The sequence below is a fragment of the Chiloscyllium plagiosum genome, unplaced genomic scaffold, assembly GCF_037043375.1.
Source record: "Chiloscyllium plagiosum isolate Xiang-an unplaced genomic scaffold, Cpla_swu_hap1 HiC_scaffold_16, whole genome shotgun sequence".
Taxonomy (NCBI): Eukaryota; Metazoa; Chordata; class Chondrichthyes; order Orectolobiformes; family Hemiscylliidae; genus Chiloscyllium; species Chiloscyllium plagiosum.
Window position 1 is genome coordinate 37671022 of NW_028270154.1, and position 144179 is coordinate 37815200.

The 144179-nt window shown below is 40.1% G+C and overlaps 1 protein-coding gene across 1 annotated transcript; it reads left to right on the forward strand.

Moving 5' to 3' along the window:
- The first annotated feature begins 1906 nt into the window (after positions 1–1906).
- tgfbi (transforming growth factor, beta-induced) lies at positions 1907–63352 on the forward strand. Its single transcript, XM_043703488.2, has 17 exons — positions 1907–2114; positions 2590–2688; positions 26206–26270; positions 29987–30144; positions 32645–32809; positions 32952–33098; positions 36719–36860; positions 43714–43926; positions 47919–48056; positions 51439–51584; positions 52345–52481; positions 54059–54189; positions 57034–57149; positions 57307–57409; positions 57945–58024; positions 62273–62297; positions 62429–63352. Exons 1-17 carry the CDS (start codon positions 1996–1998, stop codon positions 62461–62463), a joined length of 2019 nt encoding a protein of 672 aa, XP_043559423.1. The 5' UTR covers positions 1907–1995; the 3' UTR covers positions 62464–63352.
- The last annotated feature ends 80827 nt before the right edge of the window (positions 63353–144179 follow it).

A 144179-nucleotide genomic window follows, 5' to 3' on the forward strand; every position in this document is an offset into this window, starting at 1 on the left:
TTCTGTATGTCCAGTAGGTTGGCTATTGTTTCTCTGGCTAGGGTTTTGTCAATCGAAGTGAACAGTGCCGTCACGTCGAATGATATCATGGTTTCTTCTAATGTAGTGTACAAAATACCATGCAAGGACTGCACAAAACACTATATAGGACAAACAGGAAGACAGCTAACAATCCGCATACATGAACATCAACTAGCCACGAAACGACACGACCAGCTATCCTTAGTAGCCACACACGCAGAAGCGCTTCGCAGGAGGCTCCCAAGCACTGATGATGTCGCCTAGCCAGGGGACGAAACGTTTGCAACAAAAACTTCCAGCTTGGCTAAGTACACTTTTGATAAATGCAAATCCTCCCTTGACTGCAGAAAGATGGATAATTACAAAGTTTCGAGTCCAGTGACCCTTCCTTAGTACAGACTTGAAACATTAGCTCTATTTTCTCTCCACAGGTGCTGCCAGACTGGCTGTGTTTCTCCAGCAATTTCTGTTTTGCTTTCAGATCTCCAGCATCCACAGTTGTTTGTTTTATTTTATTTATAAGTTCTGCTTTATTGTTGTTTCCTGCGCTGTTCTTTCACCTGCTGTTACCAACTGTTACCACAGTCTGTGATTGTCAATTAGTTACGTTTAGGAACAGTATTGATACAGACTGCAGCAGGCACAGTGATTACCTTTTAATGAACATTGTTTTTAACTAAATACAGGACCAGGACATGAAGCACTGACTTGGGCCCATTTTCCACTATTCTGGTAATTATCATCCATCATTGATGCTGAGAACCTTAAACCTTTTAACAATAGTGGGACCCATTAACGATGGGGGTTGTAGCCTATTAGGAAGAATGAGATCCAGACCTGGTGGTGAGGGGAGGTGAAGCAGTGCCTGGTTGTGTTGGGGCTAAGCAGGTCAGATACCTTGGAGTAAAGATTGATGGTGAATGCTCCAATCCCCAAAATTCTTCAGGTATGGACCTGGATCCAGAGACTAGGCACTGAACTTCTTAACCTGTCAGTTGTTGACTTCAGGAAGCTGTCAGGTTAGTAATGCTCAACTGGTCAACAACAGTTTAAAGTTCAAAAGTACAATGACAATGAAGCTAGTAACATCTTGATCATAAGTTCCTAACCCATTCCATGGATCTGATAGGTCATCTCCCTATCACAGTTGAAGCTAGATATGGACAATATGGAGAACGTTTGGGTTGGGAAACACATTTCTGACAACTTAACCCCTGACAGAACGATGAGTCATCTCTTTTTCTCAATTAAAATTCAGACCATTTTGTATATAATTAGGGAAATTACAAAGATCCAAAAGCAGGAATTCTGGTTGATTATTCGCTGTGTGACCTCAGGCAACGATGCTAAATCTCATACCTCACCATCTCTCCAGCTCACACCAGCTAATTCAGCACAAACCAAATAATAAATCTGGGTTCACAGCTCTAACTGTTCAAAACATAAACCTGCTGAAACAACAGGGGACCCTGACATAAATCTTGATATTATTCTTAATCTTAGCTACAAGCTTTCTTTGTTCAATGTATTTACTGGCAGATCATGCTCGAAGTGCTGAGTGATCTACTCCTATTCCCGATGGCACTATAATTTTACTGCCCCATTTTTTCTCATAAACTTTTATGTTATACGTTCATTTCCACGTGTAATGCTATCGTCTTTAAAACTTCTGTTTCACATATTTTAATCTCAAAAGTTTAGAACTTAGGAAAACATTCTGCCTGAGCAAAGCAAACAGAAAGAAAGAAAGAGGTTTCTTTAAAGTTTAGATGAAAGAACTGTGAGCTGCTTCCCCCAGCCGGTGGGGTCCTGACCTGCCCACTGGTTACACCACTGAGATTTTGCATGTTTACTGCTCCTCTCCGCCCCTTGAGCTCAGGGCTCTATAAAATGTAGCTCTGTTAAAATCAGCCTATTATCTCAGGAGACTGCTTGGATTGTGGAGGCGAAAGAAGTCTGAAGACTTTGGTCAGCATGAAGTATTCAGTTGTATTTAGTTTATCTTTAGTTTTAGTTTGCATTGCTCTGACAAGTGCTATATTACCTTACAAACAAGTATTACAGCACAGTAGAATCAGAGGCAAACAGCGAGGGTAAGCCAATTCTCAAAGAAAGTTTGATAAACTTTTTTTTGAACTTACTGTATATCTTATCTTTATCTAATTTTAATACAAATGTGACCAACAGCGTTGCACTATATTAGTAAATGCAAATATTCTAAACTGCATGTAAGAGAGCTAATAAACTTGATTCAAAGAGAACTAATGAATCTGACTTGCTCATTCAAACTATATTGTAAAGTCAGGAGTTTAAGCTTGTTCTTTGTTTAAAAATTTAAAACCTCAATGAAATTGCAGAACAGTAGTGGCAATGTTTCCTTGCTTTGTACATAGTTTTTAAAATAAGTAAAAATTGAATTTGATGTGACAGTCTTTAATTTAGTCTTGACTTGAAACAATGGCTCCATTGAATAGCTATACAGCAGATGGATTATGCAGTTACTGCTTCTTGGGCAACCTCTAGTTACTGTTCTTTGCTATAAAAAGAAAAATGTATGTTCTTCCACAGCCCCAATGTATGTGCTATGCAACAAGTAGCAGGATCCAACAAGAAATACTTTACCAACTGCAAGCAGTGGTACCATCGGAAAATCTGTGGCAAACCAACGTAAGTTTTACACAGGTTTAATTCGATCCTAAATACCTGCATAAAGTTAAAAATCTTTTGCACAATTTTATGTTTTTGGTTTATGATCACAAGTTGGTGGTTAAAGTGACCTGGTTAAAATTCAGGAATCATTGCTTTGATATTTTTGTCAAAAGTTTTTTTCTCTGTATGGATTTTTGAGTAATCTAATTTTTCATATCAGCAAAAAAAGATGAAAAGCTATACATTTTAAATACTTGGAAGAAATTGCATGTAAGAAGTATGCACATTGATAACTGAAAATAAAATCAACTATATTATGTTTTGTCTCATTTTCCCAGGTCTTATCTTTAAATTATGAATGGAAGGTCCTAATCAGACCTGTATCAGTATAGGTAAATTATAAAGGAAGTTTGATGATGGGCTTTGTGTTTTGCATAGTGAGGTATGATCTTCTAAGGTCACAATAAAGGTTTCATTCTCATCTGTCTGGACATTATCGTCACAGCTGCAATAAAAATGCAGAGTTGCAGAATGGAATTTTTGTACAGGAAATGAATATCCACTGTATATGCTTTGGATGTAATATCTTAGCACCTAAGAGTGTAGTGATTTTGGGACAAATACAGGAAGCTGTGGTAAATGACTTGCAGTGTGAAATTTTGACTAATTGCCCTTTGTCACTGGAACTCAAAAGTTTTTTGAGTTAAGTCTGGCTCCAGACAGCACAAGGCTCATGGTGCCACTCACATCAGCAGGCCACTGAAGAAGGAAAATGAGATCTGATTTCGTGGAACGTTTAAGGCTAAATTGAATCAATATGATACAGATGATGTAAAGGAAACCTTGTGGGTTTGTTCCACAATATTTGCATGATGAAAGGACAGATGTTTCTGGTCCTTCAGCATGTTTTACAACTTCACACTAATATGCAGACTTTTCAATCAGCTTATTTTGAATTCTGTACAGAAAATCTTTGCAATTTTTTTTATACTCACGTAGTGACATTGTCATTAGAAACAAATGATCTAAAGAGAGAAAAATGTTTCCTGATGATGACACTCCAGCATACTGGTCAATTCACTATTAACTATGTAGGAGCAAATTACTGCAGATGCTGGAATCTGTACTAAAAACAAAAAAAAAGCTGGACATCCCAGTGGGTCAGGCAGCATCCATGGAGAGAAAGCAAGCTAACAATTCGAGTCTAGATGACTCTCTTCTTAAGGAGCTGAAGTGAATTTCAGCTTTGAAGAATTATCTAGACTCAACATTCACTTTCTTCCTTTCTGTGGATGCTGCCTGACCAGCTGTGATCTCCAGCTTTCTTCATTGTCATTACTAACCATAGTAGGAGAAGAGTGTGTGATGAGAAAACACACAAGATTTTATCCATTTGTCAAATAATCAAAATGTAATCTATTTTTGTGATTGTATAAGTAGCTCCTCATGCATTATTTCTAATGTTGATGTGCACATGTACAAATTACATGATCCAGGAACTCTTAAATCTACTTCAGTTTTTAGGTTTTAAAGAATCAAGAAAAGTGAGAGGATTTCATAGAACCCCTACAGTGTGGAAACAGGCCATTTGGCCTATTGAGTCCACACCAACCTCTGAAGAGCAACCCACCCACAACCCTGTAACCCTACATTTCCCATGGCTAACCCACTGAGCCTGCACATTCCTGGGCACTCTGGGCAATTTAACATAGCCAATCCACCTAACATGCGTAGCTTTGGACTGTGGAAGGAAACCGGAGCACCTGGAGGAAACCCAAGCAGACATAGGGAGAACATGCAAATTCCACACAGGCAGTTGCTTAAGACTTAAATCGAACCCAGGTCCCTGGTGCTGTGAAGTAGCAGTGCCAACCACAGAGCCACGGTGCCACCCCTTGGATTCTGGATTTGTTAGATAATAGCTCTGTCCTAGAACCTGTTTATATTTCAGCTGTCATGAACTATACTATGACTGAGATTTGCATTAGTCTTATTGTTTCCTAGAGTGAAACCTTTTATAAAGCAGGGAAAACTTGTAATGTGAAAAATCAGTTGAATGACACAACAACGCCATCACATCATAGAAATACTAGCAAAGTCAGGCAAATTGATTCATTAAGTGGTTTGCTTCATTTATTACATGAAGAATGAGTTCAGAAATATCAAAAATGTCAACCATATAAATTTTAACCACCACAAGGAAACTATAGCCAGTACACCAATCTAACCAGGGCGTGCAATTAAAATGTAGCTCTGAGACATTCACAGTGCATTCTCTATATCACTAATTTACTTAACATTTGTAATTATTTAATTTTTTTAAAGTGATTGACATTGTGAATTTTTTTTCTAAAGAAAATAGCACAGGACACCCTTCCTTCCTTCAGATTTAAACTCAGCACTGACCACACAAAATTCGAAACTATTACTCTGGTTAGCAGTTAGGCACAAACCTTGAAGGACTTTCAACTGGTGACTACTTCTTTTTTACTAGGAAAAGGGATGATTTACAATTGAATATTTAAAAATAATTGCCTGCCAGCGATTTTTGTGGCACAATATTCAGTTAGGCTTTGAAATGGGTGATCGCGGCCTCTGTCCAAAACAAACAAGTGAGAATCATGTTATATTGGCTTGAATGATCCGAATGCCAATTGGGTGTAATGTGAAAGCGCAGTCATGCTACTAGAGCTCTATTTGTAATTGGACATTGATCAGTCATAGAATCCCTACAGTGTGGAAAGAAGCCATTTGGCCCATTGAGTTTGCACCAACCCTCTGAAGAGCATTCCATCCAGGCCCGGCACCACTTTATTCATGTAACCTCAGATTTAATGTGGCTAAAACCCAACTGACTGCACATTCCTGAACACCACAGGGCAATTTCAGCATGGCTAATCCACTGTGGGATGAAACCAGAATAGCCGGTGGAACACCATGCAGACATGGGGAAAACATGTACACTCTACACAGACAGTCACCCAATGTGGAATCAAATCTAGGTTCCTGATGCTGTGAGACAGCAGTGCTAACCACTGTGGCACATGACAGCCAGTCAATCTAGAGTTACTTAATCAAAGCTTCTCAGAAAATAGTTCAGATCACTTTTAGAATTTGTTTTTGCTTTTGGTGGATGGTGGGAGAATGCAGACGAAGGACAGTTATTGCTCCATATGTTCTCTTGCTCTGTTGGACTTTCTTATTTTTTTGTTAAATAATTGAAACCATTTTTAGTACATTGGTAACTGGTTTAAAATTGAACTGTAGCCCATGACTAATATTGCGACTATCGCTGTTTGTAATGGGGATATTTCATGGGTACTTGGAACACCACTTATTTCAGATGGCAGACATTTTACTGTGCAAATTCTGGACTTATGATATTATTGGAACTCTGGTTGTAATTTCAGGGACAAATGCATGCCATACACTGATTATCCAACTGACCAGCCTTTTAGCAGCCTAATTAGTGGCCTTTTCATGAATGCTCTTCCTGGCTCCACAAAGATACTGGAGCTCACTGTTAGATTGGGCTCACTGCTTCCAATGTTCTTTCTCACCAAATTCCCTGCCCAGCACTTTTACCTTTTTCTTACACTTCGTATACCCTCAGGACCTGTCTGCTGGCAAGTACAGTGTTTATAGCATACAACATTATTCTGGATCCCAGAAGACAGTGAATTTCTCCATAAGGTGCAGTCATCCTGCCGCAAGAAAATGAGATCTGAAGTGCAAAAATCCTTGAGTGCATATTGGTGGAATGACAATTAAAATCTTTTGATGCTCTTTCTTAACATTTGATAGTCTTTTCAGCTCTTTCTGCTTTATAAGTATCTTTTGCTGATGTGCTGTTACTTTTCTTAGCTTTCAAAATTCCTCTTTTTTTTTTAACTAATAATTCAGACTGGCTAATTTTCTGAGCAAATGACCGCAAACATCTATGCAGTAAATCAGCAAAGTGCCATTCTTTGTGAGAAATGCTAAATTTAATAGATGATTGAAACATGGAAGTCAATATTGCTAAGACCGATCTAGTCCTCACATGCCCACTAAATAAAACATTTCGCAGATGGACGGATGAATCTCAAATTAGCATGAGTCACTTCCTTTTATGTGAACTGACTCATTTCATGCACTCTGCATAATCTGTCTGGTCCTGAAAATTATGAAAAGCTGTTTGCTACTATCATCTAATGTGAGGGATAGTTTAATAAAAATGGAGTTAACTTTTAAGTATAATGATAGTGTCTGAAATGGTTAACCAAGAACTTCAGATTAGAAACGACGGGGGGACTGTGTGGAAGTGGTCTGAAGCAACCACTTTATTGTAATTGGTGATAAACTTCCAAATAGGCAAATATCACAGTTAAGCATGTCTGACTATTGCCAATTGTTGCTGTGACATTTGGGAAATGAAAATGTTCCAACAATCCAGTGGAATCAGCAATCACAGTTAATAATATTTGTATAATGCAACCTAAAGTATATAAACCAAACTGATGTATTTAGTCTTTCCATTTGAAGGACGGGGAGCTCCCCTAAAGTATTTAACCCTAAACCTAATCATTAAGTCATTGCAACCCTTGGAAATTTACTGTGTGCAAATTGGCAGCTGTGTTTCCTACACTATAATAGGTTTACAACAGTTGTTCATTGACATTCTGAGGTCATGAAAATTAAAATATAAATACAAGTCTTTCTTTCAGTGTTTATTGTTGAAAGCAAAGACTGAAAGGTTTCAATTATTGTATTTATATGTCCTGTAAAACCAGTCATCAGCACTTAGACTGGGATATGGCTGCAGACTTGTTTGCAGATGAGTTCCATGAGTTAATGTAAGTGGTAGTTGTTGGACATTTGTGGCTTCATCATTACAGTTATAAGTTTAATTCACATTTAATTACATGATAAATATTACAAGCATTTTTCCTTTTTAATCTCTGTTATACAAATTAATGTTTGCTAAGGTCATGTTTAGATGATGCTTTTAAAGTATGACTTAACTCCAAAAATAGTTATTTCTGGTCCATGTGTGGTAGAATGCATCCTGAAAAGTGACATGGCAGTGGTGCATGTAGTAATCTCAGCAAAATGGACACACTTTTCTCCTTTTTCACAGCTAACATTTCCACCTATTATACAAATCTGTCACTCCTTCGCCAGCATTATCACTGCCTTTGTGTTTTGCTCTGGGCCAATCACTATTTGTTCCAACTGTCCCTCTATCACTTGTAAAAAAAACCATAGTTTTACATTTCCTTCCTCTTCTGATGAAGAGTCAGACCAGACTCAAAATGTTCACTGTATTTCTCCCTTCACAAGTGCTGCCAGACTTGCTGAGTTTGTCCAGCATTTTCTGTATCTATTTCAGATTTCCGGCATCTGCCCAATTTTGTCACCCTAGTATTCAGTTCTACTGCAGTTAATAATGTTGAATATCAAAACAAATTGGAAGTGTGGTGCTGGAAAACCACAGCAGGTCAGGCAGCATCCGAAGAGCAGGAAAATCGATGTTTCGGACATAAGTCCTTCAGGAATGATTGCCCAGTGGTTGTTCAGCTGGTGAATTGGTTCTTGAGACAACCACTAACTTCTGCCCATGGTGTTTCAGAGTTGGTGATTGAATTTTGATATCCTGCCTGATATAAAGCAGCACAGTTATAGATATGGCAGAAAAGTGTAATTGAAGACCCAAGTTAAAAATCTCTCAACACCAGGTTATAGTCCAACAGGTTTATTTGGAAGTGTAAGCTTTCAGAGCGTCGCTCCTTCATCAGGTAGTTGTGGAGGTTAAGATCATGCTCACAGAATTTATAGCCAAAGGAGTCCAGTGTCATGGAAATGAGATACAGTGAACAATCTTAGATTAAAACTTTCATTTTTTATAATAGGATGTGGTGGTTTCTCTTCTTTGATATGTAAATGCAAGGTTACTCTTCTGTTCTAACCTTGTCAAACCACTACAACAGAATGTATAAAATCTTAGAATGAAATGGTGTAATTATTTGACATCAGCTGTTTATAATTACACTCTATTTCCAAGAGCTTGACAGTTTTTTAGAGATTAATAGCTTGCTATTGTTTAGTCTTCCTAACCTTCCACAACAGTTTTGCTAAGCATCACTTTGCTAATGAAGACTAAGATTTTATGATTGAGCAAAAGGAATTCAAATTAAGTTTAACTGATAATTCAGGTTGGTAAGCCTTAGTAAGTTCTATGGTCGCTATCTAACACCTTTGAAAGTTTCACGTACTTCATGGTATAGTCACATAGTACTTGTAGTTGCACAGACATCTTCACCACAAGCACAGGTAGTTCTTCTGTAACAGTGGTCGTGTTCTTGTGCAACCCCATATTATAGAAAAATAGTGTTTTTGAAACAGCGCCTATAGTGTTGACAATGTAATTGCGTTACAGACAACACACGTTCTAAAAGTGCGCTTTAGAAACAGTGTCCCCAATTTGTCAATTGTGTTATAGTGAATTTCTGTTAATGAAACACACGTTTTGGTAGAATGACTAGTTCTATATTATACAGTATATGGAATAGCACAGCAAACAATTTGGCCCATCATTTCTATACCAGGGTAAAAAATGTTGTCATTACATAGTGTTTAACATCACTAATATTTGAAACAACTCTATAGTCAAGGAAGTTTTGTGTAAATTACCACAAACTACTTTTAATTCAGTCACTTATTAAGAATGATGTAGAGGAGCCAGTGTTGGACAGGGGTGGACAATGTTAAAAATCACACTACACCAGGTTATAGTCCTACAGGTTTATTTGGAAGCACTAGCTTTCAGAGCACTGCTCCTTCAACATGAAGGAGCAGCACTCCAAAAGCTAGTACTTCCAAATAAACCTGTTGGACTAATAACTTGGTGTAGTGTGATTTAAAACTTATTCAGAAATCTCACAGACAATCAAACACTGAAACAATTGATTCATTTTATTGCATGTAGCAACCAGAAAATGACCCCTCAAGTCCGCAAATTAAGCCGCACAACTCAACCGAGCTATTATCCGATTAATAATGGAATTTAGCTACAATTCCAACTAAAAGCATCTGTCTCTGTTCAGGATTTGATCCTTATGCAGGGCGGTCCTTTGAAGTGCTACTACTGATGAATCCTGAAGTTGAATTCTTGTAGGATTTCTGTTATGTGAAGTTTTTGAAGTGACATTATTAATGATCCTTTAGATCCTTCATCCATAATACTGGTTACACTTCTGGCTGCAGTTTGCCGCCTTTATCAGGAGTAGCTCATCTGTTCCTTGTCACATTAAATGTTAACTGTCTGTTCAAAAGACCGACTGTCCTACCATTAACCTCAGAACATTCCATATGCTGGCAAATTTAATTGATAATTGTTATTAGGCAGTAAATTATCTCTTCGTCTCCTAGGAAGCAGCTTGTTTAGGTTGCTTTGACTCCTTCCCAGGGATGGTTAATTAGCATGTTGCTTTTAATTCCTTTTATAACTGTTTCTCCTTGTCCCTTTCAAGTCAGGAAGCGATTTATTCCAGAAAAAGTTATTGCTGATTCTTTCAATCTCTGAAAAGTTATTAATGTTCTGAAATTTGCAGTATCACAATGTCCTTTTGAAATGTTGGGCTAAATCTTGGTTAGGTGTGAGTTGCCTCAAAATGTTTGGAGTGTTTCTCACTGTGAAGCCTCGTGAGATTTCTTGCTATATCTTACCAAACAAATTAACTACCTGGCCCACCCCATGGCATTCATCACATCAGTTCTATTTCCATCTTGCCATACACATTCCCGGAACAAATCACAACTCAGCAGATATCCACCAAAAGATCTGCATTCCTTGTGTCTCACCATCTTTAAAAGACACCCAGACGAGCACTGTCATTCCAAAGCTACCCTGTTTGTGGAAATTTTTGGGGCAGCACGGTGGCTCAGTGGTTAGCACTGCTGCCTCACACCGCCAGGGACCCGGGTTTAATTACTGCCTCGGGCAACTGTCTGTGTGGAGCTTGCACATTCTCCCTGTGTCTGCGTGAGTTTCCTCTGGGTGCTCTGGTTTCCTCCCACAGTCCAAAGATGTGCAGGTTAGGTGAATTGGCCACACTAAATTGCCTGTAATGTTAGGTGGATTAGTCAAGGGTAATGGGTCTGCATGGATTGCTCTTTGGAGGGTCGGTGTTGACTTGTTGGGCCGAAGGGCCTGTTTCCACACTGTAGGTAATCTAATTTTCTGATAAGTGGGAGATAGCACCATAATTCTCCAATAGGCGCCTGGAAGTTCTGGTCAAGGAGGTGTTGCAAAGGACAGGAGGCCTCTTCCCAGAGGACAAACAGAGAAGACCACCAGAACCTGGCAGCCTAGTCTGAGATCACCACCCTGGTCAGTGCTATACCCACAGTGCAAGTTCAAAGACTGCTGCAGTTGTGCAAGGGGTAAGTGTCACACACTCCTCACTGGTTTCTTCCACTCACTGGATCTTTGCTACTGAACATACTTGCTGAGGACTCTCACTATTGCCTGCAACATCTTTGCTCATTCAATCTCTCCAACCAATACCTCCCATACCACTAACCATGCATGACCTCTGCACTGCCAACTCACTCCTTTGGAATACTTCACCAACTTTTGCCCACCTTGTGAGCAGAGACCAGGTACCTGCTTAGCGACAGACGGAGGATTAGCAACACCATAGTGTTTAACTTGGTCCACATGCAGTGAGATGGAGAGGAGTGGCAGACAGGTACGTGGAATGAATGGCCCTCATTGCCCAGAAGTGTGGCAGTGCAGTGTGGAATGTAACCATCTCGCTGCCTCCATGGACAGGTTGGTGGCTGCCATGGACATCCAAGTCTGGCACCCTGAGGGTCTACTGGAAAAGACCACATACCCACACTCTAGTGCTCTATCCATTGGCCCTCTGTACAAAGGCACAGTAACAGAAACATGGGAATGGTAGATGAGCACTACAAGTGCTCATCCCTCACAAGGAGAAAGAGAAATTCCACTCTGCATGCTCCACTGATCCTTCACTCGGCAAGAAGACCCTCTGCATGTCTGTGCCACCCCTGGGGTTGTTTGTCCAAATCTCCAGGATCAACAGGGTCCACTGCTGAGCAGTGACCCTCCGCACCAACTATGGAACCAGAGAAGACATCAAAGTGTAATGGGAAGGATAGGAAAGGGAACTTATTGAAAGCACTTTTGTGGCACAGGTGACAATGCAGTACATGCCAGTTGGCACTTTTCTATAACTGACACTGTGTTGGCTTTATATCTGGTTGTTTGCCCCCTTTTCCCACTCCGCCCCGCCCCACACCAAAGCCATAGCCACAACTGTGCCAGTGTAATGCTTAACTTCATTGCCATTAAGGATGTATAATTGATCAATATTTGTGTTGAGAAACTGCTGCAGCTTATGGAAGCAAGAGAAACAAGACTTAAACAGGGCAATAAATCCTGCTGACAGCATTGCTCCTCATCCTACAGCATCCCTATTCTTCCTCTGGCCTGCGTCCAAAAATGTCAGTCAGAATGAGCCTGTTTGTGATGTCTAGGGCAGGGAGATACATGGAGCTGATACTTAAACATGACCAGGGATCGGCACAGTGATAGGCCTGTGTAAGGATCTGTGAGTATTGTTTTCTTTTAATGTTTTCTCACATAATTGGGTCTTGCAGTCTCCAACCTCAAAGAGTGAGTCACTTATCTTGGTCACTGTAGTTTGGTCATTTTATTTCTCATTGTGCACTTTCCAGCATGATGGACAGTGACAATGAGTGTTCTTTTGCCAGTGGATTCCAGTCTCTGCCTCTAAATGTTGGTGATACCTCAAACATCTGAATCCTTTTCTTGGTAGCTCCTTCCATTGCAGTCCGCAGGTCCACATCCAGCTTCTGCGTTAGCCCACCATTCACCCCCAGCCCACTGTATGAGTTGACCGTGCCAGGTACAAATGTGCACTGTCCCATACTTGAAGTCAGGGTTCTCCCGGCTGTGGATGAGCCACCGTCATCTGTGACTATCTTCCCATTGAGGGTTTATTGTATCACCCCTGGCAAACACTGTTGTTCCTTCACAATAGTTATCCCCCTCATCACCCTGCCATGCTGGCAATTCTGAAGCACAAATTCTTAGAGTCTTCATCCCATGGCAACAGACTCCTCTTGTACATCCCAAATCTTTCTCTGGTTAGTTCCATGGACTGATTGAGTTCCACTCCTTTCAATGATGTAACCAAATAGCCACAGATGAGAAGTACCCAGCCCCCGAAGTGGTGGATACTTATCTCAGACTGCTATCCCACCCCTCCCTACTCTCTTGAACAGCCCACTTATGGAGCCACAGGACAGCCTGTGTCCCACTCCCCAAACTGTAAAAACACAGACCCTTTCAATGATAGCGTGACTATGGTCAATCACTTGGACTGATGTGGGAGGCTGTCCTTGACTTCCAGTGTTTGGACCCTCTGATTGAGAGGTACCTCCATGGACATCACTGTGGACCACTCTGCTAAAAGTTTCAAAATGTTATTGATTGCTGCACATGCATATGCTGCCGTTACATGGATCAAGCGTGAGATTGGTGTAGCACAATGCAACTTGTATGACCCCTGGCTTGAGGACTGCTGAACAGCAAGGCAAGCTGCCTGATTATGTGACTGCACTAAAGGGCACAAGGAAAAGTACATATGCTGTGAGCATGCAGGTAGGCTCTGATGTAAGCAAGTACTAACAGAACAACTGAGTAACACCAAAATACAGCCATTTCCAACCTGAGAGCTCAGTGCCCACCCATGAGTACAAGTATCCTAATAGCAGCCTTCCAATGCTAGTTGCTAGTATACCCTGTAATGTGAGTCTGTATCTATGGTCACCTACAAAGGTATTAGGCAGGTGCCATTCTGTTCCTGTGAGGATGCTTTTCTGGTCATAAGCAATATAGAGATCCTTTGAAGCAAGCTATGAGTTGAAGTCACCAGGTACCTGCTCTCAATTCCATGCTGAGATTTATTGAAGTCTAATTCATTTGGCATATGTGGCAGGGTAGGAAGCTCAATAGTCATGAAGTAACTTGGACTTAACATTTGAGGTTGGGGACTGCAAGACCCAATTATGTGAGAAAACATTAAAAGAAAACAATACTCACTTGAAGTAGCAAGCAGTTTAACAAGCAATAATGTCTTATATTTGGCAACTTGCTAGAGTGCAAAACTTATCTCACCAAAGCATAAAAGATGGCGCAAGATACTGTCAGTATCAAGTTATGGCTTGCAAGGCCTCTTGTCTGATTCTGCCACAAATCTTGTCATAACCATCAGATTTCTAAAATTCTACTTTTAGTCCATTTTATGAAGTTATTGTCTAATATCTAGTAGGGGGAGGCTATGATGTAGTGGCAATATTAATGGTCCGGTCATCCAAAACCCCAACTTAATATTCTGGGGTTATGAGATTGAATCTCAAAATTGACAGAAGGTGAAATTTGAACTCAATAAAAAATGTAACTTTTTAAAAAGCTGGCCTAATGACAATTGTGTAACAACTGTAAATTTTCATCTAGTTTACTAATATCCTTCAGGGAAGGAAGAAATCTGCCATCTGTACCTGGTATGGCCTACATATGACTCCAGACCCACTGCAAAATGGCTGACTCTTAATGGATAACTCTGGGCAGCCAGAGATGGGCAGTAAATACTGACCTGATCAGTGATTCCCACATCCCATGGACTAATAATTTCAAAAATGCAGGAAGGCAAGTCCAACACACAGAATGGTAATGACCAGATTTAATGTTGATTTGAAGGTTAAATATCAAATTGGATATGTGGGAATCTCATTTGTTCTACCTTGAAATCTTTGACATTTAGCTACTTTATTGTCTTTTTCAAAGGTTGATGTATGCATCCAACATCATGACATTTCCAATTGGGATAACTGTCATGTCCGACAGTTTCTAAAACAGATTCATTACTATGTCTTGGTAGCCACCCAATTAATACCTTGAGGTTATGTCATTGACATGTCATATAATTTTAAGGATAACCAACTTCTCAAGATAAATGAGAAAAATCTCTTTTTGGTTTCTCCCCAAAATATATCACAAGCATCATTTAGTAAAATTAATATTAATAGCACATCTGCAGCACACAGACTATTGCACCAAGACAAAGTGCACAACTGAAAACAATGGAGATGTTGACTAGAAATGGAGATTCTGTACATCCCACAGGAATGAACTCCTGTTAGAGAAAACCAAAGTGGCCAAGAGGACAAGATGTCTTAAATCATGCAGAGGAAAACTGCTCTGTATGGAGAAACCAATGATAATAACCACAGCTATATGTACATTGAGTCAGAACATTTCTCATTTAGCAAATATCTTTACTCCCTGGTGGCTGTGGTTGTTTAAGTTCACGATGTTTGGAATACTGAACTCCTGTGAGCTTTGCTGGAGCATAAGTTCTCATATTTCCCCCTGTCGTAGTGTTTGATATAGCAAAGCTGCCAGGTGTGAATGTGACAAGCTTTGTCTCTATAGCTTATAGAAACATTAATTCGTTGTTGGTATAAAAACCTATCTTATGGATTAATGTTTTCTTCAGCAATTTTACATCAAAAATAGTGCATTCCAAAATTAAATACCTGGATACAAGTGTTTGAAATGTGGGTGAAAACAGAGAGAAGGTGGAAAATCAATGTTGCTTCCATACATTTTGCAGTTGGATGACCTAATTTACACATGTGTAAGCTACTATTAAATTGAGCAGATGCGTATTTTAGGTGATGATGGCACAAAGTAGAGCAGGAATCCGTTCAATATTTAAGTGAGCCTTCTGCATTGATGCCCAGACCTACTTGCAAAACCAGTTAAAGGTAGGTGGAGCTTGTATTTCTAACAAATGGGAAAAATGCAAAAAGGGCTGCCTGAAAGGTATCATCTGTTTTGCTTATCAATTGTATCAAATTTCATAACACTATTCGGGAAAGAGCTGAATGAAGAAGAAATTATGTGCAAAGCATCACTGATAGCATTATATGTGGATTTTTTTATTTGGCTCAGGATTCTAAGGTACAGCTGCAGATTATCATAAATTCATGGATTTACCATAGAAGCCTCTGGACCAGGAGGCTGGGTACCACCTGCTCCAGAATGTGTAATAACCTTTCTCTGAATAGGTTGATTAGAAAAATAGAGGACTGCAGATGCTGGAGATCAGTGCCTAGAGTGTGGTGCTGGAAAAGCACAGCAGGTCAGGCAGCATCTGAAGAGCAGGAGAATTGACATTTCAGGCATAAGCCCTTCATCAGGAATCCCGTTGATTCTCCTGCCTATCAGATGCTGCCTGACCTGCTGTGCTTTTCCAGCACCACACTCTCAACACTGATTAGAAAAATAGGTTAAATTAAAATTTAAAAAATAAACTAACATTGAAGCCTGTCTTAAACATAGTTAATTAGAAATGTTAGAGCTGGTACATTGTAAATGATTGATAACTTGGCTATAAGCTGTAGTGTTATTAGGGAGAGAATGTGATCACTATTGACTAGATTCTCCCTTTTTATTTCTTTCACTGGTTTATTTGACATTGAGATTCAGAAGTTCTTCCTGTGTTGAGCCATTTCTATACTACGTGGAAAAAGAGTCCTGCTTACCTTGTGCATCTTTCATTACTCATTTCACCAGTTTTTATTTGGCTATTAAAATCTTGAATGAATGATATTCCATGTCATTTGCGCATTTCTATATCCTTGTCTGGGATGCAGGCATCCCTGGCAAGACCAGCATTTGTTCAATTAATTCCCTTGAATTGAGCAGTTTGCCATTTAATTTCACAAATTAGCATTCATATTTCTGACTTTGCCTCATTTCCACTGTTTCATAGCCTAGAGTGTGTCCCTAGTTGTGTGGATAATCCCTTCCTATCATTTCCATTCATCTGGATTCTATGATTTTCTTTTGCTACTGTCATTATGTTATCTCTAATTAGTGTAGCTACCCCACCCTATCTTCTATCTACTTTATCCTTTCAAATTAGGTATCTGATTATCTTTTATGTTAGTTATGTCCTTGTCTATACGGTTTTGTTTCAATTATTACAGCCTCATCTGTTTCCTTGCTACAGATTATTGTCTCCTGTTTGTCTCTAGTTTTCCTCTTTTATTTAATCTTGTCTGTGCTTTCAAAAGATAAAGTCTAATTGCTGTAAATTGCTATGAACTAGAACATCCTGAGTTCAGCAGAGCCTGGACGATTTCATTCTCACTTTTTTTTCTCTCTCTCTCTGGTAGATTCCATGTCATGTCAGTTGTAATTTTATTTTACCAACTATAATGTTTAACCAATCAGATGAAACCGTGTGACACAGGAATCATTCAAGTTCAGTGGGTATCCTTGACACTGCCTGAAGAAAGTGGCAAGACAGCTGTGCTGCCTCTTCACAAGAAGACCCCACTAAATCTTCTGCCCATCAGACACTTAACAGGATAGCAGATGGCTTTCTGGCCAAGTGAGGTCCCCAGGATACAACTTCCTCCCTGCTGACCACTGCCGTAAATAATGGCCAGTGGCTCCAGCATTCAATAATGCCGCTGACGAGGCTCTGGTGATCGCTGGTGCAACAAACCCTGAGAGCCACAGGATTAAGGAATGACCGGGGGACATTGCTGTTGAAAGGGTCTTGTAAGGTTGGGTTTCAGAGACAGGGGTAAAGGATTGACTTTGTACCTCATGTACATGCCCTTAACCCTGCACAAAGACAACACGTGGGCTCAGTGGTTAACACTGCTCCTCACAGCGCCAGGGACCCGGGTTCAATTCCAGGCTCAGATGACTGTGGAGTTTGCACATTCTTCCCATATCTGTGTGGGTTTCCTCTGGATGCTCTGGTTTCCTCTGACAGTCCAAAGATGTGAAGTTTAGGTGAACTGGCCATGCTAAGTTGCCCACAGTGTTCAGGGATATGCAGGTTAGGTGCATTGGTCAGGGGTAAACATAGGATAATATGGTAGGGGAATGGGTTTGGGTGGGTTATTCTTTGGAGAGATGGAGTGGACTTGTTGGGCGGAAGGGCCTGTTTCCACACTGTAGGGATTCTATGATTCAAATTAGTGCAGATTGAGGGACCTTGTCTCCAGCTTGATGCAGAATGTCTGTCCTCTTAGAAGCTGGGAAATTTTCAGCCAAGGTGGAAACAAGACTTTAAGTAAAGGTGAATTAACCTCGCTATCAGTAAAGGTGGGAGGGTGTTTGATATCAATCTGTGTAGTAATTCACTTAATTTTTAACACTGCTTTCTCCACATTCCCCCCCACCCCCCTCCCCCCCCGCTGTCCATTCCTCACCTTTTACAGCATTGACAAAATCTGTTCATGAATTTGTGACTTTTTTTGAACTGGGACATTTTCACAGGTTTAAGTGTGCTAGATATGCAGATACATGCATATAACAATGTGCGAGGTGTAGAGAATATTGATACATTTACCTAGAGCAATATTTAAGCCAAAAGTACAAATACTGGTTACACTTCTTCTCCCACACAGAATGAGCTTGAGGCATTTTTCTTTTGGTGAAATAGTGGTGTACCCAAAGGATACCTCACTCCCACCTCCAACAGAATTAAATGAGTGGAAAAGCCCTTAGTGGAAAATGTGTCACCACTGTGCTAGGAATGGTCCTTCTCTTTAGCATTATTGATTTTAAGACCAGCCTCTTGCAGGAGCTACATATGGGCGAGGTTGGAGGGGAGTGCTAGTGACTTCTGTCTATGGGGTCTCGATCCTAGGTGAAGGTCCAGTGGTGGCCTTGCTGATATCTGTTTGGTGTGTGATTCAGGAGGCCTTCCCTGGAACAGGCAGCACAGGTCTTGAGCTAGCTCTCCATCTGCTCAAGAGACCCCTGCAGACTCAAACAATTCTGCCCACTGTCTGCAATTCTGGGAACCCCAATATTGAAAGGGTGTTAACTAGTTCCTCAGAATCAATATGTCACCCAGAAGAAAACCTACAGTAAAACTTGCAGATGACGCATATTGATCAGAGTTGTTTTGTATACTCCTGTGCAACTAGTATATTCATTTCCAAGTATTACGGTTTTTAAAACTGTATTTTTCCCTTTGGGCAATGTGGTACTGTACAAAGGAGCTATGATTATGACAGACAGCTAAGAATTTAGGACTACTTTCATTACAGCAGAGATATAATTTAATAAAGCTGTCCAAAATTATGAAGGTCTTTGATAAATGAAATTGGCAAGTAATATTAGAATAGTTAGGATCAGTGCTGAGGAATCAATTGAGAGCGGGTTGGGATGTTAATTTTATAGAGAATAGCTAGAGCTTATAACTAAGGTGGAAAACGTTGCTTTTTTTAAAAGGAGAGGGTAAAAACTTGAAGCAGTGGAAGGCACAGGATGAAGGAAGGGAAGGAATAGGGCTGTAGCATTAATGGAATACAGAGTCAAAGAGACATGATGGCTGACAAGTTTACTTCTACGCTGGAAAGTTCTATAATTCTGTGGTGCAAATAATTTCGAATCCAGAATGACATTTTTGGGAATTGAAATCATAGTCCAATATACGTGAATGAACTTGTCAAATCAAAATACACTGCAGAATCCACGTCAAATCTTGGAGATCAGGAAACTGCTGTTAAATTAATCAAAATAAATAGATAAATCAAAGTTCTGCTTTTGCTGAAACATGTGTAGTCTGTCAGGAATGAAGTATTATTTTAACACCACTTTGTTTATACAGATTCTCTTAATGTGAATGGCTATGATACAGGATAAGAAAGTTTTGAAAGGTATAAATAAATTGACTAATAATGCTCCTGAGTAGAATTAGTCACAAAACGAAGCGAATATATCCCAATAAGCTCAATCTTTATTAGATGAGCTCTAAGAATGAAAATGTCCTTCCTTGGGAAGAATTCGTTGGAACACATTCCCAGCAAAAACGGAAAGGTTACAACAGCTTGTGGAAACATTGGACATTCATCAGACTGAAAGGAATGACTCAGGGTATAAATTTCTACAGATGACAAAACTTTGGTCAAGAAAAAGGCATATAAAAAAGCTATTTTCCTTTTCCTTGCACATTTTTTGATTGAAATTTCCCATTTTCCGCTTAATAATCATTGGACACTCCTTATTTGTGAACTTTACACAATTGGCAACTGGTGCCTAAGATTTTAGGAAATTCCCAGCATATATGCCTCCCTTATCACCATTTCCTTGGGCTGCCAAGTAAAAGTTGTAGCAAGCCCTGAGATGTGACAGTAAAGGCCTTCAGCTGCCTCCAGTGGGTGAACAAGGTTTTTCAGTTGCCTTGATCATCTCAAATCTGTGTCTGGTTTTTAAATTACAAAGGCCTCAGCCTCAGCCAAAACCTACAATTTCAGCCTTGCTATCATCTTTGGTTCATCTCCATTTATAAATCATAATTTGCAAAAAATAATGCATTGGTTTTGTTCTGGGGTTACTGTTGACCAGAAACTGAACCGGACTCACGACAGTGGCTATATGTGCAGATCGGACAGTAGGACTACTGCAGAGAGTAACTCATCTCAGGGTTTTTCCACCCTCTATAAGGCACACGCCTGGAGTGTGAATGAATATTCCCCGTTTCCCTAGGTAAGTGCAGCTCCAACAACCTTCAAGAAGCCTAGCATCATCAGGGCAAAGCAGCTTACTTCATTGGCACTGCATGCACTCCTTCCACCACCAACAGTCATTTGTAGCAGTGTGTACCATCTACAAGATGAACTGCAGAAATTCACCAAGGCTCCTTAAGCAGCACCTTCCAAACCCATGGCCACTTATATCTTGCCATCTGGAAGGACAATGGAGCAGATGCATTAGACCAGCACTATCTGCAACATCCCTTCCAAGTTATTCCCCAGCCTGACTTGAACATAGATTGCTGTTCCTTCAGTGTTGCTGGATTAAAATCACAGAACTCCCTTCTAACAGCATAGTGCATTTACTTCCAGCTTGTGATGAAGCTCACTGCCTCCTTCATGAGGGTAACTAAGGAGAGACAATAAATGCTGACCCAGCCCGCAACACCCAAGTCTTATGAATAAATAAAGTTGAATTTTGAACTAATCTGAATGCAGTTCACGTATTTCCAGCTCTGGGCAAGAATACTAAATCCTCGCCTAAGAAAAATCAAAGCTTTCAAGTATAAATTTTAAGCTACTAACATTGCAAAAACTAATTTATTTGAGAAATTTTACTATGGTATTGTGAAATATTTAATTGCACTTTTTATTCTGTATAAACTCTTAGTTTGAACATTAGAAATTCCAATTACTAGAGAAAACGGAAATGAATAAGAGCATTTTATAAAATATATGGAGTTATTTGTTAGAATACAGAGGCCAAATCATGCAATTTTAAGGTGACATATTTGTACTATAAAATAACTACTACTGGGAGCATAACGTGAAACATTGAAAGGTCATGTTACAAAAGAAATAGGTATTGTAGTTACTTGTAATAAAACTTCAGTGAAATGCATGCACTTTGATCAAACTTGTAATCGTTGTGACTTTGTCACTTTGCTCTGATATCTTAATTCCATCATTTTATTTTGCCAACTGTGCACACCCTCGATGTATAGCTGATAGTTTGAAATGTTAACGAGCATTAACATAATTTTGTGATAAATAATTCTGGCAAACGTTTTTTACTTATGCCTTTCGATCTGTTCTGTTTTCTACTTGTTTGAAAAGTTAATGAAGAATTTATGTAAACTAACTGAACCTGGTTTCATGTCTGACGGAGAATTCAAAATTGCTTTTGTCTTCTAAATGTGCTAGAAGTAGTAAATTGAGTTTTCAACTCTTTTCCCCAAATGTGTAACTTAAACAGTTAAAAATGCTGTAATTTTCATACAAAATAATTGTGCGAGCGTTCAGTATTGTCAGTGAGATGCAAAGAGCTCGTACAATCAGCATCAAGTATTGTTACTGTGAAATTCCAGACAAAAGTATTAACAATACAAGATATTCACAATTTAAAATGCCACTTATGAAAAGTAATATACTGTCAGGGTAATGCACTGCTAATGTAAACTGCTAGTGTAAACTATTGCCAGTATAAATTATTGGCAGTATAAAACATGATAAGACTGCATTGCATGTAGACAATATGTTCATTTTTCACCAGTGCTGTCACATAACTGTAAATGTGTTGCAGCAGTTTGGGGTTTTCAGGGGTTCTTGCAGAGAAGGAGGAATGTTTGAGCTGGGGATCTCTGTAGTGCAGTGCTGTCAGAGCAGCCTGAAATTGGCATTAACCTGCCTTTTACTTCACCGAGCTCCTGTGAAGTGTGAGATTTGGTGCTAAAGTTGAGAATGTCACAGCTGTGGCTTTTAGCACAGAAGGATGTTATTCAACCCATCGTATCTGTTCCAGGTCTTTCTGTAAGAGCAAACAGCACTTTAGTTTCTTCCAGTGCTTATTGTGTTACGTTTTGAAAGCCACAATTGCCTCTACTATGATGTTAGGTGGTGCAGTTCATATCCTAACCATTCCTTGCGTGTTTTCCATTATCACTTTTAGTTCTTTTTTTTTTCACTTTAAATAAGTGTTCTCTATCAATATGAACAGTGTTTCTCAACCTCCCCAGTCCAGTCCCTTCATGAGTTTGAACACATCTGTCAAATCTCCTCTTGATTTTCTCCTTTTTCCAACGAGAAGACTTCCAACTTTTCCAATCTATTTAACTGACATCCCTCAGCCTTGAACTGTCTTGTAAATCTTTTCTGCACCCTCCCTAAAGCCTTCACCTCCTCCAAGTGCAGTGCCCAGCTTGATTCTGCCTCAGCAGAGATATTGTGTCCAATGTTCACCATTACTTCCTTGCTTTTATATCTATGGTGCTAGTTATAAAGTTCAGAATAATGTGTGCCTTTTTAATTACACTCTCAACCTATTATGTTGTAATGCACCAGATCAAATACCCTCAAAATATATCAAGGAGATATAATTACCTTTAAATTAGATAGAAGTTAGGATCTAGGCGAAGATGTTGCATTGCAGACGTGATTCGATTGGTGAAACTACTTGGCTTTATCAAAACCCACTTTATTCTTAAACCACAGTTAAAACACAAACAAAAGAAAAGAATTGGCACAACTTTAATTCTATCAAAATAATACATGATTTACCTACTACTCATGAACTGTTTCAATATAGCAGCATCTTAAAAGCACAACCCAGAAAAAATCATTAAAAATAACACAACACCAGGTTATAGTCCAACAGGTTTAATTGGAAGCACTAGCTTTCGGAGCGACGCTCCTTCATCAGGTGATTCCTATGTGCTTCCAATTAAACCTGTTGGACTATAACCTGGTGTTGTGTGATTTTTATCTTTGTACACCCCAGTCCAACACCGGCATCTCCGAATCAGAAAAAATAGATTATCCTCACTTGCAATCTCCTCTAGTCCAGGACAAAGAAAAAAACCAAAAGGCTGAAACTGGCAACAGAGAGAGAACTCAAACTTTTTGTAGCAGCACAGAGAGAGCTGTGTCTAGCAGCTCCAATTCCCAAAACCCCAACTTCAATAACTGAAAGTAAAACCTTAGGTCTGTGGGAGCTTGACTCCACTAACTCTTCTTTTTTCCTAATTTCTATTTTAAAAAACTCTCTGCTTTCCATGGAGTAGACATCTTAGCACCATGTTTACAATACCTCTCTTCATTTGAAACAGAACAAATCTCTCTTAAAGGCACATTTCAACACAAATAAATGTCATGTTTCTTTGCTCCTACACTCCTGTATTTTGTATTGTTATTTCCACTAAAATGTATCATTTCACAATTCTCGACATTAAATCTCACCTTCTTGCAATTCCATCACTGTTCTCTTGGAGTCTGTCACTCCTCCTCACAAGTCACAATATTTCCCAATTTATAAAATTATCTGCAAATTCTGAAATTGTATCTTGCACACCCAAGTTTAGGTAATTAATATCATCAAGAAATATTAATTCTAGTACCGACCCTTGCATTCCTTCAGTCTGAAAAACAACTGTTCACTACTACAGTCAATTTTCTGTCAACTCAACCAAATTTCCAACTTACCTTTATATTCATGTTACAATGATTTGAGGCAGGGTAGAGGTAGAATGGCTCTCTTCTATTTCCAACTTATGTGACCAGAACAGTCTCTTTTTAAAAAGGAGTATATACTTGCTAATTCATGGATTGTTTAACTGTTTACATCTTGTGATGGTAAAAATCACATACAGGCAGGTTTCCTGAAAAGAAAAATAAAGTTATTTATTGTATTTAACCCAGTTTAAATAAAATAATAAGGACGTTCTGACCTTCCAAGAACATATGCACTCCAAGTGTCACACACAAACAGAAATAAGTTATGGTCTGGAGATACAGTTTAATCAGTATTTTTGAAGTCCCAAAGAATTTATTAGTACAGGGATCTTGTGGATTGAAGGCTTGGATAGTTTCAGGCTGAACTTAATTGCCTCTCTGGATTTGGCACCAAGACAATTCAAATACATCTGCAAATTATTTATATCCATTCTTATAGATTCATGCAGTTTTTAGGTTACTGGAACGGTGGCACAGTGGTTAGCACTGCTGCCTCACAGCGCCAGAGACCTGGGTTCAATTCCCGCCTCAGGCGACTGACTGTGTGGAGTTTGCACGTTCTCCCCGTGTCTGCGTGGGTTTCCTCCGGGTGCTCCGGTTTCCTCCCACAGTCCAAAGATGTGCAGGTCAGGTGAATTGGCCATGCTAAATTGCAACATTTAAGAGGCATTTGGATGGGTATATGAATAGGAAGGGTTTGGAGGGATATGGGCCGGGTGCTGGCAGGTGGGACTAGATTGGGTTGGGATATCTGGTCGGCATGGACAGGTTAGACCGAAGGGTCTGTTTCCATGCTGTAGATCTCTATGACTCTATGACTCTATGACTCTATAAATTGCCCGTAGTGTTAGGTAAGGGGTACATGTAGGGGTATGGGTGGGTTGCGCTTCGGCAGGGCGGTGTGGACTTGTTGGGCCGAAGGGCCTGTTTCCACACTGTAAGTAATCTAATCTAATCTACTTCTTAGCTCTCTCCCTGAATTGAGCAGATTTTCAATCAGCTTGCAGGGTTAGATGGAGAGAGGGTATTTCCGACCTAGGAGCCTTGCTTCCTTGGCATCTCATTTGCTCCTCTTCTGCCTGGAAAAAGGTAGTTTCTTAAATCCAGAGTTTTCCTGCCACATGATCCTCTATTTCTAGTTGACCAGTTATTCAGACAAGGTCATAGCTAATGGATTCCAAGTCCATGATTTATGTAAGACTATGACTGGATGAATTGCTTTCTCAGAATACATTGTTTAATGTGATTAGATTAAATGTTTATTCCACCTGGCGGAATACACAGGTGATTGGGTGTTTTGTGAATCAGTTGGGAGATGGCTCAATCGCCTTCAAGGTGCTTGATTCTGGCATTTTCTAGACAGGCTGACTCTATTTCAATGTCTTTGGAGTCTGTCAGGTTTGGTCATGCAATGTTCAATTATCCTAGGAACTGCTGTTTCTAGTCATTGACATGCCGTTTTATTCTTAAAACTCAAAGCTTTTCAGGCAATAAGTACATAAAGTCATTTTGTGTCATTTAAAAATGTTTTGTTGAAGCTTTTTATTCTTCCCTCATCTGAATATTTCATAAGAAAACTAGTTCAATGGGAAAAATGACCATTCATACCACTGAAGAAAATGCTGATTGGTGGAGCATTGCCAAGGGGAGTGTGCTGAACTCCACAAAATAGGTGATAGCCACTTGCTGATTCAGTTCTCAGGCCAGTGTCATGATCAGGTCAATCTGCTGGTTTAAAATTTAAACACAGCCTAGTAGTTAACTGTCAATCAGTATTAGTTGATACATTCCCCAGAGTTCATTTTCTAACCAAGTAGAACTCTCTTCTCATGCAGTATATGTATTGGTGTTTCTCCTTGATTTAGTTTTCCAATATGTGGAAAATATTCCAATATGTGGAAGATGAAAAGCTTCAACAAAATGTGCCTGCTTTCAGCAATACACAAGGTCTGCATTAGCAAACAACTGAAGCTGTTTTTGATGCAGAGCCTAGCTTTATTTTGAAGCATCTTTGTTGACAAGCATGATGTGTGGAACTTCAATATAAAAGTAAGCGTAGAACATAGAGTGAGCTTCCAGTTTTGCAATTAGTGGTCATTATCGAATTTGAAAGGATCCGATCCCATCTATAAAGAATGATTCTTAGCCTGGAATAACATTATAGATTGAAATGTTATATTAAACACAATTCAGAGTCCCATAGTTATTTGTTGATAACTAAACTGTTCTCCTATAGTTCTTCCTTACAGAATTAGAAGACACTTCTTTTTTTTCCAGTGTAGAAATTCAAACTTGTACGAAACTCTAGTCCAAGAAACCACCTTCAAGCATTACTTTATGCTGCAACATTTTTATTTTACTTACAGGGAGAAAGATACCAACCTTCCATAAATGCAAACTTACGATGAATTGTTTTTACAGGATTTTAAGATATGAATGCTGCCCGGGATACTTGAACGTGCAGGGTGAGAAAGGCTGCCCTGTTGGTAAGATTTATCCAATAATTGATAGCTCACTCTTGTATCGCAGGATGAATTGACTTAATGATTAAAATAACCAGAGTTTGATTAGGAAAATACAGAGAAGATAGTTATATTGGACTCAAAACATTAATTCTGTTTCTCTCTCCACAGATCTTACCCAATTTAATGAGTTTCTCCAACACTTGCTATTTTTATTTCAGAATAAGTTAGAAACACTCTTGAAAAGGCTGAGCCCAAAACCAAGAACACATAAGGAGGAATTTAAGGTTGACTCCAGTGAATATATTCCATCAGTTTGAGGACTATTAGCACATCTGCCATGATTTCATTATAAGACCACTCCCCCACCATTGACTCCTACCCAGCCTCTGGAATTAACATCATATTCTGCCCATGATGTTTGCTTTATATCACCCAGTTGGATATGACCTCGTTTACATTCAATCCCACAATTTTCTGTATGTGGTGGGGAGTCCAGAACAGCAACCGTGATCTTTAAACTAGAATTTGGCCCTTTAGGAAGGAAATCAGGAAATGCATTTTCATACAGAGGCAAGTGGAAATCAGAAATTCTCTCTGACAGAAACCTCTATTCTTGGTCAAGTGAAATTTTCAAAATTAAAATCAATTCATTTTCCTTATGTAAGGAGAAGAGGTGGAGGAATGCAGTTCAGGTACAGATCACTTGTAATGTAAACACGTGAAACAGGCTTTAGGAGTTGCAATAGAAATAAAATACTGTGGCTGCTGGAGCAACTCAGCACCCCTGACAACATATGTGAGTGGAGAAATAAAGTTAATTTTTTGAGTCCACTGATTCTTTTCGGAAACTATAAAAAGCTAAATACTGTTCTGACTACTTACCACTGCTGTACCTATGTGCCTAATACCTGTAATAAGTAAAAGTGCTATTGCAATTGATAATTTCAGTATTAAAACTAAGTAATATAGGATGACTATAAGTTAATTTTACAAAGAAGAGATTAACTATAAATTTTCCTACATTTCCCATAAAGCGATTCAACCCCAGTCTGCCTACACCAATCTGCAGTTAACACTGAAGCAGTTGTTGCCCATGCATCTGAAAGAGTCTGGAAGGGTTAATATTTTGATTGAATACAGTTTGCATTATTGACTGGGATAGCAGCGTTAAGAAGGAGCTGAGAGGACACAGACCTGTGACTAATGTGTTCCTAACATTCTTTGTAGTCATGTTGATTATATTCATGTAATCAGTAAATAATCACATAATGCAAGGATTTCCCAATCCATATGAGATCGCATTGGCTTGAAGGAACCTACACACAACAGCAGTTTCTAAATAATTTTGACTTATTCCTACTTTCAATCCCATTGACATTATTAGTTAATTTTATTCATTAATGCAAACTTTCAGTAGACCTACAATTGCAAACATGTTCTCATCCACAAGTTCAGGCCAATTTGAGACTTGATTAGGTTCCAGCAGGTCTTGACCTCAATGCTGACCCGCAACGCTTCATAAGGAAAGCCCAAGGCAAGACTTGCTGGACCGGATTTTCTTTAAATTAATATCTGCCTTCGAAAGCTGCATCTGAATTGACCTCCCCTCTCAAAGAAAAATACTTGTTTCACTTAATGCTCTGTGGGAGGGTCATTCACTTCCTGAAGATAGAATCAGCAAGGAATCTAATAAGGGAAATTTATCCCCACCTGTTTCAGGCCAAAGTCCTTATTGTTACAACACTACCTGTAGGAACTTGAGAAAAAATTTCCCAAAAGCGCACTTCGCAAGAAAATCCTACAATGTCCTGAACACTCTGGAGGTTGTTGTAGGCCAGAGATTTCTAGAGGTTCTTAGTCCCAAAAGCAGCTTTTTCAGAACACTGATTGGTTGTAGTGTCATTGATGTTCCTGCTATAAATCCTTGAGTAGTACACCTGCATCGAATTTTCAAAATATACTTGGGAAAGTTCCAGCTTTTTATTGGTAGTAAATTTGCTTACAGCAATCAGATCTTTTGCATTCCAGTTTAAAAGACGAAGTCCAGATTTTCATTACTGAGAGTCAGATTCAAGGAAGCTTTGCAGTTGGATTGTCCTGATCAGCAACCTTCTTCTATTCTACATGTAACTCTGTGCTTTCATTGGAAAATGGTCTTCACCTTAAAAAAGGGGGTCCCGCTATATTGCAGCTTCTACAACAGAATCTGTAACTTTTTAACACAGCAGGAAGTATTGTTCATCTATACATCACTGCACAGCTATTATTCAATTTAGACCACTTCTCTGCTACCTCAACTTGTCCTTTCATGGTGAACTGCAGTCCTTTTAAAAATTGCTACCTTTTATTTATATTTCTTGCCTCATCATATGACTGGCCATGGTCTCTTGGTAGCTTTCTCTCCACCTTTTTAGTATTCAAAATTAGGGTAGATGTAAGACCAGTAATAATGGTTTGCAGACATTCCCAACTGACAGCTTTACACAGCCACAGGTTATTCGGGATTTGAAAATCAAAGTTGGAAAGTTTGGTTTCAAATGACAACGGCTGCAGGACTCAAAATGACAGCTACAATGTTTCTGGCCACTTCCATCATGGTACATGTGACACCCCATTGTGGGCAAGTCATTATAGAGGTGTATCAAATATGGGGCGGCACGGTGGCTCAGCAGTTAGCACTGCAACCTCACAGCACCAGGGACCCGGGTTTGATTCCAGCCCCTGGTGACTGTGTGGAATTTGCACATTCTCCCTGTGTCTGCGTGGGTTTCCTCAGGACGCTCCGGTTTCCTCCCACAGTCCAAGGATGTGCAGGTTAGGTGGATTGGCCATGCTAAATTGCCCATAGTGTTAGCTGTATTATTCAAAGGGAATGAGTCTGGGTGGGTTACTCTTCGGAGGGTCGGTGTTGGGCCAAAGGACCTGTTTCCACACTGTAGGGAATCTAATCTAATCTAATCTAATCATGTGTTAGAAGCTTATTAGGCAGATTATAATATGAATCAGCTTTTCAGGATAATTTGATCGGCATCCTGTAAACCTGGACCGTGCAGTTGCAGTGTATGCCCTATGTAAATACCTCCCAGCTGAAAATGCTGTTTAAAGAACTTGCCATTCATCTTGCAGAACAAGATACTTAGTTGCTGCATGTGGAAGGGAGTGTTACCATGTCTTCACCGGGGCTTTGATCTCAGTACAAGCAAAGCTGCAAATGTGTCTGAGCATAAGAACATGATAGAAGCAGGAGCGGGTCATGGGCCCTTGACCCTCCTATGCCATTCAATTTAATTATATTTTATTATCTTCCTCAATTCATTTTCTGGGTGACACCCCACCCCCATGCTCTCATATTGTTTGACACCCTAACAGACCAAAATTTTATTCATCTCCATCCTAAAAATGCTCAGTGATGGAACATCTAATTCCTTCTGAGCACTACAATCCTTCAGAGGAGACAGTACACAAAAGCTATGCATGCACTGATTTTGAATTGCAGTACCTACACCTGACATTGGGAGAAAACCGATTTTAGCTCTACGTCTGTTGACTACGTAAGCAAGTAGCAGATTTTGCATTTTGCCATCAAAAACATCTGTGATTTAAAATAAATAACAAGCAATTTAATTACATTGTATTTTCTAATTCTCTTGCCAACACTACATATTATTATAATGATTAACGTTTTCTGGAATTCTATGTAATGAAATGATACCTTTGCTTTTTCACCAATTTTATAGCTTTACCAATTGATAATATCTACAACACTTTGGGAAATGTTGGATCAAGCTCCACTCAGCTTTATTCAAAGCAAGCCAAACTCAGACCAGAGATTGAAGGACCTGGTACATTCACAATGTTTGCTCCCAGTAACGAAGCCTGGACTGCTCTTCCAGCTGTAAGCACTCAATGCTATCTTAATAATTTACCTTGAAGTAGATGAAATTGTCATGAACACTGTTATACAAATAAGAGGGCATGAACTAGAAGTAATAATCAGCCTTCCGAGCTTGCTCTGCCATTCAATAAGATCGAAGTCCACCTTTTTTCCCCTTGTTTCTTGAGAATCTATTTATCTAAGCCTTAAAAATATTCAAGGATTCTGCTTAAACCAACTTTTCAGGAAGAGAATTCCATGAATAATGACACAGAGAAAGAAAAACTTGCCTAAGCACCTTAAGTGGGTGACCCCTGATTTTTAACCAGTGATCTTCTTGATTTAGACTCTGTCAAAAGATAAAACATGTTCTCCACATTTACCCTGTCACAGTGCCTCAGGATCTTATGTTTCAATCCAATTACCTCTAATGCTTCTAAACTCCAATGGATACAAGTCAAGCCTGTCCAATCTTTTCTCATAAGACAACTCTTTCCTCCCAAGTGTTAGTCAGGTAAACCTGCTCTGAATTGCCTGCAACTCAGCTTACATCCTTCCTTAAATAAGGTGATTAATTCCATGCACAGTGCTCCACTTGTGGTCTCACCAATGCCTGTATAATTAAAGCATAAACTGTCTCCTTTTTTATTCAGTTTCCCTTGTGATAATATAATACTTCATGAGCTTTCCTTATTACTTTCTGGACCTCTCATGCTTCATGCACAAGGACATCCAGATCCTTTTACATCTCTGAGCCCTGCAATCTCTCACCATTTTGATAATATGCTTGTTTTTATTCCCCTCTGCTGAAATTAACAATTTCATATTTTCCCATTTTATACCCCATTTGTTGCATCTTTAACTGCTTGCTTAAATTATATACATCTTTTTTGTAGCTCCTTGAGTCCTCTTCACCACTCAGCTTGCTACCATCTTTCTGTTGTCAACAAATTTACCTGTATGCAACTCGCTACATCATGATTTTTTTTTATTTTCTGCAATAACCTTTGATGTTACACCTTTTCAAAAGCCTTCTAGAAATCAGAATATAATGCACCCTATTTATCCATTACACGTATTACCTCCTCAAAGAGCTTCAGTTAGTTGGTCAATCTTGATATCTTTTTCATAAAATTGTTAGTGCTGTCTGATTACCTTGAACTGATCCAAATGAGCAGTGTTACTTTAATTAAAAGCTTCCGATATATTCCCTATGTCTGATATTATATTATAAAGCAGCGCACCATCACCTTCTTAAGGGCAACTAGGAATGGGCAATAAATGCTGGCCCAGCCAGTGAACCCACATCCCATGAATGAATAAGATAAAAATCAGCAGTCAATTTGTGCACACCACAGACCCACAAACAGTGAGATGAATGAATAGATAATCTCAACATGATTGGACAGATAGGACCTTGATTTAACATCTGTGATAATGCACTTTAATAGTACAGTCTTCCCTTAGCACTGTACTGAAATGGCAATCTCTCAACTGTGATCCAATCTCTGGGGTGTGACTTGAACCCAAGTCAAGAATGTCACCATTGAGACAAGAATGATGAGCTTCTTCCATTATTGGCAAAAACAATGAGTGACAAATACTATAAATGAAAAAGTGTAATACAAGTAATAAAAATTGCATTCATATGGTATTAAGCTGGATGAGTCAAACTTTATTTTCCTTTACTTCATCACTCCCAAAGATATTATATCACATTAAGACATGCCAGTCCAATGTATCACCCAAGAGCTATAATATCAATTGGATGGCAACAGGCTCAAAATGAGGTGAGTTGCCATAATGTCCTGTTGATACTAGTGATGTGGCCAGTTCCATATTCAAAGTGGTTTACTGCAATGGCCTACTTCAGACAATGGACCCTGTTTAATATGGATTTTAAGGGCCTATGGATGTAAATCGGACACTCATTTATATTTTGTATATGAATTGGTCAAAACCATTTTAAAATAAGTATTGAATTACGTTTGTGGACACAGGGGAGTACTCCTGCTCCACTAAGGTCCACAAAATAAATTCTGGTCCTCTTCTGTTTTCCCGAGCGAGCTGTTTGTCACTTGGTCGCTCAAGAGTCTAACAAAACTCTAACAAATCTTATCTGTTACCTGATTGATAATGTTGGACAATTTCAATCTATGAGTCCTCTGAGCTGAGGCCTGATAATTCTTCACAAAATACACACGTGTACCTTGCCAATCAGGCAGCTCCAAGTGGTGGTCATAGTGAAAACCACAAATTATTTTTTCACCATTTAACCTGAAGATTGTGACCTCGAATGAACTACAACATGTTCCACTATAATTGAAATAGGATTAAGCCAACTATTTTTGTGGCTTATTGTCTTTTGTTTATGCAGCTTAAAGACTATATCATAAGGAGTACTTGCCAACATTGATAGATGACATGTAAGAGGAAAAATAAGTCATATGTTAATTGAATATCTAATAGCTGAATAATGTTTGCAATTTGATCTAATTGCCTTTCTTTTCTTTAAATATAGGAAATAATTGAAGCTCTTGTAAGCAATGTCAATATTGAGTTGCTCAATGCCCTGCATTACCATATGGTTGACAGACGGATTCTCACAGATGAACTGAAACATGGCGTAACATTGCCTTCAATGTACCAAGATTTAAATATATTTGTACATCACTACCCCAATGGCGTAAGAAAAACTTATTAGTTTTAATTAAGTTGCAAATATATTGGAAATTCTTGTTGATGTATTCCTCTGTATCCCTTGCTCTTAATTATTTTAGAAAATTTTGAATGGCAGTTCTAATTTGTGTCTCTTATATCCAATACAGATTGTCACAGTTAACTGTGCTCGAATAATGAAGGCTGACCATTTTGCAACCAATGGTGTTGTGCATGTCATTGACAGAGTCATCACAGCTTTAACAAATACCATTCAGGATACTCTTGAAATTGATGATAACTTCCAGCAGCTTAGAGTATGTATAAAATAATTAACACTTGAAATAATATATCAGGATTATTTTGTGAATATGCCTTGTATTTAACTGTTGATATTATAGTTTCTAGGATTCTGTTTTTAATATCCCCTCATCTGACAGTTCAATTTCACAGCCAATGGTTTTTTCATTCTATTTTTTTGCTCCTAAGAGAAAAATATCAGTAATTATGCAACAAAGGCTCCTTGTACTCTTTACCACAGAGAGTTTATTACAGGCAAAGTGTATAAGGAAGAGAGCCAATGACACAAGTCAATGATCTTCAAGTGACTTTATATTGTCCTGGGACTTTCTAGGCTTCAATTAATTGTTTCTTTCTACAATTAGAGCAAATTAAGGGTGGTCAGGTGAATGAAGTGTCAAAGAGTTATAGATGTCTGCAACATAGAAAGAGATCCTCCAGTCTATTGAGTCTGTGCTGGTCAGAAACAACCACTGACCTATTCTAATCACACGTGGCATCACAAGTGCACACCTAAATACTTGTAACTGTTATGAGACTTTCAGCCTCTGTCACACTAACAGACAGTGTGTTTCAGATTCCCACTACACTGAGTGAAAAAGATTTTACTCACATCTCCTCTAAACCACCTGCCCCTTATCTTAAATCTTTCCCACTGGTTAATGATCCCTCCAAGGACAAATGAGTCTTCCTGAATATTCTATCTATGCTTTCCATATTTTATACATCTCAAGGATGTCCTCCCTCAGTCTCCTCTGCTCTAAGGAGAACAACCCCAGCTTATCAAATCTCTCCATCCCAGGCAACATCATGGTACCTCTCCTCTGCACTCTCTCCAATGCAGTTGCATCCCACCTATAATGCAGAAATCAGAACTGCACACAATACTCTTGCTGTAGCCTATTCGAAGATTTGTACAGTTTTTGCATAAACTCCCTACATAAACATTCTATTCCTCAACATAAATATTTGCATAAACATTCTATTCCTCAGCTAATATAGGCAAGCATTCCACTTTATCTAAGCATCCCCCTACCTTAAGGGACCAGTGGATGTGCACATCAAGATCAGCTGATCCTTGGTGCTCTAAGGCACTTCCATTTATCATGTGTTCCCTTGTCTTGTTTGTCTTGCTGAAGTGAATCATTTCACAGTTATCCAGATTGAATTCCATTTGCCACTGATCAGCTCATCTCACAAGTCCATTTATATCCTCCTGTAATCTAAAGCTATCCTTTCCACTATTTAACACTCCACCCATTTTCATATCATCTGTAAACTTACTGGTCAACGCTCCGACATTCAAGTCTAAGTAATTTATATACACCACAAATAAGAAGGACCTCAACATTGATCCTAATAGAATCCCACTAGATGCTAACTTTCAGTCATAAAAATACCCCTTCAGCATTACCTCTGCATCCCAATGCTCAGCCAATTCCGGATCCAATTAACCACATTTCCTTGGATCTCATGGGTTCTAAGCTTTGCTATCCATCTCCCAGACAGGGCCTTATCAAAAGCTTTGCTGAAGTCAGCATAGACTATGTCAAATGCATTGCCTCATCTACACACTTGGTCAACTCTTCAAAAAGAATTCAGTCAAGTTGGTCAGCATGAACTCCCCTTACCAAAACCATGCTGACTGTTCTTGATTAATCCCTACCTCTCCAAGTGCAAACTAATTCCGTCCTTCAGAATTGCTTCCAATAGTTTCCCCACCACTGAAGTTAGATTGACTAGCCTGTAGTTTTCTGGCTCATCCCTTGCTCCATTCTTGAATAACGGTACTATATTGGCTATTCTCCAGATTTCCAGCATATCTCCTGGGGCTACAGACGAATTGAGCGTTATTGTAAATGGAGATTTTCCAGCTCATCTTCCCACTTAGATTTGACTCAGATGCAAGAGTGCCTGGAAGAAGCACTTATTAGCGCTAATGTTTGGTGTCTTTAGTTCAGGCTATGTGTTGGCGACAGGCAGGGAAGGCCTAAAATGAAAGCACCCTTGCATTTATAAGAAATCTGTTGAATTCTGCAGACTGAAGATGAAAGCATGCCTGTAAATTTGAAAAGTTCAGATCAGATCACGCTCACAGGATGTTCCTCATTGATATATGAGAGGCTGAACAGTGCAGGAAAAAACCCAAAATCAATCTGATTGTTGATAGATGAAGTAATTATGTTTGAAACAATTAAAGTGTAGACTAGTTCCCAGCTACAGTTTAACTGAGATTGATGTGTTTTTGTTTTTGCTGCTGTTTACCTTTTATTTACTATCTATGCAACTTAACTCCGTGATCTGCCTGTATTGCTCGCAAGACAAAGCTTTTCACTGTGCCTCGGTACACGTGACAATAAATTAAATTAAATTAAATTCAATTGATGAGATAGACATAGTTTCCATCTCAAACTAGTTGGTTTGAAATAATTCTAAAAAGAATATTTTAGTATTGATTCACAATTGTTTAGTATTCCAATATTTTCCCTGAATGGCTGGTTCACTCAATTGGCTAAATGACTAGTTTGTACCTTATGACATCTCCAAAAGGCAGGCTCAATTCCTCCCCTCCTCCCCATGGGTGAGGTAGACTTTGGCTTCCACAACTTGCCCTTGAATGTGTAAGGCAATGACAGACTGCTAATGACAGAAAGAAAACAGATGGAGCATCAACAGATGTTGAGCTAAAGACCTGAATAGGCCGACCACACTTAAATGAAACCTTTCCTGATCAGAATAAATGCATTGCAATTAGATATATCTGTATGGTCCTTATGTATCAACACCAGACAATTTTAGAAAAATATTGCTCGGATTGACTTTGTGATTTAGATCAGATTTCTTGTTTCATGAGTTTGTCTGAATTTCCAGTCATCAGTGATGTCAGAAATTTTTCCTGACTTTGTGTCTGTTTGCATCAGTCAGTACAATCCTGATCAGCCAGAGATTTCTAATTTCAAAATCCTTCTTGGAATATGAGCTGTAACTAGATTGATATGAGGGGCAGCACTCTGCTTTGATGCCATTTCTCATTTTATCCACCCACTGTGGACAGTTTAGTTGCAAACAGCAACCTCAATTCCCACCTACCATTTTCCAACAAATCCAAACCATTGAAAAGAAAGACACTATTCTAAGATTTTAAGTGTCATCGCAGTGGGTCGATGTCTTTAAATGCACTTTTTTTTCTTATATGCTATTAAATAATTAAATCTATTCCCATACTTAAGTGTTTCTGAGGGCAGTATCAATGGTTGTATTTATTTATTGGGTAAAAACAAGGACTGCAGATGCTGGAAACCAGATTCTGGATTAGTGGTACTGGAAAAGCACAGCAGTTCAGGCAGCATCCGAGGAGCAGGAAAATCGACGTTTTCGGGCAAAAGCCCTTCATCAGGAATACCAGGAATTTATTTATTGACAAATCCTTCTCATGAGACGCACTTGCAAATTTCTAACATGCTTCTAGTGGAGAATAGTATTTCACACCTTCAAAAAATGTTTATATGTGGTAATTCAGATGAAATAGATTACAATGGTAACAGTTACTGAATTTTAAACCTCGCAGATCATTTTGCTGAGGTACTGAAATGTCAGACCTGCATTTGTTATCTGTACTTGTGCACTGTGTTTGTAGGCTGCGGTAGCTGCTGCAGGGCTGGAGGAAATGCTTAGCCAAGAAGGAGAGTACACTCTCTTTGCTCCATCTGATGAAGCATTCCAAAAGATACCACCTGCAACTCTGAACCGAATCTTAGGAGATCCAGAGGCTCTGAAATGTAAGATAGAACTTAAAGCAATTTTGCTGAACAAGGTATCTAATATCCTGCTTACAAAATAGTCTCACACGATATTTATGGGCAAAATGGACCATTTGGCCTGGTGCTCAATACAAATCTCTTTTCAACCTCCTTTATCAGCCCCTGTCAGCATATTCCTTTTAGACTTTCCTCCCATTTTTTACTTGTTCCAGTTGTTATTGACCAGGCCAGACCCCTTAAAACATTTCAAGAAGCTAGCCCTGACCCTAACTTTTCAAGTTGTTTTGAGCAGGTGTAAAGTGAATATTCCAGGAATATTCCTGGAGCAGTAGGTCAAAACCTCTCCACTTTAAACAAAACAGAATCTATTTACAAAGTACCAAATGAAACACAAACAGAAGAGAACGGGGTACAGCATGACTTAATCTATCCAAAAACCCAACAAATTATCCCAAGTTAATGATGCTGTTCCAAATTCCTGCAACAATCCCCATAAACACCCCTTAGCAAAAGGGTAAAATTAAACACAGGGTCTTATAGGAGAGAGAGAGAGAGAGAGAGAGAGAGATGGCAGAAAGATTCACATGGAACAGTTCCATGGAGCTGTTTCTTGGATCAGCAGCCTCAAACATTGACTACTTGCTAAAACCAAACCAGAGAAAAGCTGAGCTGGGAGAACTGACCACACCCTTTGATTGTACAAGTGTTTGTTTAAAACCTTAAAAGCTTCTTCAAGTAGATAAACCCAGACATTTTGGGATCTAAGTGTTTACGACCGCTCTGGAAAAAAAATAAGGACAACATAATCATGTTAAAGGAGCAGCATCATCACACAGTTTGCCATTAAATACATCTATACTTTTCACCTCAGTTACTCCTTGTGACAACAGCCAATCCCTCAACCTAAATGCTGGGAAAAAATCTATTGGATTTATTACTATGTTTTATTTATGGTTCAAATGGATTTTGTGCTAAATTTGCACCGAACTTGGATGGACCTACGTACAGACGTTACTGTACGCAGTTTTGGTTGCCATAATATGAAAAGACTTTTGTTATGGACCAGGTCAGATCCCCTCAAAATATTTTAAGAAGGTAGCCCAGACCCTAACTTTTATTTTTTTAAAAGGCAGATATAAAAGTGGATACTCCAGGAGCGATACAGCTGGTCAAATCACTCAACCTTTAACAAAACAGAATGTGTTTTGGATGAAACACAAACAAAAAAAAACAGAGGTTAGAATAATCAATTTATTTGATAACCAACCAAACTCTATCTCAACTTAAAGCTGTTCCAATCCCTACAACATCCCATAAACACACCCCTTGGCAAAAGGTAAATTCAAACTCTTTACGGGCAGGAATGGTTTCATGCAAGAAACATCTCATAGAGTCATCATCATAGAGATGTACAGCATGGAAACAGACCCTTCGGTCCAACCCGTCCATGCCGACCAGATATCCCAACCCAATCTAGTCTCACCTGCCAGCACCCGGTCCATATCCCTCCAAACCCTTCCTATTCATATACCCATCCAAATGCTTCTTAAATGTTGCAATTGTACAGCCTCCACCACATCCTCTGGCAGCTAATTCCATACACATACCACCCTCTGCGTGAAAAAGTTGCCCCTTAGGTCTCTTTTATATCTTTCCCCACTCACCCTAAACCTATGCCCTCTAATTCTGGACTCCCCGACCTCAGGGAAAAGACTTTGTCTATTTATCCTATCCGTGCCCGTCATAATTTTGTAAACCTCTATAAGGTCACCGACGCTCCAGGGAAAACAGCCCCATCCTGTTCAGCCTCTCCTTGTAGCTCAGATCCTCCAACCCTGCCAACATCCTTATAAATCTTTTCTGAACCCTTTCAAGTTTCACAACATCTTTCCGGTATGAAGGAGACTAGAATTGCACACAATATTCCAACAGTGGCCTAACCAATGTCCTGTACAGCCGCAACATGACCTCCCAACTCCTGTACTCAGTATTCTGACCAATGAAGGAAAGCATACCAAACGCCTTCTTCACTATCCTATCTACTTGCGACTCCACTTTCAAGGAGCTATGAACCTGCACTCCAAGGTCTCTTTGTTCAGCAACACTCCCTAGGACCTTACCATTAAGTGTATAAGTCCTGCTAAGATTTGCTTTCCCAAAATGCAGCACCTCGCATTTATCTGAATTAAACTCCATCTGCCACTTCTCAGCCCATTGGCCCATCTGGTCCAGATCCTGTTGTAATCTGAGGTAACCCTCTTCGCTGTGCACTACACCTCCAATTTTGGTGTCATCTGCAAACTTACTAACTTTACCTCTTATGCTCGCATCCAAATCATTTATGTAAATGACAAAAAGTAGAGAGCCCAGCACCGATCCTTGTGGCACTCCACTGGTCACAGGCCTTCAGTCTGAAAAACAACCCTCCACCACCACCCTGTCTTCTACCTTTGAGCCAGTTCTGTATCCAAATGGCTAGTTCTCCCTGTATTCCATGAGATTTAAGCTTGCTAATCAGTCTCCCATGGGAACCTTGTCAAATGCCTTACATCTGTTGAAGCATAGAACCACTTTTCACTGTAGTTGCTTCTCTAGGTCCAGACAGTTTTTGACTGCTTGCTAAAAACTAAATCAAACTAGAAACAGGAGAACCCTTACAATCCCTTCATTGTGGAAACAGGTCATTTGGCCCAAAAAGGTCCACACTGTCCCTCCAAACAGTATCCCATCCAGACCTATTCTCCTACCCAATTACTCTACATGTCGCCTGACTAATGCACCTAACCTACACATCCATGAACACTATGAGAAATTTAGCATGGCCAATTCACCTAACCTGCTCCTCTTTGGACTGTGGGAGGAAACTGGAGCACCCAGAGGAAACCCACACAGAGAATGTGCAAACACATACAGTTGCCCAAGGCTGGAATCGAACCTGGGTCCTTGGCGCTTTGAGATAGCAGTGCTAACCACTGAACCACTATGCAACCCAACTGGCCACTCCCCTGTTATTCTTTTAAAGTAGTTATTTCCAGACATATGGAACCGCTGCCTTTATGACCGCTCTTGAAAAAAACCAAGGACAACCTAACCTTGTTAAAGGGGCAGCATCGTCACACTTTTGAGGAACTGGTGATGGTACAGAAAAGATTAAAAAGATATAGAAACATTGTGTTGGGGTGCATATCAAGTAAGGAATAACAGGCTGGTCCACTTATCTTGTCCCTATCTCGAGATGAGGTTCAACCATCTTTTGCTCCAAAGGTGTGTCATAACATTTGTTAACCAATTGATTGGGAAATATTCTAGTAGTGAATAGAAATTCCTGAATTAGACTTCAATGTTGAGGTTCAAGCTGAGTATAAATGCTGCCATGTACTATTAAATGGATCTTAGACAGCGCATCAGAAACTAAGATATGAAGTTTTTTTTAATGGCCGTGTTACTCTCGGGCATATAGCCTTGCAAAACTACTGGCCCTAGTTTCTAGGCTATCTCTTTTTAATATCTTTTAGGACTAACAAATTGAGCCTAATTAAAGGAAAGTAATAACCCTTAAAATGGTACCACAGTAAAAAAAGTTTAAATAAAGTTTATATTCAAATTAAGATTTTAGTTTGGTGAGGAAATAATGCAGTCCAGCCCTTACTGTAGCCAATGGTTACATAATGAGCAGACAGTGTGCTCTCTCTCCAGGCAGATTTAGACACAGATATAACCACAGAAGAGAGGCAGGTAATTGGGTCCAGCAACTCCTTTCATGCTTCCCCAATCTGAACCTCTTAAGTGCACTTTTGTCAGACCCACAACTAGGTCTTCCGACTTGCGCATACCACCCTGCACAGACTGGTCAAGTATCAGGAGCTTGGGACTTAAGTAAAATAAAACTTTAGTAACAGCCCACTCAAAAACAGAAACAGATTTTGCTACTTAAGTTTTGTTTTCATTGTTGTAAATCATTTGTATGTGAGGAACTTTCTCAAGGCTGTACAAAATATACATGGCCTGGGAGTCATGAACCACCTTAGTCAACTATTGCACAGAATTGTTGCTGCATACAAAACTAAATGCTCAAAGCAAATTAAATTTAAAATGAAAATATTACTGTGGGCAGAGCCGGTGTACTCCAACCCTGGTGATGTCCACTAGTTGCAGAAGGCCTCATGTAAACCAGTGGACACTGTATGCTTCTTCTCCAATGACCTCTAAGCATGGATGTAATCTTGAAAAAGAGGCAGTCAGTCAGGTCTAATGACTCCCTCAATGCCTTCCTGTCTGGGTTTGTTAATAACCACCTTGATTAGATCCAGTGCAGACCCACAAGGAGTTCCTCTGACTTGACCGGCCACCAGCGAGCAAGAGATCAGGATCATGGGACGGAAGTAACGACAAATCTTTAATGGCTGTCCATTGAAAAAATGAAATGTGACTCCATTTTAGTGTGTTATGGACTAGGCCAGACCCCTCAAAACCTCTTTAAGCAGGTAGCCCAGACCGTAACTATGCTGTTTGTTTAGTTAGGTACATAGTAGATATTCCCAGCGTAAATTAGCTGGATTGACTGCCAAGTTTTAAACAAACAAAATTTACTTACAAAATTATGGAATGAAACACAAAGAATAAAAACAGAACACCACATAACTTATCCTATCTAAACCCAACTTAATGATGCTGTTCCGTAAAACACCTGCAACAGTCCCAGTACACACACCCCTTAGCACAAAAAGTAAAATCAAGCAAAGGCTTGCAGTTTGCAAGGAGAGAGAGAAGTCCAGCAGCTTGTTTCACATCCCCTGCTGCAACGGAACCAAAAATATCTCAGCTGCCAGGACTGGCCATTCCCCTTTCATTATACAAATTATTTCTAAAACATGAAAGCTTTTGTCCTGAGGTATCATTTGTTTAGGGGTAAACAAAAAGGGCCCCAATAAGCCATTTGTCTCTGCACAACTCAATGGAGCCTGGGCTATATAACGACCCCTCTGAAAAAAATCAAGGACACAGTAACTTTGAGAAAAAGGACCAGCTTTGTGACAAGTGCATGCAGAAAATACAGGTGAACTGGTTGTCCATGAGCCATCTTAGATTCCTATTATGTGTGACTATTGGATGCAATCCACTCCATATCAAATCCTTAATAGTAAAGGGGAGGACTCCCACATCAGGAGCCTTTGACTCCTAGATGTTTTCTAATCAACCTGTCAAATGTTATTACACATGTCTGGAGCAAGTGGGACTACATTGCTTACTTTCAAGACATAGTCCTCACATTTATTATCCGTCTGTAGTTTCCCGAAGCAAATAGTTGTAGATATTTGAATCAACCGGTTAAATGAATCTTGTGACATTGCACTGAAGCAGTTGGGATTTGAACATAGCCTTCCTGACTCAGAGGAAGAGACACTACCACTGTGCCACAAACCTCCTGCACAGGTGGTACTATTTACAATCAATCAATACCTGTCATCTGTTTGCCCTTCACCTTACCTATGTGATTAATGTGACGAGTTGGCCTAAATAGCTTATGCAGTTCTGGTTTCACCACATCTTCTCTATCTCAACCCTAACAAAGTGATTCATATTCTCACAGATTTCCATTAAGTTAGCTCTAAGAATTCTCTTTTCCTAGAGAAAATAATGCAAGCATATCTGACAAGTGTATCCCCTCAGTTTTAATGCTATCGTCAAAATTCTTATTTGTCCCTTCATCAGTGCCCCTTGAACTTCTTTTTAAAGTATGCCAGAACAATTCAAAATACTCCAAAAAGATTCATGCATGTTTTGCATAAATTTTCTGTTTTTCATTCTATTTTTGTTAAAATGAAACCACATAATTTATTTCAATGGCATTTTTAGTCTACATCATTACTGTTAGTAAATTGAGCATTTGTCCTCCAAAGTCCTTTGATCTTGTATCTTTTGGGCATTTATTTTTCAAGAATATAATACCCTTCTCACTTCTCATGCTGAAACCTGCCATCTCTCATGTACATATATTGCAGTTTATTTTCCAATTATTTTCTTGAAGTCTACCTCTGTACTAACATCATCCCAATTTGATGACATCGGCAAATTTTGAAAATGTAATATAATCTCTGAATTTAAATCAGTTTTGCGAATGTTGTTAAGTACATGGTGGGACACCATTTCAAATCTTTAGCTTGTTTGAGCAATTACTATTGTACCCTACTCTCTCTCTTTTCTATATTAAACTTGGCTTATCACTATTCTTTTATGCATCCTCTAATCTCACATTCTCTAACTTTGGTCATGACTCTGTTAGGAGAAAGTGAGGTCTGCAGATGCTGGAGATCAGAGCTGAAAATGTGTTGCTGGAAAAGTGCAGCAGGTCAGGCAGCATCCAGGGAACAGAAGAATCGACGTTTCGGGCATAAGCCCTTCTCCTGAAGAAGGGCTTATGCCCGAAATGTCGATTCTCCTGTTCCCTGGATGCTGCCTGACCTGCTGCGCTTTTCCAGCAACACATTTTCAGCTCATGACTCTGTTACCTTGCCAATGGATACATTCTGTATGCACACACTTGGACACTGAATGTTGGCAATCTATTCAATTAAGAAAAAGCATCATATTCAGTCTCATTTTAATTCACATTGTTTTCTGTAGGGACCATTGTAATCAGTCGTATGACAAAACTATATTGAAGCCTAGATTATGTATTCAAGTCCTGGAATGGTGCTTGAATCAACAACGTCTGACTTGGGGACAAGAGTCCTGCGAATAAGTTCCACTGTATATTTATTTTACTGAATTGTGTGTGTATATATATGTCTGTTGGGAATATCTAAGAATAAGGAATTTTAAAAATTTAGCAACAAATGAGTGAAAAGTTGTCACTGCATTATTTCCATAGCTCTACTCAATTACCATATTCTGAAAAAAGTACAATGTGCAGAAGCCATCATCTCAGGTGCACCCATGGAAACCTTAGAAGGTTCAACATTGGAGGTAGGCTGTAGTGGTGACAGTCTGACAATCAATGGCAAGACTATCATTACCAACAAGGACATACTAACAACAAATGGGGTCATTCATATGGTTGATGAGCTACTGATCCCTGATTCTGGTAAGCAGCAGTCCATCGTATTTTGGTTGTCTCTCATTAATGTTCAATACTGAAGGAACTTGTTGTAAGGATAAATGTAAGAGTCAATGTAACATATGTAAACACAATTATTGATAAGGAGGTCAGTTAGTTCAGTTGACTGAATGGTCGGTTTGTTATGCACAATGATGCCAACAGCATGGGTTTAATTCTTGAACAGACTGAAGTTACCATGAATGACCTTCCTTTTCAATCTCTGTCCTCATCTGAGGTTTGGTGACTCTCAGGTTGAACCACCATCAGCCGTGATTTCTTTGAATGGCGAAGAGACTCGATGGACTGAATGGCCTACTTTGCTCCTATGTCTTATGGTATTCCCTGATGAAAATACAATCTCTCGCCGTTTCTGTCACAACCAAAGTTGTTTTCCCCAAAGGTCACAGAATAGAACTACAACAGAGTGTATCATCAGTCTGCGAGAATGATTTTGCTTAAAATGGAACAACTGTGTTTTTGTTATTTTTGGATAATGGACAGGATTTGTAGTGGTCAGGAGGTGAGTTAGTCATAGCATAATTCCAAATCTCTGTCCTATCATATGAGCCATAGTAGTTATGTGGCCACTCCAACTAAGTTTCTGGACAGTTATAATTCTGGAATATCATGGTGGGGCAATCAGCAAAAGGAAATGATCATATTCTGTCATGTAAAATTCATTGGTTGACACACCTGTGGTGTGAATAATAGCTCAAGCCTAAATGTTGTGCAGCAAGAGTTGCATTAATTACTGATCCTCTCAATTATGACAACTGATAGCAGTTTTCTGCCTCAGAGAATGCGTTCAGTATCACAGCTATCTCCAAATCCACCAACATCGAAACGCAACATCATACAGTTCTCAAAAACACTAAATTAGGTTGCTGCAGCTGGACCCAGATTTCCAGAAATCAAATTTAAAGACTTTAATAAAACTTTCTCTGTCCAGCTATGAAAATCTTTTGGATCAGTGAGGAAAAGATGCAGGAAATGTAGGTGGAATTTTTATCACAAGAGTTGCAATAACATATTTAAAGACAATTGATCGTTTTTTTAATCATGTGATTGCAAATTTAAAGAAAGCATTAGTGAGTTTAGATGATAGAACATGGAGCATTAACAGTTAGTCTGGCTGAAAAAATATACATCATACTTACAAGATTTTCCTACATAACTAGGGAAGTAATTACATATGTTACTCAAAACATAAAATGTTTGGAATGGAATTATGATGGTCTGGAATGTGTCTCACAGACTTTAAGTTCTGTCTCTATCTATTGATTGTTGTTGAAGTAACACTGGACAGCATTCCTTCATAATACAACTTTGAATATCCAGGCATATATGATCTTAAGTCAGTTTAAAAAAATATCAGGTAAAATTGAATTATTTCACTTTGAAAACATTGCAATGTAATCAGAATTTTATCTGATAAACCTTAATATAAACAAGTATATATAGAATCAAGAACTGTACTGGGTGGAGACAAACTAATGGAATCATTTGCCAATTTTTCAATACTTAGTTCACATCTTTGGTATTAACACTGCAAAATTGAAGCCCCTAAGAATTATAACATTTCAAGATGACAAATGGCTCCACTTAATTCTTCTTGTGGAGTTACTGAAATAAAAGGTCAACCGCTTTTGCTTTCCCTCAATATTATTTTAAAAATTGTCCATTTAAGCAAACTTCAAAAGGCTATATTTTTCCCCAATTCAAAGCCAATAAGTATAAAATCCACCCTTATTGCTACTATAGCAGCAAAAAGTTGTTTTTACATCGAGGTAAAGAAGTGTATGAAGGGAATTCCAGAGTTTGTGGCCTAGGTAACTGAAGGAACAGCCACCAATGGGGGAGCAATCTTCTTTGGAGATGCACAAGAAGCAAGAATTAGAGGCACACGCATCTCAGAGGATCATGGGATTGGTGGAGATGGCAGGAAGAGGAAGGGGCAATGACATGGAAGGATTTACAAACAAGGATGAGAATTTTAAAATCCAAATTCGACTTAACTGTGTAGATCAGCGTATACAGTGGTAATAGTCAAATAGAAACCTTCTGCATCTAAAACAGGGAGCAGAGTTTTGGAGATTCTCAAAATTACAGAATACAGATTGTTAGAGATAAGCCAGGAGTGCATTGGAATGGTTTATTCAAGAGGAACAAAGACAGGATGAAGCTTTAACAGCAGATAGGCTGAGAAAAAGGCAAAAAGGGGCAATGTTACAGATATGAAAATAGGTTAACTTAAAGACACACAAATCTGAAGTCTGAAGATCATCTCAGTGTCAGATGTGAGAGCAAGATTGTGAAAAGAAAACCAAAAGAATTGTGGATGCACGAAATTAGAAACAAGAACAGAAATTGCTAGAAAAATTCAGCAGGTCTGGCAGCATCTGTGGCAAGAAAGCAGACTTAACATTTTGGCTCCAGTGACCCCTAGTTCTGAAGAAGGTTGTGAACAGATTGGCTTAATCGCAGTCTGTTGCCAGATAATGGTATGGAGTTGGTAGTTAGGAAATGGAATTTTGAGCAAGAACTGAGAGCAGTGACTTCAACCTTCACAATATTTAATGGGACGAATTACTTGCTCAAGTAGCACTAGATGTTGGATAAGCAGTGGGATAATTTTACCAAAGGTGGAGGAGTCAAGAAGGGGGAATGGGTGCATTAGAGCTTGCCATATATTTTTATATTATGACTTTGTATAGAGTTCACAAACTCTTTTATCTTTCGTTACTTTTGAACAACTTCTTCCACTGCTCTGATTTATTTTTTGAATTCTGACCCTAAGATAGCTTTCAGATGCTGATTTGTCCAATCTGTATTAGCTTTTCAGTTGAATTGTCTTTTTTCTGTTATGAGTAAAGCTTGTCTGTAATTATCAACAAAGTCAGTTTGATAGCCAGATAATTTATTTTCTTTCATATATTTTATTTACTTTATATATTGTTCAGTGTGTTTGAAAACTTTAATGTTATGCTATTAATTTCAGTTTTTTCACTGCTTCACAATCAACAGTAAAGCATAATTTTGGATTTAGGCATTTATGCAGTTTTTATTCTGATTAAAGCTGTTACTCAGTAAATGAACAAGCAATAACTATGTGTAACATCTGTATTGTGTTACAATCCATGGGGGTAGCATGCCATCAGTCAAGCCCTGCAATTCCCAGAGTCGAACCAAAAGTTAGTTTTGTTTGAGATGCATAATGCACAAATGTACCTGACTTTCAGACCAAGATTGATAGATGGCGGAGACCTTCAGATTTCTGTCTAAAAAAAATTATTTATTATCAATAATTAGAATATAGCTATCCTAATAAATCCCAGTTTTTAAAACTGGTTCTTTCTCCTTGCAGTCCACAGTTTTTAAACCCACAAAAATACAAGACTCAATTCTTGGAGCTGTGTGTTTTAATTAATTGATACATCTGCAGTATGTTGACAACCGGAGGGAAAATACAAACTGGTAAAAATATTAGATTAGATTCCTTACATTTTGGCTCCAGTGACCCCTAGTTCTGAAGAAAGTTGTGAACAGATTGGCTTAATCTCAGTCTGTTGCCAGATAATGGTATGGAATTGGTAGTTAGGGAATGGAATTTTGAGCAAGAGTTAAGAGCTCTTGGAAACAGGCCATTTGACCTAATAAGTCCACACCAACCCTCCAAAGAGTAACCCATCCAGACCCAATTCCCTCTGGCTAATGCACCTAACAGTATGGGCAAATTAGCATGGCCAATTCAACTAACCTGTGGACTGTGGGAGGAAACTCACACAAACACTGGGCTGGAATCGAACCCAGGTCCCTGGCACTGTGAAGCAGCAGTGCTAACCACTGATCCACCATACCAGCCTGTTTTTAATTTTGAAAAAGATCTTCCTATATTTAAACATGCAACCCTAAAAGAATCTTACTGACTTGCTGCTCCATTTATTCTAACAGACTTAACTAGATTGACTATTTTACAGCCAAGACCCTTCTAGAGTTGACTCATAAGCCTGGTGTTACCAAGATTGGTGACCTCTTCACTCAAGCTGGTCTGATCTCCCATTTAGAAAGCAGAGAGCCTTTAACATTACTTGCTCCTCAGGATGTGGCATTCACAGGTAAACTTAATCTATACATTGTCAATCTATATTCAAAATCTAAATAATGTCATTTTCTTTTACACTCATTCAGCCAAGCATAGTTATCAAAGAAACAAGACAAAATGTTAAATTGTTCAGTGTGTTTCCTTGTTTAAGGATCAGTGCAACCAGGTTTTGTAGTTCACAAGGAAGTATTTTACTGGTCTCGCGAATAAGAACATTCCTTATCAAACTGACGGTTCTAAATAATGAAAACAAGAAGATCGAGCAACAATTAAACATTTTCCATCTCTACCAATCCATATTAGTGACTATAATTTCATCATTACTACCAGTTGATCAGTGAATTTAAATTGCTTAGTTTTTGCAATAACTCAGTTAAAATAGTTACTTGATGTACAGGCCTTGAATATTGCTAAAAAATTGAATGGTGTTTATCTTGCACTCAGCAGGACATTCACAAGAAATAACAAAGGGAAAATAACTGTATGAGTATAGTGTCCTGATTGCTGAGCAAGTGGGCTCTGTTTGTTAGAGGTATTTCTGTTGAGAATGCACCTGTGGTGATGATGACTGATGACAATTCTTGTGAATTGTCCTGATGAGTTCAAGATGAAGACCTTTGACAATAAGTATCTTTTCAGCAATACTCATAGCAGAGTGCCTTGTAATATATTGTTCGGAATAGATGACATGGGAACTATTACTTGACACATTTCAAATATTTTGTCTGGACTTAGAACTTACACTTTTGTTATGTTTGTTTTATTACTTAAATTTACATATGTTACATATTGAAAGTCGATATTCATGGAAATTCCTTGTATTAAATGATAAAGCAGAATTTAAGATCTTAAGATGCAATGGTAGTGTCCCTACTTCTGGCTAGAAAGTCAGGTTCAAGTCCAATCTCAGTATGATAGCATGGAGTGTATCATAATCTGTCTAAACTGGTTCATTAATTTAATTCTACTTTATAACTTTGTATTAGTTAAGCACATATCAGACAGGTGGAGAGTTGTAATTTTAAAGTTAATTTAGCTTGAATGTCATGCTTCAATTCAAATTGAGATTTGGAAATGCATCCTTTTTTGGGAAAGTCACAGGATTAATTGTGCTGACACTGCATGACCAGAACAACTTAGGAGAATTAGCATCATTGACATGACTCAATGTAGTGGTTCACCGAACCACTTTCAACAAGATCAAACCCATGACCTTTACCAGCCAGAAGGTTTGAAAATGCATATTACCATCACTACCTTCCAGCTCTTTGCCATGTTCCTTACCATCCTGACTTGGAACTGAATCACCATTCCTTCAATGTAGCTCGAGCTAAATCCAGGAATTCCATTCATAACAACATTCTAAACGTACCTAGACCACTTGGTCGGCAATGGTTCAAGAAGGCAGCTCACCAATGCCATCTTAAGGGCAGTTAAAAGTTGGCAATAAATGCTGGCCTACCTTAACAATGCCCACATGACAAGAACAAATCAAGAAAATAAATCCCAGGCCACATTTTCAGGATGTGTTAAACTACTTGATGCCCTCATGGTGAAGGGAGATCTGGCTGGTTCCAATGAGATACTGGTCAACCCTGGTGGCTGGTGGTGATGTTGGGAGGCAGGAGGGTTCCTTGGTTGTATGCATACGCAGGATAAGTATTTGGGTGGGGTCAGGACGATCATTCCTGTTTGTTCTGATTTCTCAAATATAAAAATGGTTTTTGGGATGATTTTCAAAATGCCTCTTATGAGCCTGATTAGCACTATTGTTTTGTCACTCAAATAATGGACTGTTGTAAATGACCAGCGCAAGAACAATACAAGTGTATTCAGTTATTCCTCAAAGTTGCAATCAGTGCTCACTCTATCCAATTGGACTCTAATTTATATATTCAAATAGATTTCCCATCTGAAACTGGCAGGCTCTTCAGCTTCACAGACAAGGTACTTAGCAAATTGTAGCAGTTGAAGGCATTGGATACTGGAAAGGCTATTGAACTTAATATTCAAGCAATTGTAATAAAGACTTGTTCTCTACAACTGATTGTGCCCCTATCCAATCCATTCCACATAAATACTGTCACCTACCAAGCAATGTATAAAACTGTCCAGGTTTGGCCTGTACACAAAAAGCAGGACAAACCCAGCATAGCCAATTACTACCCCATCAGTCTACCCTCAATCATCAGTAAAGTGAAGGAAAGGGTCGTTGACAGTGCTTTCAAGCAGCACTTAGTTAGCAGTAACCTACTGACTGATACTGAGTTTCAGTTCTGCCAAGCACTCAGTTCCTGACATTAAAGCCTTGGTTCAGATATGGGCAAAAGAGCTGGATTACAGAGGTCAGGTAGGAGTATTTGCGCTGACCGAGTTTGACATCAAGGACTCCTACCAAAATCCAGGGTAAGTAGAAATTGGAAAACTCTGAACTGGTTGGAGGCACAAAGGTTGGTGGACGCACAAAGGTTGGTGGAGGCTAGTTCCAGGGCATCTCCACAGGAGTTCCTCAGGGTAGTCTCATATGCTTTCCATTATAAGCTCTGAAGTTGCGATCTTCACTGATATTTCCACAATATTCAAGCTTTGGGGAGTCAGGAGGTGAGTTATCGCTGCAGGATTTGTAGCCTCTGATATTTCCACTTCTAGTCAATGGTATCCCTCTGAATGTTGATAATGGGACAATCAGTGATGTTACTGCCACTAAATTGAGGGAAAATTGTTAGTTTCTCTCATTGTAGATGGTCATTGCCTAGCACTTGTGTGACAAAAAGTTATTGCCACTGGTCAGGCTAAGCCTGGATATTCTCCAGATCATGTTGCTTTTGGACATTCAGTATTTAAGGAATCACAATGGTGCTGAATGTTTGAACAATTGCTGAAGTAATCCAATGGCTAGAAGGAGCATCATTTAGGGTCATTCTATATATCAATCAAGGATCAGTTTCCAGTGGAAACATATATTTACCACTTTAATGATTACTAACAATGCGGAATTCATCTAAACAGACCCTGTCTCATATTCTTTATGCTGAAGCTGTTTCATTTCTCAAAAATGAATTCTTGTAACCGCTTTACTATTCAGCCTGATTTCAGCAGATCTCTCCATCTCTTTAACGAGGCGTCTACTGGCACAGCTTATTCCTTAGCCTAATAGATTTTCTGACCCTGTATACTTTAACAATATCACTCCATAATAGTCTGTTTAGTGTTTGAAATTCAATGCTACAGCGTTTATTCTATATGAAAAGAATGTGCAATGTTGCAGGGTGTTGCTGAAATCCTTTATTTATTTATCAATTTGCTGCATAAGAAGAAAGCTTGAACAGGATCAACATTAAAATTTTTAAAGTGAATTACTTTTTCTTAAGAGTGTTGTGCTGTGTTTTCTACAGAGGAATCTCCAGTTATAAACGAAGATGTGAGGAATCTACTGCTGGATCACATTGTGAAAGATCAGCTGTCCTCCAAATATCTATATCATGGGCAGACACTTGATACTCTGAGTGGCAAAAAACTGAGAGTCTTTATGTACCGGAATGTATGTATATTTTCAATGTTTTATTTTTCATCTATTTGACTGTGTTGAAGAATAATAGTTGGAAGCATTCCTGCTAAGGTCTGATATCTAACACATTTTGAACCAGATGGTTACTCCAAGATTTGCCTGTAAATGCCAGAAACTTTCTAAAACCAACACTAAAATGTAAGTTGGTTGATTGGCTTTGAAGCCAGTTTTGGCTGAATAAATAACAGACTCCATTGCAGTATGACACATCTGTGTATATATATATAAATGTCAACCTTAATAAACATCAGGAATGTACATACCGATACAAAGATTTATGTGCACTAAAATAAATCATTATATATTAAATAGATGTATGTGCAAGATGAAAAGTTTAGCTCAGCTTTTGCAAATGGATTTATGTATGAATTATTATATTTCAGTGGTAAATGTTTTGCAGTCACCAGCATAGCCTGGTCCTATTAAACTCCCAGACGAACAGCTTTCCACAGAGTAAAACATTTTGTTTCAATTCACACTGGCATTTGCAGATACCACTCCCAGTGCTTGTAAGAAAAATCATCAAATGGAAAACTTTGTCTTTCAATAGAGATAAATAACTTTTTCTCCCAACACAACTACTGGTAATAATCCAAAGTTAGTTGTAATTGAAGTACAACCCTTCTTTCAAGATAGGACATTGTTAGAATATGATCTGAAGTCAAAATATAGAATATAATTTTGAATTAAGAAAATACCCTTTTGATGCATCAAGTACTCTCATCTCTTTAAGGCTTTATGCGTTGAAAACTCATGTATTGCTGCACATGACAGAAGAGGGAGATATGGTTCAATGATGATAATGGACAAAATACTGACTCCTCCAGCTGGTACAATTATGGACATTCTAAAAGCTGATGATCGCTTCAGGTATAGAGCAATTAAGCCGAAGCTGCTTTTTTCCTACAGCAGTGAATGTGCATCTGCAACTTGAGTGCCTTCTGCAAATAGAAGAATACAGGAAGGCTTTTGAAGAATCCTGAAATAATGCAATGCATGTCGCACACACATACTGATCCCCGAGTGGTAGGATCTGTCTCATGCTATCCATATCTCCACGTAATGTGTTATGGTTATAACATGACATTTAAGCACACATATTGCACTTCGCTTTGAAACAGTGATCTTTTATTCCTCTGGCAATAAATCTTTATGTGCATTCATTGAAAAGCTGAACCCTCAGAAACCAAGTCATTTAAAACACACCAGGAAATCATCATGAGCTGAATTCCTCTTCTATAATCAGCAAGTAGCAGGGTTCATTGCAGAATAGTGGGAGCACAGATGCCTTGCTTCCTGCAGAAGAGATGGTTAGTTTGTGGTTAATTTATTAATTCTCTTCGACAAAGTTTTGACATCCAGACCACAGAGTCTCATCATAACCTTGCTTTCCCGAAATGATCTTCCTCTCACATGCGAATGCTTGTTTCACTTGCTCTCACCCACAGCGATTCTGACTATTCTATTATGGTTTTTGCTCCTATAACACTGCAGCCAACTCTTCAGAGGTTCAAACTTCTCTGTCTACTCTTTCCCTCTCTTCATGGCCTCAGTCTTCACCCCCATGCCAAAGACCCTGCAGTGGAAGAGAATACAAGGGCTGATAGTTCTCCTGCACTGTGCTCTTCCCCACCCTCGCCATCTATTGGCAAAGACCCCAGTACTCTAATGAGCCACGTGAATGACAAAGGAATGCCGTAAAAAACGGAGTGAGCCATTACAATAATCATTCTGGATCTTGGTCAATTACACAATGACAGTGATGGGAGATTTAGCAATAGATAAACTGTTCAATCTCCCAATAACATACAGCATAGAGGAACAGTTGGCATAGAGAAAGTGGTGTCTTGTGCAATGGTAGTGTCCCTACCTCTGGGCAGGAGATATGTGTTCAAGTCTTGAGGTGTGTAATGTCATCTCTGAACATGTTGATTAGAAATTATCTGTATTAAAGAGAAACAGAGGAGATAACACAGAAAGAAAAAAATCTTAACAAAATAAAGTGTGCATTTTATTTTTTAGTTGGGTGGCACGGTGGCACAGTGGTTAGCACTGCTGCCTCACAGCGCTAGAGACCCGGGTTCAATTCCCGCCTCAGGCGACTGACTGTGTGGAGTTTGCACGTTCTCCCCGTGTCTGCGTGGGTTTCCGCCGGGTGCTCCGGTTTCCTCCCACAATCCAAAGATGTGCAGGTCAGGTGAATTGGCCATGCTAAATTGCCCGTAGTGTTAGGTATGGGGTAAATGTAGGGGTATGGGTGGGTTGATCTTCGGCGGGTCGGTGTGGACTTGTTGGGCCGAAGGGCCTGTTTCCATACTGTAATGTAATCATAATCAATCAAATCATTTTATGTTGCTAATTCCATTAGTGAATTGAATAAAGAATTAAGAAAACAAATCTGTCAATTAGAATATTTCACTGAATAAATGTTTTTAAAATTGTTGCAGTATGTTTGTCGGAGCCATCCAGACAGCAGGACTGACTGAAAATCTCAACAGGCCCGGTGCATTTACAATCTTTGCACCCACCAATGAGGCTATCCTGGCTCTACCGAGCAGGGAACAGAACAGAATCATGGGTAAAGCCTACAGCATCTCATCTTACTTTGAAACTGGAATATTGGGTAGACTCCTTAACTCTGTTTAGAAGGTTTTGTGGTGCTGACAGCTAGTTAGCTTACCTGTTCACAATTTGCAAACCAATTAACCATCAGATTTTCTGAAGTAGATGGATTAGCACTTTTCCCCAGTAAATTCATCACCAGATTCACCACCATGAGTATGCGTAGTCTGACGTTTATCATTTTCATTCGAACTAAATTTCTTCCTGAATAATGCACAATTTCTAAACAACAGGTTGAGGAAAATTGCACCCACTTTTTGGAAATGGACAACCCACTGAAGATTAACCAGTAATAGATCGTTTGTTGGGAAGCATGCAGCAGTATGCTACTTCTTAGTTTAAAGGTTTTGAGTATGATAATGTATATTATCACAGCCTGTTAATTTAATCACATGAAGCTATACAGGAGTATGTACTTTAGGTGTGTGATTATATTCTGCTGTGATGACCAAGGTAAGCTTTTTTGACACTGTACCTCATCAGTTACGTTATGCTACATGATTTGGAAAGTTGGATATAAATTTTTAAGTGTATCAATGCTTGTATCATCTTTCTCACCGAATGTATTTTAGCAGTCAACATCCTTTCAGAGCCAGTTTGATAGTGACCAAGAAACTTAGCAGCAAGTTATGTTAATTTGAGGGATGGTTATATTTTCAGGAATTTCAGACTTTTGACTATTTGTCCTGGTTTCTCTAATTCAGTATTATATTGTGTTCCCTTGTAGCTTAATGCATAAAATAAACGTGGGTTGATAAGTGCCAAGCAACATCATATCATACAAGTGGCAGGCAATAGTTTTTCTAATAAGCCTAATCATTTTTCCATTACAATTAATGATATTACAATTAAGTTAACTTCATACCTTTGTGTAATTTGCCGGAAGTGACGTTCAGTATCGCAGAGAGGGAGCTGAGAAGAGAGTGGGTTTGACCCCAGTCTTCACTAAAATAAGATCTGTGGAAGTTCTACTGATAAAGATCATAGCTCGTGGCATAGTTGGAGGACAGTGACATATTTCTGAGGACAGCCATAGAGTCATAGAGTCATACAGCATGGAACCAGACTTTTCAGTCCAACCAGTCCATGCTGACCATAATCCCAAACTAAACTAATTCCACCTGTCTGTGCTTGGTCCATATCATTCCAAACATTTCTTATTGATATACTTATCCAAATGTCTTTTAAATGTTGTCTTTGTACCCCATATATGGAGTTCTCTGGAAGTGCACTCCATGTATGAACTACTCTCTGTGTAAGTGTCTATATTCTCAAGCCTATTCAGAATCTTGTATGTTCAATGAGATCACCTCTGATTATACAGCAATAGAGTCACTGAGCTGTACAGCGCGGAACCTTGTCAAATGCTTTACTGAAGTTCAATTTGAAGAGTATTCACCAGAAGCCTTTGCAAATGACAGAATCAAAGGCTTTCACTTATTACTCAAAATCAACTCTGCTGGGCAGGATGTGCAGACAAATGGTGATACCGATTATCAAAGCAACATACTCCGAACTCAATCGTGACAGGAGGTGCTGAGAAGGATAGAATAAATGCTTTTGGGATGTGCTCAAACCTCCCCACCAACTCATGGATTGTGACAAATGAAATTGGAGCAAGTTTATTTGGTAAATCATTGGATACATTAAGAAACTTTGTTGACATTTTGCAGAGGCAAAGTTGAGACCTTGGAGAGTGTCCACAAACACTTCATTCACACAATTGTTCTTGCACCACCTGTGCAGATTACACAGGACTGAGCAACCATCTCAGAACTCCTTGAACCAAAGTGAATGCAAGTTATCCTCAACCTCAACAGAGTGCCTTTGAAAAGGCAAGTGTTTTCATTGCTGATTGTCACACCACAGAAACCCTTGGTATTATCATTGACCAGACATTCAGTTGAAAAGACCACATAAATGCTGAAGTTATTACATCTGGCCGGGGGCATACGAGTGTGCTTTTAACACCACACACCTTTGCAACATCTTGAGATAAAAGATCAGAAATGAACTGGGATACTCTCTTCTCCCGTGGATCGATGTAGCTCCCAACAACGTTTAACAAGCTTCAAGGCAAAATTGTCCACTTGATTAGCACTTCATTAATTAATCTGTGCATCCACTGCAGTCACAGTGGGGTGGCTACAGTTAGTATATTAGCCAAAGCTTTTCTGACGATATTTATGTACACACAACCTCCACCCCCTCAAGGACATGTATGGGAATACCATCAGTTTAATTCAGTTCAAGAAGAGGGCCAACCTTCCTCTGCAAAATATCCAATGCTTGCAATTAATGTCTACAACATAAGAATGGTTTTAAAAAAGCTGACAGCAAATGGCAGGATTTTACTTTTGAAGGAAGGAATTTCTACTAGAAGTTGCTGGAGTATAGCCAGGCACTGCAGAAGATACCAGAATAGATTATCAAAAGAATGTTTCTGTCCCATCTAACAAAACATAAATTTGCATCAAATGTCACAACAGCGTTCAACCGTGGCAATGAAATACACCAGATTTCCTTCCATTAATTGCACAATGTGTAACTTATAAACATATAATCTATATTCATAACAAGTGGATTTACACTGGATAATTGATTGCCAACTTTATTCAATCAAACATATACATCTTTTTAAAAGCTGTGGAAATGGATGAACTGTTAGTTTTGAATTTGTAGCAACAATTCTTCTCAACTGACATAGCATTAATTAAAATAAGCATTTCTTGGTTGAGCAAACCCAATTGTTAATTCCTTGGATTACTTAGTTGTTTCTTCACTTCTCTTTTTCCATCAGGTGACCCAAGTTTGCTGAAATACCATATTGCTGAACAAATCTTGGTTAGTGGTGGTGCTGCCAGTCAGATGGTGCTGTTGAAAACCCTGCATGGCGCTAAGCTGGAAATCGGAACAGTAAGATTTTTCTATTCACTTGTGGAATGAGGGAACCTCTGGCTGGGTCAGCATTTATTCAGTGTAACACACTCAGTTTCTTATCATTTCCATGCTGTCATTACATCACGTAGGTTGATACTCTGAATAAACAGAATTATCATGTGGTCTCTTTCAGAAAAGAAATGTTCTCAACGTAAACAAAACTCCAGTTATAGATTCTGACCTGATGGCAACTAATGGTGTGATCCATGCTGTTAACAAGGTTCTGCAGCCTATTGGTAAGGAGTGGTTTGCATATGAATAAAAATTCACAACATATCATGCTATGTAATGAAAGAATGGTGTACAGTACAAATTTAGTGATACATTTTGCAGATTAAACTGGACAGACTAGTAATTTGAAAAGAAAAGTACCTTATTAAACTTTATTTTAATACTGTCTGATTTCTAGCTTTTTCCAAGTTAGAGAATTGAAAAATACATGCACTTCCAGACATGTCTCAATAACATATTTCAGCTGAAACAAACCTAAATACAAAGTATATTGGAAGTCTGAATTAAAACCAGAACATGTAGAAAGGTAGCTAGATTATTATTGGCACAACACTTCTGGCATCTTATTAAAGTGAAACTACAGCACAAGTTTCACATCAGTGGATATAGATGTGTGGATTTGTCTGAAACTACTGATATGTGATTATTTTAGACCTAATGAATTGAAAAGCTAGAATTGAACAGCCAGATTTAATTCACACAGTTTACTGCTATATGCGCCATGGTGCTCTTAACAGAATATTTTGTTTCACTTATCAGCTACAAGACAATCAGAAAACCGAAATGGCATGGAGATCAGTAGTGAAGATATCCTTCGCTTTGGAGTCAGCCCAGCTAAGGTCTGATACAGTTAAAATTGTCGACTGACTAAAATATGAAATAATTGTGATTTTAAAAAGTCAATGATTTATGGTTTTGTACCACCTCTGAATCCTATTTAAATCCGTCTTCATTATAATGGGCAGCTCCAACTGCTTACCGAATGGAAATGTTTTTTGACCAACAGGGTTAATTACTTAAATAAATTGCCTTTTATGTGAGGAAATGAGCACTTAAATCACAAATTGTTTTTGTAAGGGATTTTTTGAAGGGATCCCAATGTATTGAATGTCTGCTATATATTAGGAAGGTTTCTTCTCCATAAGAATGACTATAATTTTACTCTTCCAGGTTTCTGTAAAGCGTATGCTACAATACAAACTATACTGAGGCATGCATCTGTGTCTGGTATAAACTATTCCTCTCTCTTCACAGACTCTGGCAAATAATTTCTGATGTCAATGCTACAAAGAGACCTATGAGCCCTTGTTGATAAGCCATTGAAAGCTAAACTAGGTCCAGCAAACTTGGCTAGACTGCAATTGGAGTACTGTGTTCAGTTTGATCTCTTTACCTGAGGAAAGATATTATTGACATAGGAGGAATGCAACAAAGGTTATCAAACTTGCTTTAAGAAGGGTGGGACTGACCTGTGAGAAGAGATTGGGTTAACAGGACTTGTACTCTCTTGAGTTTTAAAGAATGAGATCTTATTGGTATTTAAAAATACTTAAAGGGATAGACAGACAGGGTAGGTGCAAACAAGATGTTTCCCCTAGTTAGGGAGTCTGGGGGATGGCAATTTATAAATAAGGGGAATGCTATGTAGGTCTAAATTGAGAATCTTTTTCCTTAGAAGGCTGTAAACCTTTGGAATTCTCTGGAGCCAATGGAGACTTAGTCTTTTAGATTTCCAAATACCAATGGCATACAGGCTTAATGGAATTGGGTGTGCAGAAGAAATTGAGGTGTCCAAACAGCCACAATTGTATTGTATCATGGAGCAGGCTGAATAGCGTACTTTTGTTTCTATTTTCAGACAATCATAAATATCACTATCTTATTACACCTCATAAATTTCCCAGATTTCCTGATTGTCGCATGATATGCTGAAAGATATGATAATGGAGCATCAAAACTAAAGTCAGAGACTTTTTTATTATTCAAGCAATGAGTATTTTTCTGGCTAGCCAACAGTTATTGTCCATCTCTAATTGCCCTTCTTAGAATGGTGATGAGCCACCATCTTTAATGCTGCAGTTACTGGGGTACAGATATACTCCACACTGCTGGTAGGTAGGGAGTTCCTCAATTGGCCACTAATAGGGCTCAAAGCGGTGGCAAGGAAGAACTACCGTGTCCCTGCCTGCCTTTGAGCTCACCACCTTCAGGAACAGATAATTCCACACAGCATATCATGTCAATGATCTTCCAGCAGAATGTCACCTCACTAGTTCTGGTGAAAAACATGTAAGACCAATCTCAACCACTGCAACAATTTACATTTAAATAGCATGCTTAACACCCACTACATTTTCCCCTTCACTCTCCTTGCCAACTCAACTATTATACATCTTTACCTTACAGACCTTGTGATAGAAAATAAACTGTGTCTATTGATGTTGCTACTGTTGAAAAGAAAAACTCATTGGGATGAAAACATTCAATACATTGGAATCCCTTCAACCAATCCCTTACAAAAATAACTTTTCATTTAAGTGCTCAATTCCTTGTGCAAACAAACAATTTATTTAGGTAATTAACCCTGTATATAACAAACATTTCCATTATGTAAGCAGTTGGAGCTACCCATTTTAATGTTGACATGAAAGACACATTATTGTGAAACTGACCATTTGAAAAATCAGTCATGCAGCATACATCTGATCATGGTTGAGCAAAGTGATGGAAGTTGTCCTCAATAGTGCTAGCAAACAGCACTTGCTCAGCAAGAACCTTCTCACTGCAGTTCAGCTTGGGCTCTTCTAGGGATGCTCAGTTTCTGATTGATCCAAATAAAGGCAAAAGAGCTGAACTCCAGAGGTGAGTGTGAAAATCCTTGAAATGAAGGCAGCATTTGACCAAGTGTGCCATCATGGAGCCCCAGCAAAACCAGAGTGCATGAGAACTGGGGGTAAACTGGCTACTGCCTGTGGAAGCCCTGCCCTACATCCAGGCTGGGTTTGATCACTTGTGCTGCACAAGTACCAAGCAATGATCATCTCCAACAAGAGAGAATTATCTCCCCTTGATACTTAATGCCATTACTGTTGCTGAATTCACACTATTAGTATCCTGAGCATCACCATGGATCAAAAACTGAACTGAGCCAGCCATGTAAATACCGTGGCAACAATTCCAGGTCTGAAGCATGGAATACTGCAGTGAATAACTCACCATGGGACTTCCCGGTACATGTCCACCAAGTCAAAAGTGGGATGACATTTTCTGTACTTGCCTGAATGGAAACTGCTCCAATAACATTCATAAAGTTTAATGTCATCCATGACAAAGCAGCTGTCTTGACTGACAATTCACACACTATCTTTAACATTCACTTGCTTCACCACTGATGTACGATGTCAGATATGAGTGCCATTTACAAGATGCACTGTGGTAACTCACGAAAGCCCATTAGACAACAAATCTATCACCTCTATCCTCTAGAAGGACAAGAGGGTTACATGTACATTACCTCCACCACCTCCAAGTTCTCCTCCAAGATACACACAAACCTGACTTAAAATTATATTGTTACTCCTTCCCTGTCACTGGGTCAATGTCCTGGAAATCAATTCCTGATATCACGGTAAGTTTATAGATACCCCCAAGGAGTACAACAATTCAAGAAGCATCTCACCAGCATCTTCTCCTGGGCAATTAGGGATGGACAATAAATGTGGGCCGAGACAGTAATGCCCACATTCCATGAATAAATAAAAATAATTAGTTTATGTACTCTTTACACACAAGCACGCATACTTTCACCAACATATTGTGGAACTACCTCTCCAGAAGATTGCCTTACCTCCCCAAAATTGTCTTAGGACCAGATCCAAAGGTGAACCTTAATTCTCCAAAAGATTCACTGGGTTATCCAAAAAAAAAAGCTGAGAACAGGCTTGTACTCACCTGGTCCACTGTCTAAACTCCAGGTTCCAGACACCAAGGATTCCAGAATCTTATTTATAAGGAAGTAGCTGAGCATTTTAATGGCTAACTGCTTCTGGCAACCAGGTGTGCATGAATTACACACTGTCCCGACAAAAGTGAGAGGCACCAGGTTCAGAGGTGAAGATTCTCTGTTTTTGAATATAAGGGCCTAATTGTTTAACTGGTCTCTGAGGCATGAAAGGCGGAAGTGAACAAATGGGTAAGCAGTTATATACATATTGTGGCAGACGTAGAAATAAAGGCAAGCTAGATATAGATTGGAAAGTTCACTTGTAAGTGACTTAGGGCAGAGTTTTCTATCAGTGACTACAGAAGTAAAAACTTTGAAGGGAGTAGCAGTTATAAGTCAAGAACAATGCACAGAAGTGAACAGAGGTGATCTTATCTGTGATTGATACTATGAAAAGCATGATGCCCCAAGCTAAAGACGCTGTTTGAGAATATCTGTAGGAAAGTCGAAATTATGAAAGGGATGAAGAGAATAGAAAAGCAGTGAAACTGACATAATGGAGATTGAAATCACTGAGAATGAGAAGTTACTCCGTATATGCAGAGGCTGACAGTGTAGAATATTTTGGAGAGAAACTCTTTGTGGGTCACAGAGAAGCTTCACTGTCTATTAACAAGTCACAGTAGATTATCAAGATTCACCAGAAATCAATATACAGGCTTATTCAAGTTCTTTCATATGATCAAATTCTATGTATAACAAAAGCAATTTCTTCTATTTCTTAATGAGTAGGTGTTGAGCCAGTGGTATAATCATTAAGCTATTAATCCAGGGACTCAGGAAATGTTCTGGTACCGTGTTTGAATCCTGCTACAGCAGATGGTGGAATCTGCATTCAATCGTAACCTGGAGTTAAAAGTCTAATGATGAGTGTGAAACCATGCTGATTGTCAGGAAAAATACATCTGGTTCACCGATGTTCTTTTAAGGACAGCAACTGCCATCATTACCTGGTCTGGTTTACATGCGACTCCAGACCCACAACAATGAGGTCTTAAGAGCCCTTGGTAGCAGTTAAGAATGGGCAATAAATATAGATTAAAAAAACAATATTGAAGACTGATGACTTTTTTTTGTGTTATAGATTCCAAGTCCTAGGCTACGAAAAGGTATGTACTACATCCTGAAATATTTATCTTACATTAACTTTTGAAATAGTAATAAATTTCACAACACAATGAGGTGATTTATTATTGAATGTGTTATCAGTGAAATAATACTGTTTCATTTGAAATTGCAGTTACCAGAGATGCCAATCTGCAAAAAAGCAAGTAATGTGCAAAGCAGCCAGTTGATCATTGCAAGAACTTTTTTCAGGAACTCTGAATTCTGTGACTCATCTTTTTTTTTCCACTTGAATGTTCATATCCCATAGCATGTCATTTATTCACTATGATGTCATATTACTTGCTTGTTTGTACATTTTTCAGATTGGGTTTGAAACTTAAATGCTACGTTTTTAACAGGACACTCGAGATTGCATTTTGCATTATGTTTAATGAAATGCAGGGTGTGGGGTGTCTAGTTTGAAGCAACAACTAGTCTACCAGAGCAGTTTGCAGATTTGAAATGCAGAACATGTGTGGCTATGTATGTGTGTATATTAGTACTTGTATGCATCAGTAAATGTGTGCATGTGCCTGAATGTGTAGATGTGTGTTTGTGCATACCTGAATTGTGTACGTATTTGCATGTGTGCTTGTTTGACATTGTATATTTATAGTTGAGTCACTGCAAGCCTATGCATGTACCACTCAGCAAAATGCTTCTGTGGATTTGTCTTAATTTCTGGTTTGCTTGTTATGAATATAACCCAACATTTAACCAAAAAGGGATGTTAACTGCAATACCACATATTTTTGTTTCCATTTAATTTTTAGTTTTATTTGCTTCAATATACACATGCTAGTTTGTGTTGATGGACCTGAATGTTTCATATTGGTGTTAAAATATTTGCATGTCGCAAGTTGCAATCTGCTTTTGTGCTATTGTGCTTGAACTTTGATAAGGGTAATTTTATATACATTATTTCCAAGCAGGTTAGAAATCCTTTTTTAATAATATATTTATCTTCAAAAATTTTCATAAATATGTTATGTAATATTTTCATAAATCATTTCTCTGAAGCAATTTGCAGCTACAATAAAATGTTCATTTTTTAAAAGACTTTTTTTATTAATTAACGACAGCAACAGCATAACCTTGATACCAACACTGTTAAATTGATTAACTTTTCAAATTAATTTTTAACAAATGTCTGTTATATTGTTCTTTGTTTTAGATGTTAAAATAACCTCTGTAGGTACATGTCCATACATACTTTAAATTCTTCAAATTCATCATTTTAGGATCTAGAGCAAACCCAGCAGAATGAAAATAATTCTGCCTATACACCAATCCCTCCTTCACTTCAGGTGCAATTCTACTTGTGCACTAGTATCACACTATTATCTATTCTGCAAGGTTTCCAATCCACAACCACACGCATGAATTTAAAGGGAAGAAGACCTCATAAAATTTACACTTGAAAATATTGTCATGCATTTTGTGGGCGGCACGGTGGCACAGTGGTTAGCACTGCTGCCTCACAGCGCCAGAGACCCGGGTTCAATTCCCGCCTCAGGCGACTGACTGTGTGGAGTTTGCACGTTCTCCCCGTGTCTGCGTGGGTTTCCTCCGGGTGCTCCGGTTTCCTCCCACAGTCCAAAAGATGTGCAGGGCCAGGTGAATTGGCCATGCTAAATTGCCCGTAGTGTTAGGTAAGGGGTAAATATAGGGGTATGGGTGGGTTTCGCTTCGGCGGGTCGGTGTGGACTTGTTGGGCCGAAGGGCCTGTTTCTACACTGTAATGTAATCTAATCTAATCTAATTTTACCACAAAAGAATTCCAAGTTGCAGAGGAGGTAATATAATCTTGACTAAAGTCCCCATTAAGCCTTTGGAGTTGGTTATTTATCCATTTATTCCTCTGTTTGAATGCTGTTGGTCAGCCATTAGCGTCAAGCCACATGTCCCATTAAAACCCTTTAGTTGTGGGAGGAAGGTAAAATAGAGAACTCCGAGACTGAGCAAGAAGTAGATCAAGCTTGCAGAAAGCCAGGTGAATTCCTAATACTCCACATACTTACTTAAACTTGAAAGTTAAACAAGCTTAAATAGGTAGGTGTGCTTCTCTTCCATTCATAGGTTACCTTGAAAATTGGAATAGAGAGGTGTTGGGCAATTGACTTGCAAGTAGCAATTGTTTGTCTTTTATCATCTTAGTCCAAGGGGGCCATGAGTGAGTCAGTGTAGTCTTCCAAGAAGTCAGGCTGACTGTCATGACATTAGCTCATAAAGTCAATTAGCAGTGAAACAATGGTAAACTTTTCCCTAAGACAAGACCAAAAATGGTTCAGATACCAGAAATCTGCACCTGTGGGAAGAGAAATAAGAGTTAGTGAGCAAAGTTTTACAATCTGCTGCTGGCAGGTTTGAAGACAAAAGGGTAACCTGTAAAATTCTGTAGATGACCTCCATAATCCTCCCACCCGACTACAATTGTATGGAAGGAAAGAGAGGCCCTGTCACCCTCCCCCAACTGAGGCCACTTAAAGACCACTTCCCATCAGACCTCAATTTTGAGACTTGTGGAACAAATTCAACTATAGGGAGGATTTCTATCATGTCACCTCTCTTGGGCCTTGTGTGGAAGAAGGAGCTGAGTGTTCCTCAAGGGTCCCTTTCCAGTTTGATCTCCATTCTCGACCCGCAGAAAATCTCCACGGCTTCTCTATCATGAGATCCACTTTCCCAACTCTCCAAATTGCAGTTCTGTGCCCTGACATCCCCACATCTTGCCTGGTCCTGACTCTGGGACTTAGTGAAAGTGAGGACTGCAGATGCTGAAGATCAGAGTCATAAATTGTGGAGTTGGAAAAGCACAGCCAGTCAGGCAGCATCCGAGGAGCAGGAGTGTGGACATTTCAAGCATGAGCTCTTCATCAAGAAACTCCTGATGAAGAGCTCGCGCTTGAAACATTGACTCTCCTGTTTCTCGCATTCTGCCTTACCGGCTGCACCATTCTGACGTAAACTCTGGTTTCCAGCATTGGCAGTCCTCACTTTTGCCTAGCCTTTCCTGGGTGCTCTGCAAAACCGTAGCATGCTCTTTTTCTTTTGAGTATTGTAGTGGCTTTTCCAAGGTGGCATTTCTACATCATAGAACATCAAACATTACAGCACAGTACAGGCCCTTCGACCCTCGATGTGCTGACCTGTGGAACCAATCTGAAGCCCATCTAACATGCACTATTCCATTATTATCCATATGTTTATCCAATGACCATTTAAATGCCCTTAAAGTTGGTGAGTCTACTACTGTTGCAGGCAGGGCATTCTACCCTTACTACTCTCTGAGTAAGGAACCTACTTCTGACATATATCCTATATCTATCACCCCTCAATTGAAAGCTATATCTCCTCATGCTAGCCATCACCATCTGAGGAAAAAAAGCTCTCACTGTCCACTCTATCTAATCCTCTGATCATCTTGTGTGTCTCTATTAAGTTACCTCTTAACCTTCTCCTCTCTAACAAAAACAGCCTTAAGTCCCTCAGCCTTTCCTCACAAGACCTTCCCTCCATACCAGGTAACATCCAGGTAAATCTTCTCTGCACCCTTTCCAAAGCTTCCACATCCTTCCTATAATGTGGTGACCAGAACTGTATGCAATACGCCAAGTGCAGCTGCACCAGAGTTTTGTACAGCTGCAACATGTCCTCATGGTTCTGAAACTCAATCCCTCTAACAATGAAAGCTAACACACCATATGTCTTCTTAACAACCCTTCCAACCTGGGCAGATATCATGGATACCGAGGTCTCTCTGCTCATCCATACTACCAAGAATCTTACCATTAGCCCACTACTCTGCATTTCTGTTGTTCCTTCCAAAGTGAATCACTTCACTTTTCCACATTAAACTCCATTTGCCACCTGTCAGACCAGCTCTGCAGCTAATCCATGTCTCTCTGCAACCTGTAACATCCTTCTGCACTGTCTACAACTCCACCATTGTCTATGACTCCACTTGTGCTAATTTACTAACCCATCCTTCTACGCCCTCATCCATGTCATTTATAAAAAGACAAACAGCAGTGGCCCCAAACAAATCTTTGCATTATACTACTAGTAACTGAACTCCAGGATGAACATTTCCCATCAACCACCACCCTTTGTCTTCTGACAGCTAGTCAATTTCTGATCCAAACCGCAATATCACCCTCAATCTGATTCCTTCATATTTTCTGCAATAGCGTACCATGAGAAACCTTATCAAACGCTTTATTGAAATCCATATATACCACATCACTTTACCCTTATCTACTGTTTGGTCACCTTCTCAAAGCACTCAATAAGGTTTGTGAGGCACAACCTACCCTTCACAAAACCATGTTGACTATCCATAATCAAATTATTCATTTCTAGATGATTATAAATCCTATTTCTTATAATCCTTTCCAACACTTTACCCACAACGGAATTAAGGCTCACTAGTCTATAATTACCAGTGTTGTCTCTACTCCACTTCTTGAACAAGGGGACATTTGCTATCCTCCAGTCTTCTGACACTATTCCTGTAGACAATGACAACATAAAGATCAAAGCCAAAGGCACCACGATCTCCTCCCTAGCTTCCCAGAGAATCCTCAAATAAATCCATCTGGCCTTGGGGACTTATCTATTTTCAGATTTTCCAGAATTGCTAGCACCTCTTCCTTAAGGACCTCAAACCCATCTAGTCTATTAGCCTGTATCTCAGTATTTTTCTCAACGATATTGTCTTTTTCCTGACTAAAAATATTCACTTAGCGCCTCTCCTATCTCCTTGGACTACACACATAACTTCCCACTACTGTCCTTGACTGGCCCTAATCTTACTCTAGACATTTAATTCCTGACATATCTATATCAGTAGCGGAACACTTCTTATTCATTGAGGATGCACAGAAGAGTTGCTAGCTCTCTCCAAAACTCAATTTTTCATAAATTATTGTGTCATCAATCAAATCCTAGCCTGCTTTCCAAACCTTGACTTACAATCTTCCCCACTTTTGCCTATGGCCCATTTAAAATTTTGACATTTTTACGCAATGTCATAAAGTAACTACATAGAGGTGAACATCACTACTGAATCTGCATAATGTAGATTAGATTCCCCTACAATGTGGAACCAGGCTCTTCAGCCCAATACACCCTCCAAAGAGTAACCCACCTAGACCCATTTCTCTCTGACTAATGCACCTAACACTATGGGCAATTGAGCACGGCCAATCCACCTGACCTGCAGGAGGAAACCGGACCACCCAGAGGAAACCCACACAGACACTGGAGAATGTGCAAACTCCACACAGACAATCACCAAGGCTGGAGTTGAACCTGGGTCCCTGGAGCTGAGAGATAGTAGTGCTAACCACTGAGCCAGCCTGCTGCCTGTGTAGATTTAAGACTTTATTATTACCTTCACATACTTACCTGATTATTTGACTTGCTCATCTTATTGATGTAAAAATTATTGTGAATTGCTGCATATTATTAGCTCGCCATTTCAAGTACAATAATTCAACAAACTGGTCCTAATGGCAATGCTTTTTTATAAATTTGTCCTGTGGGAACAAAAATACTGTACCTAATAAAGAGATGTAGCCAAGATATTTAACAGTATGTTGTTTGTATTAGGTCAGTTTATTTGTCTATAATATCTTTATGAGTAGTCGTAATAATAAAGACAGTATCCAACTACCTTAGCCACAATGAAGTTCCAACCAAGGATGCATTGGATGCCAGAAAAGTAGATATTACGACAGTTTGAAATGCAACCTGAAGAGAAATGGTATTGACATCAATACATAGAAGAAAACTTTGAAAGAGATCTGTTTGTTCTGAGAGTTGACAAGATTAAACAAGTTTGAACTGCCAAGGATAGGGATAAACATAGACAGGGGAAAGAATGTCAGTCTGCTATGACTACATCATCAGTTGGCTATCAGTTTTGTGGTGAATCATGTCTCACTGGGATTACAAAGTTAAAAATCACAACACTACATTATAGTCCACCTGGTTTAATTGGAAACACACTAGCTTTCGGAGCGCTGCTCTTTCATCAGGCTCCGAAATCTAGTGTGCTTTTAATTAAACCTGTTGGACTATAACCTGGTGTTGTGTGATTTTTAACTTTGTACACCCCAGTCCAACACCGGCATCTCCAAATCCTTACTGGGATTGGTTTACAAATGTTTCTAATGCTCATCAAAGACCTGACCAACTTTAAAATGTCTTTTCTGACATTTTTTTGGAGGGGTTTTGTTGAGAATTACAAGGAGCAGCAAAAGTCAAATTCTATCATGTATCCCTGGAAATCTAGTAATTGTGCAGACTGCAATGTCCCCATATGCCCCACTCCAATTATCCTTTAATGTGTATTTTATTCAGAGACTCTGCAAAATGCTGTAATGAACATAGGAATTCAATGATTATCATTGTGATTTTTTTTATTTTGTCCTATACTTGACCTGGGTTGGGATTTATTTGGTCCCAGTAAGAGGGTGAAACATTTATTTGCATGTTTTGAGTGTAAGAGTCATGATTTGTGACATTCCCTTGCTGTTTCTATTGAGCACAGCATAGAACATGGTCTTGGCTCTCCCATTCATTCCATGATTGTAGCATGGGGCTGAGCACACAAAGGAATTTCCTGGGAAATTTAATTTTATGCTGGAAATTCCTCAATGGCTGGAACCCTCTGAACACAAATCAGAGACTTCAGAGTGTTTTGATGGAATTAAGAAGAATAGTTACTCAGAAAATGTTAAACTTTTAATTAACACATGAGTACCTATTCAACCGACCCCATACTTACCTCACAAACCCCAAGCTATTCACCTCCAGGACCAATTATACCCCCAAGACCGTGACACAACCACCTCCCAGGATCTGACCCCTCCCCCCACACACCACTACCACTGGATTATACTGGACTGCAGTCAAGTCTGTCACCCCACCACAAGTGGCACAACATCCTCCCCCCTTCCCCACTCCCCCCCACCAAGTTACTGGACCTGATTTCTCCCACCCATCCTGACTTACCCTAAACACTGCATTAATTACCTTGTACTCTGACACCCTTCCCACTTGGCTTTCTATCCAGATGGCACTATGCACCTGGCAACCTACTTACCTGATATTCTTTCCTCCACTCATCAAGTATCTCTGCTGGGCATGCTACTCCCTTCACAGTCTGTGCCTTACCCAGCTGACAATTTACTTACCTGGACCCCTGGCATCTCACCCACCTGGTACACTATTTACCAATATTCTACTCCCTGGCATCCTACCATTGACATCTAACCCTATCCCAGTTGGCAGTCTACCCTTCTGGCAACTAACCCTGTCCCAATTTGCACCCTATCCTGCTGGCATTCTAATGAACTGGCACCCTAACCTGGTATCCTACCCTCTGCTTCTCTGGCATCTTACTTCTGGTACCCTGACCCCTTCCCTGATCTTTTTGGCACCCTGACATCATATTTAGCTTATATACTTAACTTTTGATAGCAGCTGTCAAAGTGGCTACCATGACTTTGAAATATCAGAAGACAGCAGCTGACAACTGTGAAAAGGGAGCCAGGTTTACCATTCTCTGGCAATTTTTTTACCATGAGACAGCTGTCAGCATGGAAGTACAGTTCTGCATTTCTGAGGGAACCCTGGTCAGAATCCCCTGTCAGAAATGTGAAGCTCTGAAGCAGAGTATTGATCGCTACTTGTTTCTGTGTTGCTGGGATTACAGGAACTCTGCCAATCAGATTGGCGGGCAGCTGTTAAAGATAAGAATGTGAGTAGGAGTATTGAAATAGAGGAGCAGACACATTTTAGGGACATATATTGTGTGTGTATATGTGGCTCCCGTGCAATGCTGATGGGGTGATGCACTGTTTGAAATGTTATTTGGAGGAATGTACCGAAACATTGAGCGATGTGCATGGTGGTGTGAAATTTTGAAAAATACAGAGAGAATAAAAGCTCAGATGCTCAACTTTGAGAAGAAAAATTAACTTAAGATTTTAAAAGCTCACTAGTGAAGCATCTCACTAGGAACTGATAAACATCTTATTTCATGTATTTGCATTTCATTATTACCTAATATCACCTTATTTCTATGCAGTGTACGAATCTCCAAGACACCAGTGAAAAACTAAATGCCATTAATTTCCCAGGTTGAAAGTTTGAATTGTTACCTGGTAAATGAAGCTCACGAGAGGCATCTTCATGCTTGGTGTTCACCTGCATTCACCAATATCTCATGGCAGGCTCCAAAGGCAGTGACCACTTCCAATCTTCTTCCACTGGAAATCAATATTGGCAAAACCCATTGAAGCTCACTAATACTTTACACTGTAATGCTGCTGTCAGGTTGCTCTGTACTCAGGGACATAGTCACTCCATCTCATGAATCTGCATGGGATTCATCCAGGGGCTCTTAGATTGATGTCTTAGTGCTCACTCATTTTGTGTTAACTTGGACACACAGGGAATTTTTTATTTAAGGCTTCATTCAGAACATGCAGTCTCAATGCATCTCTGTCTTGCTTTGCTTGTAAGGGCAGATAGAAAGGCAGACAGCTTCTCATGGTTCTGGATCAATGGTGCTGGAAGAGCACAGCAGTTCAGGCAGCATCCGAGGACCTTCAGCAAAATCGACGTTTCGGGCAAAAGCCCTTCATCAGGATGAAGGGCTTTTGCCCGAAACGTCGATTTTGCTGAAGGTCCTCGGATGCTGCCTGAACTGCTGTGCTCTTCCAGCACCATTGATCCAGAATCTGGTTTCCAGCATCTGCAGTCATTGTTTTTACCTTGTTGATTTTAGCTTCTCATGGTTGCCAGTCCTGAACAGTCAAAAAGATGACCATAATGCTGGCACCAACCAGAAACAATGTCACACCTACTGCATGTGCCTGTTACTTACATGTAAAGATATTGAATGAGCTTCTTAGGTCAGGGGCTTAGTAGTTGTCGTTTAAGCCCTCGGTGTGATCAGGGTCAGGGGATCCTTGTCTTTCTAATCTATGTGTTCTGGGTCATAGTCAGTTCTGTGGTCAGGTCAGACTAGTGAAGGGAGTATATTTAGGTCAGTCAGTGAGCTGTAGAGGAATTAGCCAGAGCAATGGGCCTTGCTCAGTTGGGGTAGTAAATTGCAAATGTTGGTTCTCACATGTTGGAGAAAGTCAGATGCTCAAGTAAGGGGATCGGTGACATTTTGCTGTGAGATTTATTGTGTACTTTATCCAAATTTTTATATGATTTATTTTAAGTTTGGGTTTTGAATTTTGCATCAGTAACATGTGACTTTTCTGTGTCACCGAGGTAAAGAGTTAAATTCAGAGTTTGTAGTCATGGTGATTTCTTTTCACATTTTGAGGGCCACTTTGGTAGCAGTAGTAGGGGCATGGAATGCACTACCTGCAGCAGTAGTAGACTCGCCAACTTTAAGGGCATTTAAATGGTCATTGGCTAGGCATTTGGACGAGAATGAAACAGTATAGGTTAGATGGGCTTCATCAGGTCGGCGCAACATCGAGAGCCGATGGGCCTGTACTGCGCTATAATGTTCTTTGTTCAGTGTTCTAATGGGTTCTTGTTTATTTTAGGAATCAATGACCTAGCAAGGTAGATAATTGTACCTTGGATTTCTATTAGAAATATCTGAACTGCAAATTTCTTTAAAGTTCAACGGAAACACCCATTGTTTAGAGGTAACACTATTCTTTCATTTTTCCTCTGTTTTGGACAGTATGAAGTCTTTGCATGGAGATGCACATATATGGCAGTGCTCCTGAGCTGGGGAGATTCTGGTAAAACTAGATTTCCTTTGTGGCAGAAGTTAGTGACAGACCCGCTCTGAAAGTATTCGGATAAAAACCTAAAGATGACGTGAAACTGACTTCTTTAAGCTTAGGTGGATGGTAGTTCCAGGAATAAGCTATCAGAGGTTCCAATCTGAAAGTTAAAGTCACAGTTACCTTATACTTACCAAGATGTTAGAGATGGAATTTGGTATGAATGGTGTACAAGTGTTGCTATTGGGCAATGTATAAGGAATGTTGATTTTATAAACTTCTAAAAATGTCTTTTAGGATTAATGGGATTTGATATTTATCATAACAATTGCAGAATTTGTGTGATGTGTAAATAGATTGTTTGTTCTATTTTATCTTCATTCCTTTTGCTTATTAAACTTATATTTTATTGTTAAAACAAAATCTGCTTCATTGCATCTGTCTCAGTGAGAAAATATCTGATTAAAACCAACACAAAAGCAAATATGATTTATCAAGACAAATTTCAGACTGGGATCTGACGTATCCAGTAATAACATATACGGGGATGCTAATAGCAGGAATGCAGAGGGAATAATAACTATGAAGGAACAACTCCAAACATAAGGATGGGATTTTATGTACAATAGGTCACTAATCTCTGAATGCAGTGTGTTATCCTCCCCCATGTCCGCCACCTACAATCAGAACCCACTAGCAGAGATATATTTCCCTCACCACCCCATCTGCATTTATGTCAGTTTGATATCGGGCCATGTAACTTGATCACTATTATTTGGGAGTGACCTCTCCTACCTCTTAATCTACCTTTTGTTGTCGGCCTCCAATCCATGGCTTCTGAAGCATCATGACTCTCCTTTCCGCTGATCCTTCCTTTTGCCGTACCTCCTCCTTCCTGACTCTGCTGCTGTCCATATCCTGATGAAGGGCTTTTGCCTGAAACGTCGATTCTCCTGCTTCTCAAATGCTGCCTGACTTGCTGTGCTTTTCCAGTACCATACCCTCAACTGCTGTCCATATGCCCGTCCTGAACGCAGACTGGGAGTGTGGAAGTTGTTGGTGGTGCTAGGACCTTGGAGATGCAATTGCAGTGGATGGATTGATTACAGTAGTCCAGCTTGGCATGTCTGCACTTTCAACAATCATCATGTTCAAAGAATGTTGCTATGTCTATATTGATATGATGGCAAATCATCTTGAATAAGAATATGTGGCAATACTTATTAATCTGATATTTTGTTTTTTTTGCATTTAAATTATTTGCATTTGATTCTAGTCAGCTATAAATTTTATTTATACAAAAAGAGTGTAAATAGCCTTTAAAATAACTCATCAAGAGACCCACTGGCTCCTTAACTGCTGCAACAGGGATAGCACTATCTCCTGCAGGGCTATGAACAAAATCTAGTCGAAAATCTGTCACTGACTTCTCCCATTCATGGGAACCTGCTGTGACAGAACATGTAACTTTTCTAAAATGTGAAACTACATTAAACTTGCATAAATTTGCAAAAAGGATATGGTTATCGCACAATGTCAGGATGAAGTGTTGGATTTTACTTCACAAATAAATAGAAAGGTTTGTATAATCTATGAATAATTGAAACTCATACAACTGTATCCTCTCATGAGGTTTAGAATGAAACACAAATAACTAGAATGGTGCAGAATGCAAACATTTGTATACAATTAATGGGGTAAGGTTCCTAAACAGCAGCAAAACCTAGTCTCAATAAATGGCAGACATTTTTGTTAGAGTAATATTCTTATTTTGTTCTTTGCTTTATCATTTTGAGGGTTTTTTTAATGCCAAATTTCTTCCGTCAGGCCTAGAAAAAAATCTGTTTTTTTGTGACAAATGCATAAACATCCATCTAAAGGCTGGAATCAAAGTTCATCATTCATCATCTAATCTTCCATCAGTTTTGCTGAATTCACGTTGACAACCACAAGAAAGTGAGCAGATGTTTTGCTTTAAACTTTTGTTTAAATATTGTTTTGTTGCAATTTGTCCCCTTACCGAGTCTGTGGGGTTTGGAATGAAATCTAGTCTCAGAGTCGAGTGTGTGGTGTTAGAAAAGCACAGCAGGTCAGGCAGCATCTGAGGAGCAGGAGAAACAACATGTCAGGCATAAGCCCCTCATCAGGACTGAGGCTCTACCCACCCTGGCTCACAAGACTCAATCCTGATGAAGGGCTTATGCCCAAAACGTCGTTTTGCCTGCTCCTCGGGTGCTGCCTGACCTGCTGCACTTTTCCAGCACCACACTCTCAACTCTGATTCCCAGCATCTGCAGTCTTCACTTTCTCCTAATCTTCTAGTCTCAGGCTTGTCCTAATGGTTTCTAACCATCTAATTCATAATGGCAAACATGGGCTATCTGCAGAGCACCCAGTTTCCCAAATAACTGAAATAACTATTGCTACTTCGAAAAGAATAAATCAACTTTACTGTGAGTGTGTCAGAAATATTGTGCAAGAAGGAGGAGTGCCATTAGCCAAAGTAACCCCTCTGTGTAATCTACCAGGAGGCAGCTTCTTAGGCACAGCAGCTTTCTATCTTGTGACCCCTTTGCCAATGGCATGAACCTCATCTACCACTGTGTATTTATTTTTCTGGCAGAGTGAAAATCAAGGATATTTGGACCTCCCGTCAGAATATGATGAAATAGTTACAAATACTAGTCCTGTCAATTTACCTTCCATTCGTTTAAGTAAACATCCTTCAAGGATTAAGTTGCTGTGGGTCATTCATTGGTTAGAAAGTCGATTTGGATACTCATGTCCTCAGTTTTCCCAGGCAATTCCTGCTTTGAGGTCTTTACGCACATAGGTAGGTTCAGCATATATTTACTTCATGGTGCTACGACACAGCAGTGAACCTTTCTGCTAATTAAAACAAACATTCAGAAAATCTCACTTCACCTTGTAATCTGTTAAACCATGAGTGAGAGAACACCCAAATACCATTTTTTTTTAAAATCAATTTATTCTAAGAATGAACATTAAACCAACAACTATTCACAACTCTAAGCACCCATTTCTCTTAACTCTTATTATCTACCTCCAACTCTATAACAATATGTTGTTCCAATAAAACACTTACTAAAATTACCTCAACTTAATTTCAAAACTACACAGCAGCTGTTGTCTTCAGTGTCTTTTTTTTCTTCCGACTGAAGATCTTCCTGGGTTGTCTCCTTTTTTACTGTTGATATGTTTCATGTGAAAAGGTACCTTTGATAGAGAATGTTCTCAAACTTCTTGGATCTATATTGATGGCAGTTGCTCTGTGTGCAACTTTCAAAATGCCTGCCTTTTTTTATATAGGTGAAAATGAGGACTGCAGATGCTGGAGATTAGAGTCAAGAGTGTGGTGCTAGAAAAGCACAGCAGGTCAGGCAGCATCCAAGGAGCAGGATAATCAACATTTCAGGCATAAACCCTTCATCAGGAATGAGGCTTGCTGATAGGGCAGAATGGACTTGCTGATCTCCAGCCAGCTATCTGTAAGAATAATAGGGTAGTTATGGTAGGGGATTTTAACTTCCCAAACATCGACTGGGACTGCCATAGTGTTAAAGGTTTAGATGGAGAGAAATTTCTTAAGTGTGTACAAGACAATTTTCTGATTCAGTATGTGGATGTACCTACTAGAGAAGGTGCAAAACTTGACCTACTCTTGGGAAATAAGGCAAGATAGGTGGCTGAGGTGTCAGTGGGCGAGCATTTTGGGGCCAGCGACCATAATTCTATTCGTTTTAAAATAGTGATGGAAAAGGATAGACCAGATCTAAAAGTTGAAGTTCCAAATTGGAGAAAGGCTAATTTTGATGGTATTAGGTAAGAACTTTCGAAAGCTGATTGGAGGCAGATGTTCGCAGGTAAAGGGAAGGCTGGAAAATGGGAAGCCTTCAGGAATGAGATAACAAGAATCCAGAGAAAGTATATTCCTGTCAGGGTGAAAGGGAAGGCTAGTAGATACAGAGAATGCTGGATGACTAAAGAAATTGAGGGTTTGCTGAAGAAAAAGAAGGAAGCATATGTCAGGTAGAGACAGGACAGATCGAGTGAATCCTTAGAAGAGTATAAAGAAAGTAGGAGTATACTTAAGAGGGAAATCAGGAGGGCAAAACGGGGACACGAGATAGCTTTGGCAAATAGAATTAAAGAGAATCCAAAGGGTTTTTACAAATACATTAAGGACAAAAAGGTAACTAGGGAGTGAATAGGACCCCTCAAAGATTAGCAAGGTGGCCTTTGTGTGGAGCCATAGAAAATGGGGGAGATACTAAATGAATATTTTGCATCAGTATTTACTGTGGAAAAGGATATGGAAGATATAGATGTAGGGAAATAGATGGTGACATCTTGCAAAATGTCCAGATTACAGAGGAGGAAGTGCTGGATGTCTTGAAACGATTAAAGGTGGATGAATCCCCAGGACCTGATCAGGTGTACCTGAGAACCCTGTGGGAAGCTAGAGAAATGATTGCTGGGTCTCTTGCTGAGATATTTGAATCATCGATAGTCACAGGTGAGGTGCCGGAAGACTGGAGGTTGGCAAACGTGGTGCCACTGTTTAAGAAAGGTGGTAAAGACAAGCCAGGGAACTATAGACCGGTGAGCCTGACCTTGGTGGTGGGAATCCTGAGGGACAGGATGTTACATGTATTTGGAAAGGCAAGGACTGATTAGGGATAGCCAACATGGCTTTGCACGTGGGAAATCATGTCTCACAAACTTGATTGAGTTTTTTGAAGAAGTAACAAAGAAGGTTGATAGGGCAGAGCAATAGATGCGATCTATATGGACTTCAGTAAGGCATTCGACAAGGTTCCCCATGGGAGACTGGTGAGCAAAGTTAGATCTCATGGAATACAGGGAGAACTAGCCATTTGGATACAGAACTGGCTCAAAGGTAGAAGACAGAGGGTGGTGGTGGAGGGTTGTTTTTCAGACTGGAGGTCTGTGACCAGTGGAGTGCCACAAGGATCAGTGCTGGGCACTCTACTTTTTGTCATTTACATAAATGATTTGGATGCGAGAATAAGAGGTACAGTTAGTAAGTTTGCAGATGACACCAAAATTGGAGGTGTAGTGGACAGCGAAGAGGGTTACCTCAGATTACAACAGGATCTGGACCAGATGGGCCAATGGACTGAGAAGTGGCAGATGGAGTTTAATTCAGATAAATATGAGGTGCTGCATTTTGGGAAAGCAAATCTTAGCAGGACTTATACACTTAATGGTAAGGTCCTAGGGAGTGTTGCTGAACAAAGTGACCTTGGAGTGCAGGTTCATAGTTCCTTGAAAGTGGTGTCGCAGGTAGATAAGATAGTGAAGAAGGTGTTTGGCATGTTTTCCTTTATTGGTCAGAGTATTGAGTATAGGAGTTGGGAGGTCATGTTGCGGCTGTACAGGACATTGGTTAGGCCACTGTTGGAATATTGTATGCAATTCTGGTCTCCTTCCTATCGGAAAGATATTGTGAAACTTGAAAGGGTTTAGAAAAGATTTACAAGGATGTTGCCAGGGTTGGAGGATCTGAGCTACAGGGAGAGGCTGAACAGGCTGAGAGTGTTTTCCCTGGAGTGTCAGAGGCTGAGGGGTGACCTTATAGAGGTTTACAAAATTATGAGGGGTGTGGATAGGATAAATAGACAAAGTCTTTTCCCTGAGGTTGGGGAGTCCAGAATTAGAGGGCATAGGTTTAGGGTGAGAGGAGAAAGACATAAAAGAGACCTAAGGGACAGCTTTTTCCCGCAGAGGGTGATACATGTATGGAATGAGATGCCAGAGGATGTGGTGGAGGCTGGTACAATTGCAACATTTAAGAGGCATTTGGATGGGTATATGAATAGGAAGGGTTTGGAGGGATATGGGCCGGGTGCTGGCAGGTGGGACTAGATTGGGTTGGGATATCTGGTCGGCATGGACGGGTTGGACCAAAGGGTCTGTTTCCATGCTGTATATCTCTATGACTCTATGACTCTGTCTGCAGTGCTCACTTTTTCTGAGCATAATTTAAACTGATTGGTTAAGTTGGAATTGTTGTCAAAACAGCAACCAACTCAGGTATTCATTTCACAGCCAAATGTTACATATTTTCAATTTTCCAGTATACTCTGAGACTTCTATCTATTCATCACAGATGCTTGTCAGCATTCACTCTCTCTTAAAGGTACAGCACACGCCTTTGACTTCATAATGATGCTTACCACCTGGGTATTGCACTTTACCCACCTTAGCAACTCTCAGAATATCACTAAAGTGCTTCCTTCACTGCATCCACGTTCTGCTCACCACACTACAACATCAAGCCAGGTTGGCTGAGTTTGGCTTTCTCCTGCTCCTCTTGTAAAATAACATCTTCAATGAGCTCTCAGAGCCTCTTTCAGGGCCTCCAGTGAAGCCGTGTCTCAACATGCAAGTCACCCTTCTACAGATGCCTGCATATTGCTGCTTTGAACTCTTGGGATGTTCTGTAATGATACAGTCTGCCTGCAACTATATTGACGGCTGATGGAGTCCTTTAAATGGAAAGCATTCAATTTTGGTTCCTGTCCATGCCCACTGACTCCAGTTCAATACATCAGAAAATTGAGAGAATTGGTCACTTCCCTTAATATTCTGATGCATTGGACACAACAACCTCAAGCAGCCTCAGGACATGGTAATGATCCTGACTTCAGGTTCCCATTGCTCTTTGGAAAATTCAGCCCAAGATTTCAGGTTAATGACGTCGCATCAGAATTGAAAACTGTTAAGAGATGTAGCAGGACATAACCGAGTACAGTGAGAAGGGAAAGGACCAAGGGGTGGAAAGAGTATAAGGCAAGATCTATGACTGTAGGAGAAAGTGAGGACTGCAGATGCTGGAGATCAGAGCTGAAAATGTGTTGCTGGAAAAGCGCAGCAGGTCAAGCAGCATCCAAGGAGCAGGAGAATCGATGTTTCGGGCATGAGCCTTGAATGTGAAAGGCAAAGTGACTTAAATTATAAATGAATAACTGCAAGAAAAAAGGAGTTGCAAGAGGAAAAATAAAAAATAATGTTATAAAATTAATAACAATAGCTAAATGAGAACAGATGTTGCAGTCCAAAACTGTAGCTCACTGAGGTGCACTGCAGTTCCTCCTGTAGCAGATTTTTATTTCTGTTCTTATTTCAGATTTTTAGTATTTTCAGTATTTAGCATTTGCATGTGCAGAATTCTTAGACCACAAGTAAGGTTAGACCATAGAAATTCTTTCTAAACGCAAACCAAATTTTCTTTTGAGAACACCAGTTTATGTTGTAATTTGAAATAAAATAACATAATCAGGCTTATAAAAGATACAGCTGCCCAGATGTGTTATTTCACGTTCAGTCTCCTGATTTAAGGCATCATAGAATCGCTACAGTGCAGATAGAGGCCATTTGGCCCATTCCGTTCACACTAACCCTCCAAGAACATTCTACCCTATCCCCTTTACCCTACATTTGCCACAGTTAACCCATCTAGCCCGCACATCCCTGGGATAATTTATTTTTAAGCATGGCCAATCCACCTAACCCACACGTTTTTGGACTGAGGGAATAAACCGGAACACTTGAAGGAAACCCACGCCAACACAGGAAGAATGTGCAAACTTCACACACACTGTTGCCTGAGGTTAGAATCGAACCTGGATCCCTTGGTCTGTACGGCAGCAGTTCTAACCACTATGCCACCCTACTATTACTGTAATCAAGTAAAATTTTAAACCAAATAAGTGCATTAAATATGTTAGCCTTCTGTCTCATAAGATAATGGTTTATGTTGTAGTGGTCAACACTGTGTTAAGCATCACCTGGTATAGATTAAAAGTCCCACACAGTTGTTGCAGAGGAATACTTTGGCTCAGCCAATATTTGTTCTATCCTTTGGTTCAAGACCCACTCTTGCACATATGTGCCACAGCACCAGCATTCAACCTGATCGAATGCAATATAGCCATAACATTGCAGCCACACATAGCAACCACAATGTACAAAAGAGTTGGATTCTCATTGAAGAATTTGCCATGTGCCACAGGGAGCACTACATCTGAGCAAGTTGGAGCTCTGAACTGCACCATCTGTTCTGAATTAGCAGTTGCTCTTCTTTTTAAAACATTGCTGTGATACACCATTGTAGATGTTACAGATGATCAAAATCTCAAAAGAATTCGCATAATTTAATTATTCATTTTGCTTTTAGGGATTTGGAACACTTCTGACTCTGCTATGTTACTGTAATTTTGGCTAGCACTGTGCAACATACATCTATTTAAGGAAATGCATAATTAATTGTTCATTTATCATGTAAAATGTATTGAGGCACAGGTTTAGGGATAAGATGGTGGAAAGGTTCTTAACACACTACTGCTCTGCATTCATAATACTCACCGTCATTCAGGCACAAGAATGCTGTGCAGCGGAGCAAGAGCCTCATTTATAAAAAAAGTTTTGCATTCCAGTGATATCACCAGCCAGTTTCTAAACGAAATGAATATTTGTAAACTTTTAAACACTTTTAAGTGCCCATAAAAATCAAGCATAATTTGAAGACCATTTTCAAAGTCTGTAAATGAGCTCAGTTAGTGGAATCTCACGAATGTAATTTCTTTGATCTGGAGACATGGCCAACTTGGATGAGATCAACTTCCAGCACATTTTGAAACTTCTGTTAGCGATTGCCAAAACTCAATTTATGCTTTGTTGCACTTTGAGTTTAAAATTCAACTATCTTTTGCATTGTTTTGGATGATGTTAGTCAGATGGTGTTGATATAAGTGACACAAACTATTGTCAAGCAGAACCTTTTGGCTGCTTGAAAGGCTGACTTAAAAGAGCAGACAGTCTGCTGTGGGCTGTTGACTACATGCTTGTAAATTGCCTGTCTACCACCAGAATGTCTGACCAGATGCATCATCCCACATCCCGTGAATCTATAAAAACTAAAGGCAACAGACAGCTGTGTTTCTCAGAATTACATTAGGTCAGCAACCACTCACAGGGTATCAGCCAGATTGATTTACTGCCCAAGAACAATTGTCACTTCCAGTAAAGTGAAGGAAATTCAATAGTCTGGCTGTATGTGCTCATAATATCAAAATTTAGCAAATTGAATGGAATAATGCTTATGCAGCTAAGTTCTGACTAGGAATAATCAGTATGCAGCAATCATTTTGTCTTTTTGTCCACAATATAAATTCTGAGTAATTTGCTGAATACAATTTGGGCTGGTTGATATTAATGCAATTATTCTCTTAACACTTCACGTGCTGTTATTAAAAATAAAGGTTCTAAATAAAAATGTTCGTATAACCAGAAATACATTTTTCTCACATCAATGGCAAGTTGAAACAAGTTTTAACTCATCCAGGGTTTGTCACAGGTTGGACTGTCAGCACTGAATTCAAGACTGTAAGTGAAGATAACCTTGGAGATTTGGTTTGTATTTATTTATGGGATGTGGGTGTTGCTGGCTAGGCCAGCATTTATTGTTCTTCCCTAATTGCCCATAAGAGGATTGTGGTGAGCTGCTTCCTTTCACTGTTGCAGTCTTTAGGGTACAGAGAAATACACAGTGCTGTTAGGAAGGGAGTTCCTAGATTTTGACTCAACAGCTGTGAAGGAGCAATGATATAGTTCCAAATCATAATGTATGTAACTTGGAGGGAATTTTCACAAGATCCGATGCATCGGCTGCCCTTGACCTTCAAGGGTTAGGAAGGTGCTGTTGAAGAGACCTGAATAAGTTATAGGAATGCATTTTGCAGATAGTAAACACTGTTGCCATTGCACATTGGTAGTTACGGGAGTGAATGTTGATGGCGGTCGATGGAACGCAGATCAAGGGGACTACTTTGTCACACATAGTATCAATTTTCTAGGGGGTGGACTTTAAGTGATCCTACAAGAAAATTTTAATGGAGGTAAAATCCAGCAGGTGCTGAGCCTAACTGCCCACCACAAAGCTGACCCACATTTTGGAAGAAGTGGGTGGACACTGAACTCAGTCGTCATCCCAGCGTATTTAAATAAATAAGGGCCAAATAAACTCGTTAAATGCATCTGACTCCAATGTTACACTTTTGTTGTAGTTGCACCTATCCAGGTCAGTGAAGAATATTCTATCATGCTGCTGACTTGTGCCTGATTGATAATGAAGAGGTATTTGGGTAGCCAAGTGTTTATTGCTGCAGGTCTGCACTTGTCACCCTAGTCCAGGTCAGTTTCTGGTCAATGGTAAGCTCCAACAGGTGGGGACTTTAGTGATGACAATGCCATTGAAAATCAGCAGGTGACAGTCACAATCCCACTTTATGGAAATGTGCTATGCCTGGCAATTGCATGGTGTAAAGTTAATTGCTACATATTACCTCAGACCTGTATATTGTCCAGGTCTTGCTGCATACGGACACAGATATATTTGTTATTATAGACGAGGACCTTGGAGAAGTCAGGTTCTTGGCAAGGCCTATGGAAAAGGCTGTGTCTAGGGAGTGGACTTTAAATGATCCTACAAGGATACTTTAATGGAGATAAAATCCAGCAGGTGCTGAACCTAACTGCCCAACACAAAGCCGACCCACATTTGGATGAAGTGGGTGGACACTGAACTCAGTCATCATCCCAGCATATTTAAATAAATAAGGGCCAAATAAACTCATTTAAATGCAACTGACTCCAATGTTACATTGCCCATGCCATAATAGGGGCAACTTAGGCATGTGAATGGGAACGATGGCCAGTTTCTTGGAAAGTTCTTAAAAGGATGAGAAAGAAAGGCACTGCATTCTTCATGAATTACCTTTGTATAGGAGGGGCACATGATAAGAACTCAAAGAAGACAGTATCCCCATTTTCCTTTCTCCCTGTCGAGACTTTAAAAATCACCCATCCCAATCCCTTGACTTTCTGTCTTCCTAAAAGGATCACACCCTCCCATTTAACACCCCCGACTTACCTTGGTCTGCAACCTATTAGATCCTTTCTTATGGAACTGCTTGCTGTAAGGCTGTGGCCACAACTAAACTCTTGGCAGTACAGCGACTACTGGATCTGCCAGCCAATCCCCAGATTGATCAGTGACTCTGGAGGGTGGGACTTTGTCTCACTGAAGAACAAAAGTTCCACTCTCAACTGATGTAGCATCCCCCACCCCAATCCTACCCACATAGGGGGTATAATGACATTGGGTAGACTTCTTATCAGTTTATTGGCTAGTTGCTGAGTTTTTCTCCAATGGGATGAGCACTATGCACTAGCCACGAATAAAGTTCTGCCCTAGATGCTGATAAGATACTGTATAGGATTAGCTTTCTTCAAAGTCTGCTGTCACATGATGTCTGACATCATTGCTGATATATATTACTATTGACATATTCAAATGTACTCTTCACACTGTATCTTGCCCCAAATTCTCAGTTCTATACATTTATTTGCACTGTCCTCCTTCTCCCACCAAATTTTTTGTCTGCATTTATCTCTGCCATAGAGTGTTAAGTACCATGGTGATTTCAACAATATCATTGATTCTGTTCCAGTTCTCACAGAGCAAATTGAAGATTTCTAGTTTCCACGAATTTGAATTATCGTAGAATATAAGTTGTTTAGAGAGTCATTGAGTCATCCAGCATGGAAATAGACCCTTCAGCCCAATGCATCCATGGCAACCAATGCATCCATGGCAACTGAACTATTCCCATTTGCCTGCATTTGGCCTATATCCCTCTAAACCTTTCCTATCCATGTACCTGTCCAATGTCTTTTAAATATTGTACACATCATTCTATTGTAACATGCGTTTTGCCAATGTGAACGTGCTGTAACAAGATTGACGAATTGGGTACACTGCTCCTACACCATGAACTTTTAAAACATGTCTTGGCTGTAATACAATTACACTGCCAACACTTTAAGAGTTGTTTCTAAAGTATGATTTTTCTATAACGCAGGGTTGCAGAAGAACACTATCATCACTTTATAGAACTGACTGTAATTGTACTCACCTCTATCACTTTCTCTGGCAACTTGTCCATGTGCAAATGACCCTTTGTGTGAAAATGTCGCCCCTCAAATCCTGTTTAAATATTTCCCCTCTCACTTTAAATCTATGGCCTCTAGTTTTGAACTTCATTACCTTGGGGAAAAAAACCTTGGCTATTCAACTTATGCCTGCCCCTCATAATTTTATAAACCTCTATAAAGTCATCCCTCAGCCTCCTACAGTCCAGGGAAAAAAAGGTCTCAGTCTACCCAGCCTCTCCTTATAACTCAAACCCCAAATCTCAGTAACATCCTGACAAATCTTTTCTGCACCCATTCCAGTTTAATAATATCCTTCCTATAGCAGGGGGACCAGAATTGTGCACAGTACTTCAAATGTGTACAAATGTACTGTACAACCACAACATAATGTCCTGACTCATGTAATCAATGCTCTGACTAATGATGGCAAGTGTGCCTTCTTCACCTGGTTGCCTTCTTCAACTTCTGCATAGCTACACTGTTCCACTGGAGGTCTCTTTCTTATGGAAACTAAATAATTTGTTTTTACAATCTAACACAGTTTTCTGCCTCCAAAGATATGTTGTAGAATGTTCTCCAGGAATGTACTTTCCGTATAGGAGAATCGACGTTTTGGGCATATACCTGTATGTTGATCTCAGATCCAGACCAATTCTCCTGTCTGGAGTTCTGGTAAATCATTAACTATGTGATGTTGTTTGTTGTTCTTGGTTAACATCTTCATTGTCAGAGTAGTAGCCCTATAGGGCTTAATTTAACAGTAATTGAACTTTAACTGGGCTTCAACTCAGTCTTGAGAATCTTTCTGGATAGCATCCTTCTGGAGCCATCATATAACTGGGCTTAAACTTTCTCAGCTTCAAGTAATGCCTTTGGAGTTTTAATCAAACATTTCTTGTTTGGAACTTTTACTAAACTCCGTGCACTGAGGTAACCTGTTTTTAACAATTTTAAACCATCTTGACTCTTTCTCAGGAGTAACTACTTTGTCCATCCATCTTCAGTCAAGGATCCTGCTGAACTGTCCAAACTGAAAGTAAACAAACATTTATTTCAAGCTAAGAGTTTTTCCTCAAATCAAAAGAAAAAGAAACTGAAACTGAACTATACTGAAGCCAAATGTAAAACTTTAACTTATTTACCTATAAAATTTTCCCAATGTAAACAAAAAACACCATTACTCTGGAACCAAGGCAGGTGAATGGGGTTATGATATTGATCATCCATGATCCTATTGAGGAGTTGAGGGATTGAATGGCCTACCTCTGTTGTTATGTTTCTATGATAGATGAGAAACGATGTTCTGGTTGGGGGCAGACATTTTAAGTAGAGAACAGGGCAGTTGTTTTCAAAGTTGAAGATTGTGGTTGTAGGGGAGGGTTGGGGCAGGAGACCTTTCAATGAGAGGAACAATTAATTTGTTAAATAATGTAGACATGGGTCAGGATAGCTTTAAAGGTGGGGACTCTCATTGAGATTTAGTCAAGCTAAACGTAGAAGAATGACAATGTGATACAGGGAATGTGTGTTTTTGCTGCAAAAACAATGCACAATTTATCATCCAATGACTTCTGACTATGTCATTGTATTTGGAAAGGGAAAATTTTACCTAGATCAGGTATTATTTTTAGTTCGTGGAAGCATGCATTTCTCAATAGTTCTTAATTGGAGATAATTTTAGAAGGTTGATCCACTATACTGATTATATTGTTTGATCTCGAGTGAATTCATGCTACGAGGTATATATTTTGCTTTACAAGTCAATTGAAATGATTCCTAATGTGCAAGTCCCGAGATCCTAGTTGTTAATATTTAAACAAAAATGCTCATGCCATGGAATGTTAATGATTCAATTTAGAATGTTTCCATCTCTCCTTGCATTGAAGTCAGTTCCGAAGCACAGCAACTGGAAGATAAATGAATAAGAAAGCATCATATATATGCCAACACTCATTTCAGATCAACTCAATAAGCCTCGCGTGTTTTACCCATTGATAAAAATCAACAGACATTGCAAATTTTGAAGCACGTTCCTAACTCAGTAAAAAAACTGGAACACTTGCACTCACTGAAGTAGAAATAATCAATGATTAGACAGAAGACAATTTTAAACAAGCTAGTCTGGGGGTAGATTCGGTTGATGCTCCCTTGGCTTCAATTCTGGAGACCACTGCAAGCTGTTTCTTTGAAAGTTGTTCTTGGACAGTCTGCTGTCACTTCCAATTGTCCATTGACAGAATGTTTTGCAGGGTAAAAAAAAGTCTGCTAAGCACTCAGAACAGGTGTTTAGTCAGTGTGAGCCAGGCAAGTAGTATACTATCGTAGATTGGGAGTCATAGGAAATTAGGTATGGCAGGATCAGCAGTCAATCATCAGCAGCAGGGTCACTCTCAAACAGTTCTTACTTCAAATGACTATTCCCTTGCTCAGATGCTAGATGCCTTTGATCGAGGGACCACATCCCCCTTCCCTCCAGTTCCTCCACAGGTGGTAACAAGTTTCAGCTTCTAATGTGCTGTATAGACTGGTCTAAAACTTGGTCATATCAGTGGTAATGGAATGAGGCTCTTAAATGATCATCAAGGAGCCACATAACAGTGCAGTTGGCAGCATGATGGGAAGGTTGACAATGGGCCTTCCCTTTCAGAACCTGATGCCAGTAGAGATTGAAAGGCGGTGGTATTCAGGTCTATCACTATCCCCCTAATTATATGGCTTTCCTGCCTCTCAGTTCACCACCACTGATAGCAGAGAGTATCCGTGGAGGGATGACAGGAGGTATCCTAACTGATATGAAATGGAAATTGCCTTATAGAATGCTGTTTTGTCATTCAACCAGAGCCGCAGATTGCACTTCCCTTGAAGTAGAGGCAACAACTTGTCTCAAGCAGCATTTTAAGTGTGGAGTTCAGCTTCCAATAAAATGAAGTGTGCAGCTTCCAATAAAATGAAAGGAACCCTCCATTGATATTTGCCCCCCCCCCCAAAAAAAGGCTCTGTGATTAAATAGTAAATGAAAGTGGAAGATTCAAGAATCACATCTGTCAGTTGCCACACATCCTTAGAATTCACAGATAGCTACAATGTTCCTCTAATATCATTCTATTCAAATGAGGATTCTATGTGTCCCATGATTTGAAGGCCATCATTAACCTACCCATCGCATTCTGCTGGAGGAGTGACAAATCTCCATTATCTCTGACTCCTCTTACATATGCTTCTGAATCATCTGAAGCCACTTCCTTATCATCCCGTGGTACTATTCAAACAATAGCAGCTTCTCTCCTGGGCAAGAATTACTCCTCAAGCAAAACCTATAATAGATGATCTGATCATTTATTTCATTGTTGTGTGAAAATTGGCTGTCGTGTTTCCTACATTACAGCAGAAACTATGTTTGGCCACAATTCCTTAAATCTATGAGCTTAATCTTTAGTTTTATCAACTAACTGTTAGTTATGTCAAAGTTTTTTGGAAGGATTCTCACCATGAGGCCCAGTGATATTTCACACTGTATCTTACCAAATGCACAACATTAATAATCCACCCTACCCCATCCAATTCTAGCCCCATCTTGCCATTTGTAATTTTTGCAGAACAGCTCAACACTCAGGAGATAGCTATAGAAAGACAGAATTTCTATGTGCCTATGCATTCTTTTACAGGACGCTGTAAGCCTGCGCAAGTGTTGTCAATCAGGTGTGGCCCTTTCTGCCAACCTATAGCACAGCAGCCAAAAGCCATACTATCCACTGAACAAAAGCATGGCTCACACTCTATTACACATGCAGTCCCATTCTCTCAACTTGGTTGCCACGTAAACAGCAGTCCATACCTTTAATCTGCCCTTAGATGCATCTTGTATGAGGGCCTTCTCTGAGTTCCTGATATCCTTCCCTCAAAGCCTAGTGGTCATCCACATCTTGTCATTATCCAGCAAGTAACATTACATGTGGTGCAAGTAATTGGACAAATCCAAACATGAGGTTTATTGGCAACTAGAGAAAAGGGAACACAAAGCAAATCAATACAGCTTGCTGTTAGCACCCTCAATATAAACCAAATACAGGCATCTTCACTTTGAAAGTCTACAACAGTCTTTGCACCCAGTAAATATTTACTGGAACCTTGTGTATATCACATCCTATCTGCCTCGATGCATCAGATAAAGCTGAGGTCTGTCATCCATTAAGAGAACTTCCTCCATCTCAATGTCCTCATTCTTCTCCTCAGACCACTCCCTTTCTACTGGCTCCTCAATGACTAGCATATAACCTCATTGACTGCTCCAAATGGACAAATCACAACACAACAGGATGAAGTGGTACATTCTGCACAGAGTTCCACAGGGTCAAGACTGCTCCAAGTTGTGGAAATGGGACCTTCAGCAGCCTTATTGTCCACTCCACCACAGCCCTGATTGCAGGTTGTGCATCCACCTTTGATCAATATTTCATACATGAGCATGTTCACTCTGCAAGTGATACATATGTGCAAAGAAATGCATGCTTCATCAACATCCTCCCTTTGTTGTTATCCTAATGTCCAGTAGAAATGGATCCTGCACTTTCATCCATCAGTGTCTCTGGTCACCCTGGGCATTGTTTGAATCAATTTTTAGCTGCAGTTATGTATCTAGAGAACAGTAAGTGAGGATAGGGAACACAGCTTGCTGTGCACACTGTCAACCACAGGCTCCACCTGGTTGCAAGATAACATTCCCCAGAGCATCCATGTTCCCTTTTATTTTGCACTATGCCAACAGCACATTTCCACCCAAAGGTTGAATGTAGAGACCAACCATATTGAATCTTATCCGTGACTAGACTACCTGTTCCCAAACCCTGACATTACCTCTTAATGAGGTCCAACCTGCTTCTTTATGCTCCCCCCATGTGGGTCACAGTAGTGGTCACCGCCAATAACCCACCCGTCTCATAGCCCACTATGCTGCCCAATAGCCTCCATACACCTTGGGTTTTCCCCATCTCCATCATTGCTCCCATCTTCACAAATACCTCTGCTTTCCCTCATCCGCAGCCTTGACTCCCCCGTCACTTTGAGCCGTGATGCTCTGCTGCATATAAAGGATCTCTTGTACATTCCTTAATGATGGCCCGTTAGATGGACACGCCATTCTGCATTCGCCCGAACTTTGACAAGCAGGCCCCTAGACATGGTTGACCAGATCCCAACCACTATCTTTGCAGCTTCCCAAATGATGCGACACAGTTCCCCTGATATTTGGTGCTGACCCTACAGGGTAGACTATTGCACAGTCCCCAGAATGCAGTCTGCCTGATCCTCTGATGGTGAGTGTCATAAGCTAATGACTGACACTGGCTAATGGACTGTGCGTGGACTGTGCCTTTAACTAAGGTACTGGTATCCCCTTTACCAATAGCAGACCCCCCTCCAGTAACTGAACTGAGGACTAGACTCTAAACACTTTCAGACAGGCCATTTAGTTGAATAAACATAGAGTGTATTTGCCCTGCTGCCAGCTGAGATATGCTGTAGATGTTAAACTGATGTCTTAGTGTGCCATATATTAAGATGTCCCCCAGATCAGGCAGATCTCTATTGACAAGCAGTCTATCTGTATGTCTGAGCAAAAGAGCTCATCAATTTAGCAGTTGTCCTTATACTTCAGTTAGAGCTAAAGACTAAACTCCAACTGGCATAGCAAAGTAGGGTTTTCTGCAAGAATGCAGGCAGTTACTAAGTGAGTGAGTGCTAAGAGAGAACTGAGCAGCTCTGAGATTTAATCCAGTCCAATCTGTGAGGTGTGTGTCTATATGCATAAAATGTTACCATTTCAACCCTGGTTACTGGTACGGCCTTTAATATCAGTGTGTACTTTCTGAGTGGCTGGCAAATATAATGGACAGGTGGCCTGATTGTTGTGAGAAATTGGCAAATGTTGGATGCCAATATCAGTGGATGAAGGATGCTTGTGGCTAGTGCCTGTGAATTGTGGCCTGGGATGTTGTTTGGTCCTGGGCAACATGGATGTCCTTTGAAGCAAGTAGTGAATTAAAGTTGCCAGGTTCCTGCTCGGACTTCTATGCCAAGATTTCTCGCCATCTCCCTTGGTAAGGTAAGTAGTTGAATATTAATGAGGTGTGTTGGGCCATGAACAAGATTTTAAACAAGCTATATTCTCCCTTACTTTGTAATATGCTACTGCATAGAAAGAACCTCCCTTCATCTTTCAAGAAAAGCATAAAAGGTGAAGCAAGATGCTCCTAATACTGACACAGGCCTTGCCAGATTTCTCTTCCAATTATACAACAAATCTCATCATAGTCAATGTCACTCAGACTCCTTTAAAACTTGGCCCTATATTTCTATCAGGCTTAAGAAAGGCTAGTATAGTTTTGATAAATAACACAAGCAAGAATTCACGCCTTGCAGAATTAGTGTAAATTTCTATATTAAAAATCAAAAGAAAAAATAGCAATTAACTGTACCATTTTTGTTAAGATGTTTTACTCCCTAATTTTTTTTCTCTTCCTGGAAATCCTTGCATATTTAGTGATACATTTTTATGGACTTTAACTGGACTGTGATATCTCACCTAAGTGAACATTCTTTATGGGGGTGAGCATGGAAATTTGATCTCCATCATATGGCCTTCATTAAGTAAAAGTACACCCCCACCAGTTTAACAAACTTGAAAACCAAAAAAGCTGCTTCAGTTATCTTGCAGCTTTTAAACATAGAAGAAATGGATAATTAATGGCTGATGATAAATTTTAATGTTTTTCATTCATTCTTAATAAATCCAAATCATGTTTAAACATACACTACATTTCAGCACAACTTCATAGCTTAGATAAATAAAACACATTTGTAGGACTATGAGTTTCGTTTACAGTGCCCAAACAGTAATGAAGTGTTTTTCTACCAAGATTCATTTTGAATGTCAGTAACAGAAGGAATGTTCATTAAGATACCACCACGCATGTTAACAGTAAATTGAACCTATAGCCAGTAATCGGAGACAGATTTAAAAAGAGAATGACATCACAAAACAAATAAAAAGGCAAAGAAACTAAAACTCCCTCAAGAAGCAGTTGTTCAACTCAGTAACATCCCAGAAAGCAGATTGTAATTTTAAGGATTATAGAATGTTAAGTGCAAGAAGTTTTTTTTTACATAAGCGATAAAAAGTTGGATGGAAAGTGAAAGACACAATTCATAATCTTATGTACATAATGTATGTCTAATCTATTCTTTTGCTGGATATCCCCCCAGATTCTGGATTAGTGGTGCTGGAAAAGCACAGCAGTTCAGGCAGTCATTGTTTTTACCTAGATATCCCCCCATTCCAATTCTAATTTGCTTTGTGGTTTATCTTTCAGTTCATCTGCAATTTCTGAGGTACAGAAGCTGGATCAAAATTTGGAAATGCCTATCTGCCAGCATTATCAAAGTTATGTAGTACAGTAATTCAATGAGAAGACACACTACCGTATTTGCAAGGACCACCTAAGATGTACAATTAAATGTCTGCATTGCAAGCAATAACCATATCCTGAGAATTTTTTTTTAAAAAAACTGACCATGTTTTAGTTTTGAAAAGTTGTAGTGACAAGCTGCAATGGTGGATATGTGCTAGAATGATGCTGTGCACTGCAATACTAATACACCGTGTCACAAATTGACCGTTGACACCACAGAGTATTCGATCCAATCACAACTGATCAGAGAGAAGTCAAGAATCTGAACGAGTTCAGAAATTCCAACCTAATCTTGCTTAAATATTCACTGTCATCACACAAAGCTACTCCAGATTGAACAGGAGTCTTATCTTGCCCATTTCAGTATTATCAGTATGTTCGTAAAGTGAAATAAGGGGTCACTAAACACAAAATGTTAACTTTGCTTTCTCTCTACAGATGTTGGCAGTTACAGCAATTTCTGTAAACTACATTTGGTTAAGATTCAACTTCTATAGTGTTGGTGTAAGTGTGTAAGTATTTGTAAGGGTTAAATCTAAGTTGCATATTAAGCACAACTAACATGATAATGCCACATGGACTAAGGAGGAGGTAAGACCTTTGGTTACCCTTATATTCTCAGTAACAATGCCTATCATACCATGATTTGGAGATGCCGGTGTTGGACTGGGGTGTACAAAGTTAAAAATCACACAACACCAGGTTATAGTCCAACAGGTTTAATTGGAAGCACACTAGCTTTCGGAGCGACGCTCCTTCATCAGGTGATAATCCTAACACAGAATTTACAGCAAAAATTTACAGTGTGATGTAACTGAAATTATACATTGAAAAGTTGATTGTCTGTTAAGCCTTTCATCTGTTAGAATACAATGATAGTTTCACTTCTTTCATGTGTAAAACCTATTTTTTAAAATGTTGCCTGCAACGTATAAGATAGACAACGTTGGCTGAGTCACATGAGTACCTGCCATGTACAAGGTGGGAGGTGTCCCCACGCGTAATGGTGGTATCTATGTCCACACTCTGACACGTCTTGCAGCGTCTACCATGACAGGGTTGTATGGAGTTGTCCTCATGTGACTCAGCCAACGTTGTCTATCTTATACGTTACAGGCAAGGATGCCCGGAGGCATGGTACATTGGGGAAACCGAGCAAAGGCTATGACAACGGATGAATGGGCATTGCACAACAATCAACAGACAGGAGGGGAACACTTCAGTGGGGAAGTGTTGGGGAATACTTCAGTGATCCTGGAATTCAGCCTCGGACCTACGGGTGCCATCCTCCAAGGTGGACTTTGGGACAGGCAGCAGAGAAAAGTAGCCGAGCAGAGGCTGATAGCTAAGTTCGGTACCCATAGGGAGGGCCTCAACCGGGACCTTGGGTTCATGTCACATTACAAGTGACCACCATTGCACTATACACATACACCGATACTCTGACACACACACATACTCCTATACACACATACACACAGACACACATACACATAGACGCACAGACAGACACCCACACACACCCTTACAGACACACACTCCCACACTCACACATGCACCCCCTCACAGACTTAAGACACTCTGCACTCACTACACACACACATACACTTTCTCACACTCACAAACCCCAACCCGAGACAGACACACACACACACACACACACAGACAAAGACCCACATGCACACATATATTTTGTGGGGTGAATTTGTACTTTCAGGGTTACATTGTACTTTGCTCAAAAACTGCATGCATTCATGTAGAACTCTGAGCTCAAAAACTTCATGAATTTATGTAAAACTGTGTTATCTCATTTTTTAGATTAGAATCAATCTAAACATCATGGCATAGACAGAGAACACAGGGGGCCAACACCTTCAACATATTAGGTAAAAACAATGACTGAAGATGCTGGAAACCAGATTCTGGATTAGTGGTGCTGGAAGAGCACAGCAGTTCAGGCAGCATCCAAGGAGCTTCGAAATCGACGTTTTGGGCAAAAGCCCTTCATCAGGAATAAAGGCAGTGAGCCTGGAGTGTGGAGAGGTAAGCTAGAGGAGGGTGGGGGTGGGGCGAAAGTAGCATAGAGTACAATGGGTGAGTGGGGGAGGGGATGAAGGTGATAGGTCAGGAAGGAGAGGGTGGAGTGGACATGTGGAAAAGGAGATAGGCAGGTAGGACAAGACCGGACAAGTCATGGGGACAGTGCTGAGCTGCAAGTTTAGAACTAGGGTGAGGTGGGGGAAGGGGAAATGAGGAAGCTGTTGAAGTCCACATTGATGCCCTGGGGTTGAAGTGTTCCGAGGCGGAAGATAAGGCGTTCTTCCTCCAGGCGTCTGGTGGTGAGGGAGCGGCGGTGAAGGAGGCCCAGGACCTCCATGTCCTCGGCAGAGTGGGAGGGGGAGTTGAAATGTTGGGCCACGGGGCAGTGTGGTTGATTAGTGCGGGTGTCCCGGAGATGTTCCCTAAAGCGCTCTGCTAGGAGGTGCCCAGTCTCCCCAATGTAGAGGAGACTGCATCGGGAGCAACGGATACAATAAATGATATTAGTGGATGTGCAAGTAAAACTTTGATGGATGTGGAAGGCTCCTTTAGGGCCTTGGATAGAGGTGAGGGAGGAGGTGTGGGCGCAGGTTTTACAGTTCCTGCGGTGGCAGGGGAAAGTGCCAGGATGGGAGGGTGAGTTGTAGGGGGGCGTGGACCTGACCAGGTAGTCACGGAGGGAACGGTCTTTGCGGAAGGCGGAAAGGGGTGGGGAGGGAAATATATCCCTAGCGGTGGGGTCCGTTTGGAGGTGGCGGAAATGTCGGCGGATGATTTGGTTTATGCGAAGGTTGGTAGGGTGGAAGGTGAGCACCAGGGGAGTTCTGTCCTTGTTACGGTTGGAGGGGTGGGATCTGAGGGCAGAGGTGCGGGATGTAGACGAGATGTGTTGGAGGGCATCTTTAACCACGTGGGAAGGGAAATTGCGGTCTCTAAAGAAGGAGGCCATCTGGTGTGTTCTGTGGTGGGCACCTCCGCCCTCAGACCCCGCCCCTCCAACTGTAACAAGGACAGAATGCCCCTGGTGCTCACCTTCCACCCTACCAATCTTCGCATAAACCAAATCATTCCTGATGAAGGGCTTTTGCCCAAAACGTCGATTTCGAAGCTCCTTGGATGCTGCCTGAACTGCTGTGCTCTTCCAGCACCACTAATCCAGAACCTTCAACATATTGTCTAGCTATCACCATTGTTAACAGCTAACCTGACAATGCAACTTTTTTAAAAAAAGATTTTGTGATTTACACATGAAAGAAGTGAAACTATCACTGTATTCTTAGAGATGAAAGGCTTAACAGATAATCAATTTTTCAATGTATAATTTCAGTTACATCACACTGTAAATTTTTGCTATAAATTCTGTGTTAGGATTGAGCCCTCCATTATCACCTGATGAAGGAGCGTCGCTCCGAAAGCTTAGTGCGCTTCCAAATAAACCTGTTGGACTATAACCTGGTGTTGTGTGATTTTTAACTATCATACCATGGTGCATGTCCATCATTACTCTTATGTAATAAGCTGCATTTTATTTAAGCCAAGAGCTCTTCTCATTTGAGTACCAGGTGCTTTTCCGCTACCACACTAGACCAACTAAGCTGCATGGCCCACTATAAGCAAAGACGATGGTGGTGGAAATTCTACCAGATGGATCTTGAACCATGATGAGTGGTGGTGAAGATTATCTTACAGCAGTCAGGGATGCAAAGTGGGATATAAATGGAATGCATATGGCGTGATAAATAATCCTGAATTTATTTTTATGCACTTCCTGGAACTATCAGTAGCAGATTTCTGTTATTCCGCTGGAGGATTAGCCAGTTTCATTCTCTTAAATGTCACAAAACACTTTTATGGGAATGAAAGAGATAATAGGGATGGCTTACACTTTCGTTTTGCCTCTCAACTGACTAAAGACAGCATGTTTCTTTTACACAAGTGCTTTTATCAACGAGTGCTGTGGGAATAAATAAATGACAAATTCGTTTTAAAGGAAAAGATGAATGATTTTTCTTCAATCTGAATATACATTACTGCACTCACTCTCTCACTCATACATTTACAGGAACTTTCATGAAAAGGTTACAATTATATGAGCAACAGGCATTTCGGTCTTATAATTTCAAGAGATCTTTGTTACTTCTTCCATTTGCTAGGGTAGAGACTTGCAACAATGGAGACCACTAATCTTTTCCTTCCCAATAAGGAAAAATCTCTGGTAATTTTAGGAGGATACGCTATTGATTTATGTTTCCAGTAGCAAAATTTCTCTTATTCTACTAGAGTCAAATTGCAATAGAAGTCCTGTAGTGAAGTCCTTGATACATTTCCTTAGGTAGACAGTTCAAAGTCAATTTAAGTCTTTGCCTACATGTAGCTCAATAGCCTTCATTCAGAGATGAAGTGTTCTCCTCTCATTCACTTTGATTCTTCTGTCATAGTCAGATCCGAATATTCCGTTTTAAGCCTGTTCCTATTATTGGAAATTTAATTTCTGTTGTTGTGATTGAAATATTTCCTTCTTTGCTCTCATAAATAGTTTCTTATAGATAGGCCATTGTCGGGCAATGGAGTCTGTCTATCAATAATTCCCAAACCATCTTGGTAAGATTAAGCTTTGCATCCCCATTTTCTGGATATCAGGTTTGGACTTGACAAGTTCACAACAACACTGTGAATCCAGTTTTCTTAATTATTTGGAGGAATCCAGGCATTAGTTCAGAAGGGGTCATTTTCATTTGAAAGGCTTCTCAGATTTCAGTCCAGAAGTACAATTTTCATTTTAATGATTCCTCAAGACTTGTTCAAATCTGAAAATTATCTCATAGTCTTTTCAGTACCAAAAAAGGTCATCAGCCCTCAACTTCATTTCTGGCCCAACTAACTTAATTTACATTTTATAAGTTTATATTTAAATCTCATAAATTCATATTATGTGAGTGTGACAATATACAACCATTGAATTTAGTTACAAAGTTTATATGATAATTGAAAATCTGAAGCTCTTTTCCTTCTTTCTGCTGATAAAATACTTTATTTGCCATGATTTATGGGAATATAGATTGCTGAGTTCCTCTTGATTAATTGCTCTTCAGGACTATTTTCCTACCATCTGTGTCTCTTGATCGCATTGTTCTGTGACTGAGACACAATGTCTCAACTCAAACCACATAGACAGAGACAATGCATAGTAACAGCCTAGCAACAAACCAAACAGTGCACCACACGACCAAACACAACAGCCTCCAGCGCCAGCTGCTGAAGCCTTTTAAGTGTTTAAATTCAGCAACCTACAAAATAATTAAAAGTGTTGAACAATTCACTCATCCACTGAGTGTCACAACATTTAAATCGACCTCTAATTGAAAATTGGTTTGGCACAAAATGGAAACTCTCCCGGTATGCAATATGTTCTCGAGTAGAGGGAATCGATTGTAGGACAAGACACACAAAACCTCTTTATACTTAAAGACTCTGTCATCAGCCAATGAATTGTTCTTCATTTACTTCCAAATCGGTGTTGGAATTAAATAATTTAACTCCGTTGTTAGAAGTTTCATGTGTCCTGAATCCAACTATTAACAATTACATCATCTTTCGATCAGACAACACTTGTCTTCTACCTGACATGTTTTCATTATTGTGTGGTTGGAGGTATGTACATTTATCAAGAGAAAGTAAGAGAAAGGCATTTTTACTATTTGGTCAAGAATTATTAATCATATTGTGATGTATTACTTGGATTGGAAATATAATGGAATCAAGGATATTCTGAATAAAATGTTCTCGATTAATCAGTCACTAGTGTCCATTGTCAATAAAAGTTTCAATGATCAAAACTGTCCGTTAAGTGAAATTGGTCCTGTGTGAAATGGTAACGTTTCAGCCACACAGTTTCTTTCCACTGAAGTTCACAGAATCAATATGAGATGATTTGTATCTCGGTGTTATTCTCTTTCAAAACTACTAGCTTCAGGAAAAATGCCATTTTGGATTTGCTACATTTCAGGTTGATTGTTTTGGGAAGTGAATGGTTTCAGCCAGTTTAGTTCAGGTGGGGTCAAAGGTCACTTGGAGTATGGCGCATGGGCATAGGCTGAAACAGACAACAGTCCCTCCACCATGAAATGCTGACGTGAGCAGTCCAGGTAAATTCATTTGAAGGAAGTACAGTAAAAATAAGTGATATATAGGCACATTCTAACAAAATTTAATTTTAGGACAACTCCAGTTTTTAGTTGATTTTAAGACAGTGTACTTCCATTCTTGTTGTTTTGATTAAAAATACACTTTTTCTTTACAAAATCTATTAATCATAATTGAGGTAGAAGCTGAGTGGGTTATTTCTGGTTTTTTTTCCAAGACATTAACTTACTAGCTCATTTCATATTTCTCAAGACACATAACTGTCTTGTATTCCAATTGTGACACATGAAAATAGAGGCAGCATTAAATTCTAAACAAGACATTGGTAATTGTCATTTAGTTCTGGAATAGATAAAGTAAAACTTCGAAACTACTACAGTTATCCAAATTATTTGCTCACCTATATGAGGCATAGTGTTTACCATACTGGATACAACTGGGAAAAAAATGTTCTTTGACTGAATGGGTCACTCCTGGAAGAAAAGCTGACAGACCCCAAACAAGGCTGCCCTGAAACATCAATTTCTCCACCTCCTGATGCTGCCTGGCTTGTTGTGTTCTTCCAGACTCCTGCCTGTCTACTGTCACCATGAGGCACTGTGAATAAGCTGAATTACTGTATAATGGGACTTCTTTCTTTCAGTGGTAGGAAGCCTCACTTTATAATCGGATTGGCCAACAGGTTCAATGGAGAATCTGCAGCACCTAATTTCTGTAGTTATTATACAAGGACTTTGGGACCCTGGAGGAACATTGCAATGATGCCAGGCTGCACATCACTGCATAGTGCGGATGGAGTTTGAACAGGCAGGAAAAGCTCCATCATAGAACTTTAGAGACTCTGGAACTCAAAGAGACCACAACATGGATATGAACAGATAGAAACATAGTTTAGTCCTTACCTAACAATATCTATAAATCAGAGTCTGATCTTTATAGGATTACCATGCATAGTAACATTGAGTATAAAGGTACCATAAATAGTGTTAAGTTTGAGATTTGAGACTGAAAACAGTTCTTAATTTAGATGTATCTGTGACCATTGTGTAGTGAACCCAAATTCATAGTGTGGCATCAAACCACATGATAAAAGGGTAGTGCGTGCTGCTGTGACCACAGGCAAATCCGTGGAGGGAGTCCAATGAATCCCAGAGTCAGGAAACTCAGGGATTGGGTAAGAGATGAGGGCATTGAGGCAGGGGGATGAATAGGTTTTAAAATATATGTGAGTAGGAAAGGAGACACTACCTTCAGAGGGGTTTCCCTGATGAGCAAAGAACAACTTCCAAAGTTGGCTCTTCATCCTGTCCTGAGATTTAAACAAAAATTCCCACTTGCATGCCCATTACAACCATAGTATTGGGGTAAACTGAACTTTTAAGGAGCTCACTGATCCTTAATTGTTTGGGGTTACGTATCATGTGCTGGACACCCATCCTATTTTACTCCCGCAGCCCTGATAACGTGAGGGCATGTAATATCCAGCCCATTATTTCTTTGTATACTTTTGAGTGGAATCTTAAAAGGGCTCTCAATGATGTGGGCTAAAGTGAAATCTGAGGCAAATCATATGTGAAGCCTATCTCAATCTCGGCAGCAACTCATTGCATGTGTTAATGCATCTGCCAGGCAGCGAGGTGAGTGTCTCACAAAGCAGCAGTGAGTTGTCAATTAAAGGGGATTATTGCTTGTTAAATGCTTTATTAACAGAACAACTTGACTCATTCATATACTGCAGACCAAATGTGCTAACTAGATGTGAAGAATTCACAACACTCAAATCAGATTAGGTACCTGGTGACTTCAATTCACCACTTGTTCTAAATAACCTCCATATTGGACATTGGACACCAATACCTCAGAATACACTCTATGGCCTACAGCCAAAAATATCACACATCCCTGGGCATTGGCATCTGCTATATACTAGTCTCCAAGAAACCTCAGGCACATCTCTGATCCAATTACAGTACCATACTGCATTTCAATGCTGCACCTTAAACTGCACAGGCAAGTGTCATTGTAATGCTATAGTAAAGATACAATGCACTTAGGGACACACACTCATCTCATGGATTCATAATGCTCACCCATTATGGATCTACGTGGATATTTATAGCATCTCTACCCTTGCATTGCCTTACCTTGCCTTTTTGCACTTTGCCCCCTTAGCCGGAGATACCAGTCTCATATTACTGTTGTCCTGCTGGGGAGGCACTGGTTCTGGTTCTCTGGGAGGTATTGACCTTGTGTTATTGGTGCTAGACTATTAATCCGGAGACCCAGGTAATGTCTGGGGATGCAAGTCCCATGATCGCACATGGTGACATTAGAATTCAATAGAAATCTTGAATAAGAGTCTAATGATGACCATGAAATCATTATCAATTGTCAGAAAAACTCAACTGTTTCACTAATGTCCTTTAGGGAAAGAAATAGCCATGCTCACCTGGCATGTGACTGCAGACTCATAGCAATGTGGTTGATCATTAATTGCCCTTTGGGAGAGAGAAAGAGAGAGACAGGTTATGTGTGAGATTAAAATGGTGGCATAGCGATTATTTTTGGCAAAGGTAGGCAAATGGCCCGAGTGAGTGAGTAGTCAGCTCACAGGGCATGCAGGATTAGTGATGTAGAGGTTGATGACAGCAAGTGAGGAAGATGTTGCAGGCAATACCGAGAGCAGTAGAGCTTGCACCTTGGAAGGCGATGGGTACATTGGCAGAGATACAGTGAGTGTGAGGTATCAAAGACAAGATGGTGACACTAATGCTGGCAGAGTGGAGAAGATTAGTGGCTTGCTTTCTACATTACTACGCATCTCTCCAGTTGACTGAACCAACACTGACCTGGGTGCCAACCAGCTTGCCATGGTCTGGTTTTGTGTCCTCCTCTGCTGGACAGGGGAAACAGGGCATCTTGACTATACATCATCCAGTCCTGTAGGACCTGCAGGTTCCTGCTGACAAAACAGGGCAATCAATTTTTCTTATCTGCCATGCCTGGGGCAAATGTCAGGCACTGTGCCAGTCAGCTTGGATTTAATGGTGCTTGCCTAGGTGCACAAGAGCCTTTGAAAGATGGTGCTAACACTCGGTAGGACAATAAATGCTAAAATATCCTCAGAGTGGTGAGTTATTCTGAGAATGATGCATGATGAAATTGAGCGAAAGGGATGGAATTTGTCATAAACTCACTAGGACTCCCTGGCCTAAATCCTTCCAAAGGATTCAACACAACTGACACTGAACTAAAAAGTAAGTTTCAACCAAGTGTGCAGAATTCTTTATTTCCATTATCTCTTTAAATACCTGGCTCTATGTTTCCCATTCCTACATCACTTTAAGGGGTCTTCTACCCCAATAATAATTTTAAAATTGTGATCATTTAGTTTGGATGAGAAAGGCCAAGTGAGTTACAGGTCACAGGCCCCACTTGAGCCAATATCCTGGAACATCCTCAGCCTGGGGTGACACTGAGCCTCACCATGCAGAGGAGATGATATTCATGGACTTTGGGTCTCATGTACCTCCTCCATATTCTGCAGGATGTCTTCATGCAGAAGTTGTTCAGCAGCTGGGAGTGCACCATCTGTTTCATATATTGGAGGAACACAACTTCATTTCTCATTCACTTACACAATGGCTGCAGCATATGCATTCACAAAACTGGCCTTCATTAGTCAATATTTCTCACTTGGTTTTCCTTTAATTGATAGACAATGGGGAAATATCAAACCTGAAATGATTTTTTAACAACTTGCCTTTCAAAACAAGGCAATATTTAGGACACAGAAAGTTTAATTTTTCAAGCTGAAGAAAGATTGCTGGGAAGAAAAGGGTCTGTTTTTAAAAAAAAATACATTGCTTGGATGAAGTTATCAAAAACAAAATCTCAATTTAATGATGGTATAAAACTGATGGCAGAAACAACAATGGAGAACAATGAAATGATTCTAGGAGGGTCACGACTTTTTGGAAAGCAAAATAAATGTAAAAGTTTGGCGAGGCAATAAGGAGCCAGAGCATTTGTGGAATACATTTGGGTCACTGTGCAAAATCGTTTAAAACATTACTCCAGCTGCAAATGAAAAGAAAAGTAGAAGCGATTTTGTATCTAATTTGCAAAGTTCTACAATATAAGATAAAAGAAGAATGTCCTTCACGATCGGGGATAACTTGCTGTCACTCCCATCCTATGGGTTCTGAGATGCCTGATAAATCCAAAGTGTGACTTGCAGACTCTGCAGTATGAGGGTCAGGAAGCTGAGTTGCTGGAAAATTTATATGCTCTTTCTAACACCTCACTTTGCTTCTACATTTTCCTAATTAAGCTTCTTGATGTGTTGTTCCTTAATGAACCCTTATGATTTTGGTTGTTCACAAGGACTCCTACGAGTTGACAAGGATTGTCACAGCATCTCTGAAATACCAGAACACACACTTCTCTTCCCAGAAGAGGACTATGAGGTTGTGCAGTGACCCTGGACTGTGTCTTTGCCATGTTTCAAATGTCAGCTAGTGCTCCATCTGCTCCAGAGGCCTTGTTGTTTTTCAGCTGTCTAACTGCATTTTCAATTTCTTCAAATTGCCCAATGCTTAACTGCTTCAAATACCTGGATTTACAATGTTGCTGTCTCTCTGCTCCCTCGTGACAAGTTTTCTTCTTAGTGCATGCTTTGTTTCTAGCTGCACCTTGTGGTAACTATGCACTATGGAGATAATACTTGAACTGTAAGATTTTTTAAAAATTAGAGTCTTAGAGTTATACAGGACAGAAACAACTCATCCATGCCAACCATATATCCTAAAACTGATTTAGTCCCAAACAAAAACAGAAATTGCTGGAAAAACTCATGAGGTCTGGCATCTTCAGTGCAGAGAAATCATCGTTAATGTTTCTAGTCCAGTGACCCCTCATCAGAACTGATCTAGTCCCATTTGCCTGCATTTGGCTCATATCCCTCTAAACCCTTCCTATTCATGTACCCAATCGGATGGCTTTTAAAAGTTGCAATTGTACCCGTCTCCACCACCTCCTCTGGCAGCTCATTCCATATACACACCATCCTCTGTGTGAAACAATTGCCCCTCAGATTCTCTTTAAATCTTTCTCCTCTCACCTTAAGTCTATGCCCTCTATTTTTGGACACCCCTACATTGGGGAAAAAGACCTTGGCTATTCACCCTATCCATGCCCCTTATGATTTTATAAACCTCCATAAGGTCACCCCTCAGCCTCAATGCTCCAAGGAAGGTAGCCCCAGTCTATTCAGCGTGTTCCTATAGCTCAAACCCACTAAGCCTTTCACTCTGTTTTAGTAAAGCGCAGCAGGTCAGGCAGCATCCAAGGAGCAGGAGAATCGACATTTCAGGCATAAGCCCCTCTTCAGGAATGAGGAGGGTGTGCCAAGCAGGCTAAAATAAAAGATAGGGAGGAGGGATTTGGGGGAGGGGCGTTGGGAATGCCCCTCCCCCAAGGAGGTTAAGGTGGAAGGAGGTTAAGGTGAGGGTGATAGGCCAGAGAGGGGGTGGGGGCGGAGAGGTCGGGAAGAAGATTGCAGGTCAAGAAGGCAGTGCTGAGTCCACGGGTTGGGACTGAGATAAGGTGGGGGGAGGGGAAATGAGGAAGCTGGAGAAATCTGCATTCATCCCTTGTGGTTGGAGGGTTCCTATGCGGAAGATGAGGCGCTCTTCCTCCAGGCGTCGTGTTGCCATGGTCTGACGAAGGAGGAGGCCATGGACCTGCACGTTCTTGGCAGAGTGGGAGGGGGAGTTAAAGTGTTCAGCCACGGGGCGGTTGGGTTGGTTGGTGTGGGTGTCCCAGAGGTGTTCTCTGAAACGTTCCGCAAGTAGGCGGCCTGTCTCCCCAATATAGAGGAGGCCACATCAGGTGCGGCGGATGCAGTAAATGATGTGTGTGGAGGTGCAGGTGAATTTGTGACGGATATGGAAGGATCCCTTGGGGCCTTGGAGGGAAGTGAGGGGAGAGGTGCGGGCGGAAATTTTGCATTTGTTGCGGTTGTAGGGGAAGGTGCCGGGAGTGGAGGTTGGGTTGGTGGTGGGTGTGGATCTGATGAGGGAGTCGAGTAGGGAGTGGTTTTTCCGGAACGCTGATAGGAGAGGGGAGGGAAATATATCCTTGATGGTGGGGTCTGTTTGGAGGTGGCGGAAATGACGAAGGATGATACGATGTATCTGGCGGTTGGTGGGGTGGAAGGTGAGGACCAGTGGGGTTCTGTCCTGGTGGCGATTGGAGGGGCAGGGTTCAAGGGACGAGGAGCAGGAAGTGGAGGAGATGCGGTGGAGATGAACTGTTCAACCTCCTCGTGGGAGCACGAGGTAGCACCGATGCAGTCATCGATGTAGCGGAGGAAAAGATGGGGGGTGGTGTCAGTGTAGCTGCGGAAGATGGACTGTTCCACATATCCGACGAAGAGGCAGGCATAGCTGGGACCCATGCGGGTGCCCATGGCTACTCCTTTGGTTTGGAGGAAGTGGGAGAATTGGAAAGAGAAGTTGTTCAGAGTGAGAACAACTTCTCTTTCCAATCCTCACACTTCCTCCAAACCAAAGGAATAGCCATGGGCACCCGCATGGGTCCCAGCTATGCCTGCCTCTTCGTCAGATATGTGGAACAGTCCATCTTCCGCAGCTACACTGACACCATCCCCACCTTTTCCTCCGATGACTGCATCGGCGCTACCTCGTGCTACCACGAGGAGGTTGAACAGTTCATCCACTTTACTAACACCTTTCGTCCTGACCTCAAATTTACCTGGACCGTCTCAGACTCCTCCCTCCCCTTCCTAGACCCTCCATTTCTATCTCGGGCGACCGACTCAACACGGACATTTACTATAAACCGACTGACTCCCACAGCTACCTAGATTACACCTCCTCCCACCCTGCCGCCTGTAAAAACGCCATCCCATATTCCCAATTCCTTTGCCTCCGCCACATCTGCTCCCAGGAGGACCAATTCCAATACCGAACAATCCAGATGGCCTCCTTCTTCAAAGACCGCAATTTCCCCTCAGACGTGGTTGACGATGCTCTCCACCACATCTCCTCTACTTCTCGCTCCTCCGACCTTGAACCCTGCCCCTCCAATCGCCACCAGGACAGAACCCCACTGGTCCTCACCTACCACCCCATCAACTTCCAGATACATCGTGTCATCCTTCGACATTTCCACCACTTCCAAACAGACCCCACCACCAAGGATATATTTCCCTCCCCTTCCCTATCCGTGTTCCGAAAAGACCACTCCCTCCGTGACTCCCTCGTCAGGTCCACACCCCCCACCAACCCAATCTCCACTCCTGGCACCTTCCCCTGCAACCGCAAGAAATGCAAAACTTGCGCCCATACCTCCCCCCTCACTTCCCTCCAAGGCCCCAAGGGATCCTTCCATATCCGTCACAAATTCACCTGCACCTCCACACACATCATTTACTGCATCCGCTGCACCCGATGTGGCCTCCTCTACATTGGGGAGACAGGCCGCCTAGTTGCAGAAATATTCAGAGAACACCTCTGAGACACCCACACCAACCAACCCAACCGCCCCGTGGCTGAACACTTTAACTCCCCCTCCCACTCCGCCAAAGACATGCAGGTCCTTGGCCTCCTCCTTCGTCAGACCATGGCAACACGACGCCTGGAAGAAGAATGCCTAATCCTCCACCTAGGAACCCTCCAACCACAAGGGATGAATGCAGATTTCTCCAGCTTCCTCATTTCCCCTCCCCCCACCTTATCTCAGTCCCAACCCGTGGACTCAGCACCGCCTTCTTGACCTGCAATCTTCTTCCCGACCTCTCCGCCCCCACCCCCTCTCCGGCCTATCACCCTCACCTTAACCTCCTTCCACCTATCGCATTCCCAACGCCCCTCCCCCAAGTCCCTCCTCCCTATCTTTTATCTTAGCCTGCTTGGCACACCCTCCTCATTCCTGAAGAAGGGCTTATGCCCGAAACGTCGATTCTCCTGCTCCTTGGATGCTGCCTGACCTGCTGCGCTTTTCCAGCAACACATTTTTCAGCTCTGATCTCCAGCATCTGCAGTCCTCACTTTCTCCACTCTGTTTTAGTACACTTTTTTAAGTATTCTCTCTGCACCAGGACTTTTAGGATTGTTTCGTGCAATCTCCAGTGTCTGTTTGCTCAGTGGTTTAACTTGGTCTTGGAACCATTCCCACAACTCATCACCTTATCATACAGCCTATATCTCTGTCTTTGTTAAGGTAGACATGACAGTAGAGCAAAAATGATCAATGACAGTCCAAGGCAGAATGACAGATTTCTTCTATTCCAAAATGTCACAGGTCAGGTCTGGAACACTTCTTGTGGCGAGTGTTGTCACAAGTTTTTTGGAGGTGCATTGAATGTCTGCAGTGATGTGCCACCCATTCCAGTTGGTTTATACAACCAAATGACATGGGCTCTCAATTTGTATTTCTTGATGAAATTCTCTTGTTGGATAAAACCTCACTGCAATCCACTATTCGCTACAAACACCCACCATCCGACTCAGCCCAATCTTTGCTGTGTTACTGATTGGAAAACTTAAGGACCAGATTATTAATATTTTCCAGTAAAGATAAATCTGTCAGTATGTGGTTAGTACATCCTGTGTGAACTTTTGAACTCTTGTTAAGTAAACTTCAAATCTTTATTAATCCTTTAATTGATGTCCCCGGTTTCCAGTGAAATAATACATCTGGCATTGAGTTATTCATAAACTCCAAAGCAGCTTCCTTTTGTAATTATCAGTGGGCTGATAATATCACTGATAATACCCACACAGCAGGCTTTAAGCTTTATGAGCAAGTTCTTAATGGGGCTATTGAACGATTTGTTCAAAAACTTCTATATGTTCTTCTTTAAGGATTTATGTTATACTTGTAGAGATGTTGCATCAGATGAGATGATGACGAACCATTTGAATGGCTTCTACGTTGGAGAGAGTGATGTTTATCTAAAGAACACAAGGACAGAGTTGAAAAGTGGAGATTCTGCTAAGGATGCAAAATTGGAGATGTACTGTCAAGACTGGTGCATTAATAATGACACTTGAGTATAAAAATAGAATTGTGTTGGAGGTAGGAGGATAGATGGCAATGGGATTGAAAAGATAACTTTTGAAAATAAATAAATATTCCCTGGGCACTCAAAATAATTGCTTACAGTTTATTGTAGATGAGAGACATTCTGCAAGGGGAGCTGGTTTGATGGATTCAGTGGTTTGTCTGTCTGTCTACAATTTCCATAGTCTTTGACCTTTGTAGATCTTAAAAGTTTGGTGCTTGAGTTTAATTTGGTAATAGTTCTTTAACAAGTCTCAGTAATACTGGCAGAAAGGCAAAATGCTGCCGATGTTGGAAACAAACGCCATGAGTCCTGGAGAATCTCAATCGGTCTGGCAGCACCTGAGGAGAGTAAAACAGAGTTAATATTTTGAGTTCAGTGATCCTTTGTCAGAACTAAAAGATGTTGAAAAATGTTCTTTTTTGATAGAGACTATGACAACTTCCAAAAAACTTTTTACAACATTTTTCAGTTCTGTAGAAAAGTTATACTAGACTCATTATTAACTCTTGTTTTTTTCTCTCCTCAGCTGCTAACAGATCTGCTAAGTTTCTTCAGCATTATCTGTGTTTGTTTCATTAACATCGGTGCTTAACTGTATTAGCAATTCTTAGTAAACAATTCAATTAGCTTCAAATTCCATACTTACGAAATCACAGATTTTTGTCTCCCACAGCATATTTAAGAATGTGAGAATTTGTAAAATTAAGTAACTTGTCAGTCAACCCTGACCTCTCCTGCAGTGTGTGAGAAGCATGTAAACCATAAAACAGCTTATCTACTCTTTGGCCTTTTGAGGCTCTTAAGTGACCATTACTGACCTGTTAAGGACCCCATTCTATCTCCACTGCTATGATGCATGGGTGGGAGCAGTTGGAAGGTAGATGACCAGTCCAGCAGGTTTCATTGAACAGACTAACTGTGGGTTGTAAGTGGATATTGGCAGAATAGATTTGGTGCCAAGAGTAAAGAATAACTGAAATAAACAGTGATACTTGAAAATGAATTTATTGGTCATGTATCTTGAAGTATACAAGCCAAGTTGAATGAATATGTTTCATTTATTAGTTTTCTTGGTTTTTCCTTATGGGGATTATATTCTGTTGTCCATTAGCCGTATAACACCAAGATGGCCCCTCACTCTGTCTATAACCCAATACTCTATTCCTGACACATCATCTCCTCAGAGCCTGATCAAAATGCCTGCACTCAATTCCAGTATCCATATTTAGTTCTTCTCAGGAATCGTTAGAAGTCCAACAGTGTCCACCACTGAATGGTGGGATTATAAGAGCCATCAGCCAATTGACCAATTGACCATCAGCATTCAACGGTGGGATGTTCTGTTTCTGAGGGTGGAAAGTCCAACTTTTACCTCATTAAGTACAATGTCAGCATACTATCACTGTGGGATAGCCTAATTTACAGTTGGTAAGATACTGTTTGACCAGCAAGGTAAGAAATCTATCCCTCTGTCTATATTTACTCCCATCTTGTTCATGGAATGGGCCCTCATAATAGACTGCAGGAGTGACTGCACTTCCAAAGCATTTCACTGGTTATGAAGTTGTCTGGCATGTGCTGTGGTGTTGAAAGCAATTATATAAGAAACTTAATGGTATACAACTATTAGCTATCAACCAAGTCCTGCATGGAAACCCTCACTAAGGCTGTGACCAACATTTACTTTATGTTTTCTTTTCCCAATTCTCAATGAATGATTAATGTATAAATAAACTGTTCATGCATAAATCATGAAATTGTCCCCATGTCAGAGCAAAATGCAAGTTTACCAAACAGAAATATTTGCTTATTTGTGATTGTGTACTGCTGCTTCTGGTTGCGAGAGGAAGCACGCACAGTGCTCAGGATTTCTCATGGGTGGTGGTTAGGTAAAGCGAGTGGGAGCTATCTGTAATATTTCAAAGCATTCTGTGAAGCTCTAAGGAAATGGGGAGAGGGGAAGGTCACTTCTGATTTCTGTTCATTCTGGAATTATGAAGAATATGAAGTCTAGGCCCTCCAGGCTGAATGCAGAGTAACAAGTGTGTGTGCAATTGTTGGAATATTGTGTGCGATTCTGGTCGGATCCTGTCGGAAAGATGTGTGAAACTTGAAAGGGTTCAGAGAAGATTTACAAGGATATTGCCAGGGTTGGAGGATTTGAGCTACAGAGAGAGGCTGAACAGTCTGGGGCTGTTTTCCCTGGAGCGCAGGAGGCTGAGGGGTGACCTTATAGAGGTTTACAAAATTATGAGGGTCATGGATAGGGTAAATAGGCAAAGTCTTTTCCCTGGGGTCAGGGAGTCCAGAACTAGAGGGCATAGGTTAAGGTGAGAGGGGAAAGATATAAAAGAGACCTAAGGGGCAACTTTTTCACGCAGCGGGTGGTGCATGTATGGAATGAGCTGCCAGAGGATGTGGTGGAGGCTGGTACAATTGCAACATTTAAGAGGCATTTGGATGGGTATATGAATACGAATGGTTTGGATGGATATGGGCCGGATGCTGGCAGGTGGGACTAGATTGGGTTGGGATATCTGGTCGGCATAGACAGGTTGGACCGAAGGGTCTGTTTTCATGCTGTACATCTCTATGACTCTATGACTCCATAAATAACAGTTTCAACATTTACCCTCAATTGGTACAGGCGTTTTAGTGGAAACTAGTAAGGCCTCATTTCTCCTAAAGGGATATTCTAAAAAAAGTGCTCTGTGGATCACTTCCTTGTAGTAGCTGTCTGAAGCCTTCCCAGTGCAAGAATATTGTGGGTGAGTTGCACATTCTACAGAAGGTTCATTGAGAGTACACTGAGCAGCTGCATCACTACCTGGTTCAGGAATTGCACTATCTTGGAACGTAAGACCCTAAAATGGATAGTGAAGACAGCTGAGAAGATTATCGGAGTCTCTCTTCCCTCCATTACAGACATTTTCACCACACGCTGCATCTTCAAGGCTAATAGCTTGTGGATGACCTCACACCTCCCTCATTCAAACTCTTCAAGCAGAAGGTAGTGGAGCATTCGGTCTCTCATGACCAAACTTTGCAACAATTTCTTCCCCCAAGCTCCTTACCACTGTATGATCACACTCTAATCCATCTGCAATTTTTTGTGTGATTTTTCAAACTGCTACTAAAACAATGTTTTATTAATGATCATTCAGTTTTACACTGTAATTTGTCTATCACTGTCCTATTGTCTTGTCTTGTCAGGAATTATTGTGCTGCCTTGCGTGTTTTATGCTTTTGTTATGTATTTTATGCTGCTCTGAGTCTGACTGTGTTTTCGTGTAATTTGTGTTGTCCATGTAGCACCTTGGTCCTGGAGGAATGCTGACTTGATTTTATTGTATCTGTTGTATATGGTAGGAATGACAACTAAAGCTACTCTTGACTTGACTTTTGACTTGACCTGGAAGATAGGGTAGTCAAGGGCTTGGCCACCTTGCTCATAACACTCTGTTCGATTTCACAATTTCTAGCCAATGGGATAGGCGGGTACCAAAAGTATGCCCTATGTGGCATTTCTGCCTGCTGTCCCACAAAGTTCACATGGCGTCACTTTTAACAACACTGGTGGCTTGATCCTATTCAAATACTGGAGTCGCAGGCTCTGCAATTTGTTGATTGATTCTAACACGTTAAAGGCAGCGATGCCTCTGTAAAACCCACAATAAGGAGCTCTTCTTCCAGGAAGCTGAAAATGCCCATGAACACCGGACTCGATCCCTTAGTCTCCTGAGCCACTGATGCTTCAGTGCATCCAGAAAACTAATTCTGTATCAATAAACGACATCGGTGGGTATCACCTCATGTCACCTCATGTCAGCTATTCATCTGTGTGTATCCCCTCTGTCTTGTGGTAGGCTACTGCCAACCCTACTCTTTCTGTTATTGCTTATTTTGTTCATCATCATGAGGATCTGAGCTCCAAGATTAGTTCCCATACTAAACAGTTGCTACCACAGATGGAAAGTTTAGATAGTTACAAACAATTCAAGGTAGTAGAAATGACTTCTAATATATTAGAAATCACCTCTTAAAAAGTGAAGATACATGATCAGAGCAAGTCATGTGAGGAAAAGTCATTCACTTACATTAGGGCTCAGGTGTGATGTTTGAGTACTCCCTTACTGGGAGGGGTTTTTGCCAGTCATATGTTTAGCAATACTAATCCTTGCTATCCTTTTACTTTGTTTTCACCAATAAGTTTCAGGAAACCTGTACATTCAGAGTCAAACTCAAAACAGCCAGCTGCTAATTTCCTTTCATCATATTTAAATTGACATTCAGTCTCCAAAGACTCTTTACTTGCATGCACCCTAATACACTGAAGTTAGAAGATTGAAGTTGGCATTTTGCAGCCAGCTTCCCAATACAAGTCAAGTTTATTCTTTTTAACCAGCTGTCTGTCACGCGCAAACCTACTTGCTTTTCGAATTTAAAATTCCCCACCTTGGATCAGGGCAATTTTGAGGGGTAAAGTGTTGTAAAGCATGTGCTCATTGTAGCATCCCTATTAGAACTCATTCTATTCCATCTCAGCATTCTGTTTAAATATCAAATAAAAGTCTATTGTGAGTATAAATTTAATTTAGACAAGCTCAGGCAAAAATAATCTACTCAGCACTTTGAAAGCAGTTGGCAGCCTGACATCTGAATGCTGAAGCACATTCTATTTTAAGCTTCCTGCAGTGTTTCTGACATTTTTTTCATGCACTTGGCTGTAGCCCTTGAAAGAATTCCAAGCCTTGATAGACATTTCCCTCCTTCCCCCATCACAAGAAACTTTCTCTGACAAACTGACCTTCAGAAGCTTGAAAGCAAAGAATTTTTAATTTAGAGTTGCTTGAATTGCTGTCTAGCTTGATACACAGCAAAACCAATAAAAACATTCAGTCAATACAGAGGAGGAATATATCTCACCTCTCCCATGCTATGCTTAATGTAAACCACAGACCTGTACTTTGTATTCCAACATTCCTACGATGTTCTAACATGGCTGATTCAGGTTTCCTGGCAAGAATGGAACAAGGAACTGTTTTATAACATATACTTTTAGCCTTGGCTATATTCTACTGTTCCCCACTTATGGTGAACCAGCATAACTAGCTAATTAGTGCACTAATTATATACCAAAAATTGTATATTTTCAGCAAAAAAGGTAATTCACATTTCATTATAATATTCTGACCACTATTTATTTAGCTAACCCAAGGACCATTGATGGAGGATTTCAGTAACATTTACATTACCAAGCAAAGGTACCATAATCATACCATGAAATTCAAGATAAATGTACCACATAAATCAGCTATATTTGTACCAAAATTATTATAAAAGTCCAAAAGGGAAGAATTTATTTTCCAACAATATAAGAAAAATATTGAAATGAGGGACTTACCCACTGGCTTCCTATATATTGCAGGGAGCAGCAATTCCTGCACAAAGTAAGTGTGCTCTTTCTTTCAACCTGCAGATTGAGCTATAAAGGTGTTATTGAGTGCCTGACTGTATTATTACATTCAGACCTGACTGGAGAAGCAATGGTGGTTTTCAATCAATTCAAAACCACTGGAATCTAGAGTTACGACCAAAAGAGGTTCAGGTTAATGTCTATGTTTAATTTATTTTCAGTTTCAGTGTGGGCAAGAAGGAGCAGCATGACTGCTCTGGGCCACATACAAAAATGTTAGGCTTCTCCTTCTTCTCCACTAACCCAATTGGTGGTAAGCACTTCCATGTTTTCCCCTTATAGCTACTCTAATTCAAACGACTATTCCAGTTGGAATTCAGCAGTAATTGCTGTTAAATTGTAATGTGCCAAATTTGGTAGCCCAAACTCTGGTTGTGGTGATGTTCTCACCCATTCTTGCTGGCAGAATAAGAACGCTAATAGAATGATACCTGTGATAAACTGAAGATCTGAATGGGGAACTCTGAATTAGCCAAATTCAAGCACAATTGTCATTTGAATGTGCTAAGTTGGTCTGCAACGTCCTGGGAAAGCTTGCAAAGAAGCCTGAGATGTGGTGTGGTCCATGTCCTGCACCAAGAGACGTTTTCAACACAGACAAAACTGGATTGTTTTGCTGCTCTTCATCAGAGTGCTCTGTAATGTGTAAAGATGAAATATGTAATGGTGGAAAGCAGAGTAAGGCATGTGCTACTCCTATGGTCTGCACCAACATGGATAGCACCAAAATGTCGTCACTTCTTGTGATTGGAAAGTGTAAGATGTCATGTTGCTTTGTGAATTTCAAGACATTACCCATGCAGTATGAGGCTAGCAAAAACACTTGGATGATCTCTGGCATTTTTGAGGCTTGGATCAGGAAAGTAGACAGAATGTATAAATGAAAGAAAAAACATATTATCACCTGAAAGACCCTGAAGAGTTTAAAGAAAGTCCATCCCTGACTGAAGCCACAAGGGATGTGGAGGTTCTCTGAAATTTCACTCTGCAGCTGAAAAAAGTAGAAAACATGTTTTACTGCCTTGACATCATGGCAGATGCATCCAAAGACAGAACTCTCAGCCGAAACAGATTACTAAGATTTTCCAGAGATAACCACCGATGCTTTATGAGGCCTTTCATGACAAGCTGTGAACAAATTGAAAAATGAAGACATTTCTCACATATTTAATTTACATTTTCTCATATTATCACATTGTGCTTCCTGTTTTGACATACTGCATGTATGTAGACAAATCATGTTACATAGAGGGTTTATCACCTGTCTTGATGCTGCATTTATAACAAAATTATCGGCAAGCTCTCAGCATTTCAATGTATCATGATATTGCTGTAAATCCTACATAGAGCCTCTTTTCCACCTTGAACCAGGCACTGACACCTCCCTGGGAGGCTCAGGGTTGATGGACTAATAATCTCACCCTAGTTCTAAAAGCAAGAGGTGATCTCCCTCTGTGTCCAGAAAGGCAGTATTTTTCCAAATGTAGCCAATTAACAAGCTAGAGACCTCTTCCAATTAAGGATTGAACCCCACTCTAAAGAGCTGCCAGTTCATACTGAGGTAGGCAGCTCAGCAGTGTTGGCAACTCCGTCACTAGCAATGGCACCTTCTGATACTCCAGCTCCAGGATGATGGAAACTCCATGGTGAAGTGCCCTCGAAGGTCAGGTAGGTGTGGCTAGGCGATGGTCTACTGTATTAGGATGGACTATTAATCCAGAGACACAGGAAATATCCTGGAGCCTTGGGTTCGAATCCCACCATGGCAGATGGTGGAATTTGAATGTAATAAAAACAAAATCTGGAATTAAGAGCCTGATGATGTCAATTCAACCATTGACACTATTCACTAATGTCCTTCAAGGAAGGAAACAGCCATCCTTATTTGTTCTGGCCTACATGTGGCTCCAGGCCCACAGCAATACTGTATTAAATGCTGGTCTAGCCAGTAATGCCCACACCCTGTGAATGGATTTAAAAAGGGTGGGAAAATTGACATCTGACAGGTTGGGCGTGGTGATTGACAAGTGGGATGATAGAGCATCAATGGTCCCCAGTGCCAACAGAATGCCACTCCATGAACCATAGATTGCCCATTAAATTTGAGTTTTCCTCAACAACCCATTGAGAAAATATCACGTGTTACCTAATCATCTCCGATGTGATGGCAAGTCTTCCTTATCTGGGAAAACTGCGCATGGGATTGGTACTGCAGCTTTAGCTGCTAAGTGTTTCAATTGGCTGCTCTGTGGGAAGCTTGTGTCCACTGGTTTGCACTGCTAGCAATACGCTGTAATAGTATGAAGAGTCTGATGCCGTCCTCTGCTATATTGCCACACATATCACCTCTGAATAGGATGTTGATATACCTGGACAATTCAGTTCAAAATCTTTCTGGATATCCTATGACATTGCCAATCACTTCCACACCCATCCCTCTCATATTCTCTCACTGACACTGCACGTATGAAACCTGTCACCTCTTAAAATTGAACCCGACTATAAACTATAATAGTCAAAGTGCTGAATTTTCCAAGGAGTGGTAATCAGAATCAGATTTTTGCTTGACAGAGTTCAACAGAGCTCCGTATTTCTGGAAGCAGATTCTGATCCTTCTTCAGAAATGTGGAGCTTTCCCAAAATCTAACTAATCTCTGATAATGCAGAACAGCCAGGAGAAAGTCAAACCATGCCCTCTTTATCACAGCAGCAGTTGCTGTTTACTAAGATTTCAATACCCAGCAGCAAAGTCAGGCAGTTTCGACAGCTCCTCTGAAAGATTAAGAATGTAAAGTAATTGTGGGCTTAGGGTACTAGGTGGGTAAGTTGGCAAATCGGTAGGGTGCCAAAGCAAAGATGGATAGGATGTCAGGTAAATGGTAGGGTGTTTGAAATAGGTCAAGTTAAGTCGCTGGGGAGAGGGGGTTACTATCCTTTCCGACTAAGGGGGAGGAGCGGAGGAGGGAATTGGTGGAGAGAGCTGTGTTTAATGTAAGATAACAGGGCAGGGGGGTGGATTTCACAACTTGGTTGAGAAGTTGGGAGGAGGAAGGAGGGGACAGTGTTCAGGGAAGAGGGGTTATGAGGCCAGTTGTCATGTCTGGTGGACAGAGTTGGTGGTGTGTCAAGTCCCTGAGGGACAGAGTGTCATTGTGGCCCTCTTTGGAGGAAGGGTGGGCATGTTATATCCAGGATGACAGAGGGGTAGTAGCAGGGCTAGTGATGAGGGAGGCACTGTTGAGTGTGGTGATGGGGGAGGGGGTTTTCAGGTCCTGGGGAGGTGGAGTGTAGGTCCTTGGGTGGTGCAACTCCTGAGGAATGAGTTCGGATTAGGTAGGAGGTATTTGCTAAGGGCCGAGGAGATGTACATCTTTTGGGAGCCATAATTGGAACATGAATGGTGAGTTGGAGGGGCTAGTTTAAATGTTACCCAGGAGTAAGACTAAGTTTTTAATCTTTTTAGCTTTTCCTGAGTACCTATAAGCTTAACTACAGCAGAACTCCCTGAAGGCTCAGATTTCAATTGATACTTTTAGAACCCTCCAGACATTGGGGAATTATCCATCAGAATCTTTGATTTGCTGGCAATTCCCTCAGAGACTACAACATTGGGGATTCCACAGGGTCCTAGCACATAACTTCTATCCCCGCTCCAAAAACAACTATCTGTCCATCAGAAAATCTGGACCCAATTCTGAGAAAAACAGAGGAATTGACATCAAGATTAAAAGCTAAATTTCTGTTTTGGGAGTTTGCTATTTAAGACAGCATTTTGCAATTCCTTCATTAAATAATTGAAATTAATTATTAAGAATCATAGGGAGCTGTGTCAAGTACAATATTTAATGGAGGCAATCAGAATAATATCTACTGTCAGTAGAGCCAGTGAAAGTCCCACACCACCTACTGTAGGTCAGATCCACTGAATAAAGTGCTATTCAGCCTCTTTACTGGTGAGCAATAGGCCTTCTGTGGAAGCCAGCATCCTGACGGTATATGTCCCACCCACCAAGAGTGACTGGTGAATCAGAGGCTGTATACGCAATTGAGGTGCAGCATCATTGGTAAAACACCCACCTGAGGTAGAGTGCCATTGCTCAGTGTGAGTAATGGTGGAAGGGGTGCCAAAAACGATGGAGTTATATTGATACTCGGTCCCTCCCTCATGTACTGAATGTCTTTCAACAAGGGACCCCCTCACCTTGAAATTCCTCAGGTAATGTCACATGGAGTGTGATTCCTACAGGGCAAGCCTTTCCCCTGTTGTTGGATTCATTCCAGAAGTGAACATTAATTGCCTACTTAAGATCCTGTATCAGTGGTAGTGTCGGGTGGGAAGTCTGTCCACAGTCCTTCCTGCCAGCATTCTCTACCATCAGTCTACCACCTGACTAAATGTCCTCTATCACTAAACTCATCTTGGGGAAGCACGTAAAATTCAACCCAAGATGTCACATGGCTGCTTCTGTGTCAAAGCAAAGAGTCATAAAGATGTCCTTCATTGCTCAGAGAAGTGCAGCTGGTTTTAGAAGTTCCATTTGTAAGTTGAATATGCAGGTATCCATACTGGACTCTTTGTTTTCCCATTTATTTCTCTTTTCCTTTAGTTTGCTGAAGTTGGTGATTCATGTTGGGTATGGTGTAAAGAGTGTTGACAGCATTCTGGTACGTTGCCCAGTCTTCTTGTATGAACATAAGCAACAAGTGTTGATATAGCCATAGGGCTGAAATTTCCCAATTTTTGGCAAAGTGTTTTCTTCAGTGAGATTTATGGCAGGCAGTCTGCTATGGCCCATGTTAACCTTTTTCACATAATCGCCCACTCTTCAGCTCATTAATGATTCATCTGGCCCTCTATGGCTACCATGCAATTCATGCAATTTGGGGCAAGATTGATGGAGATGGATTATCATTGCCAGGATTTTGTGGCATTCACATTACTGGCACTATAGTAATACCCTGACCCATAGCATAGTGAATGCTGCTAGCCAGAAGTAACCTTCACTCACTGCTATGCCACCATCATGACAGAGTTAATCTCACAGAAAAGGAGGCTAGAACCTCGTTTTGCCAACGGAGACCCAGAGATGCTAATGGACATAGTGGTTGAGAGAGGAGCAGTGATCTATCTTCCAGACTGCCAAAGGAGGGTGTGCCATCAGACCTAGTCAGCCTGGACTGAGAGAGTGTTCCTGATCAGTGTGGTCTCCTATATGAAACAAATTGCCCAGTTGTTCTTAAAACAAAGGTCCATGATTTTTTGCACTCTGTAGGGATAAATTCCAGCATTTTCTCTATCATCTCACACTCTGAGAGCCACTACTCCTCACTCTATCTCTGCCACTGCACACACCTAACCAGGGTGTATGGAGTGCATCTGCATTCAATGTCTCACACTCATCACATCCTCCTGAGCTACTAACCTTTTCTGCTTTCTGCACTTTATAGTCACTCAATACCTCACCACCATTCCTGCCTCTGTATCACTTCCATCATATTCAACCTCATCCTTTCTTCCAATGCAGGAAAGAAAATGTTTTTCAACTAGACCAAGAGAGGGAAGACTGGATATCTGGTGGCTGTCATTACATTCCTCATCCCACATGAGAATAAAATCCTTGTGAAAAAGGCACTTCATGAGCAATCAAACAAGTCAGTTTCATTGTGCTGTACTGCCCTTCTCTCCCATTAATGCCATTAATGCACAGATTATCATGCCAGGAATTGGTGCTGGCTAGTTTCTCAGGGAAGGTGGGAAGAATTGGGAACTATTTAGAAATGAGCTGAGATTAGTTCATACTGAAATGCAAATGACTAGAAATAAGACAGTAGCCACTTGTTTACAAGGGTCAGAACTTGTCATTTAAAAGCCAACAGGATCATAATTTCTTCTCTCAATGTTAAGAATTTGACTTTTTTTTTTCCTTTTTCACTGTATTTTCTCAAATTCCTTGCCATTAACCACATTGCTTAAGGGTATGGAAAATGATTACAGCATAGGAAAGTCCCATTGTGACAGCACCAATCCTCTGAAGGAGCAATTTCTCCCACTATCACTGCTCTGCAATTTCCCTAGTTCAGCAATCTTTCCATTTTCAGTTAACGATCCATTTCTTTTTGAAATCCCCTGTTGACCACATTTCCACCAGACTTTCAGACAGTGCATTCCAGATTCTAATCACTTATTGTGCAAGAAGGCTTTATGTCACTGATCTAATACAAAGTTTCCAATAATTCTTTGTTTCCCTAGTTTATATACACAAATTCATCCACTGCAGTCTTTGTCCTGACCACCTTAATAATTACTCTCTTGACCGTCCTGTCACACACTGCACAAGAGGTGCTTCCTCATTAATGTGGATGGGAAGAGGCACTTCATGTAATTGGATTGGATAAACTGTAAATACATACAAGTTATGGTACAACTTAACTTAAATACAAAACATTCTGAACAAAAAAAACTCTTCATAATGTGTTAAATGTGACAAAATGACACATGAAAACATCTTCAGACAGATTGCATGGAAGAATGAAACTGGAAACTCAGGCATATTCTTGATGTACTTGCAAAGCTATTTTACCACAAGAATATTCATAAAGAACAGGTCTATTGCATCTTTAGTATTCAACATTTATTTCGTTTCAAGTTAAAAATCACACAACACCAGGTTATAGTTTCAACAGGTTTTTTTAGAAAGCATTAACTTTCAGAGCGCTGCTCGTCATCAGGTACCATGGAACAGGATCATAAGACATAGAACTTATAGAAAAAGATCACAGTGTCATGCAACTGAAATGATATATTGCACAAACCTGAATGAGCAGCACTCTGAAAGCTGGTGCTTCCAAATAAACCTGTTGGATTATAATCTGGTGTTGTGTGATTTTTAACGTTGTCCACCCCAAACCAACACTGGCACCTTCACATTATTTCATTTAAAGGAAGACACCTTTTATAAAGTAACATTCCCTCAGGCCTAGAATTTAAATGGTGTATTGAAGTATTAGATCCAACCTTGAACCTTTACATCAGATTTACAGATTAAAAACATGATAATAATTATGATTTAGATATTCACAGATGCCTCTTCTTAAATACAAAAGAAAGGAATATAAAGCTTTCTATGAATCGATATGGTTCTACACACATTAGACGCGAGTTGCAGTTCTCAGGCAGTGCATTACTTTTTCTTTGTTGTATCGTGAAAATAATAAAAGTTACGAGCATTAACACCTGATCATTCAAATGGTGGAAAAGAACATATGAAGAAACACAGCAGACCTTTATTACTCTTGTTAGGAAGACCAAAACTGGAGACCATCAATATATTATGGCAAGGCAACAAATCAGAACCTCAAAGTACTTATGGACATATTGAGATTTTAATTCTAATGTCCTTTCTAAACAACCAAAAGATAACCATGAATATAAATTCAGCGATTCTGTGGGCAGTATTGACCATAGTATATCTGACCTGTACAGAGTCAAGAAAACCAGAAAGGTTAAAATGGAAGCGATCATGGGAGGTTGACTATCCACTCCCCTCTTATCAGAGAGTGTATTCCTGCTGACAGTTTATGCTTTAATCTTCCAGAGATATACAAGAAAAGGATATTGTGTTGATGGTCTGACATGCCAATGTATGGACTAATGTACTGTTAAGGTCACAGTTTGAGAACACCTTTGCACTAATACTAAAAAAGCAAAGGGATCTCGATTGCTCTAAGTAAGGTTGTACAGGTCATTGGTTAAGCCGCTGTTGGAATATTACATGCGATTCTGGTCTCCTTCCTATTGGAAAGATGTTGTGAAACTTCAAAGTGTTCAGAAAAGGTTTACAAGGATGTTGCCAGGGTGAGATGAGTTGAGCTAAAAGGAGAGGCTGAACAGACTGGGGCTGTTTTCCCTGGAGCGCGGAAGCTGAGGGGTGACCTTATAGAGGTTTACAAAATTATGAGGGGCATGGTTAGGATAAATAGACAAAGTCTTTTCCCTGGGGTCGGGGAGTCCAGAACTAGAGGACATAGGTTTAGGTTGAGAAGGGAAAGATATAAAAGAGACATAAGAGGCAACTTTTTCACTCAAAGGGTGGTACGTGTATGGAATGAGCTGCCAGAGGAAGTGGTGGAGGCTGGTACAATTGCAACATTTAAGAGACATTTGGATGGGTATATGAATAGGAAGGGTTTGGAGGGATATGGGCCGGGTGCTAGCAGGTGGGACTAGATTGGGTTGGGATATCTGGTCGGCCTGGACAGGTTGGACTGAAGGGTTTGTTTTCATGTTGTACATCTCTATGACTCTATTGTCAAACCAGTTATTGGTGAAAGGAACCAGGACAAAAAAAAATCAATCTTCAGAAAGACGTGTCTCAAATCAACTGCTCTCAATGCAACCAGCAACCATATGTTGACTGAGACGTTCCACTACCTACCCTTCAAGAATAACTCAATCTGACTTTTTCTTAAACTTTTATCATGTTTTAGCCTTAATCCTAATCTGTGCGTATTGCATTAGTTATTGTTTCTCCTTGCATTTAATAATCATAAACTCATTATTCTGTTAACTCATAAAAACCTGGTTACATTGGCTCCATTTAAAATATAAATACTTTTGATCTGGGAGAAAGAGATCCATAGCACAAAGGATCCTTTTAAAATTAATCTTCTTGTGCCTAACCAAGGTGCAAGTAAACAAAGAAGGGGAGCCAGTTCAATTCTCCTCACCGGCAACATAACATTTGGGATATCCCCATATAGCTCTCTAATAAATTGGAGGGCCTCACCTGGGGAATGTTCTTAACAAACACCATCATCAAGAAATCAAATAGGTGATTTTGAATACAATTTCTTTGCTTCGAGAGAGTGTGACTTTGCTACCTAAAAAAGTAACTGAGGCAAATAACAGATGAATATAAGGGAAGACTGGTTATGTACATGAAGAAGGGAATAGAATTTTATGCAGTGAGTTAGATGGGGAAGGAATGGAGGAGGCTGGAGAGAAGCATAAATAAAGACTAGTTGGGCTGAAAAGTCTATTTCAGTCTTGTGCTCTCTATATTATTCTCTATAAACAGGGATTATTGAAACATAAGGAGGAAAAATGCTGTGAAGTTCACTAATAAACTTACAAACAGAAATGAAAATATAAGGCAGAAGAATAGTGGCAATAAAGAAAACTATTTCTGAATGTATACAATCCAATCTTAAGGATAAGTGGTGCATATATGTGTGTGTGCATGTGTATCAAAGTTCACATATTTCAGAAGGTTCAATTATATCTAAAATGTGATCAACTAAATCAAGTTTGCATTGTAGCGACTTTGAAACACATTAAATCCAAGTCAAATCAGGCTGATGATTCAATTAAAACTCTTAAAAATGTTTAATAGGTATTAATCTATCTGTTTTGACAAACTCTAAGCATAAAATAGTAATGATATTGTGCTCAACAAAGAAGATTAAGTTTATATTTTTGTAGCGATAACGGTAGCCAACAGTTTGAGTGGAAATTGAAATTACACAGGCCATGAGATTACCTGACATGAATACCACCCTATATTATTTCAATACCTCAATACATCCCAGACTTTATTTATTTTCATAGGTTTCAAATTGTCTGCCTGGTAATTTCTCTTCCTGTGCTAAAACCGATTTAGTTACAAACTTATCACTCATTTGAAGACAAGATGATGGTTGCTGGTGGTATTGCCCAAACAGTTTCTCAAGGTTGACAAATCTGTGGAGCATATGGATAAAGAGGAGTAATAAAGTGGGTTTTCAGCTTTTTATCACATGGAATCAGTTTAAATTTTATCTGGCTTCACTTGCATCTGACAAGAAAAAAATTGAACTACGTTTGAAATGGTCACTTAATTTGAAAAGTGCAGTTGTGAGCACGCAGACTATTGCTTGGTTGGAAAGGAAGCCAGCAAATAGCTCCCAGGCACCTGCCCAATCTATTCTATTAATCTATGGTCAAGAATGCACAAGGACAAATTAGTTGACTTTGATTCCTGTGAGAAAGTTTGGCTTCAGTTAATCGTTTCCTTAAGGGTCCAACTGAAATGAGGACTTTGGAAAACATAATTGTAAAGCACCTGCATCCCCATGAAACAGTGCTTGTGTAAGGTTGGTTGCTTCTAAGGAACTGGTTTTCACTATATTTCTTAGCTTTAATAAAAGTATCATTGATGAACGTCATTGGAATAACATGTACCATAATATCATACTTGCCCAATTAATCCCGTATTAAAACAAAACTACAGATTCATGATATCCAAGTGAGAGAGATAATAGTTACGACTTTGAATCAGTTAGTAACACTGTCTGCGGCTCACTCCATCGAAATATTCAGCTGTTTTATTTATTATAGAAAAGTGTCATAAAAATACTGATCCTTACCCTCCATTTGAGTAATGTTACTAATAAAACTTCTTCATGTGTGAATTATTGTGTGAATTATTATAACTAAGCTTAGTTGAGTACACAAGATCTTTCTGTTCTCATCCAATGTGCAGTATAGATGAAAGTCTTCAAGTTTCTCATAAGTGGAGGCAATAAAGGCTACAGTGGGAAAGAAGTGCTACATCCTGTCACATATTCAACCATCCTATCTGTAATCATCAGGTTTTCAGGAAATAGCATCAATTCATGCAGCAAAATCCCCATTACTGTAACAATAATTGTGATAAAGGTGGCTGTGACTACGGAATAGGAATGAACATGCCTATTTGTACAATATACCATTTCATTGACCATGTTAAGCTTATACATGTGGATAAAATTCCAGCTCACTGATGTATAAATATTTAGGAAATGGAAGTCCACCAACTTTATAAATGGGAGGAGATGACAAGAGAACAGGAATCATAAATCTTCACTGTGAAGAATCTCACAACAAAGGCATCAAGAGGAGAATCAGTCACTTTGATCATTGCACACAATTGTTACCAATAATGACTCATCCAACTTCCTGTTCAGCCAGTAGATTGTTCACGAGGCTATGACCAGAAAGGGTTAACATCAGCTAAATCTTAAATATATTGCATCTCTCCTTCGTATGTGAAAAAAATGGTAGGAATGGACAATAATGTTAAACATGTTGCAAAAAAATTGAGAGCTGTTTTGCAATCTCCATTATCCCAATGAACACTCAACCAAACCCAACAATGGTGTTCTGTATTTCACAAGATTTCAGTGAGAAGAAATTCTGAAAATACTGTGATGAATGATTGCCTAACTTTAGCCATAACAATGCACACAGCCACTTTGTTATGGAGAGTCAAAACGTAATTCTTTACTGGGAATTGCTTTTCCCCAGGCTTAATGAAGAAAAAAAATAAGATTGGAGTCCTGTCCGAGTCCTTGCTCAGATTGGCCCAAGATTGTTTGTAGTTTCCATTTTATGTACCATGTTAATCACCAAAGAAGGACTTTGAAGTGTGAGAAGTTAATCTGATCAGTGATAGAACATAATGTAGATTTTGTTACAACCTATGCTGGTAAACTGTCCAAACTGTAAAACCTAAATTGTCCATCTCATTCTACCATGGCACTGGGATGGCTGCTGTGGCCTTTCAATCAGTTAGTCTAGACAGCTGCTGCCTGTTGTGTAGTGGTCAAATTCAAAGCCAGGGACTGAGCTGTTTGAAGTTGTCCTGCAAAAGCGTCTCTCATTTCTCCCACCGAAAGTCAGAATGTTTCCATCAGTTTAGCATTGCAATAAATAGAACACACACATTTCCACCGTGCAGCAGTAAAAAACTGTCACGACAATGTATTCAAACCTTGCATGGTTAGCCCTTTAAATAGTGTCTGTCAGGAATTCCCCATGCAGCTGAATACTTGCTCAGTAAAAAAAGGCCAATAACAGGACATGTGAGATCCAAGATGGTAGGTTGGTGCCAAACCAGTTAGATGCTGTTTGACACCGCTACCTGTCCACGTTGCATGGTTCTGGAACATCTGTGGCCTGCTGCACCATCACTCAGTCAGTGCATATCACACAAGCTGCTGTACAACACTCTCTCCCATCCACCCTCTGCCTGTTCTCTCCACTCTTCACTTCTTTTCGTCCTTGATTTCCTCTTCCTTATTGTCACTTCCTGTTCCTCCTATCTTCCTGCTACTCTCCATTTGCCTATCTCTAACACCCTCTGCCTATTTCCCACATTCTTAACAATCCAAGTCCTATTTCCTTTTCCCTCCTGTTCATCTTCTATCCATTTCTTCACAATCTCCTCCTCTAACAGCCTCTCTACTTTTCTAATACTCCTCTCCTCTCCTTCTCCAGGAACCTCCCCTCAGGAAAATAAGGGACATAGAAAGCAGGTGGGAAAGTTGCATTAAACTAGAAAAGCAAATTGAATAATGGAGCAGGTTCAATGAGTCATATAACGTACCACACTCCTATTTCTTATATTCTGCTGTATGTATCTCTTCCACTTCTATTGGCTTCTTCTTGTATTCTTTTCTTCCTCATCTTTCTTCATAAATCCCTTTCCCATCAAAACCCTCATTAGTCACCTCCCAACACCTTCCTCTTCCCTTCTCCCTCTTCTCCATCATCCTGCAAGCACTCTTTCCTCCTCATCCTCTCTTCTCCATTGTTCACCCTTCTGTCTCTCATTGTTCCAAACTTGCTTTCCTTTATTTTCTCCTCCTTCTTCTTCTCTTCTCTTCCGCTCTCATATACACTCCTCTCCCCCATCCCCATCCCCATCCCCATCCCCATCCCCATCCCCATCCCCATCCCCATCCCCATCCCCATCCTCATCCCCATCCTCATCCCCATCCCCATCCCCATCCCCATCCCCATCCCCATCCCCATCCCCATCCCCATCCCCATCCCCATCCCCATCCCCATCCCCATCCCCATCCCCATCCCCATCCCCATCCCCAACCCCAACCCCAACCCCTCCCCCACCTCTATCACCTCATTGATACCTAAATTGCTGTTTCACCTTCTTATTTGCTGAGAGGCAGAGCAAATGCCAGGTGATTTCAGTCAGTAGATGGGGAGCTAAAAGGCTGCAATCAAGAAACGTTGATGGGAGTCAATGAACTATGCTGCTTTGGTATTGGTATAATGATTGACTGAGTCAGGGGAACATTGCACCGAAATAACTTGCTGAAGTGGAGAGGAACAGGCAATGCAGCTCTATGGGACAGGAAGATAAATCTGTGAAAATGCTGATTGTTTGACCTTGCAAAGGCATATAATCCATTGCCATCAATTTTAGAGCGACTTTTTATCTGTTGAATAAGACTGAGTGGTCACAGCCAAGATGCAGCAGGGTATATATCACGCTCAACAAATGTCAGGTCATAAGAGCAGAAGTGGTCAGGTTAAAAATAAGCTTTACATTTAATTGAATGCATTCCTCCAAGCACATTTATAAACATCATTGTAAGTCACCAAGTCTCCTTCGACAGCACCTTCCAAACTGGTGACATCTAGCATCTGGAAGGACAATGGCAGCAGATGTATGGGAACACCACCACATGCAAGTTCCCCTCCAAGCCACACATCATCCAGGCTTGGAAATATATCACTATTCCTACAGGGTCGTTGTTTCAAAATCTGGGAATAGCTGTTCTAACAGCACTGTCAGTGTCCCTGTACACCAAAAACACACAATGGCAACTCACTACTTCCTTCACCAGAGCAGTAAGGAGCTAACAACAAACGACAAACTAGCAAGTGACGCCAACATTCCATGAATGAATAATTAAAAAAAAACTTTGTGTTTTGAGTTATTCTGTTTATGCAGACAAAGCAAAGATTTTGGGTCAGAATTTGATATAAAAATAATGGTGTGTCAACAAACTACTTAGTTACTTATATGTAAATCAGTCAGCAATTTAGATCAGGAAGAGAAAGCTCTGTATGACACATCACCAAAAGCCTAGTAATGCACAACATAAATACTATTTTAACAATGTGATAATTGATCCGAAGCCCACCCATCTCATCAGTGTAACTGCTGTTGCAACCTTCAAAAAGATGATCTCCTCAGATCACACTTATCATTCTGGAAGATGCAGGTCCAATCGGAGGCTTGAAATATTGGCGATCAGTCACACTGGGTAGAGTGGATGTTGGCAAAGCAGGCAGTACTTCGACATGGAGACTGTGAAGATTTCATATAATAAAGAAATGATGCAGAGGTGCCGCGTAAACAGAAACTGAAATAAAGAGATTTGAAGCTGGTAGAGACATCAGGGTGGAATGGAAAACTCCTCTCCAGAACTTGAAATAGATGAGCCATAGATTTTCATCTGCAAGGCCTCAATTGAACTGTCAGCCTCTGCCCTTGCTTTGGAGGTCACTCCAAGATTTGTAAAATACTGGCATCATTAAAAAAGTGGCTTTTAAGTGGAGCATTAATCATATTCGTTGACTGGTCCCTTTCATGGAGGAGTTAGCCAACTTGGGGAAAGTTTACTGCAAGTGAGGATCTGCCAGAGAGCTGCTTTGTACTGAACACCCCACTATATACCCATCGTTACTGCATCCAATCCCATCTCCGAGCTGGTGGAGAAACCTAGGCCAATGTATACATCTGGAAATTCAGGCCCAATATAGAAAAACATTCACAAAGCTCTGGAGGATCATTGAAGTAGTGGGTTTTACTTCCATCTCAAAGAAGAGTGCCTTTTAAAATCCCAAACTTTTAAATTATTAAAAAGAGTAAAAAAGCTAAACTATATTTATTACATAGACCTTTAAGTTGGGAGTAAATATGATTTCTTTTGTTCCAGAGTTAAGATCCGTTTGTAAGTAGGTGAGGCAAATCCATTACCTCTCCAGTGATAATAAGAAGCCTCATGAACAGAAAAGCTATAAATATGAATAGTGCTGCTTATAGCAACTTGCCTTTTGGGAAGCCAGAAGGACCATGGGCAAGAAGGACCATCTAAAAAGAAGCAGTGGGGATCGAATGGAGCAGATTTCAGATTCTGGGATATTTCATAAGCATGCACATCAGCACAGTGATTAATTTGAAGAAGCTTTTAAGATTTAACACACTCAAAAGACTGAAGGAAATTTGAGTGTCGGATCAACTTCAAGACTTCCCTGACTATAGCTAGATCTCCCTTCAAACAATTCTGTAGTAGATTCCTCCCCATCTATTTCATCGGTGATTTGTGGTTGGGTTGGGAGCTAGCAACGGCCACCACTGCATGTAATTTATAACTGAATGATAAAATCTATACAGGCTTCCAGCAAGTTGTCACCTACACCTCTGCAATATTTTGAATTACGGTAGAGTGAGAATCCTGTGAAGTAAATGACCACCTCCTCATGATTCATGGGTGACTTAATGAAGTCACAAAGTTAGCACTGAGTTACAGCAAATTCATGTTGGGGTCTCAACTGTATTTGCTCACCCATACTTAAAAGGTTTATAAGGCTCTAGTTGTTTTAACAAATCTTGATTGTCTTGATCTGAGCTGCCCATGTTTTGGAATGTGTGACCATCCAGGTGTAAGACAATTCTCGTTTCACAGTTGTGTGACTCACAGGAAAACATGAGAGGAGAATAAAATTCTTTAAAAATTGGAGATTGATGTTTTCATTCGACAGACAGTGGAGAGGATCAGAAGATCTGGCAGGATGAGGCTAGAATCGAATGTGAGGTATTCTGTCGTTAATGAGATGAGCTTGGTAAGCTACAGTAAAACGTCTCACTGGGCCTCACTCTGAGAATCCTTCGAAAACACTCAACACAACTTACAGTTAGCCAAAAAAATTGTATAATTCAACCCATTGACTTTTTTAATGAACAGAAATGAAAATAAAGAGACTGGCAATATCAAATGTTGTGCAATGTTTCACAGTGAGCACATTAGTATTCCTGCAAAAGAGTAAACCTTTAAGAGAAATGCTCATGACATCATCACTGTAATGAGGCATGTGACCTATGGGTATACAAATCACATTTTAATTTGGATCACTTGAATCATGGCACATTATTGAAAGCACGCTATTCTTTATAATCAAATAGCCCAGAATGCTGAATTGCCTGTGAGGTGATATGCATTAGAGAGCAGAAGTAAGGTCTCTTGTATTTTTCTTTTGTTGTGAGGGATAATGTAAGTATTACCACATCAGGTAAAAATATCCTGTTGGTTGCAAGATCCACATCATTAACCAAAATAATTGAATCTAAGAGACTCGCCACACCTATGAAAAGGAAATGCTAAAATTGTGTGATGGAATTCAAGCTCCAAAGCATAGCCCCACCAAGGGCTTAGAATTCAGTTCCTAGGTATACTTCCACACACCATGAGTTGCAGTTCTCAGATATACTGCTACTCAGAGATCTATGAGCAAAACAGGTGGTCATCCATAAAAATGAAAAGAAAATCTTGGTGAAATCAACATGAGAATTATAGCTTGCTCTCTACAATAGCTTCAAAAAGTGCACAAGCCTGGAAGCCTTCTCATTGAAATGTTGCCTGATCTGAGGAAACTAGAAGGTGGAGAAAATAAATAGTTTAGAAATGAAAAATCAGTTCATTTTAGAACTGCAGCCTACTAATGAACCAAAATAATAATGTTGTTGACGAAAATTATAATAATGTTGTTGACGAAAATTATAGACTATTTTATAACCCATAGTTTAGCTGTCAGCACAATCACTGTATCCAAGTTATTTTACAAGATTAAAAAAAGTAAGAAAGATATTCTAGCAGTTTTGAGATGATTCTGTAACATTTCAGCTCAATCTCATGGAACAGATCCATTATTTGTGATGGATGTCAAGTGCTTGGAGATACAATGCAATGTGGTTGAAAACAGAGCAGCTGCATAATCTTGGATTATAAATATTGTCTCAAGGAAAATTCCAGGTAATGAGCTTCTCCATTATTTGATCTTGTAGCTACTTCCATCTACTTATATCCATTGTCATCTTATTCAGCAGCTTGTTATAAAATTTGTCAGTTGATCTGAAATAACTTTAAATGGTGATAAGTCAAAATAAATGTGTTGACAAAAGAATTTCAAAATTTCCAGTTGAAATATCCAGAAACAGTTATCAAAATTTGATTAGATACTCCTGGATTCATAGAATCATAGAGTCAGGATTTTGATCATATTTTCATGATAATGTGGTTAGATTTATTGACAAACATGATCTGTGTTATATTTTCTGGTCAAAGAATATTATTAAGTCAGAGTTTGAGTCCAAGTCATGTAATGTTATCTAAATAAAAGGTATTCATTCATTCTTGATCCTGTCTGACCACACATGGTGTACAATTACCCACTCATCCCACTCTTCACCGATGAATAGAGTAATTTCCAAACTTCCTTTTACACGCCTAAGCTTTATTACAGGTGCCACTCATGAAGGTTCATGAGAGCGGAAAGTCCTTCAGACATGAGATAATGAAAAGAGTTTTGACCCTATGGCTCTGTTATGACGTTCCAAGTTCCCTGTTGCCATATAACCCTAACAGTAGAGGATAGCATTATTCACGTTGCAAATGTCGTGCTAACTCGTCCATAGTTTCTTGTTTTCTCGCTCTTTCCTTGAATAGTGGGTTACATTTGTTACTTTGCTCTCTTTGCAGTCCATTCTAGAATCCAGGTAATTTTTGAAGATCTGCTATTTCCAAAGCTACCTTTTTTAAACTCTAGAATGCAAGGCATCAGATCCAGTGGATTTGTAAAATTCAAGTCTCATCAATGTCTCAAGTTTGATTTCTTTTCTAACAATAACATCCTTAAATTCTTAATTTTCAGTAGATCCTGGACTGAGAATTGGAAAGGTAGAATTTTTTTTCTAATGTGTGAGACTAGAAAATGTTAGTAAACAGAGATTTGGTTATCTGAGTACATGAGTCACAGAATGTTCAAATGCATTTACAGAAAGTAATTAGAAAAGCAAAGGGTGTACTGCAGACAGATAAGTGTGATTATTTGGGGCCTTGTTGAGATCACAAGTAGACAATTATATATATTCTTGGTCTCCTTACATGGGAGAGCAACTTTGTCTTATAGGACGATAAAGGTTCACAAAGTTGATTCCTTACATGGCATAATTACCCAATGGAGAGAGATTAAATAGGCTAGGTCTACATTCCCCAGAATTTAGATGAGAGATAATTTGATTGGAACATATACAATTCTTAAGCAGTTTGACAGAGTTGGTGCTGAGAGGATGTTTCCTCAGGGCCAAAAGACAATATATAAGGCCATCAGAGTAAGGAGTAACAGATTTAGGACTGAGATAATGAAAAATCACTTATTTCAAAGTGTAGTGAATATTTTAGAATTCTTTACTGTAGAGAACTATGCATGCATAACCATTGTCTAGAATCAAGTCAGGAAACATTATTTTGACACATAAAGGGAATTAAGAGATATCGAAGGTGTGTGATGGAGTAGCTGAAGTAGAAGATAAGCAACAAACATATTAAAAGTTAAAACAGGGGCCCAAGGGGGCTTAAGGGCCTATGACTGTTCCTAGATTTTATGTTTTTAATGTTCTTAAATGAGGCCATAATAGCAACCCTGTCAGGCTACAATGCATCACTCATTAATCAATGGAAAAACAATTTCACCCATTCCATTGATTGGAAAAATGAGCCAAACTATATGCTCCCGACAGTGACGGTATGAAAGGTCAGACAACAAAAGATTCTTTGGATTAGTCTTGTATTCCATAAGACCATAAGACACTAGAATAGAAGTAGGCCATTTTGCCTGAAGAGTCTGCTCTACCATTCAATGAGATAATGGCTGATCTGTTAATCCTCAACTCCACTTTCTGGCCTTTTTCCTATCATCCTTGATTTCCTTATTGACTAAAAATCTGTTTATCTCAGACTTGAATATACTTAATCTCCCAACCTCAACAGCTCTCTGCTTTAAAGAATTTCACAGAGCCACTATCCTCTAAGAGAAATCTGTCTTAAATGGCTGACTCCTTATTTTGAGATTATGCCCTCTGGTCCTCGACTCTTCCACAAGGCAAAACAATCTCTGATTATTGTCTTGAATAGTTTCAGCAATACATCCATACTTTTATATTCCTTTCCCTTTGAAATAAAGGCCAACATTCCCAAGCAAGTCATCTCATGTGGTAAGTGGATCATTATGCAGTGAGGAAAATAAATAAAATTTTCAACAGAGGGAAAACAAATTACTTAAGTTGCTCCTGATAATTTCATACATTTATACATTGCCAAGACAGGTACATAATGAAATTCTGAGAAAATGTTAGGAGAATTGATAGTCTATGACAATTCAGCAATCCTAATTAAAATTCTCATATGTTTCCTGTCTTTCACATTCTTATATTATGCAGCTTAGTGGCCAAAATGCCTTAAACCCATGTTATCTGCTCTCTCAGCAACAATCTCATTAATAGAATTTCATCCTTATTGAAAAGGCTGTAAATCAGAATGAAATATCAACATACACATACCATTTTATTATAAGAACTTTAAAGTAATTGGCAAACTTAATTTCTAAATAGCATTTGCTGTACTGACACCAGATTTTTTAAAAATCAGCAAATTTATTTCTTTCTAATAGGCCTGTTGAACATTAGAATAAATTCATAAATACTGCATGAATCAATTTGGAGAATCTTTAGCCTTTCTGCAAATTTGAAAACTGCTGGTTAGAAGGTCTTAATTGATTCTCTGAAACTTCAGCTAAGTTAATTTAAACTAGTAAGGTGCGGGGGAGTGGAGCGCAAGAAAATAGTAAGGAAAGATATGCTATAGGAAGGATAGAAAGGGGAGGGGGGCAAGAGAGGAAGGGGAATAGTGTTTTTGATAAGGAAAAGTATTACTGCTGTACCTAGGGAGGATACTCCTGGGATTACATCCAGGGGATCTTATTTGGGTAGAACTGAGAAATAAGAAGGGGATGATCACCTTATTGGGATTGTATAATAGACCTCCTAATAATCAGCAGGAAATTGAGAAATGGTTTTGTAAGGTGATCTCAGTTATCTGTCGGAATAATGGGGTGGTTATGGTAGGGGATTTGAACTTTCCAAACATAGACTGGGACTGCCAGAGTGTTAAGGGTTTAGATGGAGAGGAATTTGTTAAGTGTGTACAAGAAAATTTTCTGATTCAGTATGTAGATGTACCAACTAGAGAAGGTGCAAAAAATGACCTACTCTTGGGAATTAAGGTAAGGCAGGTGACTGAGGTATTAGTGGGGGAGTACTTTGGGCCAGCGATCATAATTATACTAGCTTTAAAACAATGATGGAAAAGGATAGACCAGATCTAAAAGTTGAAGTTCTAAATTGGACAAAGGCTAATTTTGATGGTATTAGGGAAAATCTTTCAAAAGCTGATTAGGGACAGATGTTCTCAGGTAAAGGGACGGCTGGAAAATGGGAAGCCTTCAAGAATGAGACGAGAGTCCAGAGACAGTATATTCCTGTTAGGGTGAAAGGAAAAGCTGGTAGGTGTAGGGAATGCTGGATGACGAGAGAAATTAAAAAAAAGGAAGGGTATGACAGGTATAGATGAGAGATTGAGTGAATTCTTAGAAGAGTGTAAAGGCATAGGAGTATACTTAAGAGGAAATTCAGGAGGGCAAAAAGGGGACATGAGATAGCTTTGGCAAATAGGGTTAAGGAGAACCCAAAGACCTGTTGTAAATGCATTAAGGACAAAAGGGTAACTGAGGAGCGAGTAGGGCCCATCAAAGATCAGCAAGGCAGTCTTTGTATGGAGCTGCAGGAGATGCGGGAGATACTAAATGAATATTTTGCATCAGTGTTTACTGTGGAGAAGGACATGGAAGATATAGAATGTGGGAAAATAGATGGTGACATTTTGAAAAATGTCCAAATTACAGAGGAGGTGGTGCTGGATGTCTTGAAACACATAAAAGTGAATAAATCCCCAGAACCTGATCAGGTGTACCCTAAAACTCTATGGGAAGATAAAGAAGTGATTGCTGGGCCCTTTGCTGAGATGTTTGTATCATTGATAGTCACAGGTGAGGTGCCGGAAGACTGAAGGGTGGCTAACATCGGGCTACTATTTAAGAAAGGTGGTAAGAAAAAACTATAGACGGGTGAACCTTACATCAGTGGTGGGCAGATTGTTGGAGGAAATCCTGAGGGACAGGATTTACATGTATTTGGAAAGGCAAGGACTGATTAGCGATAGTCAACATGGTTTTATGCGTGGGAAATTATGTCTCATGAACTTGATTGAGTTTTTTCAAGAAATAATAAAGAGGATTGATGAGGGCAGAGCAGTAGACGTGATCTATAGGGACTTCAGTAAGGCATTCGACAAGGTTCCTTGTGGGAGAATGGTTAGCAAAGTTAAATCTCATGGAATATAGGGAGAACTAGCCATTAGGATACAGAACTGGCATGAAGGTAGAAGACAGAGGGTGGTGTTGGAGGGTTGTTTCTCATACTGGAGGCCTGTGACCTGTGGTATGCCACAAGAATTGTGCTGAGTCCACTACTTTTCATCACTTATGTAAATGATTTGGATGTGAACATAGGAGGTTTGGCTAGTAAGCTTGCAGATGACACCAAAATTGGAAGTGTAGTGTACAGTGAAGAAGGTTACCTCAGATTACAACTGGATCTTGATCAGATGGGCCACTGAGCTGAGGGGTTGCAGAAAGAGTTTAGTTTAGATAAATGTGAGATGCTGCATTTTGGAAAAGTAAATCTTAGCAGGACTTATAAACTTAATGGTAAGGTCGTGGAAGTTTTGCTGAGCAAAGAGACCTTGGAGTGCAGGTTCACAGCTCCTTGAAAGTGGAGTTGCAGGTAGATAGGATAGTGAAGAAGGCATTTGGTACGCTTTCTTTTATAGGTCAGAGCGTTGAGTATAGGAGTTGGGAGGTCATGTTGCAGCTGTACAGGACATTGGTTAGGCCCCTTTTGAAATATTGCATGCAATTTTGATCTCCTTCCTATCTGAAGGTTGTTATGAAACTTGAAATGATTCAGAAAAGATTTACAAGGATGTTGCCAGAATTGGAGGATTTGAGATATGGGGAGAGGGTGAATAGGCTGGGCTTTTTTCCTGGAGTGTCATAGGGCTGAGGGGTGACCTTATTGAGGTTCATATAACCTTAAGGGCATAGATAGGATAAATGGACTGAGGGTGGTGCATGTATAGGATAAATAGTCAAGATCTTTTCTCTGGGGTGGGGGGAGTCCAGAACTAGAGGGCATAGGTTTGGGGTGAGAGGGTAAAGATATAAAAGAGACCTAAGGGGCAACTTTTTCACGCAGAGGGTGGTACATGTATGGAATGAGCTGCTAGAGGAAGTGGTGGAGGCTGGTACAATTACAACATTTAAAAGACATCTGGATGGGTATATGAATAGGAAGGGTTTGGAGGGATGTGGGACAAGTGGTGGCAAATGGGACTAGATTAGGTTAGGATATCTGGTCGGCATGGACGAGTTGGTCTGAAGGGTCCGTTTTCTATGAGTTGTGAAAGGGGCTGCCAGGCTCACTTGCCCTCATGTCCCCCACCTGCCTCCCATTTGCCGTATATGCTCATTGCTCTCGCCAGGCATCGCGTATCCAAATACCACCTCCACATGCAGTCATCACGTAACCTCTGAGCAGACTTTAGGTGTGTATGGAGACTAGAAAAAACATCTAATATTCTGAGAAAACGCTCACAGATTAACACTAAATATGAAAAAAGACCTAATTCATGAAATAGGTTTAAAGATTTTCAATGTCCTCAAGTGGTCAATCTGTTATAAATTCTTTCTAGTAACCACATCAGAGGCAGTTATTACTTTAATGGTTTCATAAAAGTGGTTACTTAAAACTGTCAATCAAATTGTGAACTCACCGCCCCTGTCCCCAGGCCAGTGAAAATAGTGCCAGTTTTAATTTAGTAGTAACTCTGAATGAACCAGTTATAATCTCAGATGACACTGTTATTGGATAAATTAAAATCCAAACTATAATTTGGTTTGATAAAATGTATTGTTTTTTGGTTTACAGAAATGGTTTTTCATTGAAAAACAAACACGCAATGCTTTAGATTTTGTGTAAACAATAAGACAGAAGTTTATTACATATCAGAAACGAAAATAAAAACAGGATAAACAAACTATTTAAACATAACAGATTTAAAGATTTTGAAACACACAGTAAAATATAATCCTATTAACCCCAACAGCTCCCCTTTAGAGCATCCACACACTTGAGAGAGAATTTTCTTTTATATCATGGTGGCACAGTGGTTAGCACTGCTGCCTCACAGTGCCAGAGATCCGGATTCAATTCCCGCCTCAGGCGACTGACTGTGTGGAGTTTGCACATTCTCCCCGTGTCTACGTGGGATTCTTCCGGATGCTCCGGTTTCCTTCCACAGACCAAAAAAATGTGCAGGTTAGGTGAATTGGCCATGCTAAATTGTCCGTAGTGTTAGGTGAAGGGGTAAATGTACGGGACTGGGTCTGGGTGGGTTGCACTTTGGCGGGTCGGTGTGGACTTGTTGGGCCGAAGGGCCTGTTTCCACACTGTAAGTAATCTAATCACACCTAGAATTTCTCAACTGTGGCTTGAATTCACCACTCTGTTCCTTAAATCCTCATGAAAACAGGCATAGATTTTCCCAACTTCACATAAACCCTTCAGGGCTTTAACCAAATACTTTTGGTCTGGAACATTTAAACTAATTTCCCTGTGCTGAGGTAATCGATTCCTGAACAGTTTCCCTTCTTTAGAAGCAATTGTTTTACACTTCAGCCAAGATTTCTACAAACATGTTAAACTGAATCTAAAATCTTTCCAAGTGCTGTGTATTTCCCCTAAGCTAAAAAGAAAGCATCATTTCTAGTAGCTTCTAGCTGGAGTACAACTCTTTGCTCTGTGCTTGTAAAACTCACCCAACGAAAACAAAAATCTATTATTCTGCAGGATGTCTCTGTCACGTACTAAGTTTTAGAAGAAATGATCAAGGCTTCAAATTCTCAAAAGTTGATCATTACACAGGTACATCATAAACACAGTCCAAATCCATTAGCCATTGGCTCACAATCCAAAAATCCCAAATAAGTTGTAGTAAAATATAGATGATATAAAATACAGATAGGGAGAAGCTGTTCTGACTTGTAAAACAAAATGAGGGTATAGATTTCAATTGTGATATAAGCAAGGCAAGGGTGATTTGAGAAAATACCTTTCCACTCTATGGGAAAGGCTAAAATTGTTGATGATATTCAACAGCTGCATGACCTTAAATGAGTCCTGTGAACATTACGGTACGTGCTGCAGTCAGCAGAATCAAAACTTGCTTTCTGTTGTTGCAAGCAGCTTGTTTTCTGCATCTGCTTTTCTGCGCTGGCTGCTTGTTACACTGTTTAAGAGAGAGAGGTTCGTTTCAAGTTTGTGGACTTCCCCTCGGACCAGGATCGCAAATGGTGCCGGAAACAAACCTAAGCCTCCAGACCAGCCATTGATTGTGGAATCCCCAGTGTTCAAGAGGGCATGAGGTTCATTGCTTTCTTTTCTTTCCTTTTTCATCTTCATTTATTACTTAATAGATGGTTATATTTAGGCAAATTGCTCTTGTTGAGTCTTCTTTTAACTCCATTTATCCAAATAGGAAAATAGCTGCTTGGACACACCCTGTGATCCAAGACATCTGCATGGTGAATAGTTCGGACACGGAATGAACTGGAGATATAATGGAGAAAGGTTCAACTGGCAATTCAAGAAAGCTTTGGATAATCATTTGGAAAGAACTGGCACACAGAAATAAGGCAGGAGATTGGCAATAGGTATTGGAACTGGTTCAAGCATGATGCACCAAATAGCTTCCTTCTGTGCTGCAGCAACTCTGTGATTCTATGATACATTACATTGTAAAGGTTGGCTTTCCTGCTTGCAAGCTTCACACCCTGCCTCTTCCTCTTGCTTCCAAAAGTAGGAGCTACCATTAATGAGACTGGGACTTCTGTGCCAGGACCATGCTATTTTAAAGGCCTTTGGTGTTGGTTGATATTTGCAAAAATTTAGCCCATTGAATTCACTAGGCCACACTTCCTGTGCAAAATGAAATATAGCGTAATTATAGATTCTGTAATTTCCACTTCACCTAGAAATCTGATAATGTGATGGTTCAATCCATGCTGCTTTTTGTTGGCAATATACCATTTAGCACATACAAATTTAACTGATGTTATTTGTGAAACAACTCAGTATAATCCACCCCGATAGTGAGACAATCTTTTTACAGTTACCACTTGTTAATAAGGCATCTTAGCAAATCTAAATTAGTTGAAAAGAAACTAACTGAGAGAAAATTACAGGCAATGTTCTTTTTTAAATTCAGATTATTAAAACCAACTGTGTCAGTACTGACTTTGAAATGAACAGAGGAGAGATATAGACAATAATTTTACTAAAAGCTCTCAGAACAGCAAAGCTGTGCAACCTCAAATTTCCTTGATGTTTCCCGCTCGTATAAGGATTGAGAGTGCACAAATCTGAAGTAATTATCAAAAGAAGCAAAACATGATATAAGGAAAATTATATTATGCAGTGAGTTGCATGGTAGGAAAGTGGAGGCAGGTTCAATTGAGGCTTTCAAAAATGAGTTACACTATTATTTGAACAAGGACTAATTTTCAGGACTTCAGGAGAAGTCGGATGATGGCATGGGGTGAACCAGAGACTTGGTGCAGATAAAATGGGCTGAATGGCCTCCTTCTGCACTTTAGTATATCTGCGATTTTCTGTGATTCTATGAGGTTTCTGTCAAATTCCAATAGCTGTAGCAGGATTCTCCCAAAACAGACAAGAAAAGATTGAAAGGTAACAGATACACTGACCTTCCAAATCCAAGTAATTAATTTTCCTGATCTTACAGGAAAGATAAGGAGGCAGGACTGGAAGCAAGGTACCAATCAGCCATGCTGTACCTTGCAAGTGACCTTGCCACATTGTTGACCATGACTGTTTTGCCAAATTCCAAGTTTGCTGACAACACCACCGTGGTAGGCCAGATATCAAACAATGCAAATCAGAATACAGAAAGGAGATAGAGAGCTTGGTGATGTGGTGCAATGAGAACAACCTCTCTCCCAACATTGGCAAAACCAAAGAATTGATCATTGACTTCAGAAAGAGAGGAGGACACATCCCCATCTGCACCAACGAAGCTGAGGTTGAGGGAGTGGAGAGCATCAAGCTCCAAGGAGTGGCGATAACCGATAGCCTGTCCTGGACTTCCCACAAAGATGTGATGGTCAAGAAGGCACAACAACACCTCTTCTTCCTCAGGCTGCTCAGGAAATTTGTGATTTACCTTAGGACCCTCACCAACTTTTACAGATGCAGCATTAAAAGAGTACTGTCTGGGTGCATAATGGCCTGGTATGGCAACTGCTCTGCCCGGGACCGTAAGAAACGACAGAAGATTATGTGCATAGTCCAAACCATCAAAGGAGCCCATCCATGGAGTCCATTTACATGGCCCTTTGCCATGGAAAGGCTACCAACATCACCAAAGACCCAACATCCCCAATGCTCTCCTACAACCTCTTCCAGCAGGCAGAAGATAGAGAAGCTTGAACACATGCACCAACCGGTTCAGGAACAGCTTCTTCTCTGCCCTTATTCGACTGATGAATGGACTCTAACTTCAAAAAATGCTGATCTTGCTAATGTTGATCTTGACTCACGTGCGCCCTGTGCAACATAACCCGTATGTGTGTCTAGCTTTATTTTATCCTATGATCTGTATGTCCTTTCTTACTATAATCTGCCTGTACTGCTTGTAAATAAAACTTTTCACTGTACTTAGGTACACATGACAATAAATCAATAAGTCAATCAATTTGGTTTACCTTTTGGCCAAATGGGGGACAGCTGAGTACTTCCTCAATTGTGGATGGGTTCCTCATTGAGACAGAGCTCTGAAAATTATCTCTTGATGGTAGCCCAGTCAGCCAACTGCATCTGCACACACTCACTCTGGTGTGGCTGTGACCATCCATTATATAAAACAATTTTCATATGACTGTAGAGAGCATGTTTGCACAGTGGCTCAGTGGTTACCACTGCTGCCTCATAGCGTCAGGGACCGGGTTTGATTTCAGCCTCGGGAGACTGCCTGTGTGGAGCTTGCACATTCTCCCCGTGTCTGTGTAGGTTTCCTCCTACTGTCCAAAGATGTGCAAATTAAGCAAATTGCCCATAATGTTCAGGGATGTAGGTTAGGTGCATTATTCAGGGGAAATGTATTGCAAAAGGGTAGGGAGAATGGGTCCGGGTGGATTACTCTTCAGAGGGTCGGTGTGGATTCGGGCCAAATGGTCCATTTCCATACTGTAAGGATTCTATGAAATCCCTTTTTGAGGGAGCCTCACAACCTCCTGTTTTCCTCAACACTGCTCGCCTTTCCTGGTGGGGTTATCAGCAAAACATCTCTGCCTACTTTCCCAGTGGGCCTCCTGGTTCCTTGGATTTGCCAGCCATCCTTACTCAGATGGGAGTTCAAGAGGTAGCTTCTTAATTGGCAGCTCCAAGAAGATCACAACCAATATCCAGTGATGGTCACTTCTGAGTTCCATTCTGGAATTGAGGTCAATGTGAGGATTGTGACCAACAGGATGGCTCAGCCCCAAGAGTCTACATTTAGCCTTGAGGAGAGTGGTTTGTGTTCATATAAGGCTTATTGCTCAGGGTTCCAACTTGCACTTTAGACAGATGACTATCCTTGTCTCTTTTGGTGATTTGTGGCCAATAATGGATTCCTCTTACCCATAAGAGACACTTGTTTGCATCTGGGATATTTTTGATCACCCTTTTATTAACATCAGTTCTCTGCCAGGACATTGTGCACCAGCACAGACTATTCTATTATTTCTTCATAGTCCGTTACATATGACTCTGATAATATACATCAGCACCTCATTAGCATATCCATTCTCATTAAACTGAAGTTGAAGGAGCTGAATCTCTGATCACCATTTACAAGGTGGGAGAGAAGGAAGGATCAAGGACAATATGAAAAATTTAATGCAACTCACCTTATTTAGCCTTTCCTAAACTGATTTGCTTTCCCCAACAGGAAGGTTTATTAGAGATGAATCCATGATTTTACTTAAAAACATGGACAAAATTTCAACAGTGCATCATTGAAGTCCAGTCTGCATATTTAAACAAGCACGCTGCTGGATTTGAGTGACTATCATTGACAATTTAAAACTGAAGTTGGCAGGCTTCTTGTGGTGCAATGGTAGTGCCCTTACCACTGAGCCAAGAGGCATGGGTTCAATTCCTACCTACTCCAGAAGTGACAATATGCCTAAAAAGTCTTCATTAAAAATGGGTTTGGGAGGGACATATGATGTTAAATATAATGGTCTTTTCTGCTTGTTGATGGGAGATTAAAATCTTCTTATACATTCATAAATCCTTTCTTTAACTGCTCAGTTAACTCTTCTGTACCTCTGGCTCTGGGGGCACAGGCCAGGAACCTGTCCACCCCAAGATGGTGATTTTTTTTTTGTTGATTAGTTTTGAGTAGAATTTCTCCTTAAATAATTTAAGGGAAGAAGATAAAGACAAGAAACAATGACACTGGTTAAAGCAATGGGTAGGTACGGGGATCTCAGAGTATAAAACCAACTATGGAAAGTTGGGAGGAGGATATCATAACATGTCTGAACAGGCTGATTAGAAATAACTATAAGGGAGGGGAAGTAATAGAGCACTAAAGGGAAAGGGGTATTGTTGGTGTGGCATTTCACTGTAAGCAGTATCCTAATTTCCATGTGTTGAGGTACCACTAGATCTGGCATGTTTACTCAATTGAGCTTGGAGCTGAAGGTGTAAATTGCTGAGATAAAAGTTGAGGTAGACAGGTTCATGAGACCATAAACCCATAGGAGCTGAAATTAGGTCATCTGGCCTATGGTGTTTGATCCACCATTTGATCATGGCTGATATGTTTTACGACCCCATTTTCTCACCTTCTCCCTGCAACCTTTAATCTCCTTGACAATCAAGAACATATCTGTCTCCAGATTCACCACCCTCTCGTGAAAGAAGCTTCTCCTTATCACTATTTTAAATGGTTTTCCCTTTACTCAAAGGCTGTGCCCGCGGGTCCTCGTCTCTCCTGCCAGTGGAAACATTTTCCCAATGTCCACTCTGTCCAGGCTGTTTAGTATTCTGTAAGTTTCAGTCAAATTCCCCCCCGACCAATGCCCCCGTTCCTTCTAAACTCCATCGAGTATAGTCCCAGAGTCCTCAAGCATTTCTCATATGTTAAGGCTTCCTTGGGGAAATTCAGAGTAAATGGGGTCAATAGGGGAGGACCGTCAAGAAGGGAATAAGTACTTTTGGGGTTCACCAACAATAAGAGGCTGAGCCTGAGAACTGCTGCTGGAGGAGTAATTGCAATTGCTGTTGCCTTTAATCATACAGAAAACAAGAAGTGCTCAGTAGAGATGAAATGGCTGCAACCACACCTGGAGTTGGAAGGGTAAGTAGTTGGTAAAGTTGCCATAATCCTGATCTCTCATGAGATTGAAATGACTGGTGATGGATTAACTTGAGAGTCACCACGCCTCAGGTGAAGGGAGAGTTTGAGAAGCAGAGTCCCTTCATGGTAACCTCAGCCATAGCAGGTATTGAGCTGTCACTGTTGGTGTTACTGTGTGTATTGCAAATCAGCTGACCAGCCAACTGAGCTGACCAATCCTCTCACCTCAACTAAGTACTTCATTCTGGGAAAGAGAGGACATCAATTCTGGACACCAACATTACACAGCCACTGATACAGTGCCGCTGAAAAACACCTGTGAACCTTCAGTATTGACCTCCTTTGCACAGGCAAAAACCTTCCCCAAAATATCCTTCACAATGTCATGCAAAATTTTGAATCAATCCCACTATTGTCTGTGATGGACAAACAATATTTTGCAGCCTGGAAAGATTGATTTGAGTTGTCAAAGTAGCAATCAACTTCCAGATTTCCATAGCCTGGTGATGGTGCAGGAGCTGCTTATTTCATACCCCGGATCATAAACCATTCTGTGCTGTTAAGGATGGGCAGGCTCTATACCTTCAATATTGCAGTTGTGGCTAGATGGTCATTCACTCACACAATTGATGAAGGAAAGTGAACAATTATTTACAAATGTGTTAACGTATTTACAAGGATGTGTCACCCATGCCTTACATTATCTTCTTTTTTTCCCTACCATTACATATTCAGCGCTGTGTTGGCTTCTGCAAATGGAGTAGAGGGAGCCTGCCCAACAATGGAATCCATTGGCATTGAGGCTTTTGATCATCTTAAGTGCCCAGGCATACTAAGTAGTGCAGCCTCCTCAACTTCAACTCTCACAGCTGACTGTACTGGTGCAGCTGGGGGAAAGATGATACAGTGTTCCAAGTGACTGAGTAGGTAGTGCATTTGGCAGATTGGGTTAGTAGGATGGAAAGGCAAGTGAGGAAATGCAATACATATGATACTGAGGGTGATAGAGCATGAGCTTTGGTGGGAAGTAGGTGACCTTCCTCTGGCTTTGCTGCATAGTTTTCTGCACTATGGAGGCCACATTGACCTAGGTGGCATTCTTAGAGCAGGCTGCAGGGTCTAGTTTCATGGTCTCTGCCAGTCCTGAGAGCTGAGAATAACCCTCCTCTGTAATGCAAAGCAGGCCACAATTGCCCTTTATCTGACATACCAGGAGCAAATATCATGAACCTTGCAGGGCAGCTGTGGCCTAGCACTGCTGTACTGTATGCATACCAAACTTCTAAATGACACGGGTACAGGAATCCCAGAAGGGCCAGCAGTGTTGAGTACTTGCACCTTTCACAAGTGGGAGAATCAGGCTAGCATTGGATGATGGGTAGGCCACATGAGGCATAGTATGTGGTTAACGAGGCAAGATTTGGAGAGCAGAATTGAGAATGCAGTGCTGGAAAAGCACAGCAAGTCAAGCAGCATCCGAGCAGCAGGAGAATCGACGTTTCAGGCATAAGCTCTTTGTCAGGAATCCTTCATCCGATTTAGAGAACAGTATGTGAAAACATGCTCCGCCTCATCAGGAGAAACCCTCCATGAAAGTTGACAAAACAGGCATTGAATTCTGGCCCACTGGGTTAGTAGTCACTGCCATGTTTTATCCAATAGAGATGCTTTCATGACCACTTGTCTCCAACAGGGATTTATGTGCGCTGAAACTGGAGGTTTAGGATTGGGCTCCCTGATTCCTCAATCCATGATTGCATACATTGAAACTCTCTAGATAAAATCACTGCTTATATGTAAGCTGTCCACATTCTTAATAGATTAGAGACAGAAGTTCACTTTCAAATCTTTATTACTTTCAGACTGATCAACAAACCACCATTAGTCCTCAGTTAGATTGTGACTGACAATATTCCCATGTTACCAATTGTCTGAACTTATAAATTATTCAAACTATTGAGCTAAAATCCTCTGTGCAATCACAGTGCAGGTATTTGTGTGTCTCTGAGTGGCTTTTTAGAGGAGTTGTATGCATTAAGTGACATGAACTTGTAAGCTAGTTATTATAAAGAACCTGCTTGCAATTTTATTTAATACACTGAGTCATTCTCTGCAGTCAATTGTTAATTTTGGTCTCTGTGTTTTGTTTGGGATACATTTTGTTGAAACTTCGAATATCTATGATGTATTTACAGAAGTTTTCCTTTCTTGACCTGTTTTTCAACTCCGTTAAAGTACTTTAAATTAACTTGACTGAAAGATTTTTTTTAATCAATGTTTTAATAGATCGTCACTCCTTGTGACAGATTTAAGATTGCATTTTTAGAAATGATTACTTTCCTTGGCCATTTACCAGAACCAAGCTT

Excerpts from the sequence above, each read along its gene's own strand:
- tgfbi (XM_043703488.2), top strand. The coding sequence starts at position 1,996 with ATGAAGTATTCAGTTGTATTTAGTTTATCTTTAGTTTTAGTTTGCATT. Across the intron at positions 26,271-29,986 it reads TGAGAAAGGCTGCCCTGTTG|CTTTACCAATTGATAATATC; the intron begins GTAAGATTTATC and ends CCAATTTTATAG. Across the intron at positions 51,585-52,344 it reads GAGTCTTTATGTACCGGAAT|GCTTTATGCGTTGAAAACTC; the intron begins GTATGTATATTT and ends CATCTCTTTAAG.